The sequence below is a fragment of the Acomys minous genome (assembly GCF_964271855.1).
Source record: "Acomys minous genome assembly, chromosome: 7".
In the NCBI taxonomy this organism is placed as follows: domain Eukaryota; kingdom Metazoa; phylum Chordata; class Mammalia; order Rodentia; family Muridae; genus Acomys; species Acomys minous.
Genome location: NC_140488.1, coordinates 69,260,734 through 69,394,291, shown reverse-complemented (window position 1 = coordinate 69,394,291; position 133,558 = coordinate 69,260,734). Strand labels below are relative to the sequence as shown.

General features: G+C 36.8%; 1 protein-coding gene and 1 pseudogene across 5 annotated transcripts; one reads left to right on the top strand and one right to left on the bottom strand.

Moving 5' to 3' along the window:
- Positions 1 to 60,803: 60,803 nt before the first annotated feature.
- On the top strand, positions 60,804 to 97,958 carry GPR174 (G protein-coupled receptor 174). Of its 4 annotated transcripts, none has more exons than XM_084789436.1 (5): positions 60,804 to 60,861; positions 61,182 to 61,285; positions 72,194 to 72,279; positions 91,415 to 91,468; positions 94,734 to 97,958. In XM_084789436.1, exon 5 carries the CDS (start codon positions 95,283 to 95,285, stop codon positions 96,288 to 96,290), a length of 1,008 nt encoding a protein of 335 aa, XP_084645562.1. In that variant the 5' UTR covers positions 60,804 to 60,861; positions 61,182 to 61,285; positions 72,194 to 72,279; positions 91,415 to 91,468; positions 94,734 to 95,282; the 3' UTR covers positions 96,291 to 97,958. The 4 variants fall into 4 exon arrangements, with proteins under 4 accessions (XP_084645562.1, XP_084645561.1, XP_084645563.1 ...); XM_084789435.1 differs by having other exon boundaries at positions 60,804 to 60,872; XM_084789437.1 differs by having other exon boundaries at positions 60,812 to 61,285; positions 72,194 to 72,275.
- Positions 77,198 to 77,901, bottom strand: LOC311601848 (alpha-enolase-like; annotated as a pseudogene). Its single transcript has one exon. The product of its transcript is annotated as an alpha-enolase-like (transcript).
- Positions 97,959 to 133,558: the final 35,600 nt, after the last annotated feature.

Below are 133,558 nucleotides of genomic sequence, written 5' to 3'. Positions count from 1 at the left end.
ATCTTATTCCATGCCGTACAAAGAATGACATCTAATAATAATTCACAGGGATTCTGTAGCCAACAAGAAGCATTGTCTGTGCCTAGACATTCCTGTCTTATCCAGTCTCAGAACTATTCCTATGTAATGGGATTAGCAGTATGTTATCTGCTTGTCTGAAATTCTCTTTCTTTGTTGGGTCTTTGTGCGGTTTAGGTATTAAGGTGACTGTGGCCTCATAGAACCCATTTGGCCATGTTCTTTCTGTTGCTGTTTTGTGGAATAGTTTAAAGAGAATTGGTATTAGCTCTTTTCTGAAGGTCTGGTAGAATTCTCTGCTGAATCCATTGGGCCCTGGCATTTTTTCCTGATCTTGATTCAATTTTGATGAATAGTATCTATCATGAAAATTGTCTATTTCACTTAGATTTTCAAATTTTGTGACATATAGGCTTTTGAAGTAAGACCCAATGATTCTTTGCATTTCCTCAGTGTCTGTCATTATGTCTTCCTTTTCATTTCTGATTTTGTTGGTTTGAATACTCTCACTCTCCTTTTTAGTTAGTTTGGCTATGGGTTTGCCTATTTTGTTGATTTTTCTAAAAGAACCAGCTCTTGATCAAAAGCCTTCTCTGAAGTACAGCTGTTTATACCTTATATTTCAGGAACAGTCATAGGGGAGGGGAATAAGGGGAAAATGGGAGAGAGGGAAGAATGGGAGGATACAAGGGACGAGATAACCATTGAGATGTAACAAGAATAAATTAATAAAAAAGAAAAAAATAAAATAAAATAAATTAAAATTAAACATAAAATACAATTTTATGCTAAGAAATTTGAAAAAGAAGTGCTCACTTTTTTCTTTTAAATTTATTATAAATTATTCATATTACGTTCCAACTGTTATCCCCTCAGTCGTATCTTCCCAGTCCCACCCTCCCTCCCACTTCTATCCTATTTCCCACCCCTAGACCTCTGACACTCCTCCCCTACCATCTGACCACAGCCTATCAAGCGTTCACTCTCTTAACCATCAGAGAGATACAAAGTAATAGTACTTTGAGATTTCATCTTTCCCCAGTTAAATTGGCTATGACCAAGAAAACAGATTACAACAAATGTTAGGGCTGGTGTGGAAGATGGGAAACCATCATACATTGTTGGTGAGCGTGAACACTTGTGTAATCACTATGAAAATCAGTGTAGTGGTTCCTTAGATCCCCATAGTGTTTAAACTACTATTATGCAGATGAGTGGGCATATCTTGCTACAAAAGTCATTAAAGTAGATCACAGCATTCATAGCCTACATAGCACCTTACAGTAATATGATACCCAGGCAGCAAGAAAAAATATTTTAGGTTAGTACTAATTTGAGCTATTTATCTCACATGTGTGTTACTTTCATTTTTATTAAAAATCTTTTCGTTACTTAGAAGCATGGTCTAGAGGCAGATATATTTATCTATAATTTGATAACGTAGGTTAGCAGAACTTTTACACCAAATAACAATCTGCCCATTACTATTTTATTTATTATGGATTTTCTGATTGATAGCTTCATATAATTACTTACATGTTTGCTCTACAATTATCCATCTCTTATTCATTTGCATCAGAATAACTATTTACATATCAAAAATAGAATGATAATAAATATCCATATGCCAGCATTTTAAAATAAAGAGTGTCACACTTCCCCTCTGGGATTAGTTTCTTCCTTTACAATTTCTATTTTTATTTTTCAATTATTATTTTATTTTGTGAAATTATAACATAATTATATCATTTTTTCCCTCAATTTCCTCCTCACAAACCTTTCCATATATCCTTTCTCCTTTTCCCTTAATTGTTGTCACACACACACACACACACACACACACACACACACACACACACACACACATTATCTGCATATTTATATAAATACATAAGTACAGCCTTCACAGTCTGTATAATAGTATTTGGATGTAGGTTTTCAGGGATGACCTTTTGGTATGGTATTACATCATTTTTTTCTTCTCCTTCCCCTCCCTCCAACTCCTCCCATGTCCCCTTCTAATTTGTAGCCTGCCTTCCTTTATCATTGCTACACACAGAGAAAGATAAATATAAATAAACATGTAAATAGAATTTGCTGAGTCCATTTGTATTCTAGGGCTGATCACCTGTGTTGGATAGCCAATTAGGAGGTCCATCCATGAGAAGAATTATTCTGATTTTCTTAGAGGTGACTAATTGCTTAGAGCTTTATATCTAGGGGTAGGGCACTCTTGAGATTTTCCCCATGAACACATAACACAGTTTTGAGGTTCTTTATTCTGACATTCTCAGGTTTTTTATTGCTTCCTTAAAAGTTCATTAATGGAGGAATACCTCACATGGACACAACATGACATAATAATTATTATCATAATATGTAGTTCTCAAAATTTTCATTAGATGAAGATAGTGAGTCAAACATCACTCTATCAAAGAGACCATTTCACATTGTCCGTGTTACATTTGTGCTCTGAATCTGAGGGGTTGTTTATTTTTACCCATTCTTAGCAATATAACCCCAAAGGAAGCTGTGGAGTTTCACATTTTGGTAACCGTGGAGTTAAGTGTCAGCTTAATAATTATTTGAAGTGAGTTATTTAGTTTCCTGATGATTTTATTTCTTTAGTGGTAATTGAAGCTATAATTTCTTACCTTGTAGCTCTGACATGGGGATGGAGAGACAATATACATTAAATCTCTCTCTCTTTTTTTTTTTTTTAACCACAGGTGGTACTTATTAGATGTTAAAGATATTTTAGTGATGGCAATCTATGTCATGTGCAGATGGATTACTATGATATTTTGTCATTATATATGTTTATATGTTCTTACATATAATGTTAAATTTATTGCATTTGTAAGTTTTTCATTTGTAAGATTGCAGACTGCAGGGTGTGGATGGTGAGAAAACTTTGAAACACTTTTTCTCCTTGATGTCTCTTTTCTATATGGTGAAACAATTGACTTTTAAATTCTCTTTTAGATCTATTGATGAATGGATGTCTGTTTTGAATGTATGTATGTATGTATGTATGTATGTATGTATGTATGTATGTATACACTCTTCCTGTACTCTTAGTGCCCATGGACATCAGAAGAAAGGCAGCAGATACCCTGGATCAGGAGGTAAAGATGGTTATGAACCACAATGAAAGTATTAGGAATTAAACTTCAGTCCTCTGCAGGACCAACATCAAATCTTGATTTAGCAAAGTGGCAATAGTTGAGTTGAGAACCCAAATAGCTTCCAATTCTCCAAGACTAACTTCTGGCCTATGTCTTTCACCTCAGTAGCTCTGAATGCTTTGCAATTGGGCATGTTCTGGTAACTGAAATTTGGTTGATAGTTGGGCAAAGAAGAACTGCTCCTATAGAAAAAAAAAAAAGAACACTGGTTGGCCTCTCAAAATGAAGTGCATGTTTTCCTGTTCATTTGCTAAGACTTCACACAAATCACTATGGCTTTCTGGGCCTCAATTTCCTCTTGGCCAAATGAGGTGTTGAAATTTATGGTGGCTGGTTTCCTGTTTTATGTCTGCCTCTCAGTTGTTCTGAAATGAACACTGAGTTTTCTCAACACACTCCAGGCAAGTGAGACTGGGGGGAGGGGAGAAAAGTTCATAAAGTGCAAACACTCTGGGAGTAGGGGAAAGAAAGCTAGAAGAGGCTAGGCTTTCTATGCTGTTTTATGACAGATAGCTCTCCACACAGCCCTCCTTATCTATGTTTTTTTTTTTTTTGGAGTCTGGCCTAATGTAGACAACAAGAAACAGTACTTTGGCCAGAAAAGAGTAATGTGGGAACAGATTCAACTCCAATCAAACTTGGGTATAGAAAATGCCACATAAATTTCTGGTTCTCTTATGAGTAGTTTCTATTGCAAATCTTTCCAAGTCATTAATGAAAGGAGAAACAATGCAAAATAATGCACACATTACAATTTAATTTTTTTATTTAAGTAATGAGAAGAAAATTTACCAGTTAAAAATAATGATGGCCACAAAACAAAAATAATTGTTTGTGCTATTATATAATTTTCCAAATTTTAAAACATGTAACTTTTAGCCAAGAAAAGTGACACACACCTTTATTGCCCGCACTAGGGAGGTTGAGACAGGAGAATCCTAACTTTAGGGCTACTCTGGGCTACATAGAGAGACTAGGCTTCAACAAAAAAGGAAGAAGAAAAGTAATGTTGGTTTTTATATAATTTAAAGGCTGACTACTTTGTATTGGAAAATCAATAGCTTATCTTTGGGAAAGGCCAATTATCCTTTTCCCAGTATATTAGTTACCTGCTGTCTTAGTTACTGTTCTATTGCTGTGGAGAGACACTGTGACCAAAGCAGCTTATAAAAGGAAACATTTAACTGGGGGCTTGCTTACAGTTTCCCAGGGTTAGTCTATTATCATCTTGACAGAGAGTGTGGCAATTTGCAGGCAGACAAGCATGGTGCCAGATCAGTAGGGTGCTGGATCAGTAGTTAACAAATTGCATTTTAATTCAGAGAAAGAGGGGGAGGGAGGGGGAGGGAAGGAGAGAAAGAGAGACAAAGGTGGGGTGGAGAGGAATAGGAAGGGGGAGGAAGAGGGAGAGGGGAAGGGGTTGAGAGCAATGGGGATAGGGAGGGAGAGGGAGAGAGAGGGAGGGAGAGGAAGAGAGACAGAGAGACAGAGACAGACAGAGACAGAGAGAGAATAGATGAGACAGAGAGAAATTCCTTTAGGCCCCTCCCCAGTGACAAGCTTCCTCCAACAAAGCCACACTTACTTCAAAAAGTAAAACCTCTGAATCCTTCCCAAACTGTTCCAATAACTAGGAGCCAAAGTATTAAAGCATATGATATTTGGGGACCATTCTCATTCAAACCAACATGTTTCACTCCCTGGCCCTCATAGGCTTATGGCCATATTATAATTTAATTTTCATTCAGTACAACTTCAAAAGTCTACATATTTCTTTACAGTCTCAACACTGTTTCAAAATAGAAAGTCCAAAGTCTCCTCTGTGAGGCAATGGAATCCTTTAAAATAGCCCCTGTAAAATCAAAAAGGAAACCACATACTTCCAAAGTACAATGGCACAAAAAGGAGGAAAGTTTGGCCATAGTGAAGACATGTTGGACCAAAGCAAGAATTGAAACCCAGCAGGTGAAACTCCAAAGTTTGTATCATTCTACCTGATGTCAAAGGGCTTATTTCATGGCTCTTTCCATCTGTTTTTTTCTTCTGTTCCACTTAGTCTTTTGTAACCAGAGTTCTATTATCAACTTCTGTGAGTCCAATGATTTTTAGAGTCCACATAGTTAAAATTCTTGAATTTTTTGAGCTTGATTTATTCACTAAATATTTATTATTATAGCCACAGTATTCATAATTTGATACTACACTATGTCTAAGAACTTATCTTTTTTGACCAACTTTAAGTTCTTCACTGAAACCTAGGTTCATTCCTACTTTAAAGTCCTGTTCTCCTTTTGCTTTGTACTGAAAACTTTAATGTGGTTATCATAATTTGTTGTCACCTTCTGTCCTAGTTTCATTCCTGGTATGGGGATAAATTACCCCATCAAAAAACAACTTGCAGAAGAAAAGTTTTATTTTAGCTTGCAATTCTGCGATAGTCCATTGTACAAAGAGAGTCAAGAAAAGACTTCATAGCTATACTCGAGAGCAGAGAGAAATGAATGGATGAAAACTACTAATAATCTACTCACATTTTCTTCTCATACAATATTCAAGACTCAACTAAGGAAATGGTGATACCCATAGTGAACTGTGTCATCCCACATCAAATAATTTGATTGTGGCTATTTGCCTCAAACATGCCCATAGGACAGCCCAATGTAAATAATCCTTCATTAAGATTATCTTAAAAGGTGACTCTAAATTGTGTCACATTAACAATTAAAACTAACCAGTACTTTTTAATTCTCAATTTCACTGATCTCCTAGTTTATATTAATACCTCAAAAATCTCTCAATTGCCCTACATATTTTCATAATTATAATTTTAATTGAATACCAGTTTACTAATTATTCTATGTACTACTAACTTGTAAGTTTTTTGTTTACTTGTCTTTCTTGTTTTATTAATTAATTTATTTGTTCACTTTATATCCTGGTCTTATCCCCTTTCTCCTCTCTTCCCAGTCCCACCCTACTTCCCTCTTCTTCCCTCTTCCTTCCCCTATTCCTCAGGAAAGGGGATCCTCCCCTACTCATCTACCCCAGTTGGTCAAGACTGAGTCTGTCATTTTCCCCTGAGGCCTGGCAAAGCAGTGCCAGCAAGGGGAAGTGATCTAAAAGCATTTAACAGAGTCTGTGTCAGGGACAACACCTGCTCCCCTTATAAAAGGATCCACACAAAGCATGAGCTGCCCATTGGCTACATCTATGTAGGGGACTGAGGTCCAGTCCATGCGTGGATCTTGGTTGGTGCTTCAGTCTCCACAAGCCGCTCTGGGCTCTGATTAGTTGGCTCTGTTGGTCTTCCTGTGGAGCTCCTATCACTTCCAGGTCCTTTTCTCTTTCCCCTCACTTTTCCTCAAGGCTCCCTATTCTTTGCTCAATGTTTGGATGTGAGTCTCAGCATCTGTTTCAAACTACTGCTGGGGGAGCCTCTCAGAAAATAACTCTGGTAGGCTTCTGTCTGTAAGCATAGCAGTGTAGTCTCAGGAGTTGACTCTTTTCCATGGGGTGGGTCTTGGATTGGGCCAGGCATTGTTTGAACAATCCCTCAATGTCAGCTCCATCTGCTCTATCTTTATCTTCCTTATCTCTTCACATTTTGTAGTCAGGATAAGTTTTGGATCAAAGTTTTTGCAGGTGTGTTGGTGTTCCCCTCCCTTCACTAGAAGTCTTGTCTAGTTAGAGGGCATCCTCTTTAGTCTTCATGTCCCCTACTACTAGGAGTCTCAACTAGAGTCCCACTCAAATCCTCCTATAGCCTTGTCTTTATTATTCACTCCCTCATTTCTAGTGTCTAGAACCATGCATAGAAGGTATTAGAAGCTCAATGCCCATTGAATGAATAAATGGATGAATAATTTAATTGGCCAACATAGGCATGATAGGATACTGTCCCAAGTTTGATGAGGATTTCACTGATGCATTATCCTCTGTGGATAAAGAGCTGTCTATGGACAATCATTGCTATGAGCAGAAAAATAAATTGAAATGCTGACAAGTTGACTCATTGCAAAAATACCAATTATAGCATTTCTCTTACTTCTTGTAATCATTAATTCTATTGTCATACAGCTATGTAAGATGATTTTCTCTGTCTAATGTTGTCATGCAACTTCTAGTCAACTGAAGATCTTAGAGGCATAAAGATAGAAGAAGCAGGGAATCTGCTCCTTTGTGTTCTGCATCTCTGCTTGAGGTATCACAACAGTTTTCTTTTAATATTGGAAATTCAAAATATCATTTCTATTCCTAGAATGTCCTTGTCACTGTTTTTTCTGTGTCTCCAGCTTGTAAATAGCATACTATGAAATTTTTCAATCTACATAATCATATGCACTATTTCTTCATATGAATTTCTTCCTTGTGTAAGTACAACTACTGATTCGGTTGCTAATGAACTATGAAAAAGCACACACTATGGCCATCTTTCATGTAAAGCACACATAGCAACTGTGTTTATGTTTTTCAGATCAGACCATTTGTTCACTAGTATTGAAATATTTCATGCCTATATTGTATGAATTATATTATGAATTCAGAAAAGCAACAAATATGTTCTCAAGGTTTATTATGTTTTCAACTTCCTCCACTACAATGTTTTCACTAATGTAACACATTTCCATATTCAAGAAAATAATGATGTCGACATGATAGGCAATTAATCGTAAGTCAGCTTTATAATCTCTTATGAATGTCATAAGCATACGTTTTCTCCCTTACCTTTGTTAGTAGTTGTAGTTCTTAACTTTGCCTATACATTCATTTAAAGTCATCTGCTAAACATCTACAAGAATGTAGGTTTGAGGTCTATGACAGTTAATCTTGGTTGCTAATTTGATTGAATCAACTAAGCTTTGCACCTCTAGGTGACTCTATAAAGATGTTTTCCAAAAAGATTAAATAAAGGAAGAAACTACCTTCCGGACAGATAGAACATTCCAATGACAACCCACATATAAAGAGAACCGAGTAAAAAGAAGTGTTCCATTTGCACACTTACCTTAACTCCTTTTATCTACTCTTTTACTGATGCCATCTTCACTGACAATGAAACCAAGTTTCTTCAGCCTTAGAGTGCACACCAAAGACTAAGGACTCTCCAGGAATCTTCTCTGCAGTCAGTACCAGAGTGTGACTGAGGAGAGATCTAGTTTTTTATACTATAATAGCAATTACTAGGGTTTCATTCTGCCTAACATGCAGAAAGCAACTTCAAGAATCCCCAGCCTATATTGTGTAAGCCGATCTAGTGAATTTTCTTTGTAATATAGATTCATTATGTTGGTTTTGTTCAAGAAAATACTGACTATACAAGGTCCATTCATTTGATTCACATAGTCTTGTATAAGTTCAATGATAACTTATTTTCAAACTGATATAAAAACTTTATAGTATAGAAATAATCATGATAAAGGGTACAGTTCAGCAGCATTTAGTTCTACTTCACTTATGATGAAGTTACATCCTATTAAGCTCAAGGTAATTTAACAATATCAAAGGTCAAATATGCACATAATGATGTTAATTTAATAACTTTGTAGTACAGAGCACTGTAGAATATAGATTATTTACTGTTGCCATGGTTGCAGGGCTTCCATGAAGCTTACTGTTACTGCTTAACATCACAAGAGGCTATTACTACATGTTGGTAGCCTGAATTTAAATTTATTACATATGAATTATACCATGGCAATGGAAAAATATTTTTGATACATCACAAATTAGATTGCTTTTATAATTACAATTGGTGCAAGCAATCACAATTCCCATTTAGTTTAAAAATATTTTCATTAACTCAAATGTAAACTCATATTTGTTAAACCCTAGAATTCACAAGTTTGCTTTTCTTCTCTAGATATTTCATATAAATGGAATCATACAAATATAATTTTCATATGTGGTTATGATGATTTAGAATAATATTTTTGAATTTATTTTTTATTGTATATGTTGTATTCTATTTCTTTTTATGTTACATAACACTGAGTGTACCATAATTTATTTATATATTTATAAGTTAGTAGATGTTTGGTTTGTTTTTCTCTTTGGATTTTATAAGCATGCTGATATGGACATTTATAGATTTTTTTTTTCACATATGCTTCTTTTCCTTTGGGAATACAGATACGAGAGTGTAATAGCCACAATCCATATCTCAAGAGCTTTTTATACTCATTAATTTCTTTAAATCTAAAGAGTCCCATTAGTATTTTCAACATACTCTTGAGTGTGTGGCCATCATTGGAGAATGTTATATCTACTAGATTCCTCATCTTTAAAGAAAACTAACTATCCCTCTTGAGCCTGCAGCAATCAATTACAACTCAGCTAGGGGTAGCACTTCCTTCCCACATTCTCCTTACATGCTGGGATTTTGTTTATTTTGAAGTCTTGATACTGCTATGACATCTGTTGTGAGTTCATATGTGCAATTGCCCCACTGTGTCCAAAAAAATGTTCCCCTGTAGAAATTAACTACCTCTGGCTCTTATAGCCTTTCTCTCATGCTTCCACTATGATTCCTGAAGCTCTAGAGAAAGGAATATGATATAAATATATCATTTAGTTTAGTCATTTATTCTCTGTAATTGACCAGTTGTGGATCTCTCTGTTAAGTCACTACCTGTATCTATTGCAAAAAAATCTCTGATGAGTCTTGAGTCTGCAGAACTAATATATGGGCATAATGAAAGACAAGGCTTTAGGAATTGTTTTAATATCACATCCTTTCATTATCATAATAATAGTAAACTCTCCGCTATGGGCTATGACCTGACTAGTCACAGGTTCTTGGTATTGATAATGGTGCTAGGTATGTGCCCCATCTTGTGGAGTAGGACTTAAATCCAGTAACAAAGCAATTGGTAAATGGATTGAGCTAAAAAAATTACGAGCATGGTAGGATCCAAAATAACAACTATCATATTTTCTCTCACTTATGGATGTTAGCTTAAATACTGGGATATGTGTGTTTCATTTAGAATACAGATAGTGGTTAGGAAACTTGTAAGAAGCCATACAGAAAGGAGTCTTTTAAGAGAGAGAAGACATAATACAGGAATACAAAGTGTATAAGATGAGTAATGGAACAGGAAGTGTTAAATGGGTAAAGGATGGCAGGGCAGGGCAGAACAGGGAATAGGATAAAGGATAACTAACACTAAATCTTCTGAAAAATCATAAAAAAGCGTAACTACAGAAGCTTCCAAAAATATAAACATATACATATAGAAAGGACTTTAAATCATAGTTACATTGTGATTGGTCAGTAATGTCCCTACTAGACATCACAGTGCAACAAATATAAAAGCCCAGTGTCAGTAATGGTATACCTGTAGGCAGAATATTATTATGCAATTGAAATGCTGACTTCTAGACCCCCTATATATGCTTGCACGCCTTGTTTTGAGAATCTCTTGTCTCAATGTTGTATAAACTCTCCTCCACAATTACCCCTTGTATGGCAGGCAATAAAGCAGCTTACAGCTAATCACTGAGCAGGGGAGAGAATAGGGGTGGACTTCCTGCCAGCCAGGGGAGAGGGAGTTAAAAGAGGAAGTAGGGGATTCACCAGAGGATTCAGCCTCAGGCAGAGGTACAGGAGAGATGAAGAAGATTTAGCTGGAGCAAAGAAAGAAGTAAAACAAAACAAAACAAAACAAAACAAAAAACAAGTAGCTTGGGAATTTTGGGAAAGCTGGAGTCAGGAAAACATAGAACGTTAATAGATTTTAAATGCTCAAAATTACGTTGTAATGCTTTATAACTAAATAAAAGAGTCTCAATTATTTATGTGATAGCAGTTGCAGAAAAAGGAAAGCATTTTCAACAAATGGTACTGGTCTAACTGGATGTCTACATGTAGAAAAATGAAAGTAGATCCATATTTATCACCATGCACAAAACTCAAGTCCAGGTAGGTTAAAGACCTCAAGATAAAACCAGATATACTAAATCTGTTAGAAGAAAAAGTGGGGAAGAGCTTTGAACTCATTGGCACAGGAGACAACTTCCTGAACAGAACTACAACAGTCCAGGTTCTAAGGTCAACAATCAATAAATGGGACCTCATGAGGCTGAGAAGCTTCTGTAAGGCAAAGGACACTGTCAACAGAACAAAGCTATAGCCTACAGACTGAGAAAAGATTTTCACCAATCCTTCATCTGACAAAGGGCTAATATCCAAAATATATAAAGAACTCAAGAAATTGGGATAATAATCAGGATGTATTCTGAATAAATTATTTTTTTAAAAAGGAAAAAAGAGCTCAAGGAATTAAATACTGAAATAAAACTCTGAAAATTGGGAATAGGGTTACCTCAAGACCCAGCTATTCCACTTCTTGGAATATACCCAAAAGATGCTCCACCACACAACAAGGACATTTGCTCAACTATGTTCATAGCAGCTTTATTAAGATCCAGAATCTGGAAACAACTTAGATGTCCCTCAGTCAAAGAATGGATAAAGAAACTATGGTACATTTATATTATGTAACAATACTCAGCTAGTAAAAACAAGAAAATCTTGAAAATTTCAGGCAAATAAATGGGACTAGAAATGATCACTTTGAGTGAGATAACCCACACCCCAAAAGACACACAAGGTAACTACTCACTTATAATTGCATATTAGTCCAACATGGATGTCCTCTGGTGTATTCACTCAACAGGGCATTGGGACAGACGCTGGCACTTACTATTGGACTCAAGGCGAGAGTGGTATGGAAGGACAGGGAGATAGAAAGACCCAGAGAGTCTAGGAACCCCACAAGAAGACCATCAAGGCTGGCAGATCTGGACCCAAGGAGGCCTACACAAACTGCTGTACCAATCAAGGACAATGCATGCAGTAAACCTAGAGCTCCTGTTCATATTTAGCTAATGGACAGTTCATTCTCCATGATTGTGGGGAGAGTGGGACTGTCTCTGAAATGAACTCTGGTGCTTCCAATTTGACTACTTCTCCTTGGTGGAGGGGCCAGGTGGCGCTCAGAGGAAGAGGAACCTGACTATCCAGATAAGACCTGATAGGCTGTGATCATATAGTGGGGGAGGAAGTCTTTTCCTGTCACAGGTCTAGGAGAGGGGAATAGAGTGAAAGAGGGAGAGAGGGGGAACGTGAAGATACAAGTGAGGGGTTAATGATCAAGATGTAATCTGAATAAATTAATTAAAAATAAAATAAAGAAATAAATTAAGAGAAACAAACATAGCTATATAAAATAACTGTAAGAGATACCTGTACTAGAATTTTTGGCCTGTGAATTTCCATAGACAACCCAATACAAGAGGCTATTTCTAATGTGATCCTCTGGAAGTTAACTGTAAAGCCCTATTGTTGAAACCACCACATACTTCAGTCAAAGAACATGGAAAAAATCAATCTTTAAATTATTTAGAAGTTTCATTCTTATTGACTAGATATTATTATAGTTCTGGAGGGATCTATGCATGCTACCAGAGAAGAAAAACGAGCAGTATTACCCAGATGTGAAACCTGGAAGCTACAATAATGACCTGCCTTGTAAGATATGCCCACTGAGTATGCCATAGTAATAACTGAACTTCTTCCTTTTAATATTTTTTTGTATATTTATAGATTTTCACAATTCTTTTCCATTTTGAGGAAAAAATAGCATTAGGATTTTAATGAAATGTCTAACAAAGCTATGGACTGTTTAGGGACTGTTGCCATCTTTAACAATCTTAATTTTCCCAATCCAGGAGCATGGTTTGCCTTTCCACTAATTTATGTTTTCTTTAATTCCTTCTTGCAAAATTTCCAAGTTTTAAGAGTACATGGTTTTCTACCTATATGAGTTTCTTTTTGTTGCTGTGATAAACATCATGGCCAAAGCAATGTATGGAAGAAAGAGTTCGTGTGGGTTTATGGTTCCAGAGTGATAGGAGTCCATCATTGAAGGAAAGCATGGTAGGAAGTAGCGGGTACGGCATCAGGAATGGCATTCTGAGAGCTCATTTTTTTAAAGTGTGAAACAGAGAGAGTGAAATGTAAGTAGTGGGGCTATTAAATCTCAAAGGCCGTGCTATATTTACTCCAGGAAGGCTGTGCTACCTAAACCTCTGCAAACAATGCCACCAAGTGGGGTCAAGTTTTCAAACACCTGAGAAAATAAGAGCCGTTTCTTATTTAAACCATCACATTTGTCCATTATGAAATTTATCCGGAAGCATTTTATTATTTTGATGTCTGTATAAATTATTTCTTTAATTTATCTTTGTGTTAGTTTTGCTGTTGTGTTGACATAACATTTTTAGAGTGATATTATTACATGCTACAATTTTGGTCAACTGACTTATCTCTAACAGTTTCTGTGTAGAATCTTAAATTTTATGTACATATGATAATTTCACCTAGATTTGGGCCACTATTTCTTCAAATATTTGTTTTTCTACTTTTGAAATTTGTTATATTTTTACACCTTGCTTTCTGATTGGAGTGTATTTTCCTTTTCTTATGTCTATAGTTGAAACTTAAGAACCAGGTTGAATGAATGTTGTGAAAATAGGCATCAGTGCCTTGGTTTTTATTCTAAGGAGAGAACATAATGCCAGATGTGGAATTTTCATAGATGTCTTTGCTCATATTGAGGAAACAAATGTCTAGTTTGTTGACTGTTCCTGTCATGAAATTGTATTTTATTTTCTCAGTTGCCTTTCTGTATCAAATTTCATCATCCAGATTTTCTCCCTTCATTCTATTAGTACTGTAGTATAGCAGTTGATTTTCATATGTTGAAAATCTCAAATACTTAGGATGATTCTCATTAGCTACAATACAAAATCCCTTACATATATTCATAGATTTATGGTGTTAATGTGATGGAGATTTTCATATTTATTGCAAAGAAACTAAAGGAGATATAGTGTATTATTCTCTTTTTTGTGTGATTTCAGCATATGGACAATTTTTTACAATAATGTAAGCCTGAAAAAAAGAGAAAGTGTCCTTTCTAATTATTTTGAAAATGTTAAGAATGCGTATGGTCATTAAAAATAAGTTTGGTAGAAATGACTAGTGAAGTCGTCTAGTTGTTTTATTTTAAATTATATTTCATTTTTCTGTTTGATTGGAGAAAAGTCCCCAAGCAAAACATTATATATATATATATGTGTGTGTGTGTGTGTGTGTGTGTGTGTGTGTGTGTGTGTGTGTGAGTGTGTGTGTGTCTGTATAATGTTTGCCTTATTTTGCCTCACTTCTTGAGCCAGTTTTGAAGATGTGTAGGTTTTTGGAATTTTCCGTTCCATCTACTTCATCCAATTTCCTGGTGTACAACTGCTCATGAAATTTTCTTCTAATATTGTAGAACTATCCTCACTTTGATATTTTTTAATTTAGTGATTTGAAAGATGTCACTTTCTTCACTAGGCAACCAAGATTTTCATTTTAGTTAACTGTTTTCTATATTACTAGTAAGCTAATCAAAACATATTTAAAGTAGCTGCTAGTTAAGGAGGATTTATAAAAAGTTATGTTACTTTTTAATGTATTTTATATATTTTGTTTAAAAATTCTCTATTGTCTTATATATGCTTCTTTTAGCGCATTGTTTTGATTGAGTTCTAATTTCCCTGTTTTGTTGTTTTCTGTTTCAACTGGTTACCATGAGACTATCCAATGGCACTCTATCCTTGTTCCACTTCTAAAAGATTTATGGTAAAATGTTTGCAAAGTTCTAATTGCTAATAGATTAGTTTTAATAGTACACAGTAAATCTGGCCCAGACCTGTCTTTTTACCCTTTATATTTTTTCTTTAGAATTAAATTCTTATACATTGTGTTGTCAGCATAATTTTATGCTTATTATGTTATGAAATTCCATTTTAAATCACTTGGAAAAAGAATTTCAAGTAATGATATACATTGCCTATGTAAATATAGGCTAGCACTGTACTTTTGGGGTATGACTCTCAGTTATTCTTTAAACTTTTATTTCAGTCAGAAGGACTCCATTTCGTATCTATTGTATAATGGGTAGATCATTTTCAAATACCCTCAATTCTGTTTACATGGGCATGTCTTAATGTCATCATTCTATACATATTTTTAATTTTAATTACAATATATCATTTCCATTTTCTTTCCTCTCTTTAACTCTCTCTATGTCCCCTCAATCCAATCCTCCCTTGCCACCCCCAATCTCTTTCAAATTTATATCCTCTTTCTCTTTGATGATTATTCTTTCTTTTTCTTTCCTCCCTCTTCTCTCTCTCTCTCTCTCTCTCTCTCTCTCTCTCTCTCTCTCTCTCTCTCTCTCTCTCTCTGTCTGTCTCTCTTTCCACCTCCTCTCTCATATACATGCACAGAAATGCATAAATATATAAATACAACCTGAAGAGTATGATTAGTGTTGTTTATGTGTCTATCTTTTCATGACTGACCATTTAGTATTCAATAACCAATTAGGGAACTCATTCCTGGGAAAAACTAATTCTTTCTCTCTCATCAGTCATTAGTTGCCTGCAAGTCTTTGTCTAGGGGTGGGTTGCCATTGACTTTCTCTTTTCCATGTTAGTATGTCTATTGTATTGTCTTTCTTCAGGTCTTATTTAGGCATTCATATTTTATAAATGCAGTGGGTATAGCCTCCCTGTTATTTCTAGTAGACACAACTTCACAGTAGACTTCCTGATCTAGTGCTAGGCATGTGAAACTCCTTTCAAGTGGTTGGTTATGGTAGTTCAAGAGATTCCTCAAACAATGTAGGCTATTGATGTTGCCTTTGGTTAACTCCTAGAGGCTGAAGTAAGACATTGTAGAAGCCACCACACTCCAGACACAGGACTTGGAAGATTCAAGCTGATTGTGACATGAGTTAGATTTGCTGAAAATAACTTTACCCTTTTGCTTTTGAGTTTTCTTGCTCTCTTTCAGACATCTCAATGAAGTTTGCCTCACTTTATGCTTTTCATTATGTAGATTCATAGAATTCACCAATATGCAATTTTGCTTGTCTTTACTTCAGATCCAACTTTAGAAACGAGTCTTTGAGACAGCCTCTAAATGAGTAAACTCATAAATAAATAAGGTATTCTTGGCTCCCTGTGAGTCTTGGAAGCAGATTAAAAACTGTATTTCTGCCTCTTCCAAAGCAAAGTTGTTCTAGGAGTAGAAAAAAGGAAAATAAAAACACATTTCTGGTCGGTCTGTCTATCTACCTATCTATCTATCAATCATCTACATACCTACATATGAATCATACCATAAAATCCTGTACTTAATTCAAAAATTTTTTTCACTTAATATGTAAGGAACATCCCTGTATGTTATTCACTGTGTTCAGGCCTTCTGAAATAATCCCAACACCTCATAGCCCCTAGGTAAAGATAGATCATTAAAACAAAGATTTTCACTATGTCAAACATTTGAAAACAGTTCACAAAAATGCTTCTAAAATACATAACATTCCATAAACATTTAAAAACAAATAATAATAATTCATATTTGTAGAATGCAATGAGACATTTCTAAACATGTATACTAATGCATAATATCCAGGCCTGAGTGATTGTGATCACCTAAATCATTTATCATTTTTTGGTGTTAGAATCATTCAAAATCTAGTCTACTAGATACTTTTAAATGGGGGTCTTTGGCTAAGTGTTTGTAAACAACCTGTGCATTGTTTATTCTATACTTTGTTTTCACCTCTATCAGTTCTTCCAATTTTTGCTTTGTTCTGTGTTTCTGAATGCTTACTCTAGACATCTCAATCACTGGGATATCTTTTCTTTTAACCAAGAAACATAAGAGATTTGAAGCCATCAAGCTTCAAAGGTACAACACAGGAAATGACAAGTAAACTGTATCTTAAAAAATAATTGGGAATTTTGTAATCAAAGAGTAAGGAAACAGCAAATTATCTGATTACTTCAGCCCTAGGGATAAATAATGGTAGTAGCCTCTAGGTGATTTAACATGCCCAATTTATGTTGTTAACTCTATCCAGAACTCCTTAGAATGTCACTTTATTAAACCATATTTATTTGAACATCTGAAGCAAACTGTTTCTTACTGAGATTCTCATAGAGTTAATGGAAATTTAGTAGGTTTCTTTATTGTAGAAGTTTACAGAGACATTATTATGCTAATTGAATTACGAATGTCCCAATGGAGGCTATTAACTGGCAGCATTTCCCTAAAGCATTTGTCTGCAGAGCAATAATAGTTTTTTGTATATTCATTTACTTGTAAGGACTAGCTCTTAAAGTACCATTCACAGAAACTCATATTTCAAAACACCGCTTAATAATTAAACAATATTATCATTTATCAAGTGTTAGCACATTTATTTTTCATAAGCTATCTCACCCAATATTCATCAAAACCTTACAATCTAGAGTTGTTATTATGATTGTATTGCTATCAAGCTGAAGTTTAGATGAAGAAGCCAAGTTGTAAGAAGTAAAAAGGTTGTCAGCTTATAAATTGTGAAGATAAAAATCTATTCCAAGTTTTACTGTTTTTTTTAATAATCTCTGTCCTTAAACTTATTAGGCCCTACTTTGAGACAGCTACAGTAATTATATATAGGACCCATGAGTGATTTAAAGATTTCCAGTTAGCAGATGGGTAATCTGTCTGCCTGAATAGATTGCCACGTGCCACTTAGTAAATTAATCTCTATTCGTGTCAATGCCTCACGTGAATATTTCTGTAATCCAAGCAAATTATTTTAATACTCTAGGACCTAAACATACCACCTACTATTGCAGATTATCTCATCCAGTGTTTTTAAAAATCTCTTTAGAATGATATCAATTTTTCTTAGCTATTGTGGTAGTTTGAAGAACATGTCCTCTATTATCTTGGTCCCAGTTGGGAAGGCTTAGAATGTGTAGCCTTGTTGGAAGAGGTATGTCATTGGAGGTAAGGTTTGGGAGTTTAAAGCCTGGGGCCATTTTGAACATATGTTTTCTGCTACCTGTTTATTGTTCAAGATGCGAACTTTCAACTTGCTACTCCACCTGCTATGCTTACCACTTCCGTACCCTACTGAACTCTTTCCTGTCTGGAACTATAAGCCCAAATAAACTCCTTTTATAAATTGTCTGTGTCATGATGTTTCATCACAACAATAGAAAAGTAACTAATGCAGCAAGTTAGGGATTGACAGTAGTGACAAACTCAAATTATTCTACAACTTGAGTTACCATGGCCCAGCTTAAAAATTATCACATGGAAAATACTAAGTAAATGTTATCTCTCTTTTATGATTTTGTCAACAAAGCAGATTGAAAGCGGGTTGTATGTTAGTAAATAAGCAAGAATATCTAATGTATTTGTTACTCAGATTTTTGGATTCTTTTAAAAAAGCAAAAGTATGTAGAAAACAAGAAACTTCAAATACATTTATAGACAGCAATAGTTATTTTCAAATTTCTCAAACTCCTTTTTATAACTCTAGTTAAGATATTTACAAAAGTTTAAAAAGTATGTTACTGATTATTTTGCATTTAAGTCCTTACCTTAGTGAGTGACACATTTTAAAATTTTTCCTGCATTTAAATTATCATGGGATTAAATTTGGTTTGCATTTCTGTATATTAGTCAAGCCCCCGCCTCTCTCCCTCCATCCCTCTTTCCTTACCCCCTCCTCCCTCCTTCCTTTCTCCCACCCATTCTTTGCTCCTTCCATACTTCCTTCATCCCAAGACAGGGTCTAGACCATGCTAGAGTTGTACTCATAGAGATCCACATGCTTCTGACTCCCAAGACATGTGCCACCACACCTAGCTTATTATTACTTAATGTAACATATTTAAAAATTACTTACTGGACATGCCAGCTCAGTAACACACATGAAGTCACAGGGGCAGGGGCTACATGCACAGGACCTGCAGATCAAGCCAGCCAAAATGTCAGCATGAAAAGAGGAGGGGCTTATGAAGTCTTACCTTGAGTTAAAGAGCTATTGGCAATTTATGGCTGCCACAGGAGAAGAGACAGTTTTCTCTTGTGGTATTAATATTACCCATATTCTAGAAAATGGTTCTACACCCATTAACATACAATCAACACTAAGTGGACTCATTGTGCTTAAAAGCCAACAAACAATCAAAACAAAACAAGATGAAATTGGGAGGAAATAATGGTAAGAGGTAGAGCAGGAACTGAAGAGAAGAGGATGAGAGTGGATTTGTTCAAAACACATTATATAGGGGCAGTAGAGACGGCTTAGTGGTTATCATTATTGGCTACTCTTGCAAAGAACCTGACTTCAATTTCCAGTATGCACATGGGAGCTTACAACCTCCTGTAACTTCAGGTCCAGGCATCCAATGTTGTCTCTAGTCTGTGGGCATCAGACACACATGAGGCACATGCACATACATGCAGGCAAAATAGATACACATAAAATAAGAATAAATTTTAAAACCTATGCACACATGAATATTACACATACAATGATTTTAGAAATTATTATATGAATATATATAGTAGTATAATGTATTAGCAATTACTGTGGTCTAAATATGAACGGTATGTTTATGGCAAGGTCCATGAACTTTAAGTTTGGGCTCCACTGTAGCTGTACTCAGATGTGTAAGAATCTTTAATAAACAGGGCCCAAGAGATGTAATTATCACATGGGGACACACTCATGAAATGATTAGTGCTGTCTCTCAGGAATTTTAGCTTTCATGGGAACATATTTTCTACACAAAGCAGGTTTTATAAAATAAGATCATCCCACATGACGGAATAACTGTACATTTTACCAATTCTTTCTTCTTATTTGTTTGAAATATTGTGATGAAGCCAAAGGTTCATCCCAGAAAGAAAGTATCATACTGTTGTGATCATTCAGTCAACAGAATTGTGAACAAAGCAAACTGCTTCACAAAGCACCCCGATTTAAGTATTCCAGAAATCCACAGTGGACTGATATGCTATTATAAATGAAAATTTAGTGTACTTTTCTATAAATATAAGATAATTTCAAAATAAAATATAGTAAAATCAAAGCATGGAAAGTGAAAGTTCTTGAAGACTTTGGTGTTTGTTCAAAGCTCAGCTCCGAGATGCGGCTTTATGATAACAGAAGAAATTAACAAGTACTATAGAGATATTAAAGAGTAAATACAGATATTTGTTTTTAATAGGTAAGTACTATTCCATTGTATAAATTTCCTGCTTTTTCTTTATTCATTTTTTGGTTGTTAGACATCTAGGTTGTTTTTAGTTTCTGGCTATTATGAATAAAACTGCTATGAACATATTTGAGCAAGTGACTGAATGGAGCAAATAACTGGATGGAACTAAAAAATATCATCCTGAATGAAGTAACCCAGATCCAGAAAGAGGTGCATGGTGTGTACTCACTTATAAGTGGGTATTAGCTATAAAAGTACAGGGTAGCCATATTACACAGACCCAAAGAAGCTAAGTAACAAAGAGGGTCCAAGAGGAAATAAAATAGTTATGGGGCCATGGAGAGAGGAAACATGGTGGAATAGAGGGTAGGGGAGGAACAGAAGGGATTAAGCATGAGGATGGCAGAGAGAGAGAGAGAGAGAGAGAGAGAGAGAGAGAGAGAGAGAGAGAGAGAGAGAGAGAGAGAGAGAGAACTAGAATTGATGTGGGTCATCTGAGATGAGCTAGAAAACCAGAACAAAGCAAATTTCCAGGAATCAATGAGGGTGACACTAGCTAAAACTCTGCTATACTTGGAGACAGGATCCTAGCATAACTGTCCTCTGAGAGGCTTTACACAGCAGCTGATGGAAAGAGATGCATAGGCTCAGAGCTAAACATTAGACAGAACTCAGGAAATCTTGTGGAAGAGAGGAAGGATGGATTCAAGGAGCCAGAGATATCTAGGACACCACAAGGAAACCTACAGAGGCTTAGCCATCAACCAAAGAGCATGCTTGGGATAGTACTAGGCCCCCTACACATATGTAATAGAAGTGCACCTTGGTCATCATGTGGGTGACCTAACAGCAGGAGCAGGAGCTGTCTCTGACTCTGTTGCCTGCCTTTGGATCCCTATACCCTTAACTGGGATGCCTTATCTAGCTTCTGTAGAAGAAGATGCACCTGGTCCTACTCCAGCTTGATATGCCAAAGTGGGTTGAAATCCATGGGAGGCCTCCCCATCTCAGAGGAGAAAGGGAGAGGAAAATGGGGAGGTGGGATGAGAGAGGGAGAGACTGGGAGGAGAGGAGGGAAGGGAGGATGAGATTTGGATGTAAAGTAAATAAAATAATAAAAAATATCTATAGATTCTAAGAGATTCAATCATTAATAGAAGATACTAATAGATTAAAAATCAAAACAAACAAAAACCCTAGATACTTAGATATAATAAATTGAAAAAATTGAGAATGATAAGCTTTTACAACTATATAGTTCAATGTTATTAATTCTGAAGTTATGTTTAAACAAATTATTTCACATAGTACAAAAGAAAAATATAATTTATAATGTAACTTATATTTAGCTGCAATGAAACACACTCTTGTCTTTTAGGATAGTTTCAAGTAGAAATATCTTCAGAATACTTGTTTTCTTTTTTGTTTCCCATAGAACAAAAATATATGTTTTATATTTGTTTTATTCATGTTAGAACTTACTTCCTATTTCAGTACTGTATTTCATTATTTATACCATACTCTCTCTCATTCTAATTCTTCTCTTGTCTCCCTACTTGCTCTCAAATTCATGACATTCTCTTACTAATTATTAACACTGCATACATATATATGTATATAATAATATAATGCATTGAGTGCATTTAATGACATTTATGTGTATGTGGCTGTGAGTATTGTGTTAATCTCTTTTCTATTGCTGTGAAAAAATACTATAACCAAGGCAATTTACAAAAGAAAGCATTTAATTGAGGACTTGCTTACAGTTTTGGAGGGTGAGTCATTTCATCATAGCAATGAGCACAGCAGCAGGCAGGCCTGCAGACATGGCACTGGAGCAGTAGCTGAGAGCTTACATGCTCAAACAACAACCATGATGTAGACAGGGAGAGATAAGTAGGATTAGGTTGGGCTTTTGAAACCTCAAAGCCCTGGTAACATTCATCCTCCAATTAGGCCACAACTCTTAATCCTTCCCAAACAGTTCTACCAACTATGGACCAAACATGCAAACATATGAACCTATGGGGGTCATCTTCATTAAAAATCAAGTGTGTGTGTGTGTGTGTGTGTGTGTGTGTGTGTGTGTGTGTGTGTGTGTGTGCACGCGTGTGTGTGCAGCCCTGACCACTCGGGATTGGATAATCTATCGGGGGGATTTTACTTGGAAAAGACTGATTCTCCTACAGCTCCTCGTATAGAGGCGGGGCTTTGCTTGGATGTCAACTGCACTGGAATTCTTCAGATCTTGTTTAAGTGATCATGTTGTTAAGATTACATGCATTCATCTCTCTGTCATATATGGAAGATCTTATCTAGCAGCAGACATGCTTGTCCTCTGGCACTTAGACTCTTTCAAGCCCATCCTCTGTGGTGTTCCCTGAGCCTTGGGTGTAGGAGATCTGTTATAGATGAATCGGGCATTCTGTGGTTAGTTATTCTCTGCATTTTGAGCCATTGTGGATTTCTGTAATGGTTTCTATCTGCTGCAGAAAGAAGCGTCTTTGATCAGCAAAGTGAAAGCTATACTTATCTTGGATACAAGGATACATAGAATGTAGTTGGGTGTTATACTGTTTAGCAAAGTTGTAGTAGTATGTTCTTCTCTAGGGTCCATACTCTCACCATCTACAGGCTAGGCAACAGTCCCAATCATACATTTCTTCCAATTGAGCTGGCCCTGAAACCTAATACAGTGGGTGCTGGTTACCCTTATGATATAATTGCCACTTGAACCCTTGAATGTATCTTGATGTCTTAGTCACTTATTTTTGTGCTTTGTAAGCTTTACAGCTGGTTAGGACTATTAATTATTTTCTTTTCTTCCTTGGCAGCTTGCATAACAACTTTAGACACAATGAGAGTTAGTCTTCAAAAGGAGAAGTCTTCTGGGTCCGTGCCATATCTATTCCTCTAAACCATGTGTGATGGTGTCTTCATGAACAGAGTCTTAACATTCAAATTCTGGTAGGTAGCCAAGGTAGTATCTTTAATCTGTATTGTTTTAGGATTCTTCTTGACTCCTTTGATGAACAACTTTGAAGGGAGGTTTACTATGTTTGATACAAAGGTTATTGTTAGACAGTCTATGACTCTTTTGTGGAGCATTATCAACCCAAGTGGAATAAATTCTCTTGTTATTTATATATGTATGTATACATACTTGAATTTTTATGTATGTATTTGAAATAAACATAAAATAATGTTTTCCTATGGCCTTTTCAATCATCTTTAATGTTCTTTGACACTCCCTTAATCTCCCTCTGTATTGTGCTCATGTCCTGTTTCCCAGATAAGATCACCTATTCTTCATTTCATAACACCTGTGTCTTACTCTTCCCATCTCTAGAGCTTCTTTTTTCCTTCCTTATCCCTTTTTACTTTTCTGGTTTCTGTGGTTACTCCAGCTTACATATTCACATTTAATAATTTGGAAGCAAGATCCACAAACAAGAGAAAACAAGCGATGAGTGTTTTGGGGTCTGGTTTACCTCATTCAGTATAATATTTTCCAGTTCCACCCATTTATTTACAAATTCCATGATTTATAATTTCTTAAAAGATTAAGAGAATTTTATTGTGTATATGTGTCATACTTTCATTATCCATTCGTCGTTTGAAGACATTTACACTGTTAAGATTTTCTAGCTATTGTGAATAGAGCAACAATGAATAGGGGTGATCAAGTATCTGTGTAATACAATCTCCAATTCTTTGAGGATATGTCAATGAGTGGTATAGATATTACACATGGCAGATTCAATTTTAGCCTTGTGAGAATTCTCTGTACTGATTTTCAGAGGGCTGCATCAATAAGCAATTCACACAGTGGATGAGGGCTGCCTTTTCACACATCCCAACTAGCATTTACTGTTAGCTGTTTTGTTGATCTTACTTATTCTGACTGGGGAATAATAAAATCTCAAAGTTGTCTTAATTTTCATTTTTCAATTGCTAACAGTGATCAACACATTTTGAAATAGTTCGTAGCCGCACTTATTTAATTTTTAGCGAATTCTCCATTAAACATTTATAGCCCATTTTTAAAGTAGGTGGTTTGTTTCTTGACTTTTTGTGTTTTTGGTTCTTTATATATTCTTATTATTCCTTGGTCAGACATATTCCTCATAAATATCCTCTCCCACGATTTGGGCTCCTTTTTCATTTGGTTCATTAGCTATGCAGAAGCTTTTTTATGTTATTAATCCCACTTACCAATTGCTGGCCTTAATTACTGAGAAAATGACATTGTATTCAGAAAGTTGTTTCATACACCTGTATTGTGTTTGTGTCAATATTTCTATATTTTTTGAGACAGAGTTTCTCTGTGTAGCCCTGGAAGTCCTTGAAATCTCTTTAGACCTAGCTGGCCTTGGACTCAGGGATCCATCAATCTGCTTCTGTCTCCCAAGTGCTGGGATCAAAGGGGTGAATTACCACTGCCTGGCTATATTTCTATTTTTTTACTGATTTCAAATTTCAAGTTATGAGTTATCTCTGTTATGTCATTCAGGCATATTTGTGGAGATTTTTGGCCATTGCACAGGAATTTATCGTTATTCTGATTAAGATCATTAAATTATGTTTCACTTTAATATTTTGAATTTTGGATGAAATTTATTATTCTTCTTTTAATGTGTCTTGCAGTTTCATCTAGGAAATTCTCATTAGTGACCATTTCTATAGGACTGATAGACTTTGAGGGGTGACCGTATTGTCTTGCTTCTTCATATTTTTTTTAATGGTTTTGCACCGAGACCTGGGCATGTGAACTTTTTTCATTAATTGTCTGATGTGATGTTCTAGGCTGCCTTTGTTGAGGTTTTGTTTTTGCTGTTACCTTAGTTTGGTTGGATAGGTCAATCCCTCAGTGTTCCATCCTGCGGGGTCTTACATGGGTACCTGTGGAGGGGGCAGACAAGTGGGGGGACAGGAGACACAAAGAAATGAGGGCAAGTCTGGATTCTGACCAGACCCCATTTATTGAAATTTTTCGCAGAGTTTATGTAGGCACAGAGGTGTGGGAATTTGCGTAAGCAAGGGTTGCTATGGATACCTAACTCTGGAATGCTCCAGCAGGTATCTACCTTTACAGCTGCTATAATTGCAGGAGAGAAATTCCAGGGAGGATCTGGTTAGTCAGGAAAAAAGTTCCCGGAACTGCTGCTCGCAGGCAGCTGGCCTTTAATCTGATCTTATCAGTAGTCTTACTGGAAAAGGAGTAGCTCGGGGGTCTTGAATGACCAGCCCCCACAATAAACCACAACAGATGTCTAACTGCTGATAAGGTCAGCTGGTTTCTGGTGAATGGCCGACTGCTGGAGAAATAGGAACCTAGGCTCTGACAAGATGGTTGAACATTGACCATGTAGCCCGTCCCCTACACCTCAGGTTCTCAGTGCTGATTCTGAGTTATAGGAATGGGGATGATTTCAAGTCAGTGCTAAACAAGAAAACACATGAAAGGGACAAGCAATTGAATCTATTTGAGTTAGTGCACAAGTTCTGTTGTCTGAGCTTTGCATAGGAATATGAGGATGGTGTGAGTGGGCCCAGGATTTAAGCCCTCACCAGGGTAGACTAGCATACAGTCTATGCCTGTGAATTAGGGATGGTGTGGGCAGGTGAGGTTCATGCTGGGCCAGGGACCAAATGTGTGACCCAGGTTAGGTCAGTGGCTGGAGGAAGGTAAAGGAGAACTACAGCTAAGGAACTTACTGGATAGCTCTAAAGCATAGGATGCTTTGCCAAGCCTAGGCCTGGAGTTTGGATAAGGCATGAGTAGACTACAGTCAGGCAAAAAAATCACTTGACTGAGCTGAATTTTGATAGGCAGAATGTAGGATCAGAGCCAAGTGTGGAGGTTGGGAGCAGTGCAGATGTAATAGAGTTTCACAGGACTCATCAGCCAAAAACTTATTATGGTTGGGAGTGTTCAGTAATGCTTCTCATAGCTGTCAAGAAATAGCAAGAGCTATTCAAACCCCTTGCTGCTTAAAGCTGCAATATCAAGTTCAATATATTTTCTATTACAAAGTAGTTAAGTCTGAAGTTAATAAGTACTATTTTTAATTCTTAAATTACATTTTTATGTGTGGGTGTGTGAGCATGAACACATGTAGACATGCAAGTACCATGGCATGTGTGTGAGAGCCATAGGACAACTTGCTGGAGTCAGTTCTCTCCTTCCACCATATGGGTCCCAGGCATCAACTTGAAGTCATCAGGCTTGGTGGAGAGCTCCTTAATCTACTGAGACATTTTTGGCACATAAATACTATAATAAGTAACTTATGGAAAAAGTACCAGTTTGCAGGGAAACAAAAGTTTGCTAAATCCAAATCTGAGTGGACCCATTTTCTGTTAAATATTTTAATAGCAACACACCCTGAATTTATTAGGAGGTCTCTCTGTATAGATACAATCAAAGTTTCAGGCTATTTTAGTTTAATTCGAATATGGTTTGTTTTTTAATATTAACATTGAGAGTAATTTTAGCTATTCTCTTTCCTCATGGTTATCTTTTCTTCTTCTTTCTCAATAATTATTTTTTTCTGAATAATCTATTTATTTAACCATTTTCTATCCTGATCCCACCCCACCCTCTTCTCCCTCTCTCTCCTCCCCCTCTCCTCAGAAAAGGGAATTCCCCCTCCCATATCAACTCACCTAGGCCCCTCCAGTCATATCAAGGCTAAGCATATCCTCTTCCACTGAGGCCAGACAATGCAGCCAAGCTAGGGGGAAATGAACCAAAAGTCTGAATAAACCAAATTTATAGCATATCAATGGCTGGAATTACAGCATTTTGAATGCCAAGACAGAAGGATTGTCACAAGTTGAGGTCACCTTAGTAAATGATGACTTTCACTCCACACTAGGCTATAAGGTGAGGCGTGAGACCTTCTATTCAAAATAACCAAATACACAAAAAATTTGGTGCTTTGTTTCCATCATCAATTCCTTAAAACACATTAAGTTCTATGTGCTTCAAAATTAAGGCATCACTGTAAATACCTGTCTTGATGCCTCACATTAGTAGAAACACATCATTTATTGCATATGTGTGTGCCTGACTTTTTAAATACGTCATTTAGTTTCCTTCATTCTTATGTTTTATAAAAAGAGTTTAAAATCATTAAATAAACAAACAAATGAAACTATAACAGAGAGTAATCAACTAGGCAGAACCCCACTAAAGGCTAACAGATGGTCATAGTCACAGAAGTGTTATTCATGCTGCTAAGTAAGAAAAGCCATGGAAGGTCTTACCTGGCCATGCACCCTTCAAGCTACAATGATTGTCTTGGTAAGATATGCTCACTGATGCAATAGTGGCATGGCTATTTTGGGGGTGTGATATTAAGCTTTAACAGTCAACTTGACACAGCCTAAGGTCATTTGAAAGGAAAGTCTCAATTGAGGAATTATTCAGATCAAATTGTCCTGTAATCATGTCTGCAAGGGGGTTGTCTTGACATTAGTTGATACAAAAGAGTCCAGTCCACTGTGAGTGGCACCATCCCTAGGCAGGTAGTTCTGGGCTGGATAAGAAATCTAGCTAAGAGGGAGACAAAGAATAAGTCAGCAAGCACATTCTGCCAGTATTTCTGCTTTGAGTTCTTGTTTCAATTCCTGCTCTGGTTTCTGTCAATGCTGAATTGTGACATGAAAGTAAGTATAAGCCAAATAACTGTGCCCCCATCCTCCTTGAGTTGCTTTTAATCAGTGTGCTTTTTTTTTTTTTTTTGCAGCAACATGATGAAACTGTAACAGAGAGTAGTCAATGACTTTCTAATTTAATTTGAGACCCAGTCCATGAGAGAGAATATTTACCTGGTACTGTAAGCCTGCTAAACATTCTAGGGCAAGAGAGATCATAGCCCCTAGGGAAGAACTGTCTATTGTTTTGATAATTGGCCATGGGCTCCTTCCCATGCTTTAGTAAATAGTTCTCTACCCAGGTTCATATAAGCAACTCTAATTAAATTCAGTGGGTCAAGGGAAAAAAGGTGAAAGATCAAGATAAAAGAGAGTAAAAAGAGAGTAATGGGGAAGGTGAATGTAGTCAATACATTGCATATATTTATGACAGTTTAAAAATAATATATTTAAGCCAGGCAGTAGTGGCACACATCTTTATTCCCAGTACTTAAGAGGCAGAGGCAGGTGGGTTGCTGTGAGTTCGAGGCCAGCCTGGTCTACAAAGCTAGTCCAGGACAGCCAAGTCTACACAGAGAAACCCTGTCTTAAAAAAAAAGAAAAAATAATATATTTAAAGACTACTGATAATTATCCCAATTTCCTTGAGGGGAAAGTCGGTGTATACATTATTTCCATTGTAAAACAACACTTTGCCAGGTTTTAGAATCAGACATATGGGGGTTCAAATTTCAGCTTCACTGTTACCTGGTAGATTATCCTAGCAAATTAATTTCTTTGAAGTTAAATTTCTGTCCTTGTAAAATACTCAGTCACAGAAGTTATTATCCACTTTGTCACTTTTGGAATGAGACTACAAATGCTTACTGATTTGCCAAAGACAAAACAGTTAATGAGGTTAGCATCCACTCCCTCAAAGACCCTGTACTTGAAGCGTTAGACTGTACCTGGAAGCCTACATCAAGCTCCAGGTAGGAACCTAAATGACATTAAAAGAAAGAGGGGAGGACATCCTATTGGGACTCTAGATGAGAGAAGCATGGGAGAATAGCAAAGTAGAAGGATCCAGAGGGTTCTAGAAACCTACAAGTAGAACATTACGATAGGCAGATTTGGGCCCAGGGGTCCCGCTCAAACTAAGGCACCAGCCAAGGACAATACAGGCGGTAAACTTTAAACCCCTACCCAGATCTAGCCAATGGTCAGAACATTCTCCACAGTTGACTTTCTCACGTACTCTGGTGCCTCACATTTGACCATGTCCCCTGGATGGGGAGACCTGGTGGCACTCAGAGGAAGGACAGCAGGTTACCAAGAAGAGACTTGATACCCTATGAGCATATACAGGGGGAGGTAATCCTTCTCAGGAACAGTCATAGGGGAGGGGAATAAGGGGAAAATGGGAGGGAGGGAAGAATGGGAGGATATATGGGATGGGATAACCATTGAGATGTAACAAGATTAAATTAATAAAAAAAATGGAAAAAAAGAAAGGGCCTAAATCAGTTGTAAATAATCAGTAAAATTTAGGAGTAAATTTTTATTATTTTGCTATATCAATGTGACTTTTCCCTGAGTTTATACCTATTCAAATCCCTTACACATAGCTTTGAGATATGCCTTGGACTTAGTTATGACTTGCTTAATATTAAGATCCTAGATGAAAATCTAGAATGGTGTAACTGAAAACTTACATTCTTGTTTAAGTGTTTTTAGTTATAAGTCATGCAAACCAGCCAGGCTGTAAGCTACTAGCAGAGCAGAATTATGCCTGCGTTTGTTGTATTTCTATCTGGAGCTTGATGCAGGCTTCGAAGTATAGCCTAATGCTTAGGGTACAGGAACCATGAAGGAAGTTGCTGCTAACTTCATTGACTCGTAGGTATTTGGCAAATAAACAAGCACTTTGAGCCTCATCCAAAAAGCAAAGGATGAGAACAGTACATCCTTTGGCATATTTTCAATCAATCACCCTACACCCACCCCTGCTTAAGGTATCAGGTTTAGCAGTTGATAAATCAAAAATATTTAAAACTGATCTATTATTAGTATTATTATAAAGTTCATTTATTCACAAAGACCCATTAGGTTTATGAAACACAAACCTGTTAATATCTTTGAGTGGCATGAAACAGAGACTCTTTATATCTTTGTATTCAGACTCTATTGCTAATATAATCATTAATAATGTTCATTACCAGTGCTAGAATACTTGGTAAGCAATTTGTTATTGAGTGTTGAGTGGCACACACTATTTTCTTTGCATTATTCTAAGCTTCTTGGTTTCAGGATAGGCTATATTATGAACACATTTTCAGTAGTACTATATGGAAGAAGTTTTGAATCAATTATCTTCTTTTTCAGCTTACAGACTTGTTACTTGGCTGAGCAGTGAACTTTGGTTGCTATTCATAAACCACTGGTGAAAACAGGATATAACATCACTTCCTTGGGTTTGAAACAAAAATCCCCTAAAAGGGTAGCTTGTAAAGTTAATGTGACTATGTGCACAGATGCCTAAAACTCATTAGTATTTAGCTGTTAGTGAAGAAAAGTATACGTTTTAGAAATTGTTAGGTAGTAAATTTTCCAGAAATCCATAGCATTCTGAATCTAGATCACTCAACACTATCTTACTTGGTCAAACTCCTCTCTTCAAATTGAGGCTTTGACTCTTTTGAGTAACTAAATGAACAAGGAGAGTAAAGCCATTCACTATAAACATCAAAAGTAAAAACATGCAAGTTGTCTTGCAGATCACAAAAATAAATACATCACATATTCTTTGAAGTCTGTCACCTTCCAAAATAATTCTCTTTTCTTTTCATCCACGTAGAGCCACATTTTCCCTTAGTCATTTAGTTAATCGGTTTGTTTTAAATGATTATACCAAATACTGTATGGTTCTGCAGAAACTTACTACATACTGCAAGTGAAGATAATAGTAAAAAAAAATTTTGGAGAATAAATGAGAGTTATGATTCATATGATATGAGTTCATATGACAGACTGATTCATATGCTTCATTCTTAGAGGACATACATAATATTTTCATGTTAATATTAGGATCGTTTGGCTTAGATGTTAAGCATCTACTATAGCTACATTGTATTGTTGTTACTTATTACTTTCTACTCACTTTATTAACCTAAAGAAATCAAATGAATGCATGAGAAATGTTACCTAGTAGGCTATGAAAGGTTATGCACTAGCCTCAATCTATGCTAAGATATACAGAAGCCCCAAACACAAGAACGTGCACAAGGGAACTATGGGCACTCTCTGCAAAGCTTGTGTTTAACTTATTTTGTTTTCTTCGTGATGTGAAAGTACTCTCCATAGCTCTCATCACCACCTGCATTTATATTACGCTTCCTCAAGCACAGCCAGGGTACTCCACTAAACAATTTTCAGCCTTGGCAGGCAGCTGAAATGTAGAAACAATCGTCTCTTTAATTGTAAAATTAGCAATAGATTGAGCACTCAGAGAGATCTGATTGCCATTTGAGAAGCTGTAATGCTTCAAACTCTGTTTCCCAGAGGTTCAAGCCTGCAATTAGAGAACTCAGAGCAATCAACCAACTGAGCTCTCTGAGAGAATATGAGAGGTCAGGCCAGAATATGAAACCCAGTAAGTGCCTTAAATATTAGTTTTAAAACCTTGCAACTTCAAGTACAGTATCTCAAACGGAAATTTTATGTCTGGGTAATAAAGAAAAACCAAGTAAATTCCATGATAATGGACTTTCTGTAAATTCCTGAGAATTGGGTTTTAGAAAGCCAAGAAAAATTATCCTAATAGTTACAGTTACTCTGAGAGAAAATCTATTTCCCTCTATGAATTGTCATGAGACTAGAAATAAATTTTAAGAAATTAAAAATCAAGGTCTTTTTTTGTGTGTGATCCTATCTCCCTTCCTGCCAAAAACAAAGCACAACACAGAAAAAAAAGACAATTATTTCAGTTCTACTTTCACCTGGGTGCACAGAGTCGCAAATTACTGGTAAGGTACTTTTTCATTCACTAGAATATAGCTTTTCCTCTAATGTGCCATTTTATTCATGCTTGGAGAATTCCATAAAATGTATTGTGACTATATTCACCTCATTATTCCTCCCAATTCCTCCTCCTAGATCTTCCCTTTCCCTTTTCTACTCCTTATAATTTGTATCAATAATAAAAAGAAAAAAACAACCAATCCACAAGTCCAATCTGTGCTGCCCGTGTGCTCATGGGTGAGACTACCCATTGCAGTGTGATTATTCATCTACCAGGGCTCACAGACTTCAATAAATATGAGCTTTAGAAAGCTAGTCTGATCTGGGCCCAGGGGTCCTGCTCAAACTATGGCACCAGCCAAGGACAAGAGGTGCAGTAAACTTCAAACCCCTACCCAGATCTAGCCAATGGACAGGACATTCTCCACAGTTGAGTGGAGAGTAGGGTCTGACTTTCACACATAGTCTGGTGCCCCATATTTGACCATGTCCCCTGGATGGGGAGACCTGGTGGCACTCAGAGGAAGGATGAGCAGGCTACCAAGAAGAGACTTGATACCCTATGAGCATATACAGGGGGAGGTAATCCCCCTCAGGAACAGTCATAGGGGAGGGGAATAAGGGGAAAATGGGAGAGAGGGAGTAATATTCGGGAGGACACAAGGGATGGGATAACAATTGAGATGTAATATGAATAAATCAATAAAATATATTTAAAAAGGAAGCTAGTCTTTTATTTACTTTTTAAACTTTTTATTTTAGTTTTTTTACCTGTACATTTATATTATTACACACACACATATATATAATAAACTATCTATAGCAAGAAGATCCATGAAACAATCAGGAATTATACAAATGTTACATTCATAGTGTTTTGGCTATTTGTATTTGGCAACCTTGAAGAAAACGTCTTTCCTACATTGGTGAGTCTAAAATTCTGAATGTAAATCAATATCTATCATATCTCATCTCTATCAACTTAAAACGTCTGTCTAGACCTAAAAACATCTTAACCCCTAAACAACTAAGCTTAATTATAAAACTAAACTATCTGGTCTTCAGCCCCAAAAGAGATTTGAGAAGGAATAAAAATAATTACCTAAGTAAACAGGGAGTGCAGATTAGCAGGAAAGCTACTCTTTTATATTTGCTTTGGCCAGTCCTAGAGAAACCGTGTAAACAAAGCCTTTCTTCTGTGTTTAGCTTTCTTTCCTCATACCTCCTTGTTAGGATAATACAGTGCCCCTGTTCTGATCTCATTACCGTCCTTTCCCCTAACATTCTAATGATTAAAAATAGACAGCTTGCACAGCGGGGGCCTATTACTTTCAGACACTGAAAAAAATCCCATATTTAACATGTTATACTCTTGTGTATCATTAGATCATATAAATATTTTGCCTTTTCACGTGTATATGCAAGTGACCTTGTGCCACATTTGAAATGATATCAAGATTTTTTTTTTAAAAAAAAACCTAGCACTTGAGAGGCAGAAGGAGACAGATTTCTGTGAGGTCAGGGTCAGCTTAATCTATATAGTTTCAGGCCAACTAGGGCTGCATAGTAAAACTCTGCTTCAAACAAAAAAGTTCTTTCTAAAGATTTATTTTATGTGTATCTTTGGATACATCTCTGTCTGTGCACCACATGTGTGCCCGATACCCAGGGAGATCATAAGAAGGCATTGGCTCTCCTGGATTTAGAATTACGGACACTTATGAGCCACCATGGCAGGTTTGGGAACTCAAGTGAGTCCTGTGTAAGAGCTGTAAGTGTTCTTAACCACTGAGCCCTCTACTCAAAGATTTTAAAAATAGGCATAGAAGTCTCTCTGTCTCTGTCTCTGTCTCTGTCTCTGTCTCTGTCTCTGTCTGTCTGTCTGTCTGTCTCTCTCCCCCTCCCCTCCCCCCCCCTCTCTCTCTCTGTCTCTCTCTCTCTCTCTCTCTCTCTCTCTCTCTGTCTCTCTCTCTCTCTGTCTCTCTCTCTCTCTCTCTCTCTCTCTCTCTCTCTCTCTTTCTGTGTGTGTGTGTGTGTGTGTGTGTGTGTGTGTGTGTGTGTGTGTGTGTAGGTGCACATCACAAAAAGGCATACAGACAGAAAGTCTTCTATAGGGGACATTTCAAAACTACAAGGTGGGTAGTGAATTCCTATGTTTTGGAACATTTGTATTACTCTGAAGAGAACAGTTCTAAAACTGCTATACTTGGAAAGGTTAAAAACAAGAGCAACAATAACTGAAGTCTGTTTCTTAGAGCCAAGGTTTTTCTTTCATTTTTATTATAAAGTTGCTCATACACCAAGATGAGCCCTCTGTTACTATTGATATATTGGTTTCTCCAGCTTAAAGATGTGCTTCCTGTTATACCAATTTGTGATAATCACAATAAGCTTTTACATGCACAGTAGGGGTTAAGACATGACAGTTTCTTTACAAGAATTTATATAATAACCACAATACATTTTATCAGTTTTGCAAAGCAGGTTAAGCTATTGCATGAATAGTAGAGCACTGAATACTTTTATAATCATATTCACATCTAAAACATAAATACCCACAACTATTTTATGAGGTAAGTGAAACAGGACTTTTAATCTCTGTTTAACATGAGAAAAAAAAAGGCCCAATAATCTAGGTATCCCAAGTTTAAACATGTAGATTTTATGGTGTAAATGAGATTTACTTTACAACTAATTATATGTATTATCTATATATTTTTTATAAATCAATTGAAGGGGCCACAAAAATCCTATTTTCCTTTCAAATGAATGCTTGCTGCATAGCTGAAGAGGGGAGGTGCTGAGCTGGAGGTATATGTGGGGTTTTCATGCTGCCAAAGAGTGTAAATTCTGAAGTGGAACAGAGGGCCTGTGAGGACTTACAAGGGTGGATAAAAGGAGTAGTTCACAGCTGTGGGAGAAATGCAAGGTTATGCATCAACCTTGGAATTTCGCAGCTCTAGGGCCAAATCTGCAGAAGCGGTGGCTCAAGCTGGGCGATTAGAGTGCAGCATGGGGAATGTGTGCCTTGGGCTGCATGAGCTGCTGGAAAATATCTTCCACAGGTATGAAGCCCTTCCAAAGCAAACTGACTCAGAGGACGCAGCTGGAACGAACTCCACCAATACTGGATTTCAGAAAGTTGTGTAGTTACAAGCAACCTCAGAGATAATCTAGCCTAGCACATCGTCTTTTCTTTTTCATGGAGGAAGAATCAGGTAGGAGTTACAGGGAGAGCAGGGATAAGAGTCCAGCTTAGCACCCCCATCTGCAGTTCTTTCCACTTCCCCTTGATTCAAAGACTGCAGTAGATTTGTAGCAAGCAAACAGCAGGCTGAACCGAAAGACTTGTTCAGTTAAATACAAGCTCCATTAGGAAATAGAATGTGATTTCATTTCATATGCTACTTAAAAATATGCTCTCCAGTTGCCCAGAAAGCCTGAAAAGTAAATAATTTAGGTGTTCCTGTGTGCAGAAGGGATTCAATCATGGACAGAGTACAAATATCTATGAAGAGGACAAGAGTGCTTTCCATAACAAGGGAACCAGCAATGCACAGCTGTGGGATAACAAAAGAGTTACAAAACATGCTTGGAATTTCACAGCTTTAGGGCCAAATTTGCAAAATGTCTGTCCTATCCCAAGAATACTGTTTTGAATATGGGTAATGTGTAGCCCCTGTGTGACTACAGCTCCAAGGCAGGGGAGCCTTCAGCCTTGGGTGAGGAATACCTTCCAAACAGCAAGGATCTGCTTCTGCGGTGCTTGATAATAAGTTAGACCATTACAAATGTGTTTTCTCTGGTAAATTGATGCAAAGTAGAAAGCACAATGCTGAAAATATGAGTAGCAATAAGCAGGACTGATTTGTTACTCATCCAGGAAACCTCTCAAAGTTCTATTACTAGTCTGGTGAGTCCTTCCTTTCATCACTCCTTAGACACTCTGAGGCATCATTCACTCTTTCATTACTCCCCATTTACTTTGCTAGTCCTCTAACTTAGATTTGTTCTCCCCAACAGTCTCTTCTGTCCACAGTAGTGACTTGTAAGATAACAGTTACTAACTCCAAATCAAAATTACCATTCTATTGGAACTGATCAAGCTTATTATATAATTTGGATCTATAGCAAACCCATCTATATACCCATAATCTTTTGGGTATTTATTAATATTCCTTTAAGTTATTATTTATATTCATTTTGCCTCAAAAATATTAAAATGATATGAAATAGTGATGCATAACAAAAAGGAATGTCTAGCTAAGTTAGAAGATGAACAGTACTTTCTGGAAGAGTAAACATTGTACATATTGAAGGCTCTATTTTAGGCACTCAATTCTGCCATAGAGCAGAAAACAAGCTATAGACAATATATGAATGAACAATCAAATCTGTCATAATAAATTATTTGTAAAGCATTCTATCTGTGTAAAGCACGTAGCAGATAATCTACACAGAAAAAAAGTTTAACTGGTTAAAATTATTTAAAACAGTATTTAAGGTTTTTTTTGAAATCTCATCTATCCATGGAGCACATTTTAAATTACTAACTTATTTATTAAAATATTTGCTGAGTATAACAATAAGAGTCAGAGTCACTGGTGCTTGAACTATGACATTTTCTTTTGCTCTGCCATCTGCATCTCTTTTACAGAAACTTTGTTTGTGATCTCTTTTGAGCAGGTGTGAACAAGAAGGAAAACCTTTCTTCCTTTACAGCTAGGACTCCACCCTGAGAGAGGCAAGCCATAAGCTTATCTCATGCCATCACACAGATGCAAATTGCATAAACTCTATACTCTGAAAACATGGGTGTGAGGATACAAAGTGTACATTTCCTCAAATTCATTTAATAAGGCTAGGATTTAACCATAGAAGTGTCAGAGAATACTAGAGGCTTATCAATACCACATTTGTGTGCTCAAAGGACAGAAGTTCCATGGTGGGAGAGGCCAGTCAAGAAGAATTATACTATATTTCTCCAATTAGTACCCAGTAGAAGAAAAGAGATTTATTCTAAGACAAACACATTATCTTCTCTACCCATGTAAAACGGCATAGGGGATATACTTACTGAAAGATGTAGATTATAAAGACAGCTTTAATGGGCCTGATGTTTTTGGAATAGAGGTGTGATGGGATAGAGATTTAATATTCATTGTCAGCTTGACAGGCTCTGTGACAAACTAAAGACAAACCTCTGGACAAACCTGTGAGGGATTATCTAGATTACAGTAATTAAGGTTGCGAAGACCCACCTTGAGGGTGACACCATTCCATGAGCTTGTGGGGCAAACTAAATAAAGGAGGAAAATAAGCTGAAAACTTGTATTAATGGCTCTCTGCTTCTTGACAAAGGAAACAATGTGACAACAGATTCATGTTTCCGTCATCAATAACTTCTGCACTGTCACAGTAGACTTTATTTTGGAACTGTGGGTCAGCAGGCACACTTCATTCTTTAAATTGCTTTTGCTGGGTATTTTCTTGCAACAACAGGACAACTAGCTAATATAAGGATGGAAGCTCTATGTCTCAGAGCCTTATCAAAAAAGGAACATTTTGGAGAAGACCAACTAAGAGACCGAATAGGAGATGATTCAGAAATTTAATAGGCATAAAGAGGGAATGAGCCAGCTTCAAACTGCTCTCTGTTATTCTAGTAATTTGTGGGGTTCAGACTGTATACGGCTATGTCACTTATAAAAAAATTGAAACAGGTTCTAGATAGACTTGCAAACCTTCCCCAAGTCACATAGAGATCATGACATCACAAGTTAAAGTTGGAGGGGTCTTAAGAATAAACTTGAAGTAGTCACCTGAGTTCCTAATCACAGTAAGAAAGAACAGAAAAATAAGACTCACCAAAATTGTAACATAGTCCCAAGCCATATGCTCACATATAATGATAAGGAATGGAGAACAGCTGATTATTAAGTGGTTTATGCTAAACTAGGAAATTCAAAATAAAAAAAATCAGATTAAATTATGTAATAGTACAGGGAAAGGTCTAAGAAGGAATATCAGAAACAGCTATTTCAGGAGGATGACATTCAGGCATAGTAGTCAAGTCACTTAACATAAATTGATAGCCAAATAAATAAGAGTAATAACTGCCAGAAGTGGAGGATGCTTAGTAGCAGTAGTACTAGAAAATATGACTTCTTTTGTTTTAAGCCACATCAAAATTAAGATATGTGGAGACATAGGATAACAAGACCCATACACAGGAAATGTGACTCATTCTCAGGAAATGAAGCAAACATTAAGACATTTGAGAGACTGTAGAAATAGAATGGTTCAGTGGTTAAGAACTAGTACTACATTTGAAGATGTCCTGAGTTTTGTTCCCAGAAACTATGTCAGACAGCTCACAACCACCTGTAACTACAGCTCCAGAGAGTCTGATGTCCTCTTTCGGCCTGCATGAGAACTCTCATACACAAATATTCATATATCCACACAGGCACAGACACATAGAGGCAAGCATGCACGGACATATATAAAATAAAATCTTTTACCAAAAAACATTTGACAACACCTAGATTTTGGACTTCATAGAGATATGTATAAAATCACATATTATATATATTTACAAAGAATAAAAGCTGCTTTCAGCAAAACAATTTAGTATGTATGGAATGAAAAGTCTCAAATAAAAACTAAAATGGCTAAAATAAAGCATTTGCTGGAGGAGAACAAGAGTACATTTTGCTTTCAAATTAAGAATTACCAAAATTGAAGATAGATGAATACTGATTATAATGTATAATGAACAGAAACAAAAATGTGGAAAGAAATTAAGTAGCGCCTTCAGAAAAAGTAAGACATGATGTGTTGGGTTGGCCTGGACCTGCTATGTATTTAAATGTTTATTGCTTGTCCCCCAAGATCCTTACTGTCCTAGGATCAAATTCTCACATATCCAGACTGATGCTGGAGAACCTTGCCTCCAAAAGTATCCCTGATTAGCTAATAAAGTTGCCTATAGCATGGGCTAGACAGAAGAGAAGGAGGTGGAGCAAGGTTCCTGTTTTTTTCGGGGGGTGGGGAAGGTTGCAGCAAGACCACAACAAGAAAAAAGGAAGAAGGAAGAAGAGAGGAACAGGTCACCATGGGATAACCAGGAGCACATGTCCAAGAACAGCTTCCTCTGAGGACTGGCCTGATGGAGCAGAAGCAGCCCAAGTATTTTTGGAGATTTTGGATGAGAAGCAGAAGAGATAAGTTAGAGGGTTGATATCTGCCCAGCCCTAGTGTTTCAAGGCTTATTATAAATCTAACAAGTTTTTGTGTTTTTTATTTATAAAATAGCATGTTAAGGAATAATTGACCATGTTTTAATAACCAACTTTAATTAATATTTATAAAATAATTAATTCCAGCTACAAATGATGAAACAGTGACACATATGTAGTAGAGATATTACGAATACAGGAAATAGACAGTGAGTTAGGAAAAAATTAAAGACTGTCTATGGATTTCATTAACTTTTGAAATCATTAATTGTCTAATCTAAGAAATGCAATGAATATCAAATGGAATAATCAGAAGACCTAGAGGAGGGGAATAGGGTGAAAGCAGGAAGAAGGGAGGAATGGGAGGATACAAGTGATGGAATAACAATTGAGATGTAATCTGAATAAATTAATAAAATTAAAATTAAAAAAGAACTCTACCAAACAGTCATACCATAGTAAGAATGTTGAGAACCAAAATAGGGAAAACACTGAAAATAGCAAGAGGAAAGAAATTACTGATGCAGATACAGGCAAAATTTGATGAACAATGGAAAAATGGAACAATGGAAACCACAAGAAGTGAGATGAACTATTCAAAGTATGTAAAAACAAAACTATCAACTAAGAATCAGTTATATTTATCAATAAAATCCTCCAAAAATGAAGAATTTAAAGTATTTTTAGAAAAACCGAAACAGATATACTTGCTAGAAGACATGGTTTGCAAGAAATACTAAATGGGGTGAGATGACTGATCAACAGTGTTTTGATTTGCATTTTCCTAATTGCTAATGACAATGAACACTTTTAAAGGTATTTATTGGCTGTTTTTATTTCTTCTATTGAGCACTCTTTGTTTAGATCACGTCTTAGGGTTTCTACTGATGCACTGAAACACTATGAACAAAAAGCAGGTTAGCAAGGAAAGCATCTATTAGCTTAGACTTCAACATTGTAGTCCATCATTGATGGAAGTCAGGACAGGAACTCAAACAGGGCAGGGACATTGAGATAGGAGCTTATGCAGAGGCTGTGGAGGGGTGCTGCTTATTGGCTTGCTCTTTATTACTTTCTCAGTCTGCTTTCTTATAGAACCCAGGACCACCATCCCAGAAGGTGGCCCCGGCCACAATGAACTGGATCTACTCCCATGATTCACTAATGAAGAAAATGCCTTACGGAAAAATGGAGGCATTTTTTTTCAGTTGAGATTCCCTCCTCTCTGATGACTTTAGCTTGTGTCATGTTGAGCCAAATCCCTTGCCGATTTTCAATTGGGTCATTTGTTTCTTTGACCTTTCATTTTGTGAATTCTTTGTATATTCTGCATATTAATTCTCAGTCAGATTTATAGCTGACAAAGGTTCTTTCCCTTTCTGTGGGCTTCGTCATCATTCAATTAATTGTTTTCTTAGTGTTACAGAAGCTTTATACCTTTATGATGTCCCAATTGTCAACTGTTGGACTTAATTCCTTGGCAAATGGAGTCCTGCTCAGAAAGTCCTTTCCAACACCTGTAACTTCTAGGGTACTGCCTATGTTTACTTCCAGCAGTTTTAGTGTTTTCAGTCCTTAAATTGAGATCTTTGACCCATTTGATTCTAATTTTTGTTCAGGATGATAAATATGTGTAATTTCATTCTTCAAGTGAACATTCAGTTTTCTCAGCATCACCTGACAAGGGCTTAATTACAAAAAATATAAGGAAGTAAGATGACTTTAGAAGAGTCCAGAGAAAATGAGCTGTAAAATAGTCAATAGATCCAAGAAGTTATTTCTCAAAGATAAACAATCACATAGTTCACAACTATGAAAAATGCTCAAGGTTGGTAATCATCAGAGAAATGCAAATCAAAACCACTACTACACAATTCCAGTAACACCATAGATTACCCAAGAAACTAAAATAAAATTATTGGTTTTGGGTTTCATCACTCAGGATTACATTTTCAAGTTTTATCCACTTGTCTTCAAATTTCATGATGCCATTATTTTTAACAGCTGAGTAATACTCTATTGTGTAAATGAACCACATTTCTTTATCCATTCTTTGGTTGAGGGACATCTAGGATGTTTCCAGTTCCTAGCTATTATGAATAAAGCTGCTATGAACATGGTTGAGGATATGTCTTTATGGTATGCTTGGGGTGTTTTTTAAGTATCTGCCCAAGAGTGGTATAGCTGGGTCTTGAGGTAGATTGATTTTCAATTTTCTGAGGAATAGCCATGTTGATTTTCATAGTGGCTGTACAAGTTTGTACTCCTGTAGGCTTGACCTTTTTCAGACCTACTTTATTTGGGGCTCCTAAATTATTTTTTTCTTCAAAAGTTTTTATTTTACTGGCATAAACATTTATATTATTACATGTAAAAAATACATACAGCAATAAGAGCCACAAAACAGTCAGGAATTATATGAATGTAACGTTCATGGTGTTTTGGCTAGTTGTATTTGGCAACCTTGTAGAAAATATCATTCCTATCGTAGAGATCTTAAAATTCTGAATGAGAATCAATATCTATCATAAATTTTCTCTGTCAAATTAAAACATCTATGTAGACTTAAAATCATTTTAATTTCTAAATAGCTAAGGGTTAATTCTAAGACTAAACTGTCTGTTCTTCAACACCATCAGAGACTTGAGATTCTCAAGTAAACTTAATTACTTGAATGAACCGGAAGTGAGGGTTAGCAGCTTCCAACATGAGGAAAAAAACCCTTTAATTCTTAGTACCTCCCTTCCAGCCTACCTATATAGATAGGACAGAAAATAGGTTAATGGGAACAGGAGAAGTAGACCTTTTTGGACTCAGTTCCTGGGAGTGATTCCCCTGGCATAGTTGACAGGATTTTAGGAGACCAGCAATTCAACCAAAGTTGCTGCTGGAACCTGGAACAGCAGCCAGAACCCAGAGCCCTGAAGCGTTCTCTGGCGAGTTCTCTCTGGGAGCAGCTTGAAGTGAAGTGTTGAAAAGCCAAACAATACCAAAATCCTGCTTACCCACAAAAAAACCATCCTCCTGTTTTGGGCATACACAAAGTCTGTACTAGGATGTGTTTCAGCTGACAAAAAAAAAGCCCCTGATTGAGGTGGTTTGTCTTCTAATGGATAAATGTCACCTGTTCTCTTACAAGTCTTTTCCTCATCTCATACTTGGCATCAAAACAAAAAGTACATATCCTACCAGCAATGGGAGCTATTCCCCTTTCTCCACATCTTTGATAGCATGTGCTATCATTTAGTTTTTTATCTTAGCCATAGTGATGGGTATAAGATGTAATATCAGAGATATTTTGATTTTATTTTCACTGATGACTAAAGATGTTGAAATTTTCTTTAAGTGCTTCTCAGCCATTAGAGATTTCTCTGTTGAGAATTTTTCTGTTTAGATATGTACTCCATATTTTAATTGGATCATTTGGTTTGCTGGTGTCTAGTTTCTTGAGTTCTTTATATGTTTTGGGTATTAGTCCTCTGTCAGATGCAGGGTTGGTGAAGAGCTATTCCCATTCTGTAGGCTGCTGTTTTGTCCTTTTGATGGTATCCTTTGCCTTACAGAAACTTCTTAATTTTATGAGGTCTTATTTATTAATTGTTGATCTTAGTACCTGCACTATCAGTGTTTTGTTCAGGAAATTGTCTTCTGTGCCAATGAGCTCAAGGCTCTTCCCCACTTTTTCTTCTACCAGATTTAGTATGTCTAGTTTTATGTTGAAGGCTTTGATCCACTTGGACTTGAGTATTGTGCAGGGTGATAGTTATGGATCAATTTGCATTCTTCTACATGCAGACATCCAGTTATACCAGAACTATTGGTTGAAGATGCCTTCTTTTTCCATTGTGTATTTCTGACTTCTTTATAAAAAAAAAAACCAGGTGTCCATAGGTGTGTTGATTTCCTTCTGTGTCTTCTATTTGATTCCATTGGCCAACCTGTTCATTTTTATACTAATATCTCCATAGTACAACTTGAAATCAGGGGTAGTATGTATGCATTAGTGGCTATTAGCTGTTAAGTAATGGAAAATTGAGCTATAGTCCACAGACCCAGAGAGGCTTAGTAACAATTATGGCTCAAAGGGAAAGGTGCATGGATCTCCCTGCAAAAGGGAAATACAGCAGAGTTGGTGGATTTGTGACAAGTGGGGATGGGACAGGAGGGATCATGTTAAGGATGGGAGAGCCAGGGAGAAAATATTTGGAGAGATGACTGGAATTGAGGGAGGGAGCATTGTGGAAACCTAGTGCAGTGGAAACTCCCTCAAATCTACAAGAGTAAGCCTAGTGAAGTCTCCTAGTAATAAGTGATATGGAGCAGAAGTGGGACTGTGATATCAGCTCAGCCACAAAACCTTCAGCCTATGATTTATATCGCCTACAAGATGCACCGTGACAATGAGGCATAACTTGTGGGAATGACCAACCCATGACTGGTACAACTTTTGGCACACATCACAAGAGTGAACCAACACATTGCACCAGTGTTGCAAGGAACCAGATGGCAAAGAACCAGAGGCAGGGCAGGCAGCCCGGAGGCCCAGGACATAACCAAATACAACTGCCCCCCCAAAGCCAATGAAATGATTCCTAATGATATTCTGCTATACTCATTGATGGGTGCTTATCCCAATTGTCATCAGAGAGGCATCATCCAGCAACCAATGAGAGTAGATGCAGAGACCCACAGCCAGACACTAGGTGAATCCAGGGAAATCTGACAGAAGAGTAAAAGGAAGGACTGTAGGAACCAGAGAGGTTGAGGACACTACTAGAACAGGGGCCATTGAATCAACTAAGTACAGCTCATAAGGACTCAAAAAAAAAAACCTGAAGTGACAGACATGCACCTTGTATGGGTCTGAGATGGGTCCTCTGCATATACCTAATGGTTGTGTAGCTTGGTGTTCTCATGAGACTCCCAACAATGGGAGTTCTCAGGGTGTCTCTGACTCTTTTGACTGAGATTGGGACCCTTTTTCTCCTACTGGGTTGCCTTATCCAGCCTTGATATATAGGGTTTATGCACAATCTTATTCTATCTTGTTAGAACATGTTTGGTAAATTTTGCTGGGAGGCCTGCTGTCTCTTTTCCTTTTCTTCTTCTTCTTCCCTCAACCCAAAGGGAAGGAAAGGAGGAGTTGATCTAGGGGAGATGGGAAGTGGAGGAGGGACTGGGAGGAGTGGAGGGAGGTGAAATTACTATCCATCAAGATCTAATATGTGAGAGAAGAATAAAAGTTTCTTTAAAAGATTACTAGTAAGGGTGTGGAGAAAAGGGAAATCTTTTGTGTTGGCAGTGTAAATATAAACTCATAGAGCCATTATAAAAAAATAGTAAAAAAAATTTTAAAAAACAAAAAAATACCCTCCCTATCCAAATATTTAAAATAAGAAGCCATATGATCCATCAATCTCTTGACTGGGTATATTAACCAAAGGAAATAACATTAACATTCACTTTTATTGCAACACTGTTCACAATAGCTCCAATGAAATGGATACAGCTTAACTTTTCAACAACTAATTAATCATAAGATAAAGAAATCCTGTTATGGTGACAATATGGCTAGACATGTGGGGCCACTATATTAATTATAATCAAACACAAAAACACAAGTACATTGTCCCATTATAAGCCATAATCTAATAATACTGATTATACAAAAGTTGAAGGTAGAATGTTGGTAGTCAGAAGCTGAGGAAAGCTGGAAGAAAGAAAGCTGGGGAAAGGTTGATGAATGAGCACTATAGCATCATAATGCATAAGCAAGAATTTCTGGTGTGCATAGTAGGATGAATATGGTAATAATTATATACTATATATGTCAAAAGGTAAAATACATAATTTTGAATAATTTCACCAAAGGAAATATAAGCATTATACAGCATGTATTAAAATATTATCTGATACTACATTGATATACAATTAATTAAATAAATATTCAAAATGAAATTATTAACTTTAAATAAACTTAAAAACACATTTAATATAAAGTTCCCATTGTCTGCACCAACTCTCCAAGGTTCAGAGAATAAGTGACTATGGAATACTCAGCCACAAAGTAGTGCATCTATATCATACCCCCTCTTCCCAAGGCTCAGAGATCATCTTGAAAGATGGAGCAAAAAGCAAGAGTCAAAAGCTGAAGAAGACTAGAACAAAACAGTATCTTCTGGATGCTACAGGACTAATGCACTCATGAACTCACAGCAGTTGTGGTTGCCTGCATAAGATCTGTACAAGATCAAGCTGTCTAACTTTCTAGTATAAACAGGGAAGGAGCTTATGAGGGTCCAGCCCCAACTGAAGAGCTTTTGACAATTGATAGCTTCTGGGACATTAAAAGTTAGTTTTCTATAAAGGTGTGGTTTGAGTCAGTGAGTTATTAATTTAGAAAAAGAAGATGCTACAAAATTGTTAGCACAATTCCATTGAGAGATTATGTGCTATGCAAATATAAGCAATTCCCTTTATTCAATGTTCTACACAATTAAACCAAAACAATCAAAATTTAACAAAAAAAAATCAGAGACACTATTGATGAAGACTACACATTTTGGTGGCAGGATACAGAGAAATGAGGCTAAAACTAAGTTGGGAGCTTCCACCGTTGGTTAGTCCTCATAGTTCCAGAAGGTGCTATGTAGGCTGCTAGGAAAGAATTGTCGTCAGTTCTACTCAGATGTGTCTCCCGTGTGACTACCATGTGTTCAGGAAATACTGGCTCGCTGATAAAGCAGTGGTAAGTACCATTTTTGATTGGATTTGAGGTTGGCTCCTCAGGAGTAAATCCATGCCTAGTGCTGTAAGAGGCTCATAGCAGAAGAGAGTCCCAGAGGAGAAAGTACAGCTTCATATTGCTAAATAGACACAATGGCTTTATCAAATCAACTACTACATATTTATTATTTTCATTTTTAAATTTAAATTTATTTATTTATTTACTCACTTTGCATCCCTATCATATCCTTTTCCCTCCTCCCATCTGGGTCCCACCCTCCCTCCCTCTCTGTATCTCCCTTTCCCTATGCCTCAGAAAAGGGAAGCCCCACCACCACTACCCATCCCAGCAGATCAAGGCTAAGCGCATCCTCTACCATGGTGGCCTGGAAAGACAGCACCACCTTTCTGTGACTGAAAAGCATACAAAAAATAGCAAGCAGCTATTTTCATGTTTATAGATTAGAAGCATTCTTATGTAGTGGCTGGTAGTACTACCAAGGCTCATAACTTCTTAAGAGAGTGAGAATAATGACTGTTGTTTACATTTTAACCACAAACTATATAAATATATTTGTGTTCTTTACTTTTCTTGTGTCTTTAGAAAAAATAATTACATAAAGATTATAACTATGATTATAGCTTAAAAGAATGTGGGTGAGAACTAACACAGAGTCTCACAACTAGAAAATGTGCAGAGAATGAGAGACTCTGGAACATTTAGTCTTTATTGGGAAGGCTTCATCAAAATCCTCCCACCAGGGTTCAGGAGACAGTGCAGAGGTGTAGGTGGAAAGACTGTGAAAGCCAGGGGGGATGGACAGCAAGGAAACAGTGTCTTTCAGAAACAGCAGGACTGATGCTTATATGAATTCCCAGAGACTGCAGCAGTATGTTCAGGGCCTGCATAGATTCAAGCCAGAGAGAGTTTCAGTGCTGATAGGCAGAAGTGAACACGAAGTCCCAGTCCTAACCAAGATGCTTGCTGCAATTGATACCATTTTGAAAAGAAAATATTAGTTTTTTCCAGTGGAGTCTCACTGAGTAAACAAACCACACTTAAGGGCAGACCCCATAGCCAACAATAGATGGTCAATACAAAATGAACTCCATAGTGTTTTGTAGGCATTTTGTCTCATTGCTTTGGGCATTTTTCATCTTACTGGTCTTTTGCTTATATATTATGTTTTCCAGTTTTGTGTTTTTATGGGTTCTGTGTGTGTGTGTGTGTGTGTGTGTGTGTGTGTGTGTGTGTGTGTGTGTCTATGTTTTGTGTTTCTTAGACTTTTTCTTTTTTTATTTATATCTTTTTTAAAAATTAACTTTCTTTTTCTAAAGAGAGAGAGAGAAAGAAGACGTGGAGTTAGATGGATGGGGAGGTGAGGAGGATCTGGGGGAAGTTGGGGAAGGAGAATCATGATCAGAATGTATTGTATGAAAAATTATTTCCAATTAATAAATAATTTAGTTATACATTCTTAAAGTAATTAAAGTGGTACAGTGGAAAATATTGGCTTGACCCAAAAATCAGTAGCAAAATGATGTGGAAGGAAAACCAGAGAAAAGCCTAGAAATCAAAATTATAGGGTTAGAAAGATAGCTCATTGGTTAAGAGCATTTACTTCTTTTATAGAGGACCAGAGTTATGTTCCCAGAATGCACATTTGATAGCTCACACTTCTGTGTAACTCTAGCTCCAGGAAGCATCTGATGCCCGTGTCCTCCGTGGGCACCTGTGCTCACTTGCACACACACACACACACACACACACACACACACACACACACACACACACATACATGCAATTAAAAATCAAACATACTTTTGTATGAAAAAGAAGTAAAAACAGGTAATATCCAAATACATATACAATAATACTAAGCTTAAATATGTTTAACTATTTAATTAAAAATTAATTAACAGATTGAATGGAAAGATTATCTAAGCTGTATGTTTTCTATAGTAGTCACACTTTAAGTATAAATCTGCAAGTAGGTTGAAAGAGAGGAAAGAAGATATGTTGTAGTAAGATCAGAAAACTAAATATAAATCAAATATTGTTATTAGAGGTAAATGAGGTCATTGGGCTGGAGAGATGGCTCAGTGATTAAGAGCATATACTGATCTTTCAGAAGACCCAGATTCCATTCCCAGCCTATGCACAGTGGCTCAGAATTATCTGTAACTCCAGTTACAGGGAATCTGATGCCTTTTTCTTATCTATAAACACATCAGACATACATGCAGGGAAAAACATCCATATATGTAGAAGAAGATATGAACTCACAATAGTGTGGTTAATGGTGCAAGGCCTACACACAAAATGAAGACAGACTGAATTGTATTTCTAGGCTCCATCCTATACTTAGAGCTATTGGCAGTGGATAATTTCTAGGAGGAAGTGAATCACACTTTAGTGAGGTTATAGCCACTGTAGGTTTCTTATTAAATGGCCACTGTAGGTCTATTTCCACTCAATGGCCCTACACTCATGCACATATGGGCCACACTTAACTCACTTACTGGATTATCAAAAACTAAGATGTGAAGTTAGGAGGAAGCTGTGTTGGTGTATGGTGGAAACTAGAGGGGGAAATGGCAATAGATTAATCAGATATTATTGTATGCATGTATGGAATTCTTAAAATTCTCAAAATAAGAAAAATTTAGAATAACAGGAAACTAGATGCCTATACATAAAATATGATTAAAAACAATCTATCTACTCATAATATCTACACAATGAATTAAAAACAAATAATACAATTTTATTTTTATTTTTGAATAGAATTTTATTTTTTGAGACAAATTCTCTCTATGTAGTACTAGCTGGGCTGGAACTCACTATGTGGCCCAGCCTGGCCTCAGACTCACAGAGATCCATCTGTGTCTGCCTCCAAAATGCTGGAATTAAATGTATGCTCTATCACACTTGACATGTTCATAAATCTAAATTGAAGAGCTAACGCTATAAAAGATTTGATAGAAAAAATAGCAACATATTTTCTTTTTATACTTTTAAAATCTATTCTTTTCTCAAATATTTCATCCAGACTGAAGCTCCCCCTCCCTACTCTCCTTCTAGTCACTCCCTAGCCACTGCTCCTCCTTTCTCTTCAAAAATGGCCAGACCTCCCACAGATACCAACCAAACATGGCATATCATGTTGCAATGAGACTAGGTACCTCAGCTTCCCAGTAGAAGGAAAAGGATCTTAAAAGCAGGCAACAGAGTCAGAGACAGCCCCTGCTCCCACTGTTAAGAGTTTCACAGGAAGGGCAAGCTACACAACTGTAACATGCGTACAGAGGGCCTAGCTCAGACCCATTCAGGCAACATATTTTCACTACTTCCATTTCAATGAGTTTCACCATGAAAATTGTATGACAGACACATCATACTCGATAAAGTTTTTAAAATTTTTCTGAAAATACATCAATAACATGAAATGATACTTATATACTTACAAGGTATGTTGCTAAATTGTCTTGTGTCTAGAATATAATGCAGTAAAAATAAGATAAATGAGAAGCAATGCCCAATGTATATTAATAAGCATTTTTCTAAAGAAAATAAACCAATAGTCATTAAGCACAGGAAAGATACTAAAAATTCTTGGTTGATAGAAATGTAAATTAAGACAAGTCCTTTCTTCTGTAGGATGACTAGAATTCAAAGCACAAACAATGAAAAATTTTAGCAATAATGGAGTACTTGGAGCCACTTTACTTGTAAGAATAAACACAAAGTTTAGCACAAAAGATCCAGTAATATCATCTTCACAGACACACTTAACAGAAATGAAAACTTACATGGTGTGCATAAGTATTCATAACTTTATTTATAATGGTTCGAAAGCTTTAATAACCCAAATATCTGTAGGTTCATGAATGAATTTTACAATGTGGTATGTTCTCATAATGGAATGTTATTTGGCAATAAAAATATTGAAGAGCTGATGCTAAAACATAGATGAACCTTGAAGGCATAAAAATGGAATGATGACATTTTTAAGGTCTTATATAATATGTGCCCTGATTATTGTTATTATTTTCAACTTAACAAGTCTAAAGTTATCGAGAGAGGGAATGATAATTGAGAAAACATTTTTATAAAATTGCCCAGTAGATAAAACTACGGGGGCATTTTTTTGATCAATGACTGATGTGGGAGGACCCAGCTCAATGTAGGTGTGGAAATCCCTGGGCTGGTGGTCCAAAGCAGGCTGAGCAAGCCATGGAGAGCAATCCAGTAAGCAGCACTACTTCATAGTCTCCGGTTCAGTCTCTATGTCCAGGTTCCTACCTTGAGCTCCTGTCATGACTTCCTTCAGTGATGGACTGTGGGATGTGTGGAAATATAAGTGAAATAAACCTTTTCTTCCTTGAATTGCTTTTGATCATGGTGTTTTATCACAGCAATGCAAACCCTGACTAAGACAGTATCATTCCATGTATATTGTCTATTTGAGATAAAGAAATACATTAGTGATTTACTAGTATTTTTTCTGCTACATGGTGTTATGCATGCTACGAGAGGAAAAAAGGAATCACCGATCTCACCCAGCTGTGAACCCTGTGAGTTACAATAGTGACTGGTCTGGCAGGATAGGCCTACTGATGCAATATTGGCATGAATGTTATGGGATTAACTTTCTGATTGGTTTTAAGAACTGTTCCTTGAGATTGAACTCATATGTGCCACTGTTATCAGGGTCAAGGTCCTGTGGTTAGATGTACCATAGGCTTCAGGGGATAACCTACTTCGATAAGTCTGATAAATGGAAAGATATTACCCCTAACGCCTTATTTATGTGCACTTAGATCAGTGTATCTCTCAATATTCATCAGAGAAGCTTCTTGTTTTAGATGGCGATTGACACAGAGATCTACAGCTGATCAAAATACAGAAAGTAAGAGACTGCAGAATGATCAGCCACAAAGGGGGTAATCTATATCATGCATTCTTCTCCCCAAGATGCAGTGACCATTGGAAAGGGTGTAGAAATGTTGTTAATAGCCAGAAATTCTGGATAATATTAAGGAAACTGTTTTTTTACAGACATAAAAGGACAGTTGCACATATGAATGCACAGTGATTGTGACAGCATGCACAAGATGTGCACAAGTTCAAATCAAACAAATTCACAGCCTGGAGGTTGGGAAGAGAAGTGGAAGTCTCACCTCACTATTAGCACTTAATAGTTACTGGGAGAGGGAGAGTCCATTCTCCTTAATGGTATGATACTTGGTAGGGTGACTACACTCAGGGCAGTCACCATACCCAAGAGTAGCAAGAGTAGTTAGACATCATGAAATAGACTCAAAGGAAGAGAAAGAAGGAGAGAGAGAAGGAGAGGAAGATAGATAGATAGATAGATAGATAGATAGATAGATAGATAGATACAGATAGAGACAGACAGAGACAGACAGAGACAGAGACAGAGAGACAGAGACAGGAGAGACAGAGACAGAGAAAGGCAGAGAGACACACAGAGAGACAGAGAGAGAGAGAAACAGAGAAATTGGGTAAGTAGGGAGATAGGAGTGGAGGATTTATGAAGAAGTAGTGAAGAGCAGTTGAGTGTGATCAAAATAAATTGTATGGAATTCTAAAATAATTATTAAAATATTATTAGAAAAAGAAGATGTTTTGAGCCATCCCATTTGGTATATGATTAGTTTCTTCTGAGCACACAAAGCCTTTTAGAAGGAGAAAATCGAAGACTCAGCTAATGCCTACATAAGAGAAAAGTAGATTGTTTTTGGAAAACACTATGTCTATGCTGGTTTCATATCTGTTAACAGTTCAGTTGAAGCCCATGATAAACTGTAGAAATGACTATTAATTGGTGATAGCAAGAAATAAAGAATTGCTGATGAATGCTTTTGAGTAGATTTATTCTCCTACAGTTAGAAAACCATATATAAAAGATCTTTTATTGCAGAAAATAAAGCAGAAAAACTTGTAAAATAAAATGAAAACATGTGAGACTTTCCAGATTTCAAAGATGAAGATTTAGGGTATTATATGTAAAAACTATAGCTTAATTAAAACACACACACACACACACACACACACACACACACACACACACACACATATTGGGCATAGATATTCTGTCCTGGTAGGTTATTTAAAACCAATTTACTGTTTTTGAACCTCCCCCTCAAAAAACAAAACAAAAACCAACCAAACAAACAAAAAATAGTAATAAAAAAAACCTTAACAAACCCTTGGAGTAGAAGGCAATTTTGGAACTCATTAAGGCAGAGAAAGATACTGATTGCTCTTAATTTTTCTTCCAGTATATAGAGAAATACTTATAAATGACTTCAACTTTAAGAGAAGAAAAATACCCTTAATCTACACTTATCTGCTCCCTTATATTGGAGGTAGAAGGCAGAAGAATCAACATGTGGTATCCTATAGCTAGCTACCTCCTTGTTCTCAGCCCTTTCAGAGTTCTCCACATATAGACTATTGCCTACAAATCTGTGGTTTTGACTTTTGTTAACACATATCTTTAACAGTCTCTACCATTAATCCATCTTTCTTTCTCCCTACCCGCAATATTCAGCTTCTCTGTATTCCCTTTACACTTAACAGCATATTATCCCTTTGTATTTTATTTCTCCCATGAATTTCTTCTTTTATTTCACTGGATCTGGAAGAAGGAACAGCCATTCTTGAGCTGGAAGGATCACACATTTTTGCTCCGCCAAACTCCTGATGCAGTCAGGGTTTCTTGTTTGTTTTTTGTTTTGTTTTGGGTTGCTTATTTGTTTATTTTATAGGGATTTGAAGAAGCAGAGACAGTTCACAAAATATCAGGCATTCCATTTTAAAACTTGCACACATGAGTTTAGGCATTTTACTTTTTTGATTATTTATTTTCTTTACTCTATTCGGCTTAAGACATTAATTCACTGAAATATTAGGCAGTTTAGGAGTATCCTAAGGGATCCTAATATGCGAAGTTTTTAAATTCTTCCTTGAATAATTTTTAAATTAGTTTACTTTACATCCCAAATTGCAGCTTCTCCTCCCTTCTCTCCTCCCAGTTTTTCCCTCTCACTTCACCTCCCCCCCCATTCCTCCAGTCCTCTCTTTCTCCTCAAATTTTAGTAGGACTAGCCTCATCTGCTTTTGTGGCTACACAAGGCAACACAGTTAGGGGAAAAGGGCCCAGAAGCAGGCAACAGAGTCAGAGGCAGACCCTGCTCCTGTTGTTACAAGTCTCATATGAAGATCAAGCTACATGACTGTAACATATGTGCAGAGAGCCTAGGTCTGTCCCATGTATGCTCTCTGGTTGGTGTTTCAGTCTCTGTGAGCCCCTATGGGCCTAGGTTAGTTGATTCTGTAGGTTTTCTTGTGGTGTCCTTGACCCCTCTGGCTTCTTCAATTCTTCCTCTCCCTCTTACACAGGATTCCCCAAGTTCTCCCTACTGTTTGGCCGTGAGCCTCTGCATCTGTTTCCATCTGCTGTTGGGTGAGGCTTCTCAGATGACAGTTATGCTAGATGCCTGTCTGCAAGTATAGCAGAATATTATTAATAGTGTCAAGGATGGGCTGTCTCTCCTGGCATGGCTCTGAAGCTAGACCAGTTTTATTCTGCTTGTCCCTTTTAAATGTCATGAAATAAACACACTGATTAATCTTAGCTACTAGGAACCATTCTAATTTGAGTTCTACAAACTTGATTTGAACTGTTTTGTTTGTTGGTGCCCTGCACCATTAAATCTGGAAAATTGTGACCACTTCCCCTTGGTGGGGAGGCCTGGTGGCACTCAGCAAAAAAATCTAAATTATATTCACACATTATATATATATATATTCCATTGATTATTTTTGCAGCAAATACACACGGTTTTGATCTAGATAATGTCAGGCATATACATCTTTGTAATACTTGAAAGTAGTGGAAGAAAGCAATATGAAATCAAAGCCCTGTGGAGAGGTTGGATCTTCAGAAAATGATCATGACCAAGGATCTGATTCTTTTGGAGTATCCAGACAGAGTATAGCATTGAATTCCCAGTGTTATTAAGCATTGCATGGTAGGCCATAACAATACTAGAGTTTCTGTTGGAAGACTCTTATAACATGCCTAGGATTTGCTTTTGGCTGAATAGTCCTTTACTCGCTGGCATCTAAGGTCTGGTTCCAGAGATTTTGTGAGTAGTACAATAAATCAATCCTCTGCTTAAATTGAGTATAGCCAGTTTTAGAGTGTCTCTGAAGACCTGCTTTGCAGCTTAAACCTATTACCTCAGCTACAGTGGCTAAAACCATTTCCAAAACACATCAGCTGAATGATTGGCAGTTTAGAGAACTCACATTCATTTACAAATCCTTTCCTGTATTTAGTCTACAGTGTCCTGAGTTTAAGGACATTTGATCTGATCTTTTCCATAAGCACAAAATAAGGAACATGCCCAAATGTACTTATTTGGACTAATGAAGTGGTTGAGAAAGAGACTACAGTGATGCAAGCAACACAAAATTAAAAGGGAGATGCTGAGTTCTAGCCAGTCTTGACTTTTCTACTTTCTGGCTATGAGAACATCTTTGTTTGCTTTTTACTGAAAAATGAAGTCAATGATTTCAATGTTTGAGAGTTCATGAACTTTGAAAAAGTTTATAAGAGGCACAAAACCATTTTATTGGTTAAAAAAAAGCCATATAGAATCCCACACATGTTCACAAGGCACACAAGTTTTGTATAGTTTAAGAGTATAAGAGAAGAAACCATTGTTTAAAAATGAAGCAAATATGGATACTTTCCTGGTGGTCAATGATTTCTTTTCATTTTTTTCACCTTGCCTCCCCTGAACTGACGTAAATTTGAAAATATTACCAACACACCAAGTACAAACTTTGCTGCTGAAACACCAAGGAAAATAAGGAAGAGGAGAGATTATCTCTTAAGACAATTTCTCCTGAACTCACTCTGACTAACTCTGATATACTGGACAAGGGTTGTAGCTGCCTGGAATTCACTTTCTTCGCCTGTGAAATGCGGAAGTCACACAGATGTGCCATTTGTACTCAGTGGATTACTATCTGCAAACCTCCGTTGCTGGGCCCTTCCTGTCAGCTCTCACTTCCTGAAAACAGGCAGCCCAAGGTGCAGTGTTTATAAATGCTGTAGTTGAACTTTCTTTCTTTTTTATTTTTTGCTGTTATTCTGAATCCTTTTAGGAATCTTATTGTCATTCTGAAACTTTTCCCAAGGGGACAAAATGGATATATGGTTGTGCAAGAAAAAAATTTTTTCAATAGTTTCACTGTTTCAGGGACCTTCTAAAATCTGATCACACACAGTCCGCTAGTGAAAGTCCACAGAAAGGCAGATGCCTACGAATCCTTTCACTGCCAGTATTCCACGCGTCTAATGTGGTTAGCACATCTGGCCCAGGGCAAAATTTCATGGCAAATACTTCTCTACAATTCTTCCCATTCTTCTCCAACATTGCTTTCTTTGTTGATTATCTTGAAACTTTCAGTATAGATTTACCCAATAAATATATGCTGAGGCCATGCATTTTTTCCTTCAGAAGTTCTTATACAAAAAGGGCATAGATGGAGAAAAGTCAAAGGAAAAAAATACGTGAAATGGCGCTTTTTTTTTCCAAAGGGGTAGCAGGTATGTGAGTTGACTCAGCCTGGGTTATGTGTGTGTGGGTGCCTGATATTTGCATTGAGTATTTTGCTATATGAAGTAAGTGACCTTCTGTCTATAGATAGTGGCATTTCTCTACATGGTGCTTTCCATATGTACATGCAGGAATATGAGGCGTACAAAATGACTTTTGTGGGGTCTAGTCAAATGCTCTATCAACAAAATTCTAATAGAGTGAAAATTTGAACTTGTATGCATTATGGTTTGTCTTGAGGATAAGATCCAAACAATGTCTCATTATAATATTCTCTTTTGAACTATTTTTGATTGGGAAATCTAATGCTCACTTATATGGACAAAATTATTTTAGTGTAATTACTTCTAGACATTTTTACAATTAATTAGGTTCTCTTAGGCTCCAAGCATTCCACAATACATGATGGTATGATTATTTTTTGCTTAAGATGCTGTTTCAGACAATTTGTTTTTCCTTTTATTTTATTGATTAAGAATGAACACTTAGTTAACAAATTAAACATGATTTCACTGGTTTTGCCAGTGGGAATAATCTGGAATAAGGTAGAATTTTGTGTAGAGAGTGAGTGAAGTCCTGAGTGAATGTGTATTGTTTGACATGGCAAAGCTATATCAATGACCCTAATGCCTTAGACACATTGAAAAGTGCAACATTTCCTTCAGATTAGGCTCAAGAAAATGGAAACTCCTGGTACAAGTGAGAATGTTGATAGTATGTGGGGAAATTGGTCACTGCAGCTTTCTGCTCTTAGATTGGTATGGCCTGAAAGATTGCTTGCCAACAGAGACTGTTCGTATTCAGATTAACTAAACTTCTTTCCTTGTTCAGAGGTATACATGAAGCCCCACCTCTTTATTCAACTGTCTGCAAGAACCCCACCCTCTTGCTCAACTCTACATAATAACCACACTAAGCTTCCAGGGTGCTTCAGCTTTTCTATCTGAGAGCCTAGACCACCCTGCAGCAGCTTTTTTGTGTATCTTTTCTTCCTTCCCCCACTGACCCAGCCAGGTCTGTCTTTGGAGTTCTGCTGGATGTGGGTTTTTTTTTTCCATTGGACCATTTGTCTGGGATAGAAGCAACTCTTTACATATTCCATTTCACTTTCTGAATTTCGAAAAATGCTAAGTTGAGATTTGTTTCCTACCATCTTTAACAATCATTTCAGAGATAGGCAGCCAAGAAAAACTAAAACATACAGACATCAAAATTAAAATATGTTTCAAGGAAGAAGTTTAAATGGTGGTTTGCTCCATAATTACTTGAAGCTGTGTTATAACTCTGTTGTGCCTTTAGGATGGATGAAGCAGGAGTTCCATGAATGTGGAAACCTACACATAGCCCACCAACACCATCATAAGTTTTATAAACACCATGCTCTGGAGATTTCTCTCGGAGATCTATGAATCTCCTAGATCAGAATGTCTACATTTTTATTGTCTGATTCTTTGTAACAACTACTAGTTATACTTCCATAATAGGTCACCCTACAGCTACAGGCTTTGGGATGATAGTTTTTGGCTTGAAATCCCTTTAAGATCAAAACTCCAAATTAGTATTTCATGTTCTCAGAGCAGTACTTTGGGGGGAATTACTTACCACTTTGAGTACTAACATAGGAACAGAACGCTACCTAAAACAGGCTATTTGAATGTATAAAATAACATTATTATAACACATCATGGTGCATGGCACTTAGGCTGTTAAATAAGTAACTTTTTGTTCAGAACACACACACACACACACACACACACACACACACACACAGAATTTTATTTAAACAAGAAATGAGTATAATTACTTAGTTGACTGGTAGTAACCTCATCTCACACAAAAATACTTGGATTTTTTAAATGTATTCAGTGAGTTAATTACAGCACACTGATGTTTAATTGATGATGAGGATGTATTAGTTGTTAGAACTAGTATAAGAAAGTAATCTTCATTTTTCAAAGTGCTAAACAGATGTTGGGCACAATTAGACCACAATTTTAACAACTTAAAATACTGAAAATTTGTGGTATGGAAGAATTCCTGACATTTAAATTATAGCTCTGATAGTATGAAGAGGTTTAGAAAACTATGTTAATCACACTCTCTACTATGTTATATAATATTTTATGATCATCATGACAAAGAAGCTAAGTTGAAACAGTGAATTTAGAATCATGAGGCAAATCTTTGGAGATAATGAAAGCTCAATTTTTAAAATTTCCATCTTAGCATAAATTCTATTTCAGAATTACACTATAGACAAAGGTCAAAGGAGTGATCAGGGGCTGTAGAAATGGCTCAGTGGTTAAGAGCACTGCCTGCTCTTCCAAAGGTCCTGAGTTCAATTCCCAGCAACCACATGGTGGCTCACTACCATCTATAATGTGATCTGATACCCTCCTCTGTAGATAAAGCACTCATATACAATAAATACATTAAAAAAGAGTGATCAGTATGTATTTCTCCATTTACATTGTGTGGACCTTTTCTTTTTCTTTTTTTTTTTAAAGTAGAGCTATGTGAGTCAACATGAGTTTTATATCTAACACTGGAGACATATAGGCTAATGCTTGAGTACTAATGGCATTTGAGTTTTCCTCTGTTACTAAGTAAGATAAAAGACTGACCACAGACAGTGAAACCACATCTAAATCACAAATTTGACAGATAACCTGAGGCATTAGTCAGATAGCCTTTATTTTGATGAGGGCTTTGTAGTATTAATGATTCTTAACTACTTGTCCTAGTTTTACCAATACTTTACCCAAAGTTTTGAATTGTGTTCCTTCTTTGTTTTACTTGCTTCATCTTTAAAATGAAACCTTAGACAAAAACCATCACGTGGCTTTTATATAACCAATTTGGAATGAATTTTAGTAATTATCTAGGGGCTTCTGACCAAACTAAATAAAATTCATTGAGCTAAATAGAAAAGATAAATATAATCTAAGCTAGGAAATTTCACCAATGGATATTTTATTTCAAAATACATAAAGAACAGAGTCTCTCTCTCTCTCTGTCTCTCTCTGTCTCTGTCTCTGTCTCTCTCTCTGTCTCTGTCTCTGTCTCTCTCTCTCTCTCTCAGTGTGTGTGTGTGTGTGTGTGTGTGTGTGTGTGTGTGTGTGTGTGTGTGTTCTATCTAAGGCAACAGACTGAAATCTCAAAAGCCATGCTCCACATAAGGTAACAAATATGCCTGTGTTCAAAACATATTTGAAGAAAATTATACCGAGAGGCTCCACTCCAAAGCAGCCAGAATTAGAAATTTTGGCAAAACTTTGCTCTTTTTTTTTTGAGAAACAGTTTCATCTCTAGAACAGGCCCAGTTTTGCCCCAAATATGTGGTGATCCTGCTGTACTAGCCTGCCAAGAGCTAAGATTAGAGACAAGTACCACCACAGCCTGCCATTCTTAAGCCCCACCCAAACTCTCCCACCTAAAGACTTGCCCAGCTTCCATACTGAAATCCTATCCCTTACAGCAGCCCCTATGGATGCCTGAGTTCCTCTGATATCTTGTATGATAACTAGATATGACATTCTTAGGTACTCATCACATTTATGTTGCCTTATATTTGAGAAAGTTGCATTATATCTGTTAGACTAGATTGCAGAAAGCTGCTGGAGCTGGCGCCCTTTCCCTTACCATTATCTACCTCCTATCTATTGTTCTATATTTTGTCCTCCCTAGCTCCCTGTGATCCACTGTTTTTACACATAGCAGGTATTCAGTAGATCTAGAATAGAAGCAAGCCTATATGAGGACTGAGTGCATCACACTAAATGTTGTGGAAAGCCTACTTTAAACGAACAAGAAAATACTATCCTTATAGTATCTCAGGTCTCAGAGTACAAAATAAGAAGAGAAAGCAAGGGTAATATAGTTCAGTCTGCTATACCCATATTTTGTTTAATGCATATTTTGTTTACTCTTATTATACCCATATTTTTTCAGTGCTTGAGACCACTGACATTGTAACTAGTCTTGGACAAATCAATTTTTCCATTGATCTGTCTCTAGTTTTATCTTACATCCCATTCCTGTTACAAACTTCTTTCCAGCTTTGTTCAACATTTCTACCAAGATTTCTTAATAAGACTTATTTTGTGTGCATTAGAAATTTAAAATCACTATTTCGGAAGTGCTTCTTTATTGAAGACTAAGTAGTCTCTCGAGTACTGTAGAAGAGTACTTGGAGGCGGAGGCCCTTCCAACACTCCCTACAGTATACTGTACAGGGTACGTCTTTGCTGAGATTAGACTTGAAAGAACATTCATTTCTCCCATGGCTTATGTGAGAAGGTCCCTTTCTCTGGTCTAGAATTACTAGTCAAGGTGTGCAGATTTCCTCTGGTTCATCTTTCCGAGTTGGCGTGTAAAGTGTTTGGTGCTTCGTAAAATCTGTCACTGGGATCAGAGATACCTGGGTTCAGTAATTCCTTGGAACACCAAATGCCTGAGGATATGAGCACATTTTACAGAAAACCAGACCCATTTGACTGGAATTTCTCTAATGACTAGAAGAAAATGGGGACCTGTCTGCACTTCCTGATCAGAGGGACACTGAGGAAAACGAAGGACAGAAAGTTTAAGGGTGATTAAAGTTCAAAATCCCTATTAAGGAGTTGAACATTCATTTCAGTGTCAGTATGTCACAAGAATGCCCTAGGGGGTGAGGATCATTCTTTCACTGACTGTTGCTATTGGGAACCTACTGTATATTTAGAGAAATTGTCATTTAAGTGTTGACACAAATGTGCAGAGCTGTGAGAAAGTACCATACTGAAGGGTTTTTGTGGTCTGGTATCTATGGAAGGGGCCAGAGGACACTTAGCTTCTGCAAATGACACAATAAACAGTCTCTGTTATCATAGACTCAAAGTGCAGTGCAACCACAAAACTGGAAGACAATGCATTACAGCCCTACAGCCCTATAAATAGAAAGGAGTGTTTCTCCTGCTAAATATGAAGCTTTTCAGGCACCATGCACAGCCTGTTGCATAGGCTTGCATCATTAATGACAGAGAATATGGTGTGGAGAGAGAGAGAGAGAGAGAGAGAGAGAGAGAGAGAGAGAGAGAGAGAGAGAGAGAGAGAGAGGAGGAGGAGGAGGAAGGGGGAGGGAGGGAGGGAGAGAAAGAGAACTGCTCACCCACTGAAAAACGGAAATGTTCAGTGTGTTCAGAACAGCTTGCATATTTCACTCTGACAACACACTATCATATTTTTCAAACATGGTAGTGATTTGGTAATCCTGAAATTTTTACCTGCTTTTACCTTTATCATTTTTTCTTTTAGCACTCTTCTCTTCCTTCTCCTCTCTCTCTCTGTCTCTCTCTGTGTCTCTTTCTCTCTGTCTCTCTGTCTCTCTGTCTCTCTGTCTCTCTCTCTCTCTCTCTCTCTCTCTCTCTGTCCTCTCTCTCTCTCCCTCTCCCCCTTCTCTCTCTCCTTCTTCCTCTCCCCTCTCTCTCCCCCCTCTCTGTCTCCCTCTCACTCTCCTCTGCTTCATCACTTTTTTGGGGGGAGTGTGAATGAAGATTGGATTGGTTGTTTTCAGAAAACGGAGGCGTATCGATACACAGATCAGTAGCATCCTTGTTGGAGTGGCTGTCACATGAATTCTTTGGAGACTTCTGGAGAAAAGAGAAAGAAACTGAAACGGTAGGTTCCAAATTGTTAGTGTGTAATTAGCTTTCATAGGTGCCTTTCATCCTTGATATCTAGAAGTGAACAATTGGCATCAGGTTCTAGTAATCTGTCAGATCGAAATAGTTACAAGTATAATGAACTTGGAGCATCTACAAAAGCCATTTTCTTGGAATTTGCACAAACAAAGATAACCATATGATTATCTGCTTCAGGTGGGAGGAGAAATACAACTTTGAACTTGGTAAAATGTAAGTTTGAAATAGAATGTTTCTTTTTATAATAATGTATTTAGCACAACAGATATCAGACAAAATAGGACTGTGAATATTTGTGATTTAGTTTAGGTTGCATGAAGAAACCTTACTTGCAGAGAAGTACTGGGTGATTTTTATCTACATTTTACTATAATTTGGCGATGATACTTCTTAAACTGTTGAAAGATAAAAGTAGTTGTCTCAAAAAAAAAGAAAAAAAGTAGTTGTCTCATTGTCCCTTTCAAAATGCTTTTGAAAATAATAACTCTAATATCTCAAGACTTTAACCAGCACAAATTAATTCTTCTCTCTCTAGGAGTTACATAATTTTTATTGTAAAAGTGAATTGTGGTTATTAGTAACTGTAGAGATATTCTATCAAAAAAGCAGTCTGGAAGAAAAAAACATGTTTATAATGTGACAGGAAGAAAATAAGAAAGACAAACAGTCACGCTTTTCTGATTCTCTTAGATAAGCTATATTTTTTAGAAGACACACTCGGTACACAAAAACAACAATGGGGAGAATGGTTTGGGGTTTAATTTACATTTCTGATTAGTATAATTGACTTGACTTGTTTTCTACAAAATGTAAGGAGTTTGTTTGTAGCTGTTTTTGTTCTTTTCCTTGGTTGGAAATATTAAGAAAGATGCCTTCTAACGTTAAATAAACATGAGGCCATCACCGGTGTGTAACTGCTAAGGAGCTATATTCAGAGAGTAAAGAAAAGAAAAAGGAGGACTTCTATCTGAGCACAGGGATGAAGAGGCATATGGAACAAGACCAGGGGCCTCTTGCTTTGTTGTCAAGAGTAATGTTCTTGGCATTGTTTTTATACTGGGGTGAATTTCCATGGAAAAAACTATATTGTTATTGAACAAAAAAAAAGTGGCTATTTCAGACAGCTTTGGTCCTTCAGTAAAGAGTATGTATTTTCTCCAGCTCTGGTAAAGTTGAGGTATGCCAGAAATACATTCATCTTACGGGAGGAATTGAAGTTTTTTTTAGCCTAAGCAGACATTATGCTAGCTACATTGTTGAATATTTACATGATATAAAAACCATCCTCCAAGTATTCGGTGTTCATCTCAGAAAATTCATTTTGCTCTTGGAATACATGTCCTTGCCCTTTCTGTTATATGTTTGCCATGATCTTATTTAAAAAAATGCACCTACAAATCAACTTTGGTATGGACTGTGTAATATGGTGCTGGGTATTGTAAAGGCAGAAAAAACCTCTAAGAAACATAACATGAGCCATTTCCTGTTCCACATGCTTACTGAATCTCACCAGAAGACACTTTTGAATGAATATATTTAACTTCCTTTCTGCTAGATAGCTGAAATGCACAGGAGAAAAGAATATATATTTTCTCTTTTTCTGATAGAGTACTCTCTCTTTTCATATGATTTAGATTACAAAAGCAGAAATAGGATTCAAATCCTTTCTATGACTGCTCTACAGTCCTAAGAAATTGAATACAGACAGCCCCATTTCCCTTGCCTATTAAAATCAATTTCCTTTTAAGGCTGGTATCTCAAAAATCAGCTTCCTAGGAAGAGAATAAAAAACTCATTGGAAGTAATTGAAAAGCTGGCAAAAGATGTCAGAGATGGCCCTTGTTCCTCCTACTAGGACACCCACATGAAACTTGAGCTGTCCATCAGCTAAATCTTTGTAAGGGACTTAGGCCCAAATAGGGAAGGAGATTGGGGAGAAGGAAGGGGAGGTAAGGAGGGATGGGACTATGACCAGGAAGTAAAGGAATAAATAAATAAAATTTTTAAAACTCAGTGGAATGTGTTCTCCTAGCCATTTGTGGGAAAGAGTGGTACTTCTTGGTGTTTCAAGAAGTAAAGTTTCTTATATTTTACAACTGGAAAAACTGAGGCTCAAATGTTTGTAGTGACTAGGCCAAGTGCTTCTTTACTTTAAGAAAAAGGCCAAATTTTAGGTCTCTCAGCAGCTCATCTAGTGCTCATTTCACTCCTTCCTGTTGCCTAACAAGGCTTGTGGATTAAGATTCATGCATTATTCATTTGGAAATGCAAAAAGATGTCATTTTGAAATCACTCAAGAACCTCTCAATATCATGATGCACTTTAGGCTTCTCCCAAGGGCTCCAGTGGCATAACAGACTGATTTGCTGGGTCATGAGAAGTAGTGTAAACATTCCTTGTAAAATAGGAAATAACTATTCCTACTGTGCCTACATAAAAATAATAACAAAATGCTAATTGAAACTAAGTGCTTTAATAAAATAATACAGATGTGGCCACGTGTCTGACATTCATGTGTTATATCTAGTTTCTGAGATATCATGTGGTCAATATAGAAGGGAAAGAAAATATTCAGGAAGATATGGGATATAGGCATTCTAGATTTGGGAAGGTAGTGACTATTTAAGTATATCCTACTGGCTAAGGCAAGACTGTGAGAAGGCTGAATAATTACAGTAATAACTAGTGACTGAATCCAAAAGAGGCTATTCAAGTTAGTTGTTTGATTGTTATTAACATTTATCATATACCCGAACACCATTTGGGATTTGAAAATTGAAGTTGGTTTTGTTGGTATAGCCTTTCTAAGCCAAGTGAAAGAAGGCAGTGTGCTTTTCTGGCAGAGTTTTCATGTACAACCACAGCTACATTTGCATTAGCCAAGAACCAAGATGCAAATAGAGTGACGCCAAAATAGGGGTGCGAGCTATTAACCAAAATCAAGTCAATACAGATTCTAGAAACTTGGCGCTTTAAGATAAGGAACTTTACTAACCCACATTATTTAGTAAGGAAGTTTAAGTTGATTTATTGCCTCAGTCAGTTGGGGGTTACATAGAAGCACTCTATTCTCAGAGCAGAGGCATGGCTTTCTAATTCAAGGTCAACTTGCATCTTGTGCAGCACAGTTACTTTATCACTGGAAACATAAAATATGTCAGTGTCTTCCACCAAGTAACTTTTGTACTTTTTTTACGTTTAAAAAATATTAATATTTTTCGTACAATAAGAATATGATCAAATCATATTCTTCCCCTCCCCCAACTCTTCCTAGTTCCTCCCCAAGTCCCTTCCCACCCAACTCATTTCCTATTTTCTCACAACATATTTGCTTTTTAAACAACTTTTGTTCAGTGTGCAATACATATGGGAGAAAATGTCAGAATTCAGCCACAGATGGATGACTTTAACACCATTATAATCACAACATTGATTTAAAATTATTTTATGTTTAATTTGACAGATCATTCAAATAGTTTTAAAAAGCTCATTGTGGTTTGTTGCAAAATGTTTCTTATAAAGTAAATGATTTTTATGTTATAAAATAATTCTTATTAATCCCAGCAATAGGGAGGCAGAGGCAGGTGGATTGCTATGAGTTTGAGGCTAGCCTGGTCTACAAAAGGAGTCCAGGACAGTCAAGGCTAACACAGAGAAACCCTGTCTTGAAAAACCAAAAAAAAATCTTATTGAAAGACAACAGTAATGTTTACTACTTAGAGCATTTGCTCTTTGTTAGGTGACATATAAGGTAGCATTTTTCTAAATGCATAGTCTCTTTGAAGGACTGCGCTAAACAGTGTGGTATAAAAATGAGCAGCCTGGGGGAGGAAAGACTAATTATTTTCAGTTGTGATTTTACAATTAAATATTGTTACCACCAAATTTGATTAAGAGATGACAGTGTGCACAGAGGGAAGCTTTCAAACTTTTGCTTTATTGTAACCTCTATATGTCTGTATCCCTTTAATTCTTATATCAAGATTCTTATTTATTTAATCTTCAAAAATATAATTATTTGGCTTTCCTTCACATATTTCTGTGATAGCAGCACCTTAATTCTACATTCTTGAGTATACTTTTTGTTGCAGTTTTTCCTTTTAACCCTTTTACTACTTTCCCTTTTACCTCTTCAATCCTGACATATTCTGATTCTGAAGGCACCATACACTTCTCTTTTTTTCCATGATAAATAAAGATAAATCTAAGACACACTTATTTTTTCAACGTGGCATAAGATTCTGTATAATAAAAACTTCAGCTACTTGTTTGAGACAGAGCTACTACAAGAAATGGCTGTTTTGCTATCAGCAGTAGGTTCCGTTCACATCAAGTCATCTGATACAGTGATGCTTTCTCCTCTCAAACACCATGACCTCCAAACATTATCAAAACTGGAAAAAAAGCTGCCTAGATGAGGCAGTACAAATATGAATGCCTAGTTTTTAAGTGACAAGTCTAGTTATCTAATATAGGATTGGGGAATTCATAGCATTTTTTCTTTCTTTTTAAATAATTTATTCATATTACATCTCAATTGTTATCCCATCCCTTGTATCCTCCCATTCATCCCTCCCTCCTATTTTCCCCCTACTCCCCTCCCCTATGACTGTGACTGAGGGGGACTCCTCCCCCTCTATATGATCATAGGGTATCAAGTCTCTTCTTAATAGCCTGTTATCTTTCCTCTGAGTGCCACCAAGACTCCCCATCAGAGAGAACTCATGGTATTTTAAGCAAATTCCTATACCTTGGGTTTGGGACTACCTTGTTTGTCTCTGGCAACCTGGTAAGAAGGTCCTCTTGGTCATGGGAAGTAGTGTAAACATCCCTCAGTGCAAACTCCAAGAAGACACTTATGAATCTTCAGAGGGAACTAAATTGTTTTTTCAGAATACAATTTGATGTGATTATAGTTGATGTAGAATTACTTCTCAATACCCACTCTAATTCTAAATTTCAGTTGTAAAAAATACACATTGAAAAATATCATCTCTGTTTGTTTTAGAGAAACATTACTAGAGAAAAATCACTGAGAAGATTTTAAACTGCCTGGATTTGGGGAATAATTAAAATGTAAACTTATGTGACATAGTCCAATAAACAAGATATATTAAATTTGGTTGCTCTAGGTCATAAGTCATTTTCTGACTGGGATATGGTCCAATTGCTAAGCAAATACCTGGGTATATGCATGATGGCTATGCAGGGTGTCTCCTCCCAAATGCTGTGGTACAACCGTTATGCAAAATGGCTTGGATATGCTAAATATGGATACAATCTTCCCCTCTTTTATTTAGTGACATTTATGTATAGACATGAATAAGAACTTGGAACTATTTGTGCATACATACAAATTCAATGCTAAGTCACCCTAGTATGTAGAACTATATGAAGCTACTTTGGAAGTTTAATAGTAACTGAATACATTAGCTCATTTTTTCATGTTTGACCAAAGGATATAACATGCTTTTTAAAAGAAGTGGTCATCAGTTTATTATATATCTGTAAATCTCCAATGCACTAGTTAAAAGATGATTTATTTTATTTTCATATCTAAAAGTTGTTTCTCAACATAAAATTCTAGTTTGATAGGGACCTATTGTTGGTGTGGAGTTAAAATTACACTTGAAAAGAAAATTATTTTAGAAAGTAAGTGAGTTTTGATTCAATCAATCTCGATCCTAACTGCACTAACTTCATGGTGTTTATGGAGAGTCCAGAGTTTGTGCTCATTGTCTCGTCCTGCAGCTCAAGGTGCTCAGTCAGCTCAGAGGGTAAGAGCACTGGTTTCTCTTCCAAAGTCCCCAAGTTCAGTTCCCAGTAACCACATGGTGGCTCACAGCCATCTATTACGAGATCTGATGTCATCTTTGGGTGTGCAGGTGTACATGCAGGCAGAAAATTGTATACATAATAAATAAATCTATTTTTTAAAAAAGAAAAACATTCTGAGCATTGCCAAGGCTGCTGAAGGCTTGGGAAGCATCTGCCTTCCTAGTTCAGAATAACTCTGGATATGGCCTTTGAAAGAAGGCAAGAGTTTTACCAGGTTCAGACAGACCTTCCCAAGATTTGATTGTTTTCCTAAAAATGAAATCCCATGCTAACATATGCCCCCAATAATAATTTCAGACTAAATTATTAAATATTTAGGCAACTACCCAGAATCTAGGATTTAGCAAGGTATTGGCCCTGAGTTTTATTTTGGATTCTTAATCATCAAAACCTGTTATAACCCATCCTTGTTATGTGCTAAAGCATTGAGGAATCTATATTACATTTTAACACTAGATACTTTCATCCATTTTAGAAAAGAAGAAATTTATGCTAAAGGAATAAAACAACTTGCCCAAATTTAAACAACTGTCTTGATTCTGTTACCTTTTTAGAAAACGCACTTTATTTTTCTTCCATTTATTTATTTAATCACCTTATGGCCTAATACATGCCCCCTCCCCCTATTATTCCCTCTCCTTCTCAGAGAAGGGGAGGCCCTAAAGGGGTTCCTATCTATCCTGGAATCTTAAATTGCAGCAGGACTAAGCATCTTCTCCAACTGGGGCCAGAGAAGTCACCCCAGCTAGGTGTAAGGGATCCAAAGGCAGGTAACAGAGTCAGAGATGGCCCCTACTCCTATTTTCAGGGGACCCACATGATGACCAAACTGCACATCTGCTACTTATGTGTAGGAGGTCTAGGTCTAGGACAGGAATACTCTTTGATTTGTGGGTCAGTCTCTGTGAGTCCCCATGGGCCCAGGTTAGTTTACTCTGTAGGTCTTCTTGTGGTGTCCTTGATCTTTACAGCTCCTTCAAATTACCATATTGAAGTACAATTGACATTTAAAAATTGTATGCATTTGGATTTCAAACCAAGTTCTTTGGAGGTTAGAGCACTTTTTACTCTGTTGTCTCCACATATAAAAACAGTCCAGATTTACTATCTTGTTTGGGTCTTTTCACTTGGGGACCAAGAACATTTATAATAAAGTCAAAATACACAAACAGTTTCAAAACACAGTCTATTTAGGGCATGAGAACTTGGGAAAGGTAGATACCACATGTATAAAGGGAACCAGTGAATAAAATGAGGATTAGTAGAAGTATTATTTCAATTATTTTTAATCAAATTTTATGTTGTGTTTATTTTTCCTGGGTAAAATGAGTAACAAACGAGGCATATAACATAAACTCTTATCCCAGTGGAGCATATTTGAATGTGAAGGGTAAGGTACACATATGACTCTACAAGGAGGATTTATGACACCTTTTTGCCATAAACAAAGTCAATACGTTGCTTTTTAAAAGTTTAATATATATTTTTGAACTTACTGTCTTTAATAAAGCTGGTATTATGTGAAAATACATTATATCAGGGCCATTAGAAACTTTCATAAAGCTGGGTTTGCTTGTCCCTAATCTATGGCATGCTAGAGTTTAAGAGCAAAGGTCCTAAATTATAGCTATAAGGCTCTGTGGGATTTTAGAACAAAATTTGTGGTTCTATATGTAATTTAATACTAACATAAGGGAAAGGCCTAGGAGGAAACTCTCTACTCCATGCTCCTCTAAATAGAGCTTAAGATCCAGTTTTATTTTTCCATGTATTTGGCTTATGACCTCCTGTTGAACTTGGTGCATTATGACACTTAAGAATTGGAGGCAAAACAGAAGTCTCCATGAAGAGAACAGGGGTTAAAGAACAACCATGAAAAGAGACTATAGAGCATATTTTGTATCTGTGAATAAATTGTTGCATTAGCAATAAAGACTTGAGCTTTTGTTTCAGGCTCCTAGCACAGTTTATGAGTATACTAGAAAAAGAAATAACTGGAATTGAATTGACATACTTTGGTTTAGGAGATCATTGTAGTAGACATCTTGTCAGTTCTGAGCTAAGAGGTTGACACAATACTACGCAAAACAAGAACAAGCTTTTAGATAGTCATTTTTCACTGTATATTAGTGTCAATCATTTTCTCCTGCTCACATTATACTTAATTTCATATTTGTTTTCTATTGAAAAAGAAAAGAAGGAAGAGCCTTGGACAATCAATTTCTGAACACTTTTATCAATTTTAATAAGTAACCATTGCTTGAGTTTTAAGCCATGCTTTATGACTGAATAGGTGTATAAATGTAAATGAAAAACTAAGCTTCCTCATTTCTGTCTGGAAAAACAGAATGAGTGAAGGCACTTCTCTTCTGAAAATGTGGGATCATTGTGCTGAAATGAACAGACATTTTACAAAACTGGTCAGAGCTCCTCTGTACAATTTCCAAAATACCATGCTATTGTCTTGCAATTACACAGGGAAAACGGGCTTTCAGTCTCACCTGGCTTTTACTTGACAGATTTTCTTCAGCACACAGAAGCACTATGCTCGATTAAGCTTGCAGCTTGAAATGCTTATGCACAGCAAAATAAGAAAATTTGCAGCTGAATAAATGGAATGGGGTAACATGAGGCTTGTGGATCAGTGAAATCACTGCCTTTGGACATGCCTTGTGATTGCTTAAAATTTATTGTGGGTGTGTACCATAAATCTGGAAGTAATTTTCTATATAGGTCTTCCTATTTGATCTATTCAATTTAGGAATTGATTTTGCACGTTTCTTGTAAGTGTTAGTCATTGTTGTGAGGTGATATGTTTTGCTGGGCAGGGTGTACATTTCACATAACATCTAACACGATGACTTGGCTTGTAAACAGGGCATTATTTATTTTACCACTACAGTCCTTTTTTGGTCAGTTGTTCAGCAGAGTGTAGCAACAGAAAAAAATGGTCAGAGTCTCATTTTCAGTTTTAAACGCCAATGAAAATGGAAGAGCTAATGTAAAGAATGTGCACACATTTGTGCTCATCTCTGGGAGGATGGGAGGGTGGAAAGTTGATGAGAGGACTATGTAACTGTTTCTATGCAATTTTAATTAATATCAGCTTCCAGGATGTTGAAGAAAGTAGAGGGACACTGAGTATTAGTGGGTTTTATGTGCTTGTCTGATTTACAGAATTAATATCTCAATAATGTAAACCTTACATAAATCATTTTACTATAGGAGAGAAAAAGGAATATCTACACACAGATAATGTATAATGAGAAAAACACATAAGATGAAAAAAAAACATGGACTTTTGCATTAAAACAGGTTCCAGCCCTGACTCTGCCATTAACTTATTAGAAAGCAAAGGATGCGTCCTTTAAGATAACTGTCTCAGTTATCTTGTTTTTAAAGCATCAATAGATTTTAACACACTACCAGTAAAGTTTTAATAAAGGATTAATAAAGTGTAACATTAAACTTCTTAATCTATTTTGATAGTAAATGAGAAATCACAATAATATTTCTTGATTTATTATCCATATCACCATCAGGCAAAGCAATGTAAGCCTCATGTGATCATGAGTGCTGCTTATATGTGAACTGGCTCAATTTGTACAGCCTTCCTGGGAAGCTTTTGTTTATGATGTGAGGCACTGAACTGTCCATCATCTATATTTCCATGGACACGTGCCTAAATCCATATGGATTCCCATAAGTTACTCACTCCCATAAGTAATTTTGTGGAGAAAATACCTGCCTGCTCTCCATGAAGATCTTGGAGACCGCCTTCAGTTCTATCATTAGGGCATCAGTTTAAAGTCACTCTTGAAATTGTAATAAGTTTGACTTTTAAAATAAAAACATAGCTTCCCAGTAGATGAACAGGAAGTTAGAAACCAACAAAAGCTCCGATCTCTCGTTATAGTTTGTTATGAAAAAAAGGGCAAACCAATACTGCTTAGCTTAGTGGAGCAGATATGTGAGTTTTCTTACCTATTCCCTATGACAGGTAACTTTGACTTCTGAGGCCTCTGGAGATGCCTTTTTATTTCTCATCCTTTTGGGGGGTCATTTTATTCAACTTTGGGTTAGGTGAAAACTATCATATTGTTTGCTTTTCATCTTTCATGCCTTCTCCTCCCAATTGCAAGATCCTTCCCAACACTTATGATGTAATTTGATGGCTGGCAGGTAAACCTATTACTAGCCTGGGCATCATTGTCTCCCTCTGTGTTCTTTTGGTTTACTCTTTTTACTAAGTAAGATATATCTCTTTATATCTTATCCTCTTGACTTTCTAAATACAATTTTGTTTGTGCCATTTATTGCAGTTGAAAGTATAATGTCTAACAAATCCTTGTAGTATTTTCACTTTATTAGGATATTCCTGGAAACACAGAGCCTATAAGGACTGGACTATAATTGGGTATTTCAGACTTGGCAAACCTGAGCAGGAGTCACTAGCTAAAGTGCAACGCAGAAAACTGAGGTGTAGTCATTGGCGTCTATACTCACCCTACAAAGAAGCAACCTACAACCATGACAAGGGTACACATGCAGCAGCTTTGTAATGAAATTTTACTACTAGCAACAGCTATACTCACAACCAGTGACCAGCTGAGTCTCCTTACTTGTGTATTTTTTGAGAAGTGAGACAACGGCAGTCAGGAGAACCTCTCAAAAGACTGCTGACATACGAAAAGAACGCTGCTTCCCTCCAATCATGCTGTGAGTTTGACTAGAGACTGTGGGATTTTTCTAGGATAACTCATCAAAGTTGAGAGCACCCTGTGACCAGGGAGTGACTTGTGAACCCTGCCAGTGGCATTCCTATCTTCTCTCACACTCTTCAAAGGCTGCCAGGTCAAAAGAGATGTCAGATGGTAAAACGAAAGCTACACACTCTACCTTGCAGCCACTAAGGGCTAGATATAACTGTCTACTCATTCTCTTTTGTCTCTGGTAATCAATTTTAGTGTCTCATTTTGCATAGCTGCTAAGAACTTCCTAGTTTTCCGTGCTGCACTTGTTTACTATTTTATGTTTTTTTTTTCAGGCATGAATGAATTAATCAGCCCTATTATCACAGCATCTGCAGAAGATCTGATTAAAAGCTTCTAACAGCACTGGAAAAAACAGTAGGTAATAAAATATTATTTTAATTTTTGTTCCAGCATCCTTTCCCCAAAAGATAACCAGACAGATATTTAGAGTCTCCATCTGCAACCTGGTTGTTGCATGTCTGCTGATCTATATAGTAATTTACCAGGTACTGAGAAGTTATAACAATATAATAGTGTAGCCTTACATCATATGAAAGGATTTGTTTACCAGAGGACTCAGTAAAGTGTGTTATTTTAATTTTGCCCTTTGTAGTAATACTAGAGCCAAGGCAAAACTAAACTTCATAATTATTCTACTTTTTAATTGCTATTTAGATATTGTGTCCAGTCAATATTTTTGACGTGTAAAAACATTGTATTATAATACTGCTTACATTTATTGTTGATTTTCCATCCTCTTAAATCAAAGAGGAGCACTTAAGTCATTTATTGTAGTCTTGTCCCTATTTGTGTGAGATGTTCATTTCATAGTCTTTAAAAAGAAACTAAAAGCTTAGGGTACATGACCTTTACTTATATTTGAAATTAAATGTATGTAATGATTATATAAACATTTTCAACATTAGATGATATAAATATATATGTGTATGGGTGTATGTGTGTGTGTGTACATACACACAACTGACCCACTGCACACTGGCCTTTCTGCATAGACACAATAATAAGAATAATAGTTGTATGTTGAGAAAGAATATCACATTTTCTGAGATGGAAAACTATACTGAGCATGAGAAAGTTAAATAATATTAGGCAAGTATTTACTCATTGGTCAACAAGTCTGTGGTTGGAGACATATTAGAGTGGTGCAGTCTTCAGAATGAAAAGTGTAGGCACTTTTTTTCTTTTATTCTAGAGGGCTGTTCTCAGAATTATATTACACAAGCAGAAATATTGATATATAATCACTTTTAGGAGATATATCTAGTGCTTGAAGTTTTAAACTTCAAGATTTTTAAGTTATAAACAACATGCAAAGTTGTAAATGAGTTTTAGGAAATAGAAGGGAATGAGAAAGGGTAAATAGACATACGTGAACAAAATTTGGTATATGCATATAGGGATACAGAATAAAAAATGAATAAATAAATCATGAGAAAAATAACTGCATAAACTGAACATGGTGTGCTCTGCTGCTGATATGTCATGATAACACAAATTCTATTCTTAACCAGTAAGTTAGGTGTTTAATAACCAATATTACTACTATAGTACACATGTCTTCTGTATGTGAATGTGTTTATATTTAATGGATTGTATTTCAATATGTATTCAATGTTGATCATCTGGAAGCCAAATTCAAGTTGTTGAACCTATTCTTTCTAGTTGTATATTTCTTAAAAGAAGAAAGATCTTTTTCTTGAGCTATTCCTAATATAGTAAGAATGACTATAACAAGAAAGAGGAGATGTAGAATCAGGCACCTGGTCACAGTGGTAGCATTTATATATTACTGACACAACACATGACAGAATAGTCTATGGAGCAAATGGCATGCATCTATTATCAAAAAGACTGTCTATTAGCTCAAATAGAGCATTGAAATTATTAATGGATGAAAGTGCTAGGTAATCTTTGTATGTCTGAGGAAATATGAAATCCACTTAAACAGGGAGAAATTAAAATATTTCTTTGATAATATAATACAGTGTGTTTTATCATATTTACACACTTCAACTCTTCTCTGATTTACTCCTCTTTCTTACCCACCCAACTTGGTGTCAAAAAAATAAAAAACATCAAGACCAATTTGTGCTGCCAAAATATGCTTGATTCTGTGATGTTTCACTGGAGAGTTGTCAATTTCTCAGAGACTACATTCTTAGAGAAAACTTTTCTTCCTCTTCAAGAAGCTGGTAATTAACTATAGCTCTCTGGCTTCTGGTTTAATTGTGTGCCCAACTCTCCTCTCCATGATAGGATCTGGTTTGACTAAGGCTTGCATAGTTTTGTGTGTGTGTGTGTGTGTGTGTGTGTGTGTGTGTGTGTGTGTGATAAAACCACTGTGAGTTTGTATGTGAAGCTCCCCTCCTGTGTTTAGAAGATAATATTCCCTTGTAATCAACCACTCTAGGTTCTTTTACTCTTCTCCCATCCCTCAACTTCTACTATGATTCCTGAGTCTCTGGATGGGGATTTGTGGTATATATGTTCCCTTTAGTGCTAAGAATTCTACCATCTGTTATTCTATGCTTGTTGACCAGTTATAGTTCTCTGATGATGGTTTGGAGACGTATTAATCTATGAGTACAACAATAAGTTATCAGGGGTCAGTTTATTCCATTATTAGCTTAACCATTTAGCAGGTTAATAGTAGGCTCACCCCTTGTGCCTAAGACCTATATAGCTATAGGTTCTCAGCCTGATAACAGTGTCAAGTGTGGGTTTTCCCAGGGCAGACCTCAAATCCAGCTAGAAACTTGGTGGTTGCTCCCATGATGTTTATATCTACATTACATCAGTAGACATGTCTTCCCCAACCAATCATTATTGTAGTTCACAGCTGGGTAAGAATGATCATTACTTCTCTTTCTGGTAGCTTATATAGCACCATCTAGCACTATGAGTCTAGCCAGTAGTGGTGAAGTTTCCATGTCAGTACCAGCTTGGTGTCTCCATGTTCTATGATTCAAGCATGTGATACGTTAAGCAATATGTTCTTACCTTTAATTTCTGGAAGGTAACCAAGAACAATGACCAAGAGCTCAGCATCCAACAATTATCCCCTAGTATTGATCTTGAGAGAGAGAGAGAGAGAGAGAGAGAGAGAGAGAGAGAGAGAGAGAGAGAGAGAGAGAGAATGCTTATAACAGGGCAACAATATCCTTACTAGAGGATAACAAATAAAAAGCTCAAAGATATTTATGAGTTACTCCTTTTATAGTTGTTGACATACATACAAACATACATATATACATACATATATACACACATACATATATACATATACGCATACACACATGTCCTACCCTCTATTTCTTAACCCAAGATGAACACTGCCTGTTCCATTATTCCCTTTTAACATTTTATAATAGTTCATTCTATCTCCCCTCCCTTGAAAACCTTTCTCAATAGCCCTTTAATAATAATTTCTTGACTTCTATGGGTATTCTTAGTGAAAAACACAAATATGAAAGAAAACATGTGTTGGTTGTGTTTATGGGCCACAGTTACCTCACTTAGAATAATTATTTCCAGCTCTATTCATTTACTTGAAATTTCACAAATTTATTTTTCTTAATAGCTGAATAACAATCAAATAGGTAAATATCCAACAGTTTTACTGTCCTTTTGTTAGTTGATAGACCTCCAGACTCATTTCATTCCATAGATATTGTGAATAGAGCTGCAATGAGCATGGACAAGCAAGTGTCTCCACAGCAAAACCTGGACTCTTTTGGGTGTATGCCTAAGAGTGGTATAGATGAATCATGTATTTGGGCCTTCTGAGGAATCTTTACACTGATTTCTACAGTGGATATGCCAGTTTGCAGTCCCATTAGTGATGAGCACCCTCCTTTCCCCACATCTGGGCCATCTTTTGCCATCTTTTTTCCCCTTAGATATCCTGACTGTGGTGAAGTGAAAACTCAAAGTACTTTTAACTTACATTTTCCTAATGGCTAATGATATTGAACATTTAAAAATGTTTCTCTTCTTGGTAGCCTGCTATCCTTCCTCTGAGTGCCACCAGGCAGGCTACCAAGAAGAGACTTTATATCCTATGAGCATATACAGGGGGAAGAAGTCCCCTTCAGTCACAATTATAGGGGAGGGAAGTAAGGGGAAAATGGGAGGGAGGGAGGAATGGGAGGATATAAGGGAGGGGATAACCATTGAGATGTAATGTGAATAAATTAATAAAATAAAATAAAAAACATAAAAAAATAAAATAAATAAAAATGTTTCTCAGCCTTTTGTGTTTCATCTTTTCGGAACTCTCTAGTTCTATAACCCAATTTTTCATATGGGATATTTGTTTTCTTGTTGTTTCCTTTTTTTAGTTCTTTTTATATTATAGTTACTAACCCACTGTCAAGTGTATAACTGGTAAGGCTTTTTTCCCATTCAATAGACTGCCTCATCACTAGGATAATGGTGTTTTTTCCCCTGTACAGCCACTATTTTGTTTCATGAAGTGCCACTTATTAATTGTTGATCTTAATGCCCGAGTTCTTTGGATCCTGCCTTCTTATGCCCCTTTCTGAACAACCTCTTTAGGTAGAAAGCCCAACCTCACACTGTTATTACCACTTATCCTCACCAAATGATCTGGTTTCTTTCCATTGCTAGCTGGTAAAATCTAGAACGCTATCTCCTGAACACCATTGCCTGCATCCAGCTCCACCCATGCCAGCTGCATGTACCTTATCCCTTCTGTAGGGAGACACTTAACTCCTATGGCCAACTGCATCCATTTCCATTACACGAGGACCTACCTCTACAGACAGGGTCATTAGACATACACCAGCAATTCCATCTATCTTTTCCTTAATTGATAGCCAAGAAAATCACTAATCAATGTTCAGCTTCTTACTTGAGAGACAGAGAATACTCAAGAAATATTGTCAATAACTGAATAGAAACCCAATAAAGGAATCTAACAAACCATAAAACTCTTAAGAAACCATTTTTTGTTATGGGTCATGGAAGTTTTTATTTTGTATATAGAACCACTATATATAGAAACACTACCCTAGCAATTATACTGGACATGAGCTGGGAAGCAAGGTGACAGAAGAAATGATACAGACCAATCACATGATTACAAGCTGGGGTTTCCAGCAGTGCTCCAGATGGTCAGGCGTGGCTTTGGTAGTCTAAAGGAAGCAGAAACATGGGAAGGGAAAACACTGGGCCATCTTTTGATCACCCTCAATGACATCAGGGACACGAGTGATATAAGCAGCTGATGGCTCCAGGGATCTCCAGGCCATGCTTTACTTGGTCAGAGGTTTCCTGAAGGAGATACAGGCAAACTTGGCCTCACTGCCCAGCTCTTCTTTGATTCTAAGGAGCTGATTGTACTTGTCCAGGTGCTCAGATCTGCTAGGGGCACCTGTCTTGATCTGTCCAGTGCAGAGCCCCACCCTCAAGTCAGTGATGAAAGTGCCCTCAGTTTCCCCAGAATGATACGATACCATGATGCCCCAGCCATTGGACTGAGCCAGCTTACATGCCTCTAGAGACTGGATCACAGAGCAGATCTGGTTCACTTGGAGCAGGAGGGAGTTGCAAGACTCCTTGTTAACAGCCTTGGCAATCGCTTTAGGGTTAGGTAATGTAAGATCACCCCAAACCACCTAGATGCCTGCACTGGCGGTGAATTTCTGCCAAACTACGTCCTTATGAAAGGGCTCTTTGATAGACTCCACTGGATACTCCTGGATAAAGGAATTATACAAGTCAGCCAGATGTCTGGGTGTGATGTACCTACTGGAGTAATCAAGAGACTTGAAGTTCAGTTCATACTTGCCAGATCTGTAGAACTCCAAGGCAGCCACATCCATGCCAATGTAGCTGGCCTTCACAATTTTGGTCTTTGGCAGCCCCAGCACTTCTTCATTCTTAGGGATCTTAGGCACAAACACAACCTTATCACCAACATTATGGCATCCTTCCCATATTTCTTGGTGACATTTTTTAAATTAAAAAAGTATTATAATTTATTCAGATTACATCCTGATTGATATCCCCTCTCTGTGTCTTCTGGTTCCCACTCGCCCTCTCTCTCCTGCTCAATTTCCCTCCTCTAGACCTCTGACAGAAGGGGTACTCCTCCCCCACCATATGATCACAGCCTATCAGGTCTCATCTGGATAGCCTTCTTCCTCTTCCTCTGTATGCAGCCATGTTTTCCCACAAAAGAGAAGTGGTCAGATCAGGGACACCAGAATTCATGTCACAGGCAGTGCCAGCTCTACCCACAACCGTGGAGAATGAGCTGGCTATATCTGAATAGGAGGATCTAGGTTTACTGCATATATTGTTCTTGGTTGGTGCAACAGTTTGTGTAAGTCCCTCTGGGTCCAGATCCACTGGCCTTTATAGTCTTCTTTTTAGGGGGTCCTAAACCCTCTGCGTCCTTCCATCAGCTCATTCTTCCACACCACTCTCAGTCCTCTGTCCAGAGTCCAACAATGAGTCCCAGCATCTGTCCCAATCCTCTGCTGGGTGGAGTCTCTAAGAGGACATGTATGTTGGGCTAATGTCCACTTATAAGTGAGTATATGTAATGACGTCTTTCTGGGTCTGGGTTACTGCATTCAGGATGATCATTTCCAGTTCTAGCCATTTGCCTGCAAATTTCAAGATTTCTTTGCTTTTAATAGCTGAGTAGCATTTCAATGTGTAAATGTACCATGGTTTCTTTATCCATTCTTCCATTGAGGAACATCTAGGCTGTTTCCAGATTCTGGCTATTAAGAATAAGGTTATAATGAGCATAGTTTAGCATGTGGTGGAACATCCTTTGGGTATATGCCCAGGAGTGATATAGCTGGGTCTTGAGGTAGCACTAGTTCTAATTTTCTGAGAAAGAGTCAGACTGATTTTCAAAGTGTCTGTATAAATTCTTGGATTCTGTTTGCATGTACTTTATTGAGTACTTTTTTGCATCAATGTTCATAAGGGTCTGAAATTCTCTTTCTTTGTTGGACCTTTGTGTGGTTTAGGTATCAAGATGATTGTGGCCTCATAGAATAAGTTTGCTAATGTTCCTTGTGTTTGTATTTTGTGAAATAGTTTCAAGAGCATTGATATTAGCTCATCTTTGAAGGTCTGGTAGAAGTCTGTGCTGAAACCATCTGGCCATGTACTTTTTTTTTTTTTTTTTTTTTTTTTTGGTTGGGAGACTTAATGTCTCCTTCTATTTCCGTAGTAGATATAGGACAATTTAATTTGTTTACCTGATCTTGATTCAACTTTGGTAAGTGTAGTCTATCAAGAAAATACTCCATTTCATTCAGATTTTCAAATATTATGGCATATATGCTTTTGAAGTAAGATCTGATGATTCTTTGGATTTCCTTGATGTTTGTTGTTATGTCTCCCTTTTTGTTGATTTGGATAGTGTCTTTTAGTTAGTTTGGCTAAGGGTTTGTCTACCTTGTTGATTTTCTCAAAGAACCAGGTCTTGGTTTCATTGATTATTTGTATTATTCTCCTTGTTTTTAATTTATTGACTTCAGCCCTAAGTTTGATTATTTCTAGCAATTTTCTCCTCCTTCTGCTTCTTGTTTTTTTCTAGGGCTTTGATATGTGTTGTTAAGTTGCCTGTATGAGATGTTTCCAATCTCTTTATGAAGGCACTTAGTTCTATGAACTTTCTTCTTGGCACTTCTTTCAATGTGTCCCATAAATTTGGGTATGTTTCACCTTCATTTTTATTGAAAGGTAGGCAGTCCTTAATTTCTTTATTTCTTCCCTGACCCAGTTGTCATTGAGTAGAGAGTTGTTCAGTTTATATGTGTGTGTAGGCTTTTTGTTATTTCTGTTGTTGTTGAAGTCCAGCTTTAGTTCATGGTGATCTGATAGGATACAAGGTATTATTTCAATCTTCTTGTATCTGTTGAGGCTTGTTTTGCTACATAATATGTGGTCAATTTGGGAGACATTTCTGTGAGGTGCTGAGAAGAAGACATATTCTTTCATGTTTGGGTAAAAATTTCTGTTGATATTGGTTAGGTCTATTTGATTCATGACATCTGTTAGTGTCATTATTTCTCCATTGAGCTTCTTTTTCATTGACCTATACATTGGTGAGAGGGGAGTGTTGAAGTCTCCCACTATTAATGTGTACAGATCTATGTGTGGTTTAAGCTTTATTAATGTTTCTTTTACAAATGTGGGTGCCCTTATATTTGTACCATAGATGTTCAGAATTGTGATGTTATCTTGGTTGAATTTTCCTTTGATGAGTATTAAGTATCCTTTCTCATCTCCTTTGATTAGTTCTAGCTGAAAGTCTATGCTATTACATATTAGAATATCCACTCTAGCCCGCTTCTTGTGTCTATTTGCGTGGAATATCTTTTCTAGCCCTTTACTCTCAGCTAATATCTATCTTTGTGGGTGAAGTGTGTTTCTTGTATGCAGCAGAATGTTGAGGCACTGCTGGGCACAGCAGCTCAGATGAGACCTTTGGAGGTGTAGAGAACAACCTCAACAGTGGGATTCCCACAACAGTAAATCACTCTGGCATGGATCTTGAAAACAGACATGACCATTGGATTGTTATGCAGGAAAGAAACAGAGTTTCTGCAGATACTGAAGGAGAGACAAACCCGCCCTTGTTCCTGAGCTATTCTCAAAAATCCATTTGTCAACGGGGGTGGTGGCACATGCCTTTAAACCCAGCACTTGGGAGGCAGAGGCAGGCAGATCGCTGTGAGTTCGAGGCCAGCCTGGTCTACAAATTGAGTCTAGGACAGCCAAGGCTACACAGAGAAACCCTGTCTCAAAAAAAAAAAGGATCCATTTGTTGGGAGAGTTAGATGAAATTCATGACAGAGAGAAAATGAAAGTTTGTATGTCTAAGGCTATACCAAATCACACATTAAAGGAATCAGTGGCTTTCTGATTTCAAGGGCATTCAATGGAGAAGAGATAGAATGCACTGCTATAATGTGTTAAAAGGGAACAAAGGAACAGGAAGGATAAAACTGGGATGTGAAAATGGAGGACAGGAAAGAGCAAGCAGTATAAGGAAGGATAAGTAACACCATTATGGAGGGGAATTATCACCATTTCAGATAAATTTAGGCTTGTTAAATCTTTTAGATAATCTTAGAGTTGCTGCCTGTTTGTTTGAATTATTCCATAATATATCAGTGAATGCTTATATAAATGATGACTGCAAAGATATAGAAATAAATTATAGAATAATAACAGGTGTACCTGACTACTGTTTATTGTAAAATAAAGACAACCAGATTTCTTAAATCTGGAATTACATGGCCACTGACATACATGGAAATAATTAGTTGAATGCCAAATTCTCAAATAACTATATATCTAACATTTTCCTCCCCTAATATATACCTAAGGTGGTAATTACATTGAAGCTATATGAATTTAAGCTTTTTTTCCTGTGGGTTGAAGGCATAATTAAAATGTTACAAAGTAAACAGGTTGAAATTTTAATCAACTCTACATAAATGAGTCTCAAAATGAGAGTAGTCATAGGTATCTAAAATTAATCAACTATTACTTAATAATAGACTTAACTTAAAATATCTTTTATTTTTTGTTACACATTTTAATTTAATAATCTTTTCTTAGCTTTCTATAACGTGATTAAGGGTAGAAAACCACAAATTAATAAATGGGAGTTCTGAAGTATATATAAACCCACCCTAACACAGATTAAAGCTACAGGCTTACTGTGGTGTCTAGAATTCCTGCTTTGCATTTTGAGAGACAATGGTATGGAGTTAAGCATTTAGCCTATGGAATAATTAAAATAAGTAAGTCAACATTTGAACTAAATTCAAAGAGAAATATATATCCGCACACACTGTATGCTAGTGTAATCTTGGATAGGGGAAGCCTAGGACAGCAATAAGAGATCAAATTATGCAAAACTAGTGTTTAAAATGTTACACTTGCAGTGTAGACATGTGAATGATTTGCAAGTTTCAGGAGATATTTTAACTGGAATCTGATAAAACAACAACAACAACCGTAGGCATATGGCAGTCTAAAATAAGAAAGTCGTGTTATTTAACAAAACAAAAAGGAAGTAGGGCTATCACTCATGTCAAAATGTTTTAAACAGATATAAAATATGAGTATTTGTTCACTTCTGAAATCCCACTGGTTATTACTAAATATGTCATGCTTCAAAAATATAAAAAGTTGCATTTGCCAGTGAGGATTCCTTATTGTCTTGCTGTTCATTTTAGGTACATGAGGCAATTAGTTATTTAAGCCACTTAGAATAGAAGCTCATATTCTTTCTATAAATACATCTGCAAAATATTGGGAAGAGGACATTTTCTAGATTTCTTAGATTTTTTTTTTTTAATTTAACAGGGCGCCATGAAAATACACTTAGCTTTAAAGTCAAGCAATAGTAACATGTCATAGTGCCCTGAAAATAATCTCATTAGTTTTCAGTGCCAAGTTGCGTTATATACAGAAATAATTAGTTTCCTAAATATACAAATGTCACAATCAATGCCACTTATTAAGTATTGTGCTGGCATCTCTGAACTTTTAGGAGACTTTACCCCTGACCTAGAGGAGAGAAAAATTCTCATGATTTTGAATTTAGTAGCTAAAAATCAGTTGTGGGAAGAAAAGGGTTAATCATTTGTTGTTGTTGTTTTGTTTTTTTTGTTTTTTGTTTTGCTTTTTCCCATAGGTTTTTTTGTTTTGTTTTGTTTCCTTTTTTTTATTAATTTATTCTTGTTACATCTCAATGGTTATCCCATCCCATCCCTTGTATCCTCCCATTCTTCCCTCCCTCCCATTTTCCCCTTATTCCCCTCCCCTATGACTGTTCCCGAGGGGGATTACCTCCTTCTGTATATGCTCATAGGGTATCAAGTCTCTTCTTGGTAACCTGCTGTCCTTCCTCTGAGTGCTACCAGGTCTCCCCCTCCAGGGGACATGGTCAAATGTGAGGCACCAGAGTACATGAGAAAGTCATATCCCACTCTCCATTCAACTGTGGAGAATGTTCTGACTATTGGCTAGATCTGGGTAGGGGTTTAAGGTTTACTGCCTGTATTGTCCTTGGCTGGTGCCTTAGTTTGAGCGGGACCCCTGGGCCCAAATCTGCCTATCGTAATGTTCTACTTGTAGGTTTCTAGGACCCTCTGGATTCTTCTACTTTGCTATTCTCCCATGCTTCTCTCATCTAGAGTCCCAATAGGATGTCCTCCCCTCTGTCCCAGTTTCCTGGTAAGTGAAGGCTTTCGTGGGACATGCCCCTCGGGCTAGTATGCAGATATAAGTGAGTATATACCATTTGAGTCTTTCTGTTTCTGGGTTAACTCACTCATTATGATCATTTCTAGCTCAATGCATTTATCCACAAATTTTGGGAAGTCCTTGTTTTTAATAGCTGAGTGGTATTCCAAGTTAATCATTTGTAGAGGATTCATTTGACATAGCTTAAATTAATGGATCATTTATTGAATGCCTTCTCATAGGAATTTATATTTAGCTTTAATGTCACTCTAGTGGCAGAAAACTGACTCTGAGAATCAAGATACAATTAAAAAACAAACAAACCTCGTTTTCTTTTACTAGTCAGGTGGCTAATGATGACAAAAGAATATAGGATCACAATATTTGTGGTTTCTAGCATATTGTTATCACCCAAGGAGACCAGGGATTTTGCCTTAGTTACTTTCCTATTGTGATAAAACACCATAGCCAAATTAACTTATAAAAGAAATAATTTACATGGGCTTATAATTCTAAAGATTTGTGATGGCAGAGTAAAGGTATGGCAGTAGAAACAACTGAGAGCTCACATCTTAAAACAGAAAGCAGGAGGCAGAAAGAGCATTGGATATTGCTAAAGGTATTTGAAGTCTCAAAGCTTGCCACAGTGACACACCTTCTCAGCAAGGCCACACCTTCTAGTCCTTACTAGTTTCACCAAGTGAAGACCAAGTATTCAAACATAAGAGCCTATAGGAGTATTCACGGAAGGTTTATTTGCTGAAATAAGTTCATTTGTAGTCTTATTTTGTTGATAAATCATGGAAAACGTTGTAGAAGATTAAGAAGTAACTAACTAGAATCCTTTTCTCTTGGAGTATCAGAGAAAGAATGCCACCAAGAGCCAGAAAATCAGTTCCTTTCCAGCACAAGTCAAAGCTGTGTCACTAGGGGAAGTTGAAGCTCATTCAAAATGACATAATTTAGTGTTATGCACCTCCCTCCTTTATTTCTCTTAAAGACCAATATAAAATTATCTGCTATTTAAAATACAAAAATGAAGCCAGACATGGTTGTGCATTCCCATAACTCCAGCACTCATGAGGCAGAAGCAGGTGGGTCACTGGCCAGTCTAGTCTACAGTGTGAGTTTCAGGACTGCCAAGGCTATGCAGAAAAATTCAGTCTTTAAAAAACTAAAAGCACAACAGCAACAACAACAACCAACCAAATAAACAAACAAAAACCAAACCCAAAAAGATCTTCATATTTTAGTTTGATTGCAATATCTTGGGATATAATTTTCCCATGGGAATTTTAAGTGTAATTGCTAAACAAAAAATATTTTGTTGTTGTTAGTGTTATTCAATATTTTAAATTTTAAACTTTAAGTCATCTTCCATAAACATTCTTTCTGAAATGGCTGAACACCTTAGTGTCGTATCTAGTTAGAGAACATGTTCTTAACCTTCCAAATGTGTGACCCTTTAATATAGTTCCTCATGTGGTGACCCAAAACCACAATATTATTTTTGTTGATACTTCATAACTATAATTTTGCTACTGTTATGAATCAGAATGCAAATATCTGGTATACAGGGTATCTGATATGCAACCCCTGTGAAAATGTCATTTGATCCTCAAAGGAGTCGTAACCCACAGGTTGAGAACCACTGGCTTAGAGCCTTCTCTATTAATACTTTGCTGTTTAAAACAAAATGCTATAGAATTTTGATAAAGTAGAAGAAAGTAGCCTAACCACAAGTAATAATAAAGGATAAAGCATACTAAGGTGAAAGACTGGGGCATGCTGGTATAGTAAATGAACTGAAAAGCAAAGGCTGTAAAAGTTTTTGTGGCCTGTTTTAGATACTCCAGATTTTGTGATTATGAGGAGGTATTGAAATTCCTTTGAGAAAGTTGTCAGGTTTGAGTTCAGTTCCTAAAGGTAGTAGTCTGACATTTCCAGCCTAAATATTTTCCAGAAAGCAGACATCTTATCCTTATAAAGAAGGAAGATTGGGCTTTAGTCAACAAATAGAAAATATTTTCCCTTTTTCTTTTACTGAAGGAAGGGTTTTCTGTCCCTTAAAAATCACACCACGTAGGTAGCCACCTACACACAAATCATGGCCAATCCTCTGGTGAGGCCCTGGGGACTAGTTTTATTTTCCACTTCACCCTTGCTCTTTCTACCAGACCCTATAAGGTTGGTTTACTCCTTTGCTTTCACAGACTATTAATCCTGTGGAGCAGTGGATAGGGCACACACTCAAAGAGAAAATTTTAAGAAGGATGGCAAAAAAAAAGTGAAAAGGGCCAGAAGGATGTGATTATCTTGGACGTTAGTTTATTTTATGTAAGCTTGGAAGCTCATAACTTTCCTGTAAAAAAAATCCCTCTTCTTGTCCAAATGCTCATGTCTGGTCTGAGACACAAGGTGAACATTCAGAAAAGCTGAGGAAAATCCCCACAGCCGTGTCAGCAGTGAGAACAGGAAATGCATACAGTTTTCCCACTGCAACGTAACTTGTGATCACCTCATCACTTCTACAAAGTAAAAATATTCAAAAATTAATGTAAAATGGAACTTTGTAGAATAGTGGCTTGTTCTCTAAAAAGCACAGAGCAGCAAATACACAAGACACTGATGGCCGTATTTGGGCTAAATGTAATTTTAAAGAGTTTATTTAGTATGTTAGACTACCATTCAAAAGCAAGTTAATACTTTCACTTGTGTGTTAATCTTGTAAAAGTACTTGAGTTCCACTGTGAATGAATTCCAAGTTAAAAGACAGTCAACAAACGGAGGTTTATCAAATTATTTACAAAAGATTATAGTACATGAATGACATAAAGGGATCTTATCAATAGGTTATCTATCATTTGGTTTAGATGTTCAATAAACTTCTTGAATGCAAGATTCAGATACATAAAAATATATCTGGGTCTTAAAAGATAGACCAAATTTTGATATATGTAGATGGAGTAGAGATAGAGCAATTTAAAGCAAATTATACTCAATAACATAGAAGAAAAAGATAAAGACAATTTTGTAAACAACTTGACTCTAGGCTTTATGTCATTGCTTTTTACACTCAAAATACATTCTCAAATGTGGGTGTACACTGAACTTGTTAAAATGTAGGTACGTTTTTTGACTTTTGTGCAATTATTATTCAGTTCATCCAGGAATATATGCTTTAAATACAAATTTTTAGATCAGATTTTTAGAGACTTGACTGAAGAAATGGGAAATAATAAAGGTAGATTAGAAAAAATGGGAAGCTCTTAAAGAACAATTGACCTTATCATTTTTATGGATGGAGGATGCAAGGATTCTGGCATTGGTTTAAGTACAGGCTTGAAAAGTTGTTGGAACTGTACATCCTTAGTACAAATTAATATGTACTACTCTCTGAAATATAAAGCAATTGCAAACTAGTATGTCTAATGCAATGTGACTTGCCTTTATTCACTGGTGAGATGAGGCTGAGTGACCCTTTTCATGCTGTGTCCAAATAATTGAAGGTACTTCTGGAGCCAAGGAACAGGATGCGTTGTCTATTCAAGAGGAAACAGCCCTCAAATCTCAACAGAGACATTTGGCCTCATATAAGTGAATGAATGGCATTGCTCATAATATGTCTGTCTGCCTGTATGAATTTTTCCTCCTTTAATTGAGTTGAACAGTAGCAGTCTCAGTAGGTGTTGAAGCTTCTAGAAATGGCACCCTGTTAGAACACATCTCTTTATATAAAAAAAAGTCTGATATAACATCCAGTGGGCCTGACAAAATTGGTGAATTCCCTAGGAGAATTAACTACAAAGTACTTTCCCCAATGTATTTCTTCACCACCATGTAGCAGGTACCAGTCAGCTTTCCCAGGAAATTTATGAGATATTTTAATTCAAAAAAATTTCAGGAATCAAGACCTGGAGATTTGTGGTGCATATTGATGAGAATCCGTTAAAATTGCTCTGCTATTTTTTCTCTAGAGTTTTTTATTTCTCATGTATCATAATGTTAACAAGTGTATCCTATACATGGGCACCCAGTTGTTAAGCTTCATATGGTTTGCAGGTACTTTGGATCTAGTTTATCTTATCAGTATGTATCTAACCAGAACTTTAAAATAAAATTGGCTTTTGAGCAAGTGATTGCCTATAACTTGGGATTAGGTGTTTTGTTTGTTTGTATGTTGTTGTTTTGGTTTTATTTTGTTTGTTTGTTTGTTTGTTTATGTTGTTGTTTTTGCAAAACTCCTCATCTCCAAATAGCATCTTTATTGATAGTACATCTCAAAGACTACAATTTTAGTTAGATAATTTGATTTCTTTGTATTTTAAAATTTTCATTCTTAATATGTAGACACACGTTTTCATGGGGAGAAGAATCCTACAGTATGATCTAATATATTCTTAGATAATAATATCTTACAGTGTCACCAAAATGATACACAAATCTTTCCCTGATATTCATTTGAAGAAAGATTCACCTAGATAAGTAAACAAAGATACAATATAGCTGAAACAAGCATACTCTTGAAACATCAGCAAAATTCAGCAAATCTTCATGTTTGTATATAGAAACATAAATATATACTAACTCCCCTAAGTGTCTATAGAAAATTGTTTTTGACCTACATATCACTGGAAACTTATCAAAATTAAGGCCTTTGCATCCTTCCCTCTCTCTCTCTCTTTATTTATTTATTTATTTATTTATTTATTTATTTATTTTTTAAGGAGAGAGGCTCAAAAATAAGGGAAAGTTTTTTGAAAAGTCTGTCATGGTACTTTAAATAAATCTCTTGTTTAAAGTCAGGGTATATTCAGGTACCTGTTACAATGAAAAGACAGTCTCTATGAATAATTTAATGTGGTGAAACAAATGTCCCTTTCACTTTCATTCCCATAACCTTAGATGAAGGATTATTTGTGTTTAATATAGGAAAGCTGACTTAAGGTTTTCCTATGATTATAGTCTCATTCAGCATTTTTCTATTAGAATATCATGTTGGCTAATGACAGGAAAGCATCATCAGCTATGCTGGAAGGTTGGTAGAAAGAATATTAAGGGAAATACTAAGGAGCGTTGCTGAGTTTTTAAGATAAAATGCAGATAGAGATGGAAATTCATCAGAAAATAGTAGCTTACATACACGAAGAAAAATATAATCAGATACAGTATTTTGAACAGCATATATATAGTAGTAAAAATTGTAGTCAATAATGATGGAATAAAAACAGAAGTATAGACTTTAGGAGTGTGTGGTCTTGACTTTCTGTTTAATTTACTTCAGCAAATAGCAAATACATTCTTTTTTTGTACTTCTTATATTTTTTGAGACTGTAATTTAACTACATTTATCTTTTCCCTTTCTTCCATACCCTCCACTGTCTTTCAAATTCATGGCATCTTTTTCATTAATTACTATTGCATATATACACATAAATATTTGCACATGCGTGTATATTTTCCAATATTACCTGCTTATTCTATAGAATGGTACTCACATGCATATCTTCATTTTGATAAGGTATGGTTTTCTTTTTTCCTTTTATTTATTATAATTTATTCATATTACATCCCGATTGTTATTCCCTCGTCTGTATCTTCCCATTCCTACCCCTTCCCTCTTCTGCCATGTTTCCCTCTCCTAGACCTCTGACAGAAGGGGACATCCTTCCCCACCATATGACTACAGTCTGTCAGGTCTCATCTAGGTAGTCTGCACTGATAGGGTATGTTTTTCTGTAGTGATCTCTGTCTGTTGCAAAGAAGTTTCCTTAATGAGGAATGAAGACTACACTTATTTGTGGGTTTAAGGGCAAATCTTTAAAGGTTGTTGTTAGAGATTCTGCTGCTTCAGTAGATTAGCAATTGTAGATTCTCCTCTAGCACATGGTACCTGTCTTGCATGCTTGTATTCTCTATGACCACATTCTTACACAGTGTATGATGGCTTTTATTCTTTTCCATTGGATTTTAAGGTTCAAGAAGTGAAAGGTCACACACCTTTTTACACTGCCTAATTTCTCAGTACCAAGTAGGGCACTTGGCAAACTGTAGATGCTGAGTAAATATTGACCCAGTTAATATTTGATGAATATTCCAAGCCATATTCTTAGAACCTAGAGGACTGAAAGGACACAAGATCCAGTCCATAACTTAAGGAGTTTCTGAGTGAGTTGAACTTGTGTATGATGGGCAGGAGGACAAGAAGATAAATAATGCATGCATAAATAGCAAAAGGAAGAGGAAGTTGGGTTTTTAAAAGGGTACAAATGGGAGTCAAAGGTGGCAGCTAGCATAACCATGTTTTGTTAACCACAGAATGTTTCAGAAAGAACAGGAAATGAATGCAAAAAAGCTAGAAAGAAAAGAAAGAAGTAGAATTAATGGGCAAAGAGATGCTTCAGGTTAAGGCAGCATCATTATCACTGCTGTCTGTGAAAACTAAAATGGTGATTTGAGTAGTATGACTTCTGTTGAAATTGGGTATTTGGCTTGGTAGAAAAATAGCAAATGAAGCTTTATGAAAGTACATGGCAATGTTATTAAGGTAACCATCAATTAGCATGCTACATAACTTCTGTTTTGTAGATATTAAATAGCTTTAAAGAACTGACCTAAAAAAAATAATGAGACCCTTATGTAAAATGGAGCAGATAAAAATAGACAAGAAAATTAAGTAATAAAGACTTCAACTAGGGTAGAAAATAAAAATACCCTTGCATAAAGAGGCAGTAGTTGGTGAGAGGCAACAAGGTAGGAGAGAGAGCATAGAGAGATATGAGGGTGAAGATCAGACCTTGGGAGAAGGTGGGGCAGGACAGAAGACCTGTATAGAAAAAAGAAACTGTGGGGAGGGGGTGGAATCTCTGTAACAAGCTGGAGATATAAGTCAGGGTAGGTCCCTGGTAGGATATGAAGTGGATTCTAGCTGAGACTCCTAGTAGTGGGTGTCACGGAGATTGAAGAGGCCACCCTCTAACTAGACAGGACTCCTAGTCTAGTTAGAGGGAACACCAACCCACTCATAAAAACTTTGATCCAAAATTTACTATGCCAACAAGATGTGCAGTGATAAAGATAGAACAAAGATAGAGAAAATGTCCAACCAAAATCTGGCCCAGCCTGAGATCCACCCCATGGGAGAGAGCCAACCCCCGACACTATTAATGACACTCTTCTATGCTTGCAGACAGGAGCCTAAGACAGTTTTCCTCTGAAAGGCTCCACCCAGGAAGATCAAAACTGATGCTAAGACTCAGGCAAACATTGAGTGGAGGAGCACAGGGAGCCTTGTTGAAGAGTGGGGGAAGGATAGAAGGGTCCAATAGGGACAGGAGCTCCACAAAACCAACAGAGCCAACTAACCAGGGCCCAGGGGGGCTTGTGGAGATTGAAGCACCAAACAAGGACCATGCATGAACTGGATCTAGACCACCCACAGAGATGTAGCCAATGGGCAGTTCAGGCTTCATGCAGGTTATCTAGTAAGAGAAGCAGGGGCTGTCTCCGACATGGGCTCTGTTGCCTGCCTTTTGATCATTTCCCCCTGGAAGGACTGTCTTGTCAGCCCACAGGGGGAGAGAACAAACTCAGTCCTGATGCGACTCAATGAGCTGAGTTGGATTGGAAGAAGGGCTCCCCCTTTTTGAGGAATAGGGGATGGAGGATGGGGGAGAGGAAGGAAGGAAGGAAGGGAAGGGACTGGGAAGTGAGGAGAAATGGGGCTATGACCAGAATGTAAAGTGAATACAGAAATGCCCTTGCCGAAAATAGTCACTTAAGCTAAGTAATGTTTATTAAGCATTTATTGGATATCTTGCAAAGTACTAAATTTATTACTTTTATTAGGACAGTAAACTATTATACTGACTCTCCTCATTTGGTACCATGACTATTATCAGGTTTTAATGTACATGAGCTCATGTTCTATGCATCTGTGTCTAACTTCATATTTTACTTAACACATTTTTTCTTCCAGATTGATCAAGTCTGTTGCAAATGACAGAATTTCCTTATTTTCAAAGACTGAATAATATCCAGTTATGTGCATGCACAGATATTTGTATATATATGTTTTTGAATCTGTATGTTGTCTGAAATAAATGATGCTGGAAAAAAAGAAATGATGCTGGAATAAACACAGGAGTGAAGAGCTATTGTCAAAGCATTGATTTCATTTTTTAATATATAACAGAGTAGGAATATTGCATCATGTGATATTTCTATTTTCAATTTTTTAGAAGCCGCAATCCTCTCTTTGGAATGTGATGCCAATTTATATGTCCCCCAATAAGGTAGGAAAAAAGTCCCCTTCTCCTCTACATCTTCATTACCACTTGTTTTCTTTTGAAATATTGTAAAAGCCCTTTGTAATGGTGTGAGTGATATTCCATAGTATGTTATAATTTGCAGTTCTCTGGTGAGTAGTGATGTTTGCACCTCTTCATATATCTCTTATCTGCCATCTAAATTTCTCTGTCACCTAGTCAAAATCACCACATGTGAACATATATCAAAGATGCCATTGGTTTTCGGAGCTGGGCTGGTCAGTTTTTTAATGCCTCTTTCATATCAATGTGTGTGTGTGTGTGTGTGTGTGTGTGTGTGTGCATGCTATAATACCATGTTTCTACATCTTCCTCATTAGAGAAATATCAAATATCTAGTATCTTCAAGCTGAATGCCTTTTATATAAAGTGATACCCACATTTTTAGACAAAACATAATAGTTTGCTTACCAGGCAAAATAACAACAATAATTCCTTCAAGGGCTGAATCATGCACACTTCAAACCACATGGTGTTAATAATCCAAAGCAGGATGTTTCATAATACTCTTTTCATTTTTATTCTTCCCACGTATCTTTAAAGTTAGTTAAAACCTTCTAGATTTCAGCAGCCTTGAGGCAACTATCCAAGTCCCCAAGCTAAATTTTGTTTCCCTCAGAAGAAGGGTCATGGAGCCAGCTGAGCCAGCCTTTGGGGATTTGCTTCTCTGTTCTGGTGCTCTGCTTTCTTGTCTTGGTTAAGTAAGAGGTGACTAAATGGCCCATGTAAATGGAAATATTTAAAGAGAGGCTGCTTGCCCACTTATTTTCACATCTGGGAAGGATTCGAATCAAATCACTGGCCCCTAAATGATGCTTCAAGGACAAATGTAATGCTGACTCTATGAGAATCATATGGGAAGTTTTTTTGCATAGACATTTTTGGCCTTACCTAAAACATGTGGAATCAAAATCTCTGGAGGAAACACCTGGAAAGCTGTGTGAATTTTTTTTTTGAAAAAGATTTGCTCACATGGGTCTGAAGATTTGTTAAGTTTGCAAAACAGAGGTGGAAATCAGAGTTTCCAAAGACACAACTGAGTGTAATTGTTAAACTGCAGGTCCTGAGAGAGGGGCTGACATTCTTCTAAATTTCTAACAGGCTCCCAGTTTGTGAGCTTAGACATTTTTAGTAACAATATGCTAGTTTACTTTTCAAGTCCCTTCTGGTTTTGCTTTTCTGCACTCTATAGAACAGTGGTTCTCAGCTTTCCTAATGCTGCAACCCTTTAATATAGTTCTTCATGTTGCAGTGACCCTAAACCATAAAATTATTTTTGTTGCTACTTCATAACTGTAATTTTGCTACTATTATTAATCATAATGGAAAATCTGTGTTTTCTGATGGTCTTAAGTGACTCCTGTGAAATGATCCTTTGACCCCAAAGTAGAGGCAATACATAGGTTGAGAACTGTTGTAATAGAACCTGTAGCATAATCTTCACTCACATCAAAATTCTGTTAAAATTAATGTATTTTTCTACATGGTCCTTGTTTCTTATTTTGCCTATATACAATGGATTTTGAACATATTCACACTCATCTCCATCCCACCTTCTCCCTCACAACCTCACGTCAGCTTCTGTTTTTTAAATAACCCACTGAGTCCGCTGAGAGCTGCCCATATGTGCATGTGTGTGGAACCATCCTATGGAGGTTGAAATCCCTACCAGTGGCCACACTCACAAAGAAAAAATGATTCTCTTTCTCCCCTTAGCAGCCATCATCTGCCAGTTGATGGTTAATCTAGAGACTAGGGACAAGGCCTTCTGAGCTCCTCTTGTATTCATACTGAAATTTTCATTGGATTAATCTTTTGCATACAAATTCAGCTGTTCATAAATTCGTGAAGGTGAAAAACAATCTCAGTCTAGATATAGGCTATCCTCTATGAGTGATTTTGGTAAGCAAGTCTCCAGAGAAAAAAACTACTGCCTCACAAATATGTCTGTCAGACATATTAGGCCAGAAGATGATGCTCCAACATTATAGAGAGTTTTGAGTGACTTATCAGGCAGCAAACTGTCTCTGTCATATTCTCATTTGGGAAGCTGCTAACTTGCACTTCCAGTTTACTCAGGAAGTTAATTTTATTCCTTCTAAAGTCTCTGATGAGGTTGAAGACCAGATAGTTTAGTCTTATAATTGAGCTTAGTTGTTTAGTGGTTAAGATGTTTTTAGGTCTAGATAAATGTTTTAGGTTGATAATGATGAGATATGATAGATATGGATTCAGAAATGTAGATGCATCAAGATAGGAAAGATATTTTCTTCAAGGTTGTCAAGTACAAATAACCAAAACACTGTGAATGTAACATTTATATAATTCCTGATTTTCTCATGGTTCTTCTTGCTGTAGGTAGTTTATTGTATATATGTGTAATAATATAAATGTATATGTAAAAATAAAAATAATAAGAAATAATAAAAAAGCAAAACAAACACAAACAAACAAACAAAACCTCAAGCTATAGCCATTGTTCTTGGTTGCCCACTGTAATTAGATGGCTTGATCATATTGCTGGGGATACTACATACTTTGGTTGTAATTTTAAACTGACTGGGACACTTTCCTGGCTGGCCAGCTTTCATTGGTCTAGGTGATATTATTATGCCTCTAGAGAAAAAGACACTAATTGCTTTCTCCATCACTGGACAATACATGCTGTAATACTAACCTGACCAAAAAAGGTGTGCACACTGCTACAATAGTGGCACAAGGGTTTGCGAAATAAACAACTATATTCTGATTGATTTTGAGGTCTGTTCCACAGGCATAAATTCATGACTGACACTGTAAGCTTTACCAAAAGCCTATGGCTAGAAAGGTTATCACCCCCTGAGAGGAATCTACTATATTCTTTTGCTAAAACATGATCATTTTGTCAAAATTCTTTCTAAATATCTATTTGTACTCACAGGTCTGTGCTGCTCTCAACCATGGTCAGAAAGCTACTTTTTGCACTGGGAAGCAAATAATGCAGAGATTCATAATGGACTAAAATGCTAAGAGTTAGTGACTTTGACTTCTCAGCTCTGTGAAAAATATCTATATCACCTCACAGTGAGGTTCAAGAAATAGCATGGAATGGAGGGTTAAGAATGGAAATGCTAGAGGATGGGGAGAATTTTGGTGAAGCAATGTCTTCTGGACATGACATGGCCACTAATCATAAGTTTTTCCTCATTTAAAATATGCCAGATATAATGGGATTATTTTCTTTTACTTGCAGGTTTGTCTCTCTCTCTGTCTCTCTTTTTCTTCAGTTTCAATACAGATCTGAAAAAGCCTCAGAAAAAAAAAGCCCATCAAATTAAGTCATCCTGGAATAGTGGCAGACCCACTCTACACTGAAGCAAACATTTCTTCTGTGTGAGCCAGAGCCCCCCAAAATAAAGAACATGAACTCTCCTTCCAAACACCTGTAAAGTGATGACTATCACATGGGCATTTGAGAAGCTGACGTATTACATAGTTCTGAATCAAATGAGAGATATCCAACGTCCATGATGTCCTGGAAAGACTTACCACAAAATAAACAAGAGGAAAAAATTTAAACAACTCTTAAATGTGTGCTTGCACATTGGATTTGTGTAGTTATGTAGACAAATCTAAGACAAATATACAACTAGGTTTTTAAAGTTCTAAAAGACAAACAATTGTGTCAAAAGGTTGCTTATAGTCTGTCTCTGAACCATTGACTTGTGGAAAGTACAACTGTTACTTGTGGATTTAGATTTTGAATGACCAGTAAGCAAAAAGAATTTCTCTAGAAATAATCATGATTGATAATTATACATGTAACAAGACAGATGGAGACAATACAGATTTCCGGTACTTCATTTATGCAGTGACATACACTGTTATTCTTGTGCCAGGTCTCATAGGGAACATATTAGCCTTGTGGGTATTTTATGGATATATGAAAGAAACCAAAAGGGCTGTGGTATTTATGATAAATTTAGCCATTGCTGACTTATTACAAATTCTCTCTCTGCCACTGAGGATCTTTTACTACTTGAACCATGACTGGCCATTTGGTCCTGGCCTCTGCATGTTTTGTTTCTACTTGAAATATGTTAACATGTATGCCAGCATCTACTTCTTGGTCTGCATCAGTGTGCGAAGATTTTGGTTTCTCATGTACCCCTTTCGTTTCAATGACTGCAAACAGAAATATGACTTGTATATCAGCATAATTGGCTGGCTCATCATTTGCCTTGCCTGCCTACTCTTTCCTCTCCTCAGAACCAATGATGATACTCCAGGTAACAGAACCAAATGCTTTGTAGATCTTCCCATCAGGAATGTCAATCTGGCCCAATCTGTTGCCATGATAACTATTGGAGAGGTGGTTGGATTTGTTACTCCTCTTATGATTGTCCTATACTGTACCTGGAAGGCAGCTTTATCATTACAAAATAAATACCCCATTTCTCAACATCTTGGAGAGAAAAAGAAAGCCTTGAAGATGATTCTGACCTGTGCAGGGGTATTTCTAATTTGCTTTGCACCTTATCACTTCAGCTTTCCTTTAGATTTTCTGGTTAAGTCTAATGAAATAAAGAGCTGCTTAGCCAGAAGAGTGATTCTAATATTTCATTCTGTGGCCCTGTGTCTGGCAAGTCTGAATTCCTGCCTTGACCCAGTCATATATTATTTCACCACTAATGAATTCAAAAGACGTCTTTCAAGACAAGATTTGCCTGATAGCATCCAACTCCATACAAAATCATACAAAATTGTGAGTAACCATGCCACTTCTACAATGGCAACTGAACTATGCTAAATAAGACCCTAAACTGAATGTGGCCTGGAATTCCAGTACCAAAACACATTTGCAATACCCCATTAACAGGATAGTACTCACAGAAAGCTCACAACATTCAGTGTGTTCTATGTTACTTACACAGGGAATGCACATATTTATGACAAGACCTACTTGAACCATTATGTTTCTATATCATTGCTGGTGACATATCCATGTGGTAAGGTATGACCAAGTCTTTAAAACTTAATCAGTAAAATTTTTATGACATGCTACACAATATGCTCTGGGCTAGATTCATATATTTTATCAATGAACCTAAATCACAAAAAGATTGCTATTTTAACCACACCTTATAAGCAATGAGTTTACTTACCTCAGATGCTGAATCTATGATCAAAAGGAGTGCAATTGTCTATTTGTAGTAGTGATCACAGTTTGCATTCCAACAACATATTTGGTTGGGTTTAGAGTGGGATGGACAATACTTTATGCACACATAACATTACAAAAATAGGATAATTTTTATTTCCCAGGTGTGGTTCCTTTCAAGGTTTTGAAAACTCCAATGCTTGATTTCTTCAGTTAATTTCAATATGAAACATCATGTCACATCTATTCATTAAGTGAAATTCTGAAATCAGGCTTCAGTATATTTAATTGAAGAACAACACACATTCATGATACACAATAAACCTCTGTGGTTGTATAAAATGCTACACCGACTATTCCCAGAGCAGATGGCTTTCTAGCATTAACACTTATAGCCTTTAGGCTTTAGAGAAAGGGAAGAGGTGGCAATCACAGTTCTAGGTCTCTTAAACTAGTTCCAAAGATCACATTTGGAAATGTATAAACCTGCCTAGTAGAGGAATTTTAATCATATTTTAGAATTACATTGAAGAAATCTGACAAGTTCCTACTGTGCTTACTGAGCCTATGGAAGAAACTGCACCAATTATTCACCAAGCTTGTGTCAGAGTGAAAATATGATGCAGAGTGAAGTACATGTCTTAAAATCACTATTGTCCTTCAAATAGTCTCCAAGTGAAGTGATGTATCTACACAAGCCAGAATAGAGCATAAGGACACTGGTCACGTGGACTTTCAGGTCTGCACTAACTTTTTTCTAGATTAGTTATATGATTATTAAACCTACACAGATTACCTCTCAGAAACTGTTGAAAGCAATTCTTTCACGTTATGAGAAAAGTATAGATCATTCATACAGCCTTAGGCATTCCTTACAAGGTACTATTGAGCAGAAAAACTCAGAAAGTATTAGAATAGTCTGAAACATGACATACATTATAAATAAGATTACTTTAAAATGTTTGATTAGACAATGGGATGAGAACACTCTTCTTTGCAATGAGAAAAATGCAGAAACCATTAAGGAATATATATATATATATATATATATGGAAATTTTAGGCATATAGTTAATGATACTATATGTTTTGGGGAAAACTGGTTAAATCAACATGAATTCTAACTTTAATACTACTGGAAGACTTTTAAAGTTTTTTTCTGAGCAAGTATTGATTGTGCTTGTACAGTTTATAATAATGATGAATTAGGAAAATGACATTGTGCTGCTAGTAACAGTATATTTATATATGTCCTAGTTATTCTTTGTAATGTACATATGTTTTGATGTAATAAATAAGTGTTCCATTTTGTTTTTAAACAAGAAACTATAAATCTGTGTGGTCTGGTTTTTTAAGTGATGTTGGTTTGACTGTAATTTTGTGCTGTAATGAGATTATAAATAATCATTTGTGAAACTATAGCACAACCATGGGAGCTTGGAATAGAACTCACACTTGTAATAACTATGCTTACTATTTTTTGTGACATGTACTACACTTCTTAAAGTCACTTTGGGAGATCACTATTTAAACTTTCTCCACCATTGATTTCACTATAATCATACCATTTTAATGGAGAGGAACTATTTCTAGGATATTACTGACATTCTTAGTGTTTCTGAGAGTACAGTTCACTTGTTAAATATCCTTCTACATCATTTGGGGATAAGACAAATGTCTAATGATCTCATGCTATTTATCTACGCAGCCCTGCCTATATAGGTTTATATTCAGGATCTGAATACTGAATCAGAATCATTTTTTCTTATTCTTCATCTTCCTTATCAATACACGTGAATTTTGTTTTATCCCTTTCCCTTTCTGATCAACTAACTCACAATAAGGTGCTAATTGGAAATGTTAAGTTCATATTAATTAACTAAGAAATATCTGAAGTTCATACCTTAGGAATAGGCATTAACACAAAGTGGTGATATTCAATGGAAGGATTACTGGCACCGGCAGATGATGTGGAAGGGAAGACATGGTAAAGAAAGTGAGTCTTACAGCAATCCTTTCAGATAATGCATTACAAGTGGCTAGCTACTTCGCTTAGATTATAAGGAGAGTAAATTGCAATAAATATCTCCATAAACATGGAAATACATTTTCCAGGATTTTGGTTAAAAATTTTCTTCCCTCCCCCTCTTTCTTCTAACAGTGTTCTTAATTTTCAGAGAAATATCTAATGATAAATAATGTTTCAGCTACTACCAAGCAGTTTCCTCTTTTCTGAGGTTGCACTCTGTTTGGAAAGTCTTTCTTCTAACAGTGTTCTTAATTTTCAGAGAAATATCTAATGATAAATAATGTCTCAGCTACTACCAAGGAGTTTCCTCTTTTCTGAGGTTGCACTCTGTTTGAAAAGTCTTTTCTTAAGATCACTTATTTATCATTTTGAATTCTATAAGAATGAATACAAAGAGAATCTTAATTCTGGTAGTGTATAATTAAAGAAAAATCATCTCATATTTCTTTTATAAAGTTGCTAAAAGGTAGTCTCAAAATTAAGAAAATTATTTTCATAAGAAAATTTGAATACACATTGTTTTATGCTATTAATAGTCTATTATTGTTGCTTTTATTATTATAATGAAATGGCTTATATATTATATGCTTTAATTGTCATACAATAAAACAGCAAATCTTATTAACCAGTAGTTCATGAAGAGGAGCCACTTGTCCTACAAACATCATACCAAGTTACCATGCTCTGTAAGAATTCATCAGTGAAACTCTGTACAACATAATTTTTAGCCACCTTTTAAGTTAACTTCCAAGAAACTGTGAAATGTTATATCTGAGCTTATTTACAGCTTTTATTTATCATGTTTCTTAATAATAAAGATTATCTCTGTAATTAAATAGAAGTTTTCTGACTTTGGATGCCATTGTGTGATCATTTTTTTTTTCAACAAACTGATAATCCTGAGGACTATTAGTAGGGTCACATACATGGACTTATGTTTCTTAGTGTTCATTCTTCCTTTTAATCTACTGGAATGGTGAATTCCATTCTCAAAGATAATGATGAGTCATCCCACCTCAGGTCTCCTTTAGGCCTAACTTTGTGTTTTCTATTTTAACAATTTACTCATCTTGTTTATATCCCTATACTGCTTGTGAAGCCTAAGTATCTTCAGTAATAACTAAATTGTTATGAACTATACATTTAACTGTGGCAGAAAGACATTCTTAGGATGTGGTAGTAAAGGTTTTTCAGCTGTTTGCTTGTTTGTTTGCTTGCTTGGTTTGTTTGAGAGAAACATCTAATGCTTTGGTAGATATGAAGAATACAATAGAGGTATAAATACATGACCTGCCTCATGTTTCAAGTACCCTGAAACCACTTAGAAAACTTTCCTATGACCCTGTAAAACCATATAAGAAGTAACCTCATTACCTTCAAAACCATATTCTGCTATGGTAATGGTTGGGGGAAGAAAGTGAGAGATAAACGTGTAAGAAAATATAGCTGCTTAAGATTACATATTTCTCAGTTTTAAAGGATGTGGTCTGAGTGGAGGAGAGATGAGATAATATGACTAAACTTTCTTGAACTTCACAGACCATTTCTTCAAAAGAACCTCATTAGCTTTAGCTAGTATTTAATTTTTGCCACGACCACATTCTTCTTCATTATTGACTATATACAGTTTTTACAGTTAATATCTGAAATATCTATAGGACAAGTGACATTCAAATCCTTGTACTTGCCCTCTTGTGTATATTCAAATAATAACTGAATAACTGTTCCATAGATAGAACTGTCTTTACACTTGTTATCTAATTCAGTGTCCTTTGTTTTTCTAAGATACTTTCTAGTTTGTTTTGGAGACACAATGGTATGGTACAAGTTTTCACACCTTTACAATGTTTCATATCCAAACTTTATAAGAATACCAATAGTATGAAAAGTAAGTCAAGTAAGATAGTCAAAAGTAAAAGTTTTAAAAATTATTGTCCATGTTGTGAGTTTAAAGGAGTATGAACATAAAGAAAATGGTTGTACTATAAACTCCTAATCCTTTCTTGAAAAATGTAAAAGATAAAATGGACAAAAATTACCTGAATCACATTACTGCCACTTCATTTTGTCATTATACCATGAATAAGTTCAAAAACATCAAAAGAAGAATGGATATACTGAACCCCTATTAATTAGCTTCAAAGAATACTAACACATGATACATCTATGTTACTCATTTGTCTTCCTCATTTTAACAAAATGTATTTGGTTAAATTTGTTAAAGTGCATTTCAGACATTACACAATTACATTTGGCAAACTTAAATAAGTTGTAATACTATTTAAGTGAACTATTTTATGTATTCAGAAAGCTAATGACTAGAAACCAATTATATAAAGGATACCAATATTAGATTCCTGCAAGTAGAATTCTCTCTCAGTGAATCCAAACCAAGTATAATGTTTTAACCTGGTTCTGTTTTACTGATGTGGATCTTCCATCTAGTGTAGATATGTGATAGAGACTAATGTTGAACTCAGTTAGTGTATTCCTGACTCCAAAAATTTATAATATAAGCTATAGCCATCATGGGATGGAGTCCAAGATTATTAGTCATTAAATGTAAAAATACCAATGTTGGCAGACTGCATTTCTACATTTTAAGAAAAAATAGTCATTAAGCAATACTCAATATTAGATTTTATTTATGTAGATAAACAGCCTGTAATTTTTCTGAAACCTATGACAGTTATGTGAGAGTTACGGTTTATTTTATTCCTTACAATTTATTTTGATAGATAATTATTAAGTACCTATGGTTCAGCTGGTGTTAATAATTCTGTGGCCTAAACTGAACAAAAATAGAGATTTTTCATATAAAAGTCTTAAAAAATATGGTGGTTTTTCTTTATGAGGTGTTTGGGAATTCAGACTTTTATCTTATAGCATCAATATTTCCTGGATGTTTCTCTAGTCTGAATCATGTCAGATGTTGTTTTTCCACAAAGAAAAGACTATTGTTTTTTATTATTGTTGTTTGACAGTTCTATGCACTTACGTTGTGAACTTTTGTCATTTTTACCTCTCATTCCCCTTGTATCCCACTCCTTCTACTAGAACTTCTCAACAAGTACTTCTTTTCTTCAGTGCTGTATCACTGACTCATTGTTCTTGCTCGAATAAATAACCTCCAACTTACGCTTTGGCAAGAATTCTTACCTAAACTCAGACATTGCTTTTAGAAGTTTAATTGAGAGGCCATTAGGCTAAGACTGCTCTTCAACTTGGCTTCCTTTATAAGCAAATTATAGCCCAATGACCTCCAACTAGGGACTTTGCACCCAGATAAGGCAAATGTCAGTGCTTTAGCTGTAGCCTACGAAGTATTTTCTCTGCCTTGCTTCTGCAGTAGCCTATACAATCCAGCTGCTCATTCTTCCTGGCAGAGATCTCCAAACCTATTCTAGTTCTGAGTGTTTCCCAGCTCATGGATCATTCTATGTTCAATTAAACTCTGTTAAATTTAAGTTTTCTTAAGGTTTTCCCTTACTGGATTCTCATCACATTCACATTTTAGATGGGCTAGCAGAATTAAGAAATGGAAAAGTGAAAGTATATCTCTTCTTTTAAAGGAGATGGCTGAATTCTGCGAAGAGCATTCTGCATTTACTTCACTGACTCCGAATTAGTGATAGTGTTCTGCCAAACTTCAAGGGAGTCTAAAGAAATTACAGCATTTATATCTATAGTAAAAAATCAATGTTCTCTAGAAAAATATAATAATTGTTCCTTGAAAAACATTGATAAAGATAAATGTAAACTAGATGGATGATCAAAAGGTAGGCATGAAGAATAAATCAATTGGTAAATTATCTATGTATATATGTATGTATCTATCTATCTATATCTATCTATCTTATACACACATATATTATATATCATATTATATTATGTAATATATAATATACTATATATTATAGATCATATATCATATAATATATATTATATATCATATACTATACACTATATATTATAATATATTATCTGTTCTCTAGAGGAACAAAACTTAGAGAGTGAATATCTGTTTCAAAAGACATTTGTTTGAGTTGTTTACAGAGATTTTCTGGATGAAAAGTGTCTATGTGCACACTCGTGAGACAGAGAGTCCCATAGCTAGATACTCAAGCCATGAGGCTGGATGCCTCTGTATGCCCTGAGGACATGGCAAATTCCTGGAGATACATTGGTCTTCAGTCCACTTTGGGAGCCTAAAGAAACGGATTCTAGTATCAGAAAAGACATGCTGCAGCAGCAACAACCAAGTGGAAATATTTATCAAGGAACAAAGATGAAAGCTGCACTGGTTTTCTCTTGCAGCTCTTTGTATCTGTGCTGCCACTGGAAGGTGCTTGTCCACTCTGAGGGCTGTGGATGGAGGACACTGGCTCCAAGGTTAGTCTTCTCTGTAAATTACCTCACAGAAGTGCTCATGATTATCTGTCAATTAATTTCATATCCAATCAAGGTAACAGCCAAAATTAACCATTAAATCTTGTTTCTAAAATGCAAAATTACATTATCTGACTTCCTTTCAATGAATAAGCTCATTTGTAGTGTATATAAGTGTCCTCAGACTTAATTACTCCAAGGAATTCATCCTAATCCAAAGTTCTTTCCATTATCCCTTCTGTGAAGGGATAGTGAAGTTCAACAAACTATCTTTTCCCTTATTGCAGTTTTTGAAGCATAGTAATCAGGATATAGGACCAATCTGTGGTTCACTTATGGGGTAAAAAACCTCAGAAAATGTAACACGTGCAAATAATTGAGTTCTATTCAGTTAAAAATAATAACATTACTATACCATTGGCAAGATTGGAATTAGAAAAAGTCATGTTATAGCCAGAATCTGGAAACAGCCTAAATGCCCCTCAGATAAAGAATAGATAAAGAAACTGTGGTACATTTACACTATGGAATACTACTCGGCTATTAAAAACAAGGAATTCCCAAAGTTTGTGGGCAAATGGATGGGACTAGAGATGATCATAATGAGTGAGTTAATCCAGAATCAGAAAGACTCACATGGTATATACTCACTTATAATTGGGCACTTGCCCAAAAGGCATGTCCCACAAAAGTCTTCACTTACCAGGAGATTGGGATAGATGTGAGGATTTCCTACTGAGATTCTAGGTAAGAGAAATATAGGAGAGAGAGAGAAATAGAAGGACCTAGATGGTCCTAGAAACCTACAAGAAGAGCATCTTGATGAGTAGATCAGGGGCCAGAGGGGGTCTGTTCAAAGTATTGCACTAAGGGCAATACAAGTAGTAAACATAGAACCCCTACTCTGATCTACCCAATGGACAGGACATTCTCCACAGTTACGTGGAGAGCAGTGACTAACTCTGACATGAGCTCTGGTGTTCCATATATGATGACCTCCCCTTTTTGGGGAGCCCTGGTGGCACTCAAAGAAAGAATAAGCAGGTTACCAAGATGAGACTTGATAGCCTATGACCATAAAGTGTGGGAGGAGATCCTCCTCAGTCATAAACCTAAGGGAGGAGAATAGAGTGAAAGCTGGAGGGAGGGAGGAATGGGAGGATACAAGTGATGGGATAACAGTTTAGTTGTAATCTGAATAAATTAAATAAAAAAGCAACACATTCTCTCAGGCCTATTTTTAACCAGTTGTTATTATATAATAAACCATTCCCAAATAAGTGACTTAAAATAACAATAATGTGTTATGACTCACATACTGGAATATTGGCTGGAGTTCAGTTGATTTGGGCTCACTATGATTGAGTAATTTTGCTTTTCACAGAAAATGTGTGAAATATTATAAAAGGAAATCTAGCCTTAGCCTTAGTTTTGTTTCATTGTCCTTTGATACTTTTGTCAACAGATCAAACTAATTGGAACATGTCTTTATTAATGCTAATCACAGAAGCTCAATAAAACAAGTTCCACATATTCTCATAAAATTGCAAATGATAGTGATAGCATAAAATACTAAGTGAAACTCCATGGTTTCAGTGAGATGTGTAGAGTTTGTGACTCAGCAAGTGTTTGTCTCAAGTTCAAGTTCATGTGTACCAATGTGAATTCAGTAAGGCCCTTTAAAGCATATAAGACAGTGCACATGATTAAAAATAGACTTTGAGTAGAGTAATGGATTAGAATAGAATCTGGATGTGTACTACCTGGTGAAAAGAAAAACACAACCAAACACAAACTATGCTGTCATTTTTTAAGTTGTTCCTCATGAGAATATGAGCTCACTATGATGAAACAATTTCATCTGCATCATAGGGAGTTAGGCTGATTTGCAAGAATATTATCAATAATGAGAACCTGGGCTCTCACTATTTAAAAAAAAAAACAAGATCTGAGTGTAAGAAAGAGAATAAAGTTATAATAACTCACGTGGCATTGGACTGGAACCAGAGAAAGCTAACACTGACACTAATAAGGTAGATTTTCACAAAACACCTCTGATTGCATGCATTGAGAAAGATGGGCACATCTTGGCTGGAGGATTCCTCCCTACACTGCATGAGCCATTCCAGGAAAATAACAGTGTTCTTCAGAAATGCCAGAGCCTTGAAAGGCAAGGTGACAGAAGAAAGATGACAATTAATGCTAAATAGATCACAAGACAGACAGAAAAGGGTCTTTGATATTAAAACTAATAAAAGCCAAATCTAATCCTCAGCTTCATACACTATTTCCCACTTATTAATTGTTAATCTTAAAGCCTGAGCTGTTGATGTTCTGTTCAGGAAGCTGCCTCCTGTGCCAACGAGTTCAAGGTTCTTCCCCCACTTTTTCTTCTGATAGATTTAGTGTTTCTGGTTTTGTTGTTGTTGTTGTTAAGGTCCTTGATCCATTTGGGCTTGAGTTTTGTGCAGGGTTACATTTTTCTACGTGTAGACATCTAGTAAGCCCAGCACCATTTGTTGAAGATGCTCTTTTTTCCATTGTATGGGTTTTTCTTCTTTGTCCACGGGAATATGCGTTCATTTCTGGTTCTATTCAATTCCATTGATCAACCATTCTGTTTCTATGCCAGTACCATGCAGGTTTTTTTTTTTTTTGTTTTTTGTTTTTGTTTTTTTTTTTTACTGTTTCTCTATAGTACAGCTTGAGATCAGGGATTGTCTTAGCTATTCTGGGTTTTTTGTTTTTACATAGGAGGTTGAGAATTATTCCTTTAAAGTCTTTAAAATATTGTAAGTATTTTGATAGGAATTGCATTGGATCTGTAGAGTTCTTTTGGTAAGATGGCCATTTTTATTTTGTTAATCCTACCTATCCATGAGTATGGGAGATCTTCCCATCTTCTATAATCTTCAATTTCATTCTTCAGAGACTTGAATTTTTTTGATACAAGTCTTTCACTTGCTTGGTTAGAGTTACACCATGATACTTTATGGCAATTGTGAAGGGCATTGTTCCCTAATTTCTTTCTCAGTCCATTTGTCCTTTGTATACAGGAAGGCTACTTTTTTTAACCAGCCACTTTACTGAAGGTTCTTATCAGCCATAGAATATCCCTGGTGGAATTTTGGGGTCACTTGTGTATACTATCATATCATCCATGAATAGTGATACTTCAACTTCTTCCTTTTTAACTTGTATGTCCTTGGTCTCCTTTAATTGCCTTATTGTTCTAGCTAAGATTTCAAGCACTACAGTTAAGAGATATGGAGAGAGTGGACAGCCTTGTCATGTCCCTGATTTCAGTAGAATTGATTTAAGTTTCTCTCTGTTTAGCTTGATGCTGGTGATAGGTTTCCTGTATATAGCCTTTACTATGTTTAGGTATGTGCTTTGTATACCTGACTTCTCCAGGACTTTTTACATGAATGTGTGTAGGCATTGAACTTTCTAAAATGTACTTTATTTTGGGTTCTTTAATGCTTATAACTCCCTTCCAACCTACCTACCTTAGGTAGAAGAACAGAAGAGATAAATGGGAACAGAAGAAATAGATCTTTTTTTATACAGTTCCTTGGAGTGATTCCACTGGTGTAGTCATTAAGATTCCAGAAGAACTATTAAACAGCAAACCATCAATTCAGCAAAGGTGACTGCAACCATAGCTACCAGAGCCCAGAGTATGAACAGTGCTGTCATCTTGGACCCTACACTTGTTTTTAATCAATTTTACTTCTATTTAAGAAGTCATGAATATTTTACCTATATTTAACATAGGAATTAACAGTGCTATAAGCTACCAATCAATCATTATGAATTACAATTTATCTGGGACAATATACATAATTGTGTTTTAACTGATATCCAAGAATTTTTCCAAAACTGTTTCCTTACCCTACCACTTTTGTTTCTTTTCTGAAAGTGCTCTGAGGATACAAAGGGGTATTTGCCATGGAGATTGATGTGTTATATCTAGGAAGTGTTATTTCCATATGTTAATCTGGGATATTTGTATTTCCTCAACTAATGCAATAATCATCCCAAATTCTTTTTACATGTTATTAAACATTTTGCAATACAAGATCCTGAAAATGTAATTGTTCTTATATATATCACCAGCAAGGATTGGGGTTTGATCTGAGAGAGGACCTGGTCTTGATTCCCAGCACCTACATGTTAACTCACAACCATCTGTACCTCCAACTTCACGAGCTATTCTATTCTTTTCTGTACTCCCTTTGTCTGCATGTAGATGGTGGTCAGGCATGCATACAGGTAAAATACCCATACACATAAAACAATAACATAGAAAAAATTTCCAAAAAGGCATTAGAAATCATACTCCTCTTTAAACCATAGTAGAGGAGTTTTCCTCAATAATTTGCATTTTTAGAACAAAGAATGGTGACATATTGGAAATAGGTATTCTCTTACAGATATTTGCAAGTGTGACTTTTGTTGTTACATGTTCATGTTCCCACTTTAGTCATTAGTTTTAGTTCAGAGACTAGTTTTAGTTGCCATGAAAAATGGAAGAAGACCTAGTAGAGTTGCAAATAAAGTTTATCACTTTAAGATGCAATGATCAATGGATAACAGACAGGAGCAATCATTATAAAGTTGTTATAAATATTCACCTACCCCCTAGAAAATCCATCCATAAATCTGGCAGGCCAAACAACTACCAGAGTTCCTGGGTGTGTGCACAATCACTGGGCGGCTAGCAGCCTCTGATTTCACAGGGAGCAGAAACAGCCTCTGCTCCCAAAATTTCTAGGGCTGGTGTGTCATAGCCCCGAGAAGACACCATAGACTAGAACAGTAGTGAATCTGACCACAGACCACCTTGAAAATCCACCTATAACTCCGGTGGGCCAAACAACCACTGGAGTTCCCGGGTGCATGCGGCTCCTCAGGGTGGCAGACAGCATCTGATTTCCCTGGGCACAGATAAATATATAGACAGTGTATATTTTAGTTTTCTATGGGCCATAGTTTCTGCTACAAATTTTCAATTCCACTACCTACTGTAACACAAAAAGCAGTAATAAGTAAATAGTCATGACTGCTTTGCAATAAAGCATTATTACAAAATGGAGTCCACCACAATATAAGGTATTAATCTAAGTGTCATTTGCCAAATCCTTGCACTAGAGTCAGAGAAATGCTGCTTTATCCAAATAGTTCAGCTAATCATTTATTCAACTTGGACATCCTATATTGACTATGAGACCGTGAACTCCAATTGAACATTCAACAGTAATGTTAATATTAATTGATGATCTGAAATTATAATAGTGAAAACACAATGTAAGTTTCATTTATTAGATGGAAAGGCAGAAGAGAAGATTTTGACTCATCCCAAATGACCTGGGACCACTGGCACTTTTCCTTGATGTTTACTTTAAACTTTCTCATCAGCTTACCCTGTTCTTACCCAAACAATAGGGCTTCCTCCTCTGGTTTTCAATCAGCACTTGAGTGAAAGTGGGCAGTAGGGATGAACAATGCAATCGTAGTGGGAGGAAAGTCATGCATTTGGGAATTCTGTCTTTTTCCTTTAAAGTACCTAACTTTGGCTATTACAGCAAACAAAGTTTCCTTTGCCTCTATTAAATGAAATTTCAGGTTTAAGGAGAACTACCCGCTATTGTAAATATATCTGCTAATGCCTTCATTGAATTATTGGGGAGTAGTTTTTTCCAGCTACCTGTTGTACATATACAGATGTATTTGTATATGTATATGCTACTTTGTAGATAGAGAAGCATTTTTCTCAAAGCCATCAGAGTAACTGAATTTATCAGGATATTTTATTGCTTGTGAGAAGAGCACAGAGGACTTAGGAGGTGAAATATGACCTGAAGTCTGGCTTCTTTTCGACTTTCCCACAGGTCAGGAAATCCGGAGAAAGCCAGGGCTCTAAAGTCATTCCGTTCCAGTGTCCATCTGCCTTTCCTACTCAACAGAATCTGTTATCTGTCATATCTTCTGTGGACTGTGCAATTCCATCTGTGGCTATTCTGTTCTGCTTTTTATGCTTCCATAATCGATTACTCTACAAGCATTTGAGATGCAGAACCATGCAAACTCTGTTTATGTCCACCTGGTGCTTCAGACCACCTGTCAGAGAGTGTAGATATGTACTGTGAGCTGTGCTGTATTGCCAGCTGGGAATGGAAGCCAAAAGGCATAAAAGTTGTAATTCCAGCCGAGTCAAGATAGTTTGGGTGGTTTCACTTTACACTGGTGCGCGCACGCGCGCACACACACACACACACACACACACACACACACACACACACACACCACCTGTGATATCTAGCTCTCTGTTGAGCCAATAATAATCAGAAAGTGGATTTTGAATGTGAAAAACTAAATATTGGGAATTATGGTATTTTCTGCCTTAGAGGCACAAAAGCAATCTAGAATTTTGTTATTGTCTTGCTGTGTGGTCTTTTGCATGTTCTTTCTCTTCTCTGAGCCTCAGTGTTGTCAACATGGAGAGATTGGAATAAATCATTAGGTTGTCTCAATAGTTCTGATAGTCTCTGGTATTACAGCATGCTCACCTAACTGAGATTGTGCCATATTTTGTTTATTTTATAAAAATTATACTGAAACATGAAATCTAAATGATTCCTCAAACATAACTTAAAGGCCAAATCACAGTATTCATTCAGTTTAAGAAGTGTTATAAGTAATGCTTTTGGGGGGCCTTTTCTCATATCTTTCCTGCCCTTCTTGGGCTCTAACACTATCTAATTAAATATTTTAACACTCTGTATTCCTTTTCAATCTTTTGGCTTGCCTTTTCCTTGGTAAGATATCATCCTTTCTCTACTCTTCTCGGAATTATCTACACCTTTCCCACCTTTAGTCTCATCATCTCCTCTATCTTGGATTGCTGTCTTTATTCTCTTCATCCTTATCAAATCTACCTTAACATTATCAGAGCTAATATTGGAGTAAAGATTTCAGAATGTTTTCTTTCCCATAAAAACAATTGAAATAAATGTTAGATCTCTTAAAATTAACAAAAAGTTTTGAAATTAACACCAGTTGGTTCTAAATTATTTATTTATTTTTTCATATTCGGATCATGGTTTGTTCTGCCTCATTTCCCCCCAGATCATCTCAACCTCCTTACCCTTCCAATTCCCAATTAAAGAAATAACCTTTATATTTTGACTTGATCTGATTCTCAGTGTTGGATGCCTTTCTTGGGTACATTTCTTGACAGTAGCAATTGTTTGACATTTTAGTCACATGAAGTAGAGATAACAGTTGAATGAAAAGGCAAGCTGACAAAATAAAATAAAAACAAAAAAGAAAGGCCTCATGAATGAAAACATCCAAAAGAAAAAAAAGAAAGGTCTAATAAATGAAAACATCCAAAGAATCTTTTACAAATACTGGACATAAATCTAAGAACTTATACTTCCATGTGCATATGTAGTAGAGCTCTATGTTCTAACATCTAGCAGACGTTCAGGCTATGCAAAAGGAAGAGGTAAAAACTAAGGCCCCAACGTATCTAAGAAGTTTAATGAATTCTACTTAGGATAAACTCAAAGACATCTAAATGGACATACATCATAATAAACTTCATTGGGATAAAATTATAAGTTAATAACAGAGGGAAGTCTGTGTTTTTATGAGATTCCTGAATATGCAAACAAGTGGGTTTCTGATTCTTGTTCTTTTTCTTAGGCTCTTTACCTTCTGTGTGTTTTGTACACCTTTGACGTGATACATTTTTGTTTTATCTTATTACATTTTATTTTTCACATTTTTCTAGTGGCTTTACTCTAGCCAGTAGAGTAAAGATTAAAAATGGAACTGGCATTAATACCTGCTGGGGGAGAGGAAAGAGGATACAGAATATGTCAACCAATCCAGGACAGATTTCATGTTCAGCAGTAACTGACCAACATATAGTGGACTCCATGGTGTGTGTGTGTGTGTGTGTGTGTGTGTGTGTGTGTGTGTGTGTGTGTGTCTGTTATTTTATTTGATGTTTTTGATTTTCTTTTAGGGTGATTTTTCATTTTGGTTTGGTTTCATTTTGTTTTCATTATTGTTGTTGTTTTATTGAGTTTTGTTTATTTTTTGAAAACTAATAAAGGTGGGTGGGTATCGAGGCTGGGAAGCATCTGGAAGGATTTGGGAGAAAAAAAAGATATCATCAATATATATTTAAATTTTAATTTAAATTTTAAAAACCTGAAAACTAAAAACACTCTTCAAAAGGAATTCTCTTTCATCAGGTCCCATGGCCAGAGCTTCTAGTTAGCCATCTTACTCAGAAGTCAGTATCTCATGATTTGTTGATGTTTATCATTTTTTGGCTGAGAAACTCCATGGGAATAGGGATCAGTTAATATACTTTTATTTACCTTTCTTTTTGTGACAAAGTTAGCATCTTAAAGTACTAATAATTATTTGTGGATTCGGACTGAGAAACTGAAGGCTGAAGAGATGGCTCAGGGAGCAAAGATGCTTGCTACTAAGCCTGAGTTTGAGCCCTTGGCCTCATGTGGTAGAAGGAGAAAGCAAACTTCTACAAGATGTATTCTGATCCCCATATGCATGCCACAGTATATGAGAATGTACACATACACATTCAATGAATAAATGTATTAAACATTTTAGAATATTTAAAGAATCAAGATTTCAGGATTAAAAATTACAAAAATAGAAAAAAATAAGCAATCTATTATTTAATAACCAACATTGTAAATAATATATTACAAGGAAAATATATAAGAATTATCTGAAATGAACAAAAATAAGGCACACAAAATATCTTTGAGTTGAAAAATGGAAATTTGGAGGGCACCAGAGTTCTTTCCAGAGGCAGTTCCCATCTCTCTCCCACAAGTGGAGAATGAGCTGTCTATTGGCTACATCTGAACAGTGGATCTAGGTCCTCTGCTTGCAATGTCCTTAGTGCATCAGTTTGTGCACAGCCCCCTGGGTCCAGATCTGCCAGCCTTGATAGTCTCCTTATGGAGCTCCTGACACACATATACCCCAGCCCAATTTTTCCCAGATGAGATCTGATAGGCTGTGGTCAGAAGGTGAGGGAGGAGGACCCCATGTGTCAGAGGTTATGGAAAAGGGAGGGAAAGTGGGAACAGAAAGATAAGCACAAGGGGGTTACAATATGGATGTAATGTGAATTAATAATAATAATAATAATTTTAAAAAGAAAAATGGAAATTTATAGCTGCAAATTTCTAAAAGTGTCTTAGTTAGGGTTTCATTGCTGTGAAGAGATACCATGACCAAGGAAACTCTTAGAAAGGAAAACACTTAATTGGGTCTGGCTTGCAGTTTCAAGGTTTAGTCCATTATGATCATGGAGCAGTGTGCAGGTAGACATGGAAGTGCAGGAGCCAAGAGTATTACATTTTAATTCTTAGGCAATAGGAGACTGTGTCCCACACTGGGTGCATCTTGAGCATAGAAGACATCAAGGCTTGCCCCCACAGTGACACACTTCCTCTGACAAGCCACATCTCCTCAAAACAAGGCCAGGTCTCCTAGTCCTGTTATTCTCAAAGGGCCAAACATTCAACCACATGAGTCTATGGGAGTCATACTTATTTAAAACATCAAAAAATAATAAAGGAATAAAGATTACAATGCTAGCTTAACATTCAGCCTTATGAAATTAGAAAAAGTGAGTATATACCATGTGTGTCTTTCTGGGTCTGAGTTACCTCACTCAGGATGATCTTTTCTAGCTCCAACCATTTGCATGCAAATTTCATGATTTCCTTGTTTTTAATGGCAGAGTACTATTCCACTGTGTAAATGTACCACAGTTTCTTAATCCATTCTTCAGCTGAGGGACATCTAGGTTGTTTTCAGATTCTGCCTATTACAAATGAAGCTGCTATGAACATAGTTGAGCAAATGTCTTTGTTGTGTGGTGGAGCATCTTTTGGATTTATGCCCAGGAGTAAGACAGCTGGGTCTTGAGGCATAATTATTCCCAGTTTTCTGAGAAAGTGCTAGGTTGATTTCCAAAGTGGTTGTACAAGTTTTCAGTCCCACCAGCAATAGAGAAGTGTCCCCCTTTCTCCAAATCCTCACCAGCATGTGCTGTCACTTGAGGTTTTTTTATCTTAGCCATTCTGATGGGTGTAAGATGGAATCTGAGTAATTTTGATTTGTATTTCCCTGATGACTAGGGATGTTGAGCATTTATTTAAATGTTTCTCAGCCATTTTATATTCTTCTGTTGAAAATTCTATTTTTAGCTATGTACCTCATTTTTTAATTGTATTTCATTGGTTTGGTGGTGTTTTTAATTTTTTGCATTCTTTATATATATTGGATATTAGCCCTCAGTCAGATGTAAGTTTGGTGAGGATCTTTTCCCAGTCTGTAGGCTGTCACTTTGTTCTGTTGACAGAGTCCTTTGCCTTACATAAGCTTTTCAGTTTCATGAAGTCTCATTTACTAATTGTTGACCTTAGAGCCTGAGCTGTTGGTGTTAGGTTCAGAAAGTTGTTGCCTGTGCCAACGAGCCCAAGGCTTTTCCCCACTTTTTCTTCTAATAGATTTAATGTGTCTAGTTTTATGTTGAGATCTTTAATCCACTTGGACTTTAAATTTCTGCAGGGTGATAAATATGGGTCTATTTCCATTTTTCTACAAGTAGACATCCAGTTAGACCAGCATCCTATCTTTTTTCCATGTGTCAATGAGACACACATAGTATGTATACACTTATAAGCGGATTTTAGTTATATAGTACAAGATAAACATACTCCAATGCACAGACCCAAAAAAGTGAAGTAACAAGGAAGACCCAAGGGAAAATGTTTAAATCTCACTCAGAAGGAGGAATAGAATAGACAGAGGTAGAGGGAACAAGGGAGTACAGAGAGAAATAAGGGTGAAGATCAGACCTGGGGAGAGTGGGGGTGGGAGGACAGAAAGCCTTTAGAGATAAGAAACTTGTGGGTGGGGGCATCTCTGTGACAAGCTGGAGACCTTAGTCTGAATAGGCCTCTGGGAGGATATGAGGGTGTTCTAGCTGAGACTCTTAGTGGTAAGGGTCATAGAGACTGAAGAGGACACTTTCAAACTAAAGAAGATGTAGAAGAACTCCAGCCCATGCAAAAAAAAAAAAAAAAAACTTCAGTCCAAGCTTTCCCTGCATGCAAGACACACAAGGATTAAAAATAGAACTCCTAAAGCAGCGATTGAGGGAATGTTCAACCAATTCCTGGCCCAACCGAAGACCCACTTCATGAAAGAGAGCCAACTCCTGACAGTATTAATGATACTCTGCTGTGCTTGCAGAGAGGTTCCTAGTAGAGTTGCACCCTGAGAGGCTTCATCCAGCAGTGGTTCGAAACAGATGCTGTGACTCACAGCCAACGAGTGGATGAAGCCTAGTGAGTCTAGTAGAAAAGTGGTGCGAAGGATAAAAAAAGACCTAGAGGTGACAAGAGCTCCACAAGAAGATCAACAGAGTCCCCTAACCAGGGCTCAGCAAGGCTTGTGGAGGCTGAAGCGCCAACCAAGGACCAGGTATGGACTGGACCTAGGTCCTTTACATAGATGTAGCCAACTCACAGTTCAGGCTTCATGTGGGTCCACTAGTAAGGGTAGCAGGGCCAGTCTCTGACATGGACTCTGATGCCTGCTTTTTGATCATTTCCCTCTGAAGGAACTGCCTTGCCAGGCTACAGCGGAAGAAGTCCATCTCAGTCCTGATGTGATTTGATGAGCTGGGGGAGGGGTTAGGGAAGGGCACTCTCCTTTTTTGAGCAGTAGAGGAGAGGGAAGAGGGAGGAAGGGAGAGACTGGGAGGAGAGGAGGGATGGAGCTATGACTAGGACGTAAAGTGAGTAAATAAATTAATTAATCTAAAAAGTGATTGAGGGTGAAAAAAAGGCATAAGAAAGAGCTTGGACCCTTCACCTTCTTCAACTCCTATTATTTTTAAGTTAGGTCCCAAAGAAGCCCCTTGGGGCTTGACTCTCATTCAGAGCAGGAAATATAATAGACATCTGAAGCAGATGGAGGGAGGGAACTGGGTAGGATATGTGGAGGGGAGGATAACAGGATTGGAGATCAGGTGAGAAAAGAGGAGGGAGGAAGGAGAATGAAAAGAACTGGGTCAGAGAACAGAAATCCATGGGAGGAGGCACATCTGAGACAAAGAAGGCTCCTGATTGTTTATGAGGGTGACCCTAGCTGAGACTCCAAACAACAGGTGTTAAGGAGCATAAAGTCAACACCTCTTGTAGCCAGGTGGAAGGGGGAAGTGGAGGAAGGAGGACACCAACCCACTCATAAACCCTTTGACCCAAAATGTGTCTTGTCTACAAGAAATGCAGGGGCAAAGATGGAGCAGAGATTGAGGGGATGGCAAAGCAGTGACTGGCCAAGCTTGAGACCCACCCCATGAGAGAGGGCCAACCATGGTCACTATTAATGATACTCTGCTATGCTTGCAGACAGGAGTCTAGCATAATTGTCTTCAGAGAGGCTTCATTTATCAGTTGGTGGAAACAGATGCAGAGACCCAAGGCCAATCAATGGGATGAACTCTGGGAGTCTTCTCTGGAAAATTAGAAGGAAGGATAGAGGGAGCCTGAGGTATCAAGGACACTACAAGTAATCTAAACTGGGCCCATGGGGGCTCACAGAATCTGAACCACCAACAAAAAAGCTTGTGTGGACAGAACCTAGACCCTCTGTACCTATGTAGCAAATGTGCTACTTGATCATCATGTGGGTCCCCTAACAATAAAAAGAGGGGTTGTCTCCGAATGTAGTACCTACTTCTGGGTCACTTTCCTTTAGCTGGGCTGCCTTGTCATTCCCCAGTGAGAGAGGATGTGCTTAGATCTGTTGTGCCTTGTGATAGCAGAGTGGATTGGTACCAATTGGAAGCCTCTCCTTCTATGGGGATGGGGACTGGAAGAAGAAGAGAGAGGGGACTGGGATGTAACGATTAAATAAATAAATAAATGGAGGAAAAAGAAATTAGAAAAAGAACATGTCCTAGTGAATAATGCAGGTTTATGAAACCAGCCCTAATTAAATTCAGCCTCACTGACTCTGTCTGTCTCTGCCTATCTCTGTCTGTCTCTGTCTCTGTCTCTCTGTCTGTCTCTGTCTCTGTGTCTCTGTGTCTCTGTCTCTCTCTCTCTCTCCTGTCTCTGTCTCTCTGTCTCTCTGTCTCTCTCTCTCTCTCTCTCTCTCTCTCTCTCTCTCTCTCTCTCTCTCTCTCTAGCTCTCATGCCCCCCTCTCTTTTTCTCTCACAGGCACACAAGCAAATACACATAAATGACAGGAAAGTGTGTTAGGGGACTTGATAAGAAGAATGGTTTCAGGAGATTGGGATAGATTTGAGGACATCCTATTGGGACTCTAGGCAAGAGAAATATAGGAGAATGGGAAATAGAAGGATCCAGAGGGTACTAGAAACCTACAAGAAGAATATCATGATGGGTGGATCAGGGCCCAGGGGCATCTGCTCAAACTACTGCACTAAACAAAGACAATACAATAGTAAACATTGAACCCCTACTCTGATCTATCCAATGGACAGGACATTCTCCACAGTTATGTGGAGAGCAGGGACTGACTTTAACATGAACTCTGGTGTTCCATATTTGACCACCTCCCTTTGGTGGGGAGGCCTGGTGGCACTCAAAGAAAGAATAAGCAGGGTACCAAGATGAGACTTGATAGCCTATGACCATATAGTGAGGGAAGAGGTTCCCCTCTGTCATAGACCTGGGGGAGGGGAACAGGGTGAAAGGGGGAGGGAGGGAGGAATGGGAGGATGCAAATGATGGGTAACAGTTGAGATGTAATCTGAATAAATTAATAAAAAAGATGAATGGTTTCAGCAGAAGAATGAGACAGAGCAAAGGAAGGAGGCATTTAAAGTGACTAAGCATTATTATAAACACATGAAACTATAAAAATACATTAAATGTACTAAAAATATCTGTAACTCATGATCATTGTAGTTGAATTTACAATAATGTTACTGAAGCAAAAATAACACTAGTAAGGGAAGAGTTAATAAAGAAACTGATATATGTAAGCATTAAGATCCTATTTATCCCTTAAAAATGAGAGAGAGAGAGAGAGAGAGAGAGAGAGAGAGAGAGAGAGAGAGAGAGAGAGAGAGAGATCCTGCCATTTGCCACAGCATGGATGAGCTTGGAATACAACAAGCTTAGCAAAATAAGTAAGAGACAAAATTGTGTCATAATCTAACTTATATATGGAACATAATAATATGTACAGAACAAAATGATACTCAGGCCAAACAGAAGAAGAAACCATGTTGATAATGGGACACAAGTTAAATATAACAGATATACAAGAATAATAGACTTAGTGATATAACATGAGGACTATATGCAGTAAAATTTTAGTGTATGTGGTATTCATGTTACATTACTAGATTTCAGTTTTTAAAATGGACATATAAAATAACGAAACTATTGTTTTATATTTTATATATTAAATACAAAGGAGTATAATTTATTTTTTGTGTGTATCCCACTGTGTTTCAATAGTGTTGCCTGACCAAAAAATTGAATGAAATTAAGAAAGATACTTGGGGGAAAGGGGAGTTTCTACAGGAGGAGAAGAAGGAATGAGAGGGAACAGGAGATAAGAAGGTCTTAAAATCACTATACGCATGGATGAAACTAAAACTTAAATATTAATAATAAACTCATAGATGCAGATTACTGTGCAATTAAAATAATAGAGACTATCTCATTCAAAAATGATGACGCAAAGGCTCCGAGATACTACAGAACTCATCAACAATTATCACTGAAGTAGCAAATGAAGAGCTAAAGCTAAACTATGAGTTTTATGTTATGAAAACTATCATTCTTTCCTTCACATCTTTTTGGTCATGAACATCTCTATTTTTATCACTTTTTAATTATTTAATTAATTTATTCAGATTACATCTCAATTGTTATCCCATCACTTGTATCCTCCCATTCCTCCCTCCCTCCCGCTTTCACCCTATTCCCCTCCCCTAGGTCTATGACCAAGGGGGACCTCCTCCCCCACCATATGAGGTCAGTCTATCAAGTCTCATCTTGGTAGGCTGCGTATTCTTTCTTTGAGTGCCATCAGGCCTCCCCACCAAGGGGAGGTGGTCAAATCAGAATATGCTTAGAGTAGAGTCAAGTTAGGAAGTTATAAATGTGAAATAATGTATTACTCTTTAGTAACAACGAACTTGAACACAAACACAGAAGAAAGGATCAGCAAAGCTAGAACACAAACACAGAACAAAGAATAGGCTTTCTAATTAAGTGCTTATTTATTTTAAATTTATATATTCACTTTTCATTCCAATCATAGCTCGCTCCCTCCCTTCTCTTCTCCCAGTCTTAACTTCCCACTCTCGTCCCCCATCCCCTTCCTCTTCCCAGAAAAGGAGAGCCCCCCACCAACCCACGCCAACACATCAAGTCACATTAGCGCTAAGCCCATCCTCATTCACTGAAGCCAGGCAAAGCAGCTCCATTAGGCAGAAGGGATAGAAATCAGAGGAGTCCTGTGAAGTGTGGAGGAAAGGATAGAAGGACCCAGAGGGGACAAGAATACCACAAGAAGACCACCAGAATAAACTAACATAGGCCCATAGGGGCTTACAGAGATGGAAGCATCAACCAAAGAGCATGCATGGGCTAGACCTAGGCCCCTACACATGTGTAACTGACAGTCAGTTTGATCTTCATGTGAGTCCCTTAGGGAGGTGAGCAGGTGCTATCTATGACATGGACTCTATTGCTTGCTTTTGATCAAATTATGTACTTTTAACTTTTTTTAAAAAATCTTCCTTATATGTAGTTAGTGCTTAAGACTTATGGAGGACAACAAGATTTTTGTTTGTGGAAGCCTTGTCATGCATTATATTCCTAAAGTGACGAATGAAAAGACAATAAAAAGGTGATAATACATCTTTTTCAATGTATTGCTGAAGTTATGTAGTAATCATGTTTACTTTATATTTAATCCATTATCTTGATTTGGACAAATAAGAGTGCTTGTGTTAGAAAATGTAAGATAACTTGAGTAAATCAAATATAACATACAAATTATCTCTCAGAGGACCAAAATAAGAACATTCTATAAGATCAAGAAGAAACTAAAAATAGTAACTACAGAGGTGAAAGTCTTCTGCTTTGAAAATTACAAAACTCTAAAAGGGGAAATGAAAAAGACACAAGAATGTAAAAATATCATACCACACTTATGGTGTGGACTGACAGAACTGATATTCTGAAAGTAACCACATTTGTAATCTATGGATGGACTACAAGTGCCATCAAAATCCCAGTAACATTCTTTAAAGTAATACAGGAAAGAATCCTAAAATTCACATGAAGGCACAATAGATCTTCAATAGACAAAGACATCTTGAGTAAAATAAACAGTGCTGGAAATAGGGTTATAATATGATTCAGTGGTTAAATGCCTTTGCTGCCAAGCCTGACAAGCTGAGTTCAGTCCCTGGGAGTCACATGGTAAAATGAAAGAATTAATTCCCACACAAGTTGTCTCCTGACTTGCAAACATAAGCCATAGAGTACATGTACCCCCAAATAAGTAAATAAATGTAATAAAAATAATGTGATATATATAATGGTAACCAATTTTAAATTCAAATTATATCTAACAAAATAGCATGGAGGTGGCACAAAAAAGGACATTCAGATTTATAGACTTTACAAAATTATCACAAAATACAAATTACCACAAAAATGCAACCACCTGTTTTTTTTAAAAAAAAAACTTCTATTCTCTCATACATTACATCCCGATCACAATTTCCCTTCCATCCACTCCTCCCAGTCCTTCTACCTACCCACCCTTATCTTCCCCAGATCAACTCCTTTTCTGCTTCCCTTCAAAGAAAAAAGAAAAAGACAAGAGCGGGCATTCCAAGGATATCTACCAAACATGCCCTAACAAAATGCAACAAGACTGGACACAGACCCTCATATTAAGACTGGATGAGGCAACCCAGTAGGAGGAAAAGTGTCTTAAGCAAAGGCAAAAAGAGTCAAAGACACTCCCAACTCCCATTGTTAAGAGTCCCATAACAACTGCAAGCTACAAAACTATAACTTATATTCAGAGAACCTAGATCAGTCCCATGAAGGCCCTGTGGTTGTCAGTTCAGTCTCTGTGAGCCTCTGAGGGATGTGGTGTCCTTGACCCCTCTGGCTCTTACAATCCTTTCTCTCCTTCTTCTTCAGGTTTCCTTAGCTCTGCCTAGTGTTTGGTTGTTGGTCTCTGTATGTGTTCCTATTGGTTGCTGAATGAAGCCCCTCTGGTGACAATTAGGCTAGCCACTCATCTAACGAGTATAGCATGACTTCATTTGGGATCATTTCATTGGCAATTGTATTTGGTTATAGAATCCAGGTTATAGCCTGGGTCACTAGGCTATCCAGCCTCTGGTTCCTGGCCATCCATTCAGTGTCAGACATCGACTCTCTCATGGCATGGGCCACAAGTTGGGCCAGTCAAGGGTTAGTAACTTCTACAAGTTCTGTGCCACCATTTCCCTAGTACATTTTGCAGCCAGGAAAGACTGTAGGTTGAAGGTTTTGTGGATGCACTGATTCCTGACACTGCCTATATATCCAGGAACCAGAGACTGAGATGCTTAGAGACCCAGGACAGAACCAAACACAACTGGCAAAAAATTAAAGGAAGTGATTACAAATGAGGTGTTGTAGTATTCATAGATTGGTGCCCAACATAATTGTCATCAGAGGGGTGTCATCCAACAACCAATGTGAGCAGATGCAGAGATCCACAGCCAAACACTAGGCAGAGGCAAAGAGAATAGAGGACACTGGGGAGAAAAGCATCTGAATTAATATGATCTAAATTCATATGACTGCATCATGTGCAGGGTCTGCACTGATCTGTACCAGGTCCTCTGCGTATATATTACGGCTTTAAGCTTAGTCATTTTATGCGACTCCTCAGTGTGCAAATGAATGGGTCTGTGATTCTTGTGGCTTTTCTTGTGTCCTTTTTCTTCTGTTTGCTTACCTTGTCCAATTCTGATGTTATAGTATTTGTTTTATCTTATTACATTTTACTTTATTGTGTTTTACTGTTATCTCTTAGAAGCCTATTCTTTTCTAATGAAAGAAAGAAAGGGAGTGGATCCAGAAGGGGAGGGCAGTGGGGAGGAACTGGTAGGAGCAAAGGGAGGGAATAACATAACCAGGATATACTGCATGAGAAAAGCTTATTTTCCATTTATTGAAAATTATATATTCATACATATGTATGTATACATATATACATATATATGATAGAAAAAGCAGATTCCTTATCAAGTAGTGCTAAGTAGACTGGACATCTCTACTACCTGCCCATATAAGAATCAACTAAAAATGTGAATCTGAAACTCTGAATCTACCACTAGAGAACAGAAGAATCACGTCAAGAATCAGGTATATTTAATTTCTGAACAGGATTCCATCCAGAACCTCAGAAAATAATAGCAAGGAGTGCTGCATCAAATAAAAAATGATTCTCCACAACAAAGAAAAAAATCTAAGCAATGATGTTTTGGGAACAGCATAAAAAATAAATATGTGCCTTAGAAGCACTCAATTTTTGTAGCAGGTTTGTTGTCCAGTCGAGACCATCTTGTTCTTCAGACATTTCTTATTTTTCAGAGAGAGAGAAGGCCTGCTTGCTTTCTTTTCCTTTAACATCACATGGCAGGAAAAAAAGCCACAGCCTCTTTCCATCTTCAGTAATAAAGCTATCCTTTTATAAATTCATATATGTATATAGTACATTCTGATTGCTTTCAGTCTCCCATCCTGTTTATCTCCATCCCACTCATGTCAAGCCCTTCTTCTCCTTGGAAGTCCCTTTCTTTTGCATGTAAATTTTTCTTTTGTTTTGTGACTCACTGAGTTTAACCAGGGCCTCGTGTATGAGCATGAGTATTGAACTGTCCTTGGCATCATGGTGTACTCAATAGTGGGTATACAATTTAACTATAACTAATAATTCCCCAAGGAGGGATATGGCCCCATGAGCCTTTCCTCCATCTGTGACTGACTGTTGATAGGCCCAGTCTTGGGAAAGCCCTTTAAAGGCAACTAGGTGCTATTGGGTTTGTGATTACAGTGGTCATGCAATGCCCAAACCAAACAAAAACAGAAACATCCTCTCTTTATCATCTTCCAGCCCTCTCTTCCAAGATGTCCCCTGAGCCTTAAAGAAAATGATACAGATGGCCTGTTTAGGGCTGAGCATTTAACAATCACTTATTCTCAGCATCTTGAGAACCCAGGAGTCTTTTCATTACTCACTGTTTAATGCACAAAAACAAAAACAAAAACAAAAAAACCAACAGCCTTTTTGATCAGGACATTATCCTAAGGGAACAAATACAAATATTTAGAAGGCATTTGGCTACTTTCTTATTTACATAGCATCAGTTGTAAGTTCTTCTCCAAAGCCTATATGCTGTCCAGCTATAGTTTCTTTCCCCTGCCACTTCAGCTATAGGGCCAGGTATTTATTCCTTCCCATGAAATTAGCTTATACAATCTGAAATCAGTTGGTTACTCTCAAAATTTTTATGCCATTATTACACCAGAAGGCACAATCTGGCGGGTTTATGTTCTATCTTTCAATGTTTACAGTTGCTCAAAACTACTACTAAGTTTCCTCTCCCAGAAGACTAGCATATTCTGGAACACTGTGTGCTAGCCAGAAGGAAAGGAGCCTCCAGGTCAGTTCTAGCCTAAGTTTTCTATTTCTTGTAGCCAAATCAGTGTAGTGTCTTCAACATGAGAAGTTTACCATTTAATTATGGTGGGAAACCAAGAGCGTTGACAGTAGACTATGTTGTTTTACGAAGCTTAGGGACTTATTGAACACACTCATAGGGTGGCATCTTACAACTGGCAAGGCTTCAGGGTTCTGTATTATGAACCAATGTAGGATACTCCTGTGTATGTGTGTGTGTGTGTGTGTGTGTGTGTGTGTGTGTGTGTGTATGTGTGTGTGTGTGTGTGTGTGTGTGTATGTGTGTGTGTGTGTGTGTGTGTGTGTGTGTGTGTGTGTGTGTGTGTGAGAGAGAGAGAGAGAGAGAGAGAGAGAGAGAGAGAGAGAGAGAGATTGTTTTCCTGTGACTCTTTTTACATCCTTAATTTTAGTTAAACATCCCTTACAGCCTCTTCTATACCTACTCCACACTATTCACCATTTAAACCTAAATACACTTTTCTATTTTATTTTATATTTGTTCTACTCTAACATCTTCAGACATTCCTTTCAGTCTCCTTTTTCTCTTTTTATCATGGGTGCATTATCTTTTTTCAGTTCATTTGCTTCTCAATGAATACATTTTTATATACCATCACATTAGAGACTAAGGCTAAATTTATGAATTCTGGGGGCACACAAACATTTAATCCACAGCAAGGGGCAAGACATTACCACGGACCACATTTTCTTTGACATTAGTGGATTCTCCAGTTGTTTTGAAATGATAAGAACTGCATAGTCACTGATGTATGTATGTGGGAGGAAGGGAGTAGATTTACTGCATTCATTATTCTCTCTAAAAATTTATAGGCTGTCTCCACTGGACATGCAAGATATTTAACTTTCTCTGAAGGCTGAAATATTCTTTAGTAGCAAATAAAGTATCCTTTGTGTGTGTGGAGAATATGTCTGTCCTCAGAAACAGTACATACACTTCTTATTGTTCACTAGGAATTATTTGCTGTATTTTATGTGAAATTAATTGCTATAACTGATAATAATTGCGTAATTGCAATGATGTCTAGAATAGTATATTATGGTCATGACACAACTACATATGAAACTCCTTATTTCATTCACTGTTCTATTGCTGTGAGAAGAAACCATGACCGAAGCAGTTTTGAGAGAAAAGGGTTTATTTGATTTACTTTTCCACATCACAGTTCATTATTTAAAAAAAAAAGTGAGGACAAAAACTCAAACAGGGAACCTGTAGGCAAGAGCCAATGCAGAGGCTATGGAGAGGTACTGCTTACTGGCTTTTTCAGCTTGGATTGCTCAGATTGCTTTCTTATAGAACCCAGGACCACAGCCAAACACTAGGCAGAACCTACTATCAACAGTCCAAGGATGGCACGACTCACTGTGGGCTGAGTTCTCCCCTATCAATCACTAATTAAGAAAATGAATTACCCAAGCAAGGTTCCTTCCTTTCATATAATTTTAGCTTGTTTTGGATAATTCCAGCTTGCGTCAAGTTGCCATAAAACCAGCCAGCACACTCCTTTTTGATGCAGAACTTTCTGTAGAACTATATGGAGTATAGGTATTGGCCTCTTCTTCTGGCAAGGTGCAAAGAGATGGAGCCCTGAATATATATTCAGGTAACATTACACAGACTGAGCAGATTATACTTAGGAATATATACATACATACAGGTAACAACAGCCAATGAGTAAATAAACCATGAATTAAAAAAGAGTAAAGAGGGGTATATAAGAGGACTAAGAGAGAGGATCAGAAAGGAAGAAATGGTTTAATTATATTATAATATCAAAAATAAAGAAGTAATAGAAAGTACTAACTAACCCTAGAGTTTGGGTCACAAAATTTTATGTATTGCTCTGTGACTAATTGCTGGGTGACATTTTTCAGTGGCTTTGAGCAACTGAAGATCCCTTTGAATCAATCATTGCAACAGGAAAATCAAACTGATCCTCTGAGAGCATCACTATTTTGAGAACTTAGTAAGTTTAAAACAATTGGTGAAGAAATTTTAATATCACAGTCTACTTAGATTCATTTACTTAGATATAGATGAGTGTGCTTTAAACTTTACATCACTCTGTGAAAGGAGCATCTACTATCTTGCTAGCATCCACCACCTTATAATCATCAATTCAACATTTATTTTCATTCATAAATTTTATGGCACTTTAGAGGCAGCCGTGTTCACTGGAAATTGGCACATTTTGGAATTTTTGTAACATTTATATGTCCTAATCTTTAATTTATAGATAAATCCAAAATAGAGAATAAATTCACTTGGCTTTTCTGGATAGTAATACAGATGATGATCATGGAAGAAATAATGGTGGTGGGTGTTTCTAATATTTACAGTGGTACTATCCTGCTTTGAACCAAGTATATATCATAAGTTATTAAATTCCCCCATGGTCACATAATATAACTGACCTATTGTTATAATAATTTTATAAAAGAAAAAGATTAGTATAAAAGAAAATTAAGTGATTTTTCCAGTACACTACTTATTTGTATACGTAACTACTAGTGATCAGAGTGGTAATTAAGATCCTAGACAGTTTGCCTCTCACTGATTGAGGTTCCACCTTAGTTAGAGCTTATGCTTAACTAAATTATAACTCAAGACTAAGTTGTTAACTACAAAGCTAGTGTTTTTCCTCTCCTGCTTTTGGCCATTCCAGAAGTTTCCTTGTACTACCAAAGATATTTGACAACTACTTTTAAAGGTTTATGTGCAAAGATGTTGTTTGTTTGTTTGTTTTTAGAAATGGGAAGGTTGATGCAGGCTGCAGCCGACAAAATCTTGTAACACTGAGTCCTCCGAACCACACAGCTCAGTAAAGGGGGAAGCAGTAAATCAAGCAGATGAGTCTCTTGGGGGGAGGATTTAAAGGTGAAATTTTAGTCAGAGCGACCACTTGACATACACAAAAAGGTGCCATTTGCCATTGCAGGAGGAAACCAAAGTTAGAACACCTTTTTGCAAGTTGGTTTCTCTATGTCTCATCGCAAAATCACTTAAGCGGCTGTTTCCAAAGACACCCACACTTCAGTTTCCCAGCTTAACCACATTCAAACAAGAATGCAGGTCTTGCTTGCAGCAGCTGTGAGCTGTTTCACCATGTGTCTAACAGGCATGGTTTATCTGCCTTCTGTGTACGCAGCAGGATCGAGGGTTTTTCAAAAAAGCAAATGTAATGAGATATTACCTGAAAGACTATTAGGAGTTACAAATCTAAGCACACACACACACACACACACACACACACACACACACACACACACACACATACACACACTAGGTGATCGACATGAAGCAAGGCAAAAAAAAAAAAACGGAAAAGAAAGAAGAAAGGAAGAGCAACTGTTTTCTATCTCAGGGTGGGGGAGGGGGATGGGGGCAGTGCTTGCCTGGTCCGCAAGTGCAAACTGAAAGCACATGCTTTTCATGCTCTGGCTAAAACAGCTTAGGGGGAAGGTGGGAGGTATTCTGTGGGAGTCTGTGAATACACTGAAAGAAACCTAAAAAAAAAGTAATGAAAATTTCAGCCAGGAGACTATTCTATTTTGAACTTGTAACTAACAACAATTATCTTTATATTTTTAATCAAGTATGGCCTAAAATTATTGTCTACTGAAAACTTGCAAAAATTTAATGTCTACGTTTCCATATAGAGAGAACTAGTAACAATCATCTAAAAGGTTCTTATAGTAAAATTCTCCACCACCGTGTGTGTGTGTGTGTGTGTGTGTGTGTGTGTGTGTGGTGTGTGTGTGTGTGTGTGTTTGTGTGTGTGTGTCTGTCTGTCTGTCTGTCTGTCTGTCTGTCTTTGTCAGTCTCTGACTCTTCTCCTCTTCCCTTCCCTCCTCTTCCCTATCTACATCCTTTTTCACTCTATGGAGCCTTTGTGTATACCCAGAATAGAAAGCATAATGAATTGTGCACACCCCGCTGAGTACAGCAGGTGTACAAGTATGGAAGGATTGCTTTATACTCAATGTAACCAAACAAAAACTAGAACAGACTCAAATGAAACCCATTTCATCATGAAAATTTCTGTGCCTAAAAGTGATACAATCATTAACAAACTTATGAGTTACATTTTGAACGTAAAGAAATGAAAGCATAAAGGAACTGAGTGGTTTGAATGAAGTCATAACTAGAAGAATATGAAACAATTTTTTTGACTCCAGATAATTTGGTACCAAGGTTGGGGCTTTTAATCACTACAATTAATGATGGCTCCGAGTCCAGGAAGGAAAAGTGGATGCTCCTCTATCTTGAGTCTTTTACTTAATTAAATCTGTTTTTTAAGACACTGGATTTTGTCCATGGGTTGGTAAGTAGGATTTTAGATCATGGAGATATTTTATATCTTAGATACTGTAGATAGGTAGCTTGAAAAGTAATTACTATTTGATGTGACAATGAAACTTTATATCATAAACTTGGCAGGGACTATTCCTCCGGCTTTAGTCATTAACTGTTGAAACAATGCATGATCTAGGTTGAAGAATGTGATTCTTCAAACTGAGAAAAGTGATGTTTAGGATAATTTTTGGATAATACTGCTTCAACTAAGTCTTCATGATTTGGTTCCCCTTAGTTATTATTTTCTGTCTCATGGAAAGAAACATTCCTGTCTTCTAAAAATGGCCGGAACAAAGTTTTGACTATAATGCTTATATTCCATGAGTGTGCCAGTTGGTGGATTACAGTTTGCAAAACAAAATATTGTTTTATTTTTATAATTTTATAATTGAATACTTTATTTACATCGTTTGCACCTTCCTACTTTCCTTTTCCAACTTCCCCCATGGCCCTCCAAATTCTTCTCATATCTGTAATTTCTTGTTTTTTCCTTAGTCTGTTATGTTCAAGGAAGCCTTCCTCAGCTGATAGAACCTCTAAAAATTTCCATGTCCTTACTTAAAACATTACTCTTGACAAGCAAAAACTTGTCAATTTTCATCAGAATCTCCTTCGAAAAACACACTCAAGGAAATTAGAAATGTGTGAACTAAGCACACTTATATTTTCATTTCAATGCTTACCAAAAAAGAACAGTAAAATTACAGATTAAATAAAAACCTAGAGACAGACAATTCATTCTGCTAGACCTTTCTCCCATCTTAATTACAACTGTATCACACAAGGTAGTTAGGGTAAGTTGTCATTGTTTAAGGGTCAACTTCATTGTTTTTACAGTTATTACTAACTTTTTTCTTTTTAAAAAAGATTTATTTATTCACTTTAAATCCTGATTTTAGTCCCTCCCACCTCTCATCCAGGCCCCACCATTCCTTCTTCTTCCCCCATCCTCTCTCCCCTATTCTTCTTAAAAGGGGATCCCTCCCTACTACCCACCCTAGCTGATCAAGTCTCATCAGGGCTGAGTGTGTCCTCTTCCCCTGTGTCCTGGCAAGGCAGCCCCTTCAGGAAAGGGGGGTTGATCAAAAGCTGGCAACCGAGTCCATGTCAGATACAGCCCTCACTACCTTTACTAGAGGACTTACGTGAAGCCTGAGCTGCCCATCAGCTACATCTGTGTAGGGGACCTAGGTCCAGTCACGAATGGTCTTTAGTTGGTGCTTCAATCTCCACAAGCCCCTCTGGGCCCTGGCTAGTTGATTCTATTGGTTTTCTTGTGGAGTTCCTGTCACCTCTAGGTCCTTCTATCTTTCCATGCAGTTTTCCACTAGACTCCCTACCTTTCACCCCATGTTTGGCTGTGAGTCGCAGTATTTATTTTGACCCACTTAAGAGTTTTTTTTTGTTTGCTTTGTTTGTTTGTTTGAGACAGGATCTCACTGTGTTAGCCTTGGCTGTCCTGCACTTGCTTTGTAGACCAGGCTAGCCTCGAACTCACAGTGATCTGCCTGCCTCTGTCTGCCGAGTGTTGGGATAAAAGGCGTGCGCCACCACGTCTGTCAACAGTTTTTTTTCTTATGTTCTGTATTTGATCATAAAAATATAACTATAAAATGACTAAGGCATTTCTTATTTTTAAAATCTATTTTGGTCTAGTAATAACAGTTGAATTGAAGCCCAAAGATGGGAGAAATGGGACTATATTTAAAGTTGTATAAATTAAATGTCAATTAAACATAAGATATTGAGAATGAGCACATCTAAGGTAACAGAGTTGGATCATAGCTTCAGTGTAGAAGGCCAAGGAACATCTCTTGCTCTAAGGCACAGTCCTTTACTACATCTTTTGAGTATAGGTCTAAGTTTTGTTCAAAGTGTTGAACTCTTAATGAATTATTATCTGGACTAAGCATATTTAAGAAACTGACAGTCATTGGGGAGTTGTTATATTTAAATATGTGGAAGAGTTATTGCAAATACTAAAATTAGGATCAATTGCTTACCATTGGTTAAAAGTTTGAAAACAACATAAAAATACTGAGCCCTTGAGTATCAAGTGAGTTTCAACAAGCAGGTTCTGAAAAGCTGTATTCCTAGTGATGTGAAACATACATTTTAGTTTAATTTTATTTGTTTACTTGCTTGTTTTGAAGTAAAGTCTTATTGCAGAGCCTAGGCTGGCCTATTATTCACTATGTAACCCAGGCTGGCCTTGAACTTGCCACAATCCTTCTGTCTTACCTGAAGTTACATGTGTAAACCATCACAGCCATGTACACATGTACAGTTTTAATAAACAAAAGGCATGGACTCCCCAGAGGCTAGACTTAAAAACTCAAGCTAAATTGAAGTTCAGTGCCCCATGAATACTTTACATTCTCATGTACTACCCATTGCTGTTGATGAAATATGACCCAATCAACTGCCTAGGCCACTCTAGGTTGAGGGATTCCATGTCTTCATATTTCAGTCACACTTAGGAGAGGAATTGGAGCTGGCAGACATTGAAAGACTAAGATTCAACTCAGGGATTAAGACTGAAAGAGAAGTCAGGGAAATGCAAGTAAGGGAAAGGGGAAGGTGTGACATAGGAGGGGAACTTGATAACTTGCCAATGGTGTTAGTCAGACTTTCCCTCACACAAATGGGTTACTAATTTAAGATCCTCATCACTAAACACTGCAGACAGGCTGCAGTGGAAATATTGTAGAAGATTATAAATAAGATGCATGCACTGTATGTGTGCAGCCCTGCAAAGGAGTGGATTCAGAAAGTAGTTTATACTGTTAGGGCCCAGTTGGAAATGGCTGTGTCTATGAACCATTCATCAGCCACATTAGCATTTATCCATTTCTTTCCTTGAACTACCTGTTTTCAATGAAACCTTTAAAAAAACATAGGCAAATAGAGGGTCTTTAAGAAGTGACAGAAATAGTTAAAACATCAAGACAGGTTTTAAAAAATGTATACCATAAGATTGTGAAGTATGGAAAATTCTTTTTCATAGATGTTGCCATTATGTGTTTTCATTTTTTCCATGCCTACACTTCTACATATGACCTTTATGTATTGCACCCACATCTCAATCTCCCACTCTTTCCTAAAACCTGGTTTTCACATTTTCTAAATAAAATATGCTATTGAGGTTTACAGAGACTTTTAAATTAATATGTAAAGTGATATTTAAATACTTATCATGTATGACCTCTTTAAAATGCTTGGCATTGTTGACTGCCATTTTTGGAAAGTTGGATCTTTACTGCTTTGACTAAATAACCATCTTGACTATCTTCAAGAGTCTATATTTATTTCATTTTCTTCTCTTTACTGCACATCTCAACCTTCGCTAGGTACTAAACATTATTCTTCCCAAGGCTGCATTCTGGGACCATTTCTCTTCTCATGCTACCTACTCACACTGAGGAAGTAACATAGTATGACCTCACCTACTACTTATACACTAATGATCCCTAAATCCATACTTATGGTTTTGTTTTCTTAGTATTGGTCTTATGATATACTGAAATTTGTTCTAATCAAAGACAAAGAAGTAGCTGAAAATAGGTTGTTTTTAACTCTCCCAGCTTTATCAATGTGGAGGAAATTTGTGTCATATTTCATGTGGTTTAAAGTAAAATTCTTCAGCATTTGGGGAGGCAGAAGCAGGTTGATCTTTGTGAATTCGAGGCCAGTCTGGACTACAAAGTGAACACAGGACAGCTACCACCCACCACCACCACCACCACACACCGTACTTACCCATCCCAGCACATTAAGTCATATCAGGACTAAGGGGATTCTCTTCTACTGACACCAGAAAGGCAACCCAGTTAGGGGAAAGTGATCCACCAATCAGGCCACAGATTCCATGTTAGAGACAGCACCCTCTCCACTTGCTAGGGAACCCACAAGAAGCTGTCCAGCAGTTACATTTGTGTCATGGGCCTAGGTCCAGTCAATGCATGCTCTTTGGTTGGTGCTTCAGACTCTGTGAGCCCCCATGGGCCTAGGTCAGTTGAATCTGTTGGTCTTCTTACAGATTTCTTGTCCCCTCTGGGTTTCTTTGTCCTTCCTCCACTCTTCCATGCCTTCCTCAAGCTCCACCTAATATTTGGCTGTGGGTATCAACATCCGTTTTCCATCTGCTACTCTCAGAGGACAACTCTGCTAGTCTCTGGTCTGCAAGCATAGCAGAGTATCATTAATAATGTCAGGAGTTGGCTCTCTCCCATGGGTTGAATCTCAAGTGGGGCTCATCATTAGTTGGCTATTCCCTCACTCTCTGTTCTATATTTATCCCTGTATCATTTGTAGGCAGGGTATATTTTGGGTCAATTTTTTTTCTGGGTGGGTGAGATTCTGCTTCCTTCCATTGGAAGTCCTCCCTGGCTAAATGGTTTACCACTTCAGTCTCCATATACCCTGCTGCTAGGAGTCTCAGCTAGAAACGCCCCAAATCCTCCCAGGAGCCTACCCTGTTCCAGGTATCCAACTTGTCCCAGAGATACCCCCGCGTCAACTTCCCATCTCTCTTTCAACCCCATTGCGTCCCATGCCTGCTTTCCTACATCAGGTCACTACTCTCATTCCCATCCCTATCCCATCTCCATCCCTGAATTCTTGTTTCCTGCCATCTACTCTTCTTAGATGTGTTTGCTTCTTTTTGTTCTAGAGCCTACTAACTTGCTAGTATGGGATATCTCCAATTTCTTTATGAATTTCATAGCTTAATGCTATGAACTTTCCTCTTAGCACTAATACTGTTGTGTCCCAAAAGTTTGGGAATGTTGTACCTGCATATTTAACAAATTTTAGGAAGTCTTTAACTTCTTTTTATTTCTTCCCTGACCCAGTGGTCACTGAGTAGAAAGTTGTTCAGTTTCCACAAGTATGTAAGATTTCTGTTGTTTCTATTGTTGCTGAAATCCAACTTTAATCCATCGTGATCTGATAAAACACAAGGAATTGTTTTGATTTTCTTATATCTGTGAGGCTTCCTTTATGACCAAGTAAATGGTCAATTTTGAAGAAGTTTCCATGAGGTGTTGAAAAGAAGGTATATTCTTTTGTGTTTTGGGTGAAAAGTTCTGTAGATATCTATTAGTCATTTGATTCATGGTATCTGATAGTTTCTTTACTTCTCTGTTTATTTTCTGTCTTGATAACCTGTTCATTGGTGAGAGTGAGGTGTTGAGGTCTCCTATTATTAATGTATAAGGATCAATATGTGATTTAAGCTTCAATAATCTTTCTTTTACAAATGTGGGTGCTCCTGTATTTAGGACATAGATGTTCCGAATCAAGGTGTTATCTTGGTAGATTTTTCCTTTGATGATAATGAAGTCTCCTTCCCCATTTCTTTTTATTAGTTTTGGTTTAAAGTCTATTTCATTAGATACTAAAATGGCTACACTAGCTTGCTTCTTGGGTCTGTTTGCTTGGAAAACCTTTCTCCAGCCCTTTACTTTGAGGTAATGTCTATCTCTGTTGCTGAGGTGTGTTTCTTGTATGCAGCAAAAAAAGAAGTCCTGTTTCCACATCCATTTTGTTAGTGTGTGTCCTTTTATTAGGGAATTGAGTGCGTTGATGTTGGGAAATATTGATGACCAATGATTATTAGTTCATTATTTCGATGTTGGTGATAGCAATGTATGTGTGTGCTTTTCTTCTTTTGGTTTTGCTGCAGTGGACTTATTTATTTCCTGTGTTTTCTTGGATGTAGTTAACCTCCTTGAGTTGTATTTGTGCATAATTATTGTTTAAATTTTGTTTTGTCATGTCATGTAATATCTTGTTTTCTCCATCTACGGTGATTAAAAATTTTGCTTGGGATAGGAGTCTGGGCTGACATCTGTGGTCTCTTAGTGTTTGTAAGAAAGCACAGGCCAAGCCCTCTGGCCTTTAGAGTCTCTAATGAGAAGTCAAGTGTAATTCTGGTAGGTCTGCCCTTATGTTAATTGACCTTTTTCCCTTACAGCTTTTAATATTCTTCTTTGTTCTGTACATTTAGTATTATGATTGCTTTGTGGCAAGAGGATTTTCTTTTCTGGTCTAATCTATTTGATGTTCTGTAAGCCTCTTATATGTTTATGCCCAGGCATCTCTTTATTTAGGTTGGGGACAATTTCTTCTATAATTCTGTTGAAAATATTTTCTTAGCCTTAGAGCGAGGGTGGGGGGACTTCTTTTTTATCTGTTTCTATTATTGTTAAATTTGGTCTTTTCATAGTGTCCTTGATTTGTTAGAGTTTTGTGTCAGAAATTTTTTTAGATTTAACATTTTCTTTGATAGATGTATCA

Excerpts from the sequence above, each read along its gene's own strand:
- GPR174 (XM_084789436.1), top strand. The coding sequence starts at position 95,283 with ATGATTGATAATTATACATGTAACAAGACAGATGGAGACAATACAGAT.